The 144,179-nt window shown below is 38.0% G+C and overlaps 5 protein-coding genes across 5 annotated transcripts; 3 read left to right on the forward strand and 2 right to left on the reverse strand.

Moving 5' to 3' along the window:
* The first annotated feature begins 42,979 nt into the window (after window positions 1-42,979).
* On the forward strand, window positions 42,980-52,148 carry LOC129282471 (galactose-3-O-sulfotransferase 4-like). The gene is made up of 4 exons (XM_054918367.2): window positions 42,980-43,467; window positions 47,649-47,688; window positions 48,692-48,944; window positions 51,202-52,148. Exons 1-4 carry the CDS (start codon window positions 43,358-43,360, stop codon window positions 51,714-51,716), a joined length of 918 nt encoding a protein of 305 aa, XP_054774342.2. The 5' UTR covers window positions 42,980-43,357; the 3' UTR covers window positions 51,717-52,148.
* LOC129282814 (organic cation transporter protein-like) lies at window positions 50,734-62,972 on the reverse strand. Its single transcript, XM_064113789.1, has 10 exons — window positions 62,657-62,972; window positions 61,000-61,266; window positions 60,497-60,600; window positions 59,024-59,178; window positions 57,650-57,818; window positions 57,042-57,180; window positions 54,778-54,866; window positions 54,083-54,291; window positions 53,584-53,692; window positions 50,734-53,068 (listed from the first exon to the last, which is right to left on the reverse strand). The coding sequence occupies exons 1-10, from the start codon at window positions 62,825-62,827 to the stop codon at window positions 52,855-52,857; spliced, it is 1,626 nt and encodes a 541-aa protein (XP_063969859.1). The 5' UTR covers window positions 62,828-62,972; the 3' UTR covers window positions 50,734-52,854.
* Window positions 62,973-79,499: 16,527 nt separating this feature from the next.
* On the forward strand, window positions 79,500-102,983 carry LOC129282441 (coiled-coil domain-containing protein 34-like). Its single transcript, XM_064113788.1, has 6 exons — window positions 79,500-79,683; window positions 84,876-85,161; window positions 88,299-88,548; window positions 91,920-92,129; window positions 95,594-95,801; window positions 97,701-102,983. Exons 2-6 carry the CDS (start codon window positions 84,896-84,898, stop codon window positions 97,925-97,927), a joined length of 1,161 nt encoding a protein of 386 aa, XP_063969858.1. The 5' UTR covers window positions 79,500-79,683; window positions 84,876-84,895; the 3' UTR covers window positions 97,928-102,983.
* Window positions 102,984-121,597: 18,614 nt separating this feature from the next.
* On the forward strand, window positions 121,598-130,417 carry LOC129282815 (uncharacterized). The gene is made up of 4 exons (XM_064114084.1): window positions 121,598-121,745; window positions 123,402-123,542; window positions 126,464-126,555; window positions 126,959-130,417. The coding sequence occupies exons 1-4, from the start codon at window positions 121,598-121,600 to the stop codon at window positions 127,277-127,279; spliced, it is 702 nt and encodes a 233-aa protein (XP_063970154.1). The 3' UTR covers window positions 127,280-130,417.
* A 4,883-nt stretch (window positions 130,418-135,300) lies between these two features.
* LOC129282816 (thialysine N-epsilon-acetyltransferase-like) lies at window positions 135,301-140,345 on the reverse strand. The gene is made up of 3 exons (XM_054918676.2): window positions 140,063-140,345; window positions 137,940-137,980; window positions 135,301-136,923 (listed from the first exon to the last, which is right to left on the reverse strand). The coding sequence occupies exons 1-3, from the start codon at window positions 140,103-140,105 to the stop codon at window positions 136,714-136,716; spliced, it is 294 nt and encodes a 97-aa protein (XP_054774651.2). The 5' UTR covers window positions 140,106-140,345; the 3' UTR covers window positions 135,301-136,713.
* Between the last annotated feature and the right edge of the window lie 3,834 nt (window positions 140,346-144,179).

Here is a 144,179-nt window from a genome sequence, read left to right on the forward strand (position 1 = left end):
TGCACATCTCAGTGACATGCAAATGAGAGAGTCGATGATGTCTCCCACTCACTATTTCTTTTGATTTGTATTGCTTGAATTATACAACATTTCAATTTTTACAGATAAGGACCAACAATAAAGACCAACTTGACTTCACCATAAACTGTTAAAATAATGGTAATTTCACCTGTTCAGGGAGGAATAAAACGTTGTTTCACAGGACAATGGGGAGAAAATTAGAATATTTGATACCCCTTTCATAAACCTATCCTCCAATTAGCCGCCTAATAGTAATGCGGATAATTCAATAAAAATTGCGTTCACAAACTCCGAAAATTATCCGCATTATTTTTACGAGCACCCGTCCTGAAAAAGGCGGATAATCGTCATGACAACTGGACACGCCCCCTCCGATGCGGTTGTGTTGGAAAAGGGTGACCTTGTGACCGCACCATGGCAATTATCCGCATTATTTGGAAATACGTTCATAAACTAAAAATCTTGTCCCGATGCTGCTATTATGCGGATAATTGAAGCATCAAAATTATGCGGATAACTCTGGTCCTCCTCCGATTTTACGACCAAATTATCCTGCTATTAGCCGCATAATTGGGTTTATGAAAGGGGTATGATATTATAATAAAATATTATATATATATAATAAAATACAAAACAAATAATGAGTGAGTGATGTCATCAGTTCCCTCATTTTCCACACTGTCCGGGATGTGCATATATCTTATTTTCTGAATTTAAGCAAAACTTTAAAATGTCATAACTTTCTTATTTTACATCCGATTTTGATGAAATTTTCAGCATTATTCTCGTAGTAATTTTTCTCTATTTATTCAAATCAACATTTTTCTGGGGTGGACTCGACCTTTAAAGGGAAAGTTCGCCCTGATGTTGAATTGGTTTACATGTACCCTTAAATTCCGATTTCGTTATGATTCACACTGGCCGACAATATTTCTCTCACAGAAGCAAGTAAGGAATGGTAGCGTCCTTCCCTCTTCTGCAGAAATTTCGGCCTTTGGCAAGGCGTTTATCTATATTTGCCACTCTCCATCCAAGTGTAGTAAATGGTTACCTGGAAGGAAGTAATAACTTGAATGAATGCTTCATATTATTATTGATTTTAATATACTGTAAAGTTGGGAGTCAAATTTTATGTACATCTCGGCAAAATCATACAATTGTTTATTTACCCAAACCGCAAAATCTTCTTTATCTTCAAAAATATATTGTCACTATAACAAATTTAGAATCAAAGAGTTAATGTTATTTTGCTGCCTTTAGCAGCTGGAGCTACAGCCGGGGTAATATATAGTGCGCCATTGAATAGGCAACTAGATAAATCGGCACCTCATAAATGCTATATATTATTATTATTTTGACTTAATTGTGTTAAATTTATTATTTTGTGTCAATGCAAATTAATTTCAGAAACTTTGTTAATCACAATGGTCCCTTCTGAACAATCACACAAAATTATTTATGACAGATATGATTTGAATATAATCAGGCTGTCAGCACAACCATCCAAATTATATTTGCTTGATTCATTTTGAATTAACAACACTGGAAGGGTTACCCCTTCCATGACATATAATTCTCCCATCCCACACCCGATCAAGAGCATTCACAAACTGCTTCTTTCCACTAAAAACCCACCTCCCCTCATCATCATGACCTTTTCCAATTGATCATCAAATTCTCATTAAGGGGAGGGAACTAATTAGAGTTTTTTTTCTCATCATAAATCAATTTAGGGGCAACACTCTCCCCCCTCCTTCATCATGCCTTATTCATTGAGGAACATCGTGAGGATCGGAGCCGTCGATTGCGGGGAGTCATTGGTGAGAGCTTTGATCTCGATCATCAACCAGCACGACCCGCTGACGTCTGGAGAAGTGAGTGGAGGGGCCCGAAAAAGGAATAAGATTTTTTCTTGGTTTCAAATAAAAAACTATCTTGAAAAAAGTGTTTCATTTATAAAGGGTAGGCCTGAACCAATTATTTGCAAAAAATCATGAGCGCCCTCATTCAAAATGAATAGACATTCATGATTTCAGGAGGAACTCATTTATATCAAGTAATCCCCCGCCCCCCCCCAAAAAAAAATATATACTGGGTTGATGACTGTCCCACACCCCTCCCCCCCCCCCCCCATTTCAGCTGATGTGCTCACATAGTAAAGGCCTGTCATGTCACACTTTAATTCGGAATGACACAGAATCGGCCAGAATGAAATGACTGCTATTTAACCACCAGCTAGTCAAGTTATTTCCCCTATTCAGCTCTCCCGATGCATTCAAGTATTCAATATGTTTTGAATGCTGCTATGGAAGAGCCGTGGTTTCGTGGTTCTGACTCTCGCCTCGTAAACAGAGGGTTGTGTGTTCGAATCCCACCGCAGTCAAACGTCCTTTGGCAAGGCGTTAATCCACACTTTGCCACTCTCTACCCAGGTGCTAAATGGGTACCCGGTAGGATGCGAAAGATATTCTATGTTTGAATTTGCCAGCGCCATAACCAGGCTGTGATGAATGCAAGGAATGCTCCCCAGGAAGTGGAAATTGTGCACTTTTTGTGCAGGATTGAAATGAATCCAATGACCGGGGTAATAATATGCTGTAAAGCGCTTTGAGCCGTTCTGGGAAAAGAGCTATCTAAAAATTGGCTATTATTATCATTATTATTAGGTGATCTGTCAATCGACAGATCAACTATTAATTTTGTACGAATTTTCTTTTTTATTTATTTCTTTATTTATTTACTTATTTTTATTTTTCCGCCCTTTTCTTTTTAGCACAAAATCTCCAAATCTACATCATCAATTGTCTTCAAAATATCATCAAATATGGGGACTTACCATGTCATGTGTAAAACAAGTTCAAGGTCAAAAGGTCATCATGACGTCATCTAGACGCCATTTTGTAAAATCACATTATCAATCATATCTTCTTTATCAATTATCAAAAATTAACAATATTTACATCACATTAACTTCAGGTCAAGGGTTAAATGTCCATGTCATCAAAGGTCATGTAAAGGTCACAATGTGCGCGTCAAAATTTTAAAATGCTCAAAATCACTATTTGACCGAAGTAGAGTATGATTCACAGGTCATTTTAAGCATGTCAAAAATTTGTGCGCGCGTTTTCGCGCGTAACGGCACTATAGAGCATAGGATCGCCATTTTTTTTATATCAATGCATTATGCATCGATAATATAATTCTGAGTAATTTGATACCTTGATCAACCTTCTATGACAAGTAATAATGGAATTAGCCTCCATCAAAGTTTACAGCACGCGCGCGCGTGCACTAACCATAGACAATATATGTGCAAAAACATGCCTATACAAAATTCATTATAGCTCTTCAGGAAGTCCGTTGACCCCCAAATTCTTTGTCATATTCGAATAGAGTATGGATGGGAGATATGACCCTTAATTTCATCATGACGTCATCAACATGACGTCGGAACTCAAAATTTCCACTTTGATACTTATGACGTCATCATAGTTATGCAAATTTGACTCTAACTCTGTAAATATTGGCCAATTTTCTCTCAGTCTTTTATATGTTGTAGCTGAAGACATATTCTTTCTAATGTTGTGGCTATATTTACATTTTAAGGAACGGATCATCCTGAAAAATGGCAAGTTATAGAGGCATGTCATTTTCGCTCATTTTGCGTGCAATCTCTATGGGAAATGACTTTTTCTCAAAACTGGATTTTACATTCCTCTATTTCGCGAGCCATATCTCCATTTCTTTTTGTCGGTTTTCTCTGAGCTTGGAGTATGTTGTAGCTGAGATTCTAAGCTATTGCGAGTGTGGTCTCCATTTTCCGATCAGATGCCGGGATCATGCCCGTATTTCTCTTGCAAAATTGGATTTGAGATCCTCTTAATTTGCTTATGTGTAAAGTCTATGGGAAATAGTGTAGCTCAATTAGTAAGGCATCAGACTTGCGTCCTTAGGGTCCAGGGTTCGAGCCCAGGGGTTAACGTGAGATTTTTTTTTTTTTTTTTTTTTCAACATTTCACAAATGGTCCTGACCATTACAATGTAAAATAAAACATTGGACAATAAAAGAGATTTAAATCCCTTTTAATATAACATGTACCATGTGTATCACCTACACCTATTTCACAAAACTTCTCATTTCCCTCTTTTCAAGAGTGTTCAACATGTTCTTTTCATAATAAAAGTTCCGTTTTCAATATGATCATCGTATTGATGTCAATAAACATGGTAATTGTAAACGTGATCATGCAAATCAGAGACAGATCACCTAATTCGTCCTCATGACGAATTAAAATTCTAGTTATTATTGTTTTAAGAATACATGCACTTAGAATGCATTCAGAATTAAGAATGTACTGTGAACGCCGCTCAACATTCTTTCAACTTTGAATGCACTTTTTTTAAAATTGAACATGGCCAAAAGTCTATAACTATTACTATAACCTGGGGTACGACTAAAAGACATTGGTTTACTTGAGAAGTCTTTAAAAAAATCCTGTGTTGTATTTAGTATTGTTCATATAGAAAAAAAAACACCACAGAAGAAAAACTAGCACATCAATGATTTGGAGCTCATCCGGCATCTCACAACGAAATTTAACACAATTTTAATTTCAGCCCAGTTGACACTGTAGTGAACTATATTGGTGACATAAATGGAGGATGTAAAATTGAAATTGATGAAGAAATGACATAAGCATTTTTTGTGATCTATGAATAAATTTCATATAAATTAAGCATAAATAATTCTCTAGTCAAAATTTCTTAACTCTGTGTAGAACCTTGGTGAACCTCATGTAGCTCTCAGATGGAACAAAAATAATCAAAATCAAAATCAATCAACAAATAAATAAGTTTTTTTTTTTAGTTTTGAAAATATATGAATATTTAGCATATTTAATGAGTTTCAAATTTCTGTGTTGAAATTTTGTATCACCACCTAGAGCTATCATATAAAGCAAACAAAATTGATCAACAAATGAAGGAGAAAAAACATTTTTGTGATTTATGAATAAATTTTTCATAAATTAGCATAAATATTTTTCTAGACAAAATTTTGTGTACAAGTTTGGTAAACCTCATGCAGCTCTACCAGATGGAAGAAAAAAAATCAAAATCAATCCACAAATAAAGAGGCATTTTCTGTGATTTATGAATAAATTGTGTATAAATTAGCATAAATAATTTTCTAATGAAAATTTCAAACTTCTGTGTAGAAGTTTGGTGAACCTCATGAAGTTCTACCAGATGAAAGAAAAAAAATCAAAATCGGTCTACAATTAAAGAAGAAGAAGCATTTCATGTGAATTTTTAAAAATACGCATAAATTAGCATATTCAATGAGTTTCAAAATTGTGTGTAAAAGTTTTGAATCCCCCACCTAATGCTATCATATAAAGCAAACAGAATTGAAATCGGACTTGAAATGACAAAGAAGAAGCATTTTGAAATTCAGTCAACAAATAAAAGAAGAGGCATTTTCTGTGATTTATGAATTTCGCATAAATTAGTATAAATAACTTTCTACTCCAAATTTCAAAATTCTGTGTAGAAGTATGGTGAACCTCATGAAGCTCTACCAGATGGAAGCAAAAAATTCAAAATCGGTCAACAAATAAAGAAGCATTTTATTGTGAATTTTGAAAAATGCGCATAAATTAGCATATTTAATGAGTTTCAAAATTCTGTGTAGAAGTTTTGAAATCGGACTTGAAATGGCGAAGAAGCATTTTGAAATTGTGGACGGACAACAGACGAAGGACGCCACGCCACGGCATAAGCTCATCCGGCCCTTTGGGCTGGATGAGCTAAAAATCAAATCCCTGCAGATATCTGTGACTGAAAAATCATTATTTAATTTATATCCTGGTGAGTTTAATTGCACATAAATAAGGAATAAAAGTGGGATGATGTTTCTAGTGACTTTATTTTTCACTTTTTAAGCACTAAATAGTGATTTTCAGGTGCATTTTGGGGGCTTTATTTCTACATCATATCACATACACACGTAAAAGATAAGACCTTGCAGCTCAGATTATTTTAGACGTCAGATTAATGTTGACCAATGCCTTGATTTTTCTCTTTTAATTCAAATCATATTTTGTTGGGGTGGACTTGTCCTTTAAAGAAAGTGACTTCTGTCCACTCCAGATAACACTACCAAATAAGGTCACATCATTGAAGTGACCTCAAAGAAGGTCACTTTCCACTGGTCAGTATCCTCAGACATAACACATCGCCATGGTTATTTGTGTATCCCAGGGTCCTAAAATTAGGCCAGGCAGAGATTTCTTGGAGGGATATTTTATTTTATTTTATGAAAATTTGATTTTCTGTTTCTATCTTTTTATTGAGAACTCATTCATTATCAAAGTTTGAATTCACTATAAGAAGAAAGATACAACAACAAAAAAAATCATAAAACATAATTTGTGAATGATCCTACCATAAATCATCTGGTAGACGCCATACAATATAATCACATTTTAATAATAATAGTCAGCTCTTGTATAGCGCATAACACATTATGAATAACGTCTCTATGCGCTTCCAAAGGACTTGGATATTATTAGCCTGGCTGTAGCTCAAGCAGCTTTTACGCGCTCGGCATTTCAAGGAATAAATTCCTGCCAGGTACCCCCATTCACCTCACCTGGGTTGAGTGCAGCACAATGTGGATTAATTTCTTGCTGAAGGAAACTACGCCATGGCTGGGATTTGAACCCACAACCCTCTGTTTCAAAGTCTGGAGACTATTAAATCCACTGGGCCACAACGCTCCACATTTCGCCACCTACTGAAAACTTTCCATCCAAAATAAATATGGTTTCCAGGGTTTCTTAGAACAGATACACAAACTCATAAACATATTTCATCTTAGTTTGATGATTTTTTAAATCGGCCTCTCACAAAGTGAAACCATCCATGGAATTGTATTTGTTGTTTTCTTTGAATTCTAAATATTCCATCCAACTGGTTAAAATGGTTTCATTTTTCTTAATGTGATATTTGATATCAGAAGAATAATGAAATAATCACATAATGATCTATCTAAGGTAAGAGCGATTTCAAAGGAAATATCAAATAATAATTGCCATCATGATCCCTAAAATGCTAATGCAGGCATAGAGAGAAAGAGGAAATAATTAGAAGGGGTGCAGGCGGGGGGGGGTGGACAAGTCTTCCATGAAATGCATTTTATATCTCTATGGCCTCCACAAGCCGGATAAATTAATATCTTATCGAAGAGGCAAAAGTTTAGTCAGCAATGGACCTAAACAATGACTAAAAGGAAAAGATGTAGTATGTAAAACAGAGATAGGTATCCATATTTGGGGTTGAGCATGTACGAATACCTAACTCCCAGTGGGGTGTAACATCACCCCCCTCCCCCTCCTATCAACCTCTTCCAGACTTCTTCATTGGTCTCAGGGCCAAATATCTTTCAGGAAGATGAATGCTGGAAAGAATGAGGAGACAAACATTTTCATGCTTGGATTGGAGTAACATGTTCGGTAAGGAGAAATATAACACCGTGTTCACACTATACTAGGGGATGGAGGATAAGAAACATGGTGTTCACACTTTTAGCATTCACTCACTCAGGACTGCGATTATCACTCATCTAAATTTCTAAAGAATCCAATCTCCAGGTCTTTGGGGGTATCATCTTATCACCTTTAAAGTGCTTTAAAAGAAAACATTGTTCCCTTGTGATAAGTGAACGGTGTAAGTGCTATAAAAATCGGAACAATATTAATATCAAACAGGCTTTAACAACATTTTAAGTTTAAAACTCTGCACTCTTATGAAGAGGTTTCTCATCTGTAAGAACCATTAACTACTCCCTCATCATACCCTGCTCAGGCAGAGATAGAGAAGATGGATGGAATCTTAGCTAATCTTCAAACCTTCCAAATGTGCTTTAAAAAGCGGAATATTATCATCGTAACCAAAAGCAGGGTTTTTTACTTTAAAATCATTTGAAGTTCTAAAGTTCTACACATCAACAAGGGACTCCCAGGCAGTGAGAGAATGAATTAAATCTTGGCTCATCTACTCTCATCCGATCCTGATCTTGTCGGAGGGAGCGAAACATTTGACGGGATTGTCACAACAAGATGACATCCTAAGATCTCTTGGGGTCGACTTTTGTTACATGGATAAACAATTTAAGAGATGAAGGAGTGTGTCACTCACAGGATGATATACAATCACCGTCTTCTAAAATTTATGTAAACCAACTTGGATCTCCTTGGCTCACCTTTTCTCTTACTCTCTGTCTGTCTCTCTGCCTCTCTCCCTCTGGTTCTTTCTATCCATCTCCCTCTGTTTCTCCCACCCTCTATCTATTTATATATCTAAATGTATCTACCTTCCTATCTATCTATCTATCTACCTATCATTCTATCTATCTATCTATCATTCTATCCATCCATCCATCTATCTATCTCTGCATGTCTTTCCCTAGCTCTTTCTTACCATGTCTTTCTTGCATTTATTTTCCCACTTTCTACCCCCCCCCCCTCTCTATCTCTATATATCTCTCTCTCTTTTAAATCAAAAGGCTTAACTTTTAAATCTCAACAGTTTAAATTCTTTTTAAGTCTTAAATTCAAATCTGCAAGGTTAAAATCTATATCTAATGTTCAGCTGGCCGCTATTCACAACCTATCTAAATTTCATTACAAATCCTTGAAAGTTATTAGTGTTAGGAAACTCTGAACAAATTGAAAGACTGCCCTCTATGGTGAAACACTGTACAGGCATAGGATCCATTAATACGAGATGAATGTCATTGTCACAATCTAATTTTCCTTTGTCCTTGGGCCTGAATTAATGTTCTCAAAAGCGATCATTAATTTGTATAGTTTCATCATTCCTCGGCTCCAAGCAGACGTTTATTGAAGCAAAACAGGACACCACATGAAATTACCCCATCTGTCCTAGATAGAGTAAGGCACATTCATGCATTTTGGGAGGTGGATGCCTATAAACGCATCCTTATAACTTCCATTTAGGATCAAATCTTGTTCAATCCACCAAGGTCAAATGTATCATTTCCATTTGACTGCAAGTTAACATAAATCAAAATTACCAAATGAATTTACTCTATTGCTTGCTATCAATCAAGTATTCTCTGATGAAATTACACTCATTAATCAGGTTTATTTTGATTAATTTTCCAAGGTTAGGTGGATTGAGAGCATATGGCCAGATGAATTACTCATGGGTTCTGCCCCATGAGCACAACATTAGGTGGTTTCAAACCGCCTCGATCATAAAAATCCCCGTTAAATTACGAGAACTTTTTTAGGCTAAAAAATACCCATTAATTATTCCTGCATTCACACCGCCCCGAAACATACCCTTCGTGATAAGTTCCTGAAGTTACGAGCATGCGCAGTATGGTCTGATAAGCAGGCACGGCGCGAGATTCAAAACCACTAGCCCAGCAGCCACCCACGGCGCTCGCGCCCAACTACACGCTGGGCTTAAAGTTCCCGTAAATTGCTTTCACATTGCCAAAATACCTGCAACCTTGGAAAAATCCCCGCGAAAGTTCTTGTAATTTTGACAAGTACCTACTATTAAGTGGGTATTTTCTTTCGGGGAGATTACGCATAATTTGCTTTCACATTGCCAATATTACCTGGTATTTTCTGATCGGGGTAAATTTCCCGATCAGAAAATACCCTGGAACTGATGAACTTCGAGGCGGTCTGAAACCACTTATTGGGTAGGAAGATATATATTTCTAAGTATGGACAATAAAATGATAGTGTAAATCATAAAAAAGTGACATAATTGGGTAGAATGACATAAAAAGATTAAAGTATTGACAGTAACACTGATTTTGTGAATCCAAAGAACATATAAACATTCACATGAGAATATTCTTCCATTATTCAATTATGTATCTATCTGAAATTCTTTTTAAGACTGTTGTCCATGTATTTACTTACATCTTCATTTATTAACTACAACCGGGCATGGTGGCTCAGTGGTAGAGCCTCCGCCTCATGAACGGGAGTTCATGGGTTCAATCCCTGGCCATGTCATACCAAAAATGGAACCTTCTGCCTTCTTGCTCAGTGGTCAGTATTTAGATTCAAGAAGAGTACGAGTTTTTTCTTTCACATTGATGTTTTGAAATCATTTACCTCTTATGTGTTTGTCATCACATAAGATGTTGGTCAATTTTAATGTTTTTTTCATTTCTTACTGTATCACCTCTGTCAGCACTAACTTTCTGCAGTAGAAGAAAATACAAATGTTATAATACAAATATCTCAAAATTGAATAGCGCCATCTTCTCATTTATGTTTCATACTTAAACAGTCTATGCTTTTTTCAAGAAATTATCAGCATTAATGCAACTTTACTCATTACTATTATTATATTTTCTCCACCCCCAACATATACAAAAATAATCTGATATTACAAAAAAATCATGTAGATATAGGCCTATTAGCATAAAATCATGGTTAGATTGCAAATACACATGGGCATTTTCACGGTTACACGGCACAATTTTACACACTTTTCATTGTGTGTATGATTATCTCTAAAACAACAAATGCTTTTAAGCAAACTCCCATCATTTGTTGTTTTAGAGATAATCATACACACAATGAAAATTGTGCCATGTAACGTCAGTTACCATGAAAATGCCCACATCATGTCTTACATCTTGGTGCATGTCCTCCTTTATTCAACTTTTACAAATGATTATTTGTCTTTCAGATAATCCAACTTATCAGTTAGTAGCTTCATTTACGTACCTTGTCTATAGATTTTGTATTTATTTGTGTTTATTTTCAAAATGGCCTCCCCCCTTTAACATCCCTCCATAAAGATAAATCATGCTCTGTAATTAATCAACATCTAATGGGTTCCCATCCATTGCATTCATGATGTACATGGTCACAAGAGCAGTCATAATTGATGCAATAAATCTAGATATTTATTTAATTTCAAAGATGATTTAGCCTTGCAATGTCATCATTGCCTCCTTGGTATTAAAAATGAGGACCTGATTACACAAGCATCAAGTTTTAAAGTACACACTCAAAGAATCAAAAGTATTTTATGACTTTTTGTTGTCATCATTGTAAAGAGGAAGTATTACTATTTACTAATCAGATATATAACTTCACTTTTCAAAATAGTGATTAGAGTTTGCAGAAATCAGCTCTCAATAATGACTTATTTTCATGCCACATTTCTGCCTTCATCGGTCCTCCAGCGAGCTCCAGTATGAGTGATGTCACACAGTGAGCAGTGATCAGCTGAGCTGTCAGCAGCCCATTGAAGACGATCTTTCCAATCAGCATTTTGTGCTCTTAGAATTGTTTATTCCTCATTAGATTGGTCTTATTATATAGATAAAAGTTGTAATTTTCTGAACAGTAAAATAAAATGCACATTTAATGAATTTTTTTTCATGAAATGTATGTGAATAAACAAAGCATATATCCCAATTGCTAGCACCATGCATGCATTCTGATGAGGCCATACAGTCACTTTGAAGTTCATTTTTTTACATCCACTGGAACCTTTTCTTTTCCAGCTCCACAAAGGGTGGTTCAAATTGACTTTAGATGAAGCAATGTTAGAAGAAAAACATAATTTAAAAAGTTTACACAGAAGAATTAAACCCTTAATCCCATCCCATTGTACAAAATGCAGGATAAATTCCACATTTTAGTAGGCTTTAGATTGTACAGGTTAATGGAATAAAATAATACAGTCTAAATTTCCAAATTTTTGCAGGCTCTATAATGGAGGTGGATCAGGATAAAGTTGTTATTTATTTTTTTTTTTTTATTCATTCATTCATTCATTCATTCGTTTGTTTGTTTATTTATTAATTTATGTATTTATTTATAAGTCTTTTTAGTAGAGTGGCTTCATCAGTAACTGGACTAAATTTCAAAATTTAGGCAGGCTCTATATTGTAGCAGGTGGAATAGGATAAAATCAGTCTAAATTTCCATCTTTCAAGATTTTTTGCATATGTACTACATCATGCTTTGACATCTTCTTGTCAACTTTTAGAGTTATTGACAAGCTAATGATGGTATGATGAACCGGCATCACATTGATAACAACCATGCTGGCTAATACTAATCCTAAAAAATAAAATTATGCATGAGGGGAAACAAAGCACTGCACATTACATATAGCTGCTAATTATAGGGTCTATGTATTTTGCACTCATAGAGGGAAATTACTAATTTTGTCAAGGCTTCAAAATCGAAATATCTGATTTCAGCTGCAATCACTATAACCAACATCCTAAACAGATACCAAGTTCAGGGTCTCCCGTCTTACCATGGACGTGCCCTCTCACGTCCATGGTCTAACATAGAGTTGTGATTGATCCGATCATCCTCAACGATATGGAAATCCATCATTGTCATAATTATTCCACCAGAAATCTGCACAATGTTCTTTGCAAATGAAGATGAAACACACAGAATTGTCAAGACAACAACATACCCAGAAAACATTTTGAACAAACGTGCACTTTAGATGTTGGCGTTGCTGGCTTTCCATAGTTGTGGTTGATCTGGGCCCCGTCTTACAAAGAGTTACCATTGATCCAATCAATCGAAACTCTATGGAAATCCATCTGTGATCCAATCAATCGTAACTCTATGGAAATCCATAAGTGTCATAATTTTTTCTACAGGAAATTTGCAAAATGTCCTTTGCAAGCAAAGGAGAACACACCAAATTGTCAAGAAATCAATGAATTTATGGATATACATTCATATCTAGAAAATCTTTTGAACAAACATGCATTTCATATGTCGACGTTGCTGGCTTTCCATAGTTGTGATTGATTGGATCAGTCACAACTCTTTGTAAGACAGGGCCCAGCTCATCTCAACATTTAACCATTGTCCGTCTCTTGTGACCTCTAAAAATCCTACTGTAAATAAAAAAAAGTTACAATTGATTTCCAGACCACTTCAGATGATGAGCAAATAGTCAATGTAATGATATCCACTTTCACACAGAGGTTCTAGATTGCAATTTGTTACCCTCTTCCCCTCATTTCATTACCACTTCGGAGCCAAAAGGGCATTCACCCATACAGGTCAACAGATTACTTGTAATATTGAAGTCCTTCTTTGAACAGCTTTGGCTGTTTAAAATTGGTAATCTTATCAATTTAATCTCATAAATGCACGATTCAACATTTGAGAAAAAATGAAAATTCCTGATCTTGTATGCAGTAAACGGATTGGGAAAAACCTGTACAAGCTCGCAAATTATCATTTCCCTTTTGGGGGGAGGGGGGGGGGGGTCAGCCTGGACATGATATGTAAACAAACATAAGCACAAGTCTTGAAAATATATTGAGGGTTTTGTCTTGGACTTATCACTTGACATTCTTGCCACATTCAAAGATTTTTGGATTTGCTCATCTCCCTGGCCTAAATATCCACTTCTCTCCGTGAGGTAAATCCCGACACGAGATGGCGACATTCACTTTCTCTCCATATGACATATGGGTGCCTCCAGTGTTGTCATGTTCTGCAGGCAGGCATAATATTCAGAATTCTGATTTATGAGTCAAAACAAATTCCTATCTTCGTCAGGGGTGAATTTGCTATTACCTGTCCAGTAAATATCAAATTATTGGCAGAATTCAAATATTGATAATTGTGATCTATAATTCCAATCAAATTCCTATTTTTATTTAGTTAATTAGTTTCAAATGTGTTGAATGTAGATGTCAAATTAGTGGCAGAATCTAAAAAGGGTGGATTAATACCCTATTTTTCACCCTTGTGAATTACAATGCATGTACATGTATAGCTTCTTCTGCTAATCTTTACGGGGTTTTTTGGGGGGGTCAGGGCATTTTTTTTTCCTGTTTCTTGGATATTACATCAAATTTCCATTAATTGGTTGATAATTATGTGAAGTTGGGTTATGGTTAAAAAATATGACCTGAAATTAACAATCTGCCTGCTGATGTCTTACAGTACTGATACATATATTTATAATATATATTTGACACATGTTGGGGTTTATGTTGAATTATTTCATGTATAGGCCTATACAATAATAGTAATACAGCAGTGGATTCGTTTCAAGCCACCTACTCCTAATATCATTGGATTGGTATGCGCGTCTGGTTGCGGGGGATACATTCCACAACAAATTGACCTTAATGTTTCTGTAATTGATTCAATTAGCGTGACATAGCTTCTGATGTCTGAAGTTCAATGTGAAGTTATATAAAGATCATACACATATTAACTGGCATACAGATAAGGGGGAGCTGCCGGGGGGGGGGGGGCACTGAACAACATAAATCTATATGACTGAATAGAAAAAGGAAAGGAAAGGCCAAAGGGTGTATATATATATATATTATATCTAATATTTCTATGTCGTGTTAATATAATTAAACAAAAAATGTCATAAAAACAGATTTTCAATTTCAAAAAAACAATTTTCCATGCTAGTTTCACTCACAATTTCAAAATTTTCCCCTATGCAGAATGTTGTGCCCCTTCCAATAATATGGCTCATTATGGCAATGCACATATCATTTAATAGAGGCCTAATCATAGTTGATATTTTTCAAATACATTCATGTTACCCATAAAAAAAAATACTTGAACCTCCTGTATTTGAGGGGAACAAACATATTTCTTATGTAAAATAATTAAAATGAACGCAGCCCAGAAAACATGACCATGTATTGAATATACATACCTTTAATACCAAGTCTCTCCTAATAGTCCGTACCAACTCTCCCCTAAAGGAAGTGAATTGAATTGAAATGAATGATTCCAACCCCCCTTTCTTATAATGTTCCTTGACTTTAACCTGTTTTTCTCCATTTCCCTAGGCAGCCAACACTCTATACATTTATGTAGTGTCTGAAGAGAATAGTTTAGGAGAGAAGACTCTGAATTAGGCTCATCATCATCAGCTTGAGTTTTCAAAAAATTCCTCTATTTCTGATCTAACCAACCTTCCTTATCAGAATAATCTCAATATCATTAGCAACAAATATTTGTCATGAGGACATAATTAGCAGGCTATTTCCTCTACCTATTCATTTTTTTCTCTCTCAATTATGATTTTAAGGCAATTTACTTTTATTTTTAAATTATTCAAATTATTTGTTTAATCATTTAATCATTTGTTTATCATTTATTAATTCATTCATTTTTATTCATTATTTTTTCTTATTTTCATTCTTATCTATTATTGTTTCATCTATTTCATTTTATTTATCTTTTATTTTCATACATATTTTGTTTTGGTGGTGAGGGAGCACTATTTCATAAATTATTGAGCAAATTGGCAGGCCAAGATGCTCTCGGGCCTTGGCTTCGGATAATTTGTTCATACTGTAGTACAGTACTGTCCACCACAAGCTATAAAAAGATTAGGCATGAACAGTAACATAATGAGCAAACATTGTTGGTGAGGCATGGCGTATGGGGCAAAAAAAAATTTTTTAAAGCTGCATGTGAGCGAAGCGAGCGATTAAAAATGTTGATCTTTTTGTTTTAAAAAAAATCAAATTTTGTGATAGATTTTGACAACATATTTAGAAAATAATGTCTTTTTTTTTTTTTTGGGGGGGGGGGGTCCATGGCCTCGAAAGCCCCCCCCCCCCATGTGTAGGCCAGTGAACATGAGTATAGCATACATACTCCACAGCTCAAGGTCACATGTCACGCTCAGAGCAAGTTCCTCCAAACTGGGCCGATGAAGGACGCATTCCTGAATCTTGTCATCAATCTGAGCATCTTCACGATGAAGAAAACTCAGGTTGATGCAGATCAGGCTGTGGAGGCCGCAGCATGCAAATGGCGATGTCTACCGCTCGAGGCCAGAAAGGCGCTAAAGGATGCAGAGGAGACGAGACGCGATAGAGAAGAGGGCAGCCACAAGCACCCTTCAGAATACATGCATAAGAAGAAGAATTGTTGTCTGCTTGAGATAAGAAGTGACCTGGCTACTTTGTTTGTGCCACTTGTTATCTTGGCACATCTTAAGATTCAATTTGTTTTCAGAAATTTAGTTCTAATCATGATTTCAAATAAAGTGGAGAAAAATAGACATCCATAAAAGATTCATCTGATTGGTAGAACCCAAATAACTTTTTTTTTCTTCAACATTTCACAATAAATTTAGTTTTTGCTTTGTGAGATTTTGCCTACTCATTTCTGCAGGCTTGTTCACACTAGCGCTGAGTTGCCGTTTATGTCAGCAGCATGGTTGATATTTTATTTGTCTTAAATAGACTATGAATTGTTGCTCAGAATCCACTTTAGAAATAATGTTGCGTTTAGGTACGAAGCATAAGTGATTAAATTATGCTAGGAGTCACCTCACACAGAAAAAATGTATTGGACTACACACAAAATGGTTGACTGCAATTTTTCAGTTTTAATGTTGGGGCATTTCACGACCAATCTTCTGCAGTGGACCTTTTTGCACTCATATTCTTCTTAAAAAGAATGGAAAGAATTTAATAGCTGATATTTTCATCATTCTGAAAAATGTAAGTCTGTCGTCTCTTTAAAATTCTCAGAAAATATTTTAAACATTAATAATTCAAACTATAATGGCATTCATTACTTGGGCATGTCCCCAATTAGCATTTTGCTTTTCTTACGTGATGTACTGTTTCATGTAAACTTCAGGGTGAGATTTGGTAATAAGAATAAATGCATTTCAATAGCTACAGATGCAGGGTAATCACATGGTAATCATCCCACACACAAATATGAATAAAGTCAATACAATCCATATCTCTGTCACAGAAAGGGGAGGTGTTATCATATTCCAATAGTCACTATCGGGGGAATTCCCCTGCCTGATTGAATGACCTTGTGCAGGGACCTCGTGAATCATCATTATCACTTCGTCAGCATCATTAACATCATCATCATTATCATAATAATAATCATCATCATCATTATCATCATCATTATCATCATCATCATCAAAATCATCATCATATTCATCATCATTATCATCATCAAAATCATCATCATCTTCATCATCATTATCATCATCATTATCACCCATCATCACCATTATCATCACCGGCATCATCACCATCACCATCATCATCATCACCCCTATCATCACCATTACCATCATCATCATCATTATCATCATTATCATCATCACCACTACCATCACCATCACAACCGCCATCATCACCATAATCATCACCGTCATCATCATTACCACCACTATCATCCTCACCATCATCACCATCATCATCATCATCATCATCATCATTATCATCATTATCATCATCATCACCACCACCATCATCACCACTACCATCACCACCACAACATCATCATCACCAACATCACCACCACCACCACCACCACCACCACCATCATCATCATCATTATCACCATCACCACCACCATCACCACAACCACCACCATCATCACTGTCATCATCATAATCTACTAACCAACCTGCATACAATATCCAAGAATATGAATAAGATCATTATGACCAATATTCTCTACCACAACCCTATGCAATGCAAGGGGAGATCTATGTGTTACCACATACCAGTCTAGTCACTATCAGGGGAATTCCCATGCTTGAGTCAATGACCTCGTGCAGTGACCTCGTGAATTAATCCATTCATGAAATATACACTCTCAGCTCTCAGGGGAGATGTATCATACCTAACCTTTCTCAGAAAATGAATGTAATCTACATGTTGTCATTCATCACATTAGACAGAGTGGATCCATGCATGAGAGATAAAGGACATTGCAGTACATGTACATGCCATGTATGGGATGATTTGCGGTGAGGGGCAAAGATGTCCCCCCCCCCCCCCCACCAGGGGAGGTTTCATCAACATTTTCGTCTGACAACTTCCCCTCAATTTGATTGGCTGAGAACGACTGTTACTAGGGTAACTGTCACATAAAACGGTAGGCCTACTTGTCTGATAAAACAATGAGAAGTCCTTTCATTACTGCTCCCAGTTCCATTCTCTCATATATTTCTCAATCTCCTCTATGAATTAAAGTGACATGGTGTTTCTCTACAATTTGCAGTCAACATGGGCTGAAATCCTAGAGGTTAGGGGGTTGGGGGCATAGAGGGACATGTCCCCCCTTTCAAATTTTTTTTTTTAATAGCCTATAGGAGGAGGTTGTGTTGCCTCCCCCCCCCCAAAAAAAAAAAACAAAAAAAAAAAAAACAGTTTGATGTATCAAGTGCTGTCTCTCCACAGGCCCCCTGAATGTAGTGAGCAAGCTAATGGTGTCACCTACCCATTCATTCTTTTGTATTTCATTAGGCCTAAATAAAATCATATTCATCAAATCTTTGCCCCAAAAATGTAAAAATATGAAAGAAAGAAAGAAAGAGAGAAAGAAAGAAAGAAAGAAAGAAAGAAAGAAAGAAAGAAAGAAAGAAAGAAAGAAAGAAAGAAAGAAAGAAAGAAAGAAAGAAAGAAAGAAAGAAAGAAAGAAAGAAAGAAAGAAAGAAAGAAAGAAAGAAAGAAAGAAAGAAAGAAAGAAAGAAAGAAAGAAAGAAAGAGAGAAAGAGAGAAAGAGAGAAAGAAAGAAAGAAAGAAAGAAAGAAAGAAAGAAAGAAAGAAAGAAAGAAAGAAAGAAAGAAAGAAAGAAAGAAAGAAAGAAAGAAAGAAAGAAAGAAAGAAAGAAAGAAAGAAAGAAAGAAAGAAAGAAAGAAAGAAAGAAAGAAAAAAAGAAAGAAAGAAAGAAAGAAAGAAAGAAAGAAAGAAAGAGAGAAAGAGAGAAAGAGAGAAAGAGAGAAAGAGAGAAAGAGAGAAAGAGAGAAAGAAAGAAAGAAAGAAAGAAAGAAAGAAAGAGAAAAAGAAAGAGAAAAAGAAAGAGAAAAAGAAAGAGAGAAAGAAAGAAAGAAAAGGGGAAAGTTGGGAAATGACATCATCAGCTCATCTATTGCATATTCAATGAGGACATGCATGCATGCATACTGGTGTGTTGGCTCAGTTGGTAAACCGGGAGGTCGGGGGTTCAAACCCTGGCCGCGTCAGACCAAAAGAATGGGAGTTCCTGCTACCCTGTTTGGCGTTCAACGATTAAAGGGATAGAGCCTCGTCGATCTGGCGCTGCACTGCGGCTGCCGGGCCCACGATCAATGGGGCAAAGAAAATTTTTGGAGTATTTCATTTCATGTCTATTTCGAACAATAAAATATGGAAAAAATATGGATGAGATCATTTCCATTAGATTGGCCTGATTCAAAACTTTGAAATCCCTTTTTAATCTCTTTTCAAGTTTGATCTTTTCTTCAAATATCTAAAAAGGGATCAAAAGTTTCAATAAGATTGGTCTGATTCAAAACATGCATGGAACTGTAATAGCAAATAAAGCAAAACTTTTAACATGTCATAACTTTGCCATTCTCCAATTTTGATCTCTTTAGATGTTTCATCCTCGTGTACCCCTTTAAGATGACCCAAGAGAAAAGATGTGCCCTTCTTCCAGAAGTTCATTGGAAATCCCAGAGTAGTTCAAGAGGAATAAAATGGTCCTATTGTCCAAGACCACTCCTACCGATTATTAAGAGCTCTTGAAATGTTTATGTGGATCTTCATTCAGGTCATGGAGGTAAATCAATTCACTTCTTTGAAATCATTGGACAAAGTCCCCATTCATATTGCTAAAAAATGAAAATTCTACTGAAAAATGAGGGAAAGATAACAGCTCACTATAAAATCTATTTTTGCGGAAGTTTCTGAAAATGTTGTTAAATCAGAAATTTAGATTTACCCTCAAAAAGGAAAAAGCATACAAAATAATTGATAAAAACTTACAGATTTATGTGACATTTAGTCAATAATAATATAGGCCTAAAAATGAAAAGCAAACAATTGTACAATATATAGAACGAAGCATGATTACATTAGAATGAAAATTAAAATGAAAGAAACACTGGGGGTATATGCATTATGCGAACTGCAAAAAAGTGACAGATCGTACTTACAGCATAATCCATAAGACCCATTTTTTACACAAAATATTTCATAGTTTTCATGCCAAAAAGGGAAGATATTCAGGTCTGACGTGTAATGTAAATGCCCATTTTCCCTTTTTCAGTGCCTATGCCCACATACAGGCCTACATAATTCCGCGAACAGATCTTGTACAAAAAAATGCCTTGTGTGAATGACCCTGGTGTCCATTTTGAGATTAATGTGACAAGTTCAACTGAACAGGGCCATTACCTCAAATACCTTTAAACAGAGTAAACTTTATTCTGGCTTCCTTATCTCTAATTTCCTCAGAAATAAATAAAGGCCGTCTGTGTTCATGATATGGAATGCCAACCACAAGTGTTGACTGTTGACGGCTGCCAAGTTTGTACAAAATTATTGTTTTCTTCTTTTTTTCAAAGAAAAGTTAATTGGCATGAAAAGTAGTTCATAGAAATGTCACTGCTGCTTCATAACATTTTACTGGATATTTTAGTTTCCATCCAGGCTTTTACAGAGACCATTCCTTTTCCGCTAGACAGCAATTTATTTGAAAATGAAGCAGAAAGGTAAAAAGAGGAGGTTGATATGACAAGTTTTCAAAATGTATGATCGAAAAGGGGGTTTTCAATCAATTTCATCTATACAGCTCTTGAAGTTGAATGGATGAAATTCAAGCCTTTTTTTCATACAGCATACATTCGTTATGCATTTACCTTTTTAAAGCTATGAAAAATAATTTTGTACAATTAAATTTTTTTTGTACAAAAAGGAAAGATTTCAAACACCTCTAATAATTCTCCTACAATCTTGCAAATAAATGTTAGAGGGGGGATATGGAGGGGAGAGCAAACTTGAGTGCATATTGATGGGGCACAGCTGTTTTCATTGAAAGTTACAGAATGAGGCGCTGAGGGGCGTGTCATTCACATCTGTTTATTGGACCATGTGATGCGAATAAATGTTGTAGTTCTGCTAGTCTTGTCTCTAGACCCACTTTTGATTTTTTTTTAATTCAATCAGGGTATGTGCCTGCAGACTACTTCCCTCCCAACTCACCTTTCTGGAAGTGCACATGTGGCAATAGCTTCCTAGTCTGCTGGGCAAAACCTTCACTCGAGTAAAGGGTCTGAATTGTAGCCTACTCATGCCTTGTGTACGGAAGGCTCTCTCGCTTAGGTTTTGTATGTGCTAGTCTTTGCGTGGAGACACACTTGTTGATCAAAGTTTCAATCAGGGTCTGTGCCTGCAGACTAATAGCTTCCAAGGTATTAACCCCAAAAGAGGAACAGATGACTTGATTTTGGACCAAAATTGCTGGTGTCAAAGGTCAAACCGAAAGATCCAAAGGCTAACCACCGTCTTCTTGATCTGGACAAGATCTTGTTTATTTAGACCCATTCCCCGGGATTTATCTCACTTTCAATTCCACTTTGAGGGCCATGTGTTTCATATTTTGGGAAGATTCCCAAAATATACAGAGTATTTAGTCGTTTGACTCTGGTGTACATGTACCTGTAGTTGCCTCAAGGACCCCATTCTCACTAGCCACACATCGCAAGTTAACAGGTGTTAGTATGTAATATATACCACATTTGAATAGAAAATGTTCCTGATTGGTCAAATTGCAGGTATGAATAATACTATTGACTGTCAAGCAGGATACATAGGGCCTTTATAGCACAAGATGCATGTTCACCAGCATAGTCAATTATTCAATGCTATCATCAACCTCATCAGTTTCTTTAATCTTGGGGGTTGCAATTAACAATTGCAAGTCATTCTAAGTTTACAAAATCAATGAAAAATGTCACAATTAATTGCTATACTCTTCTTCTTGCAACAGAAAAATAAAGTGACTTGCTATACAGTTTGAAGTGATCCATCAAGTTGCAATTTGTAATCCATATTTACAAAGAACTGATTTGCTATAATCATGATAATAGAATTCATTTATCAATTACTGATTTTTCATGCTTTAGCCATGATCTGGGAATAGCCCATAAAATATTTTTTCAAGGCAAAACAACAATTTGGGCCATTAATCCAGATAAAACGTCGTCAAAGTACAAAGAGGATAGGTAAAATACTGTATGAACAACGTCTGGAAAGATACTGGGGTATGACCTCTTTATGATGGACGGGGTCAAGGGTCAAAGGTTTACTGGGTAATATAAACAATGCCTACAGAAACCATATGGGGGCGATCAGAGTATGTTGAACTACCAAGTTGAAGAAAGTTCAAAGAAAAGAGTGGGCAATAATCATCGCTTCTCTGGAAATTCAACAAAAAAGAAAGTGGAATGTCCTTAAGAAAAATATACTTACGATTCTTGAAATATTAAGCATTAGCTTATGGAAACGGAAGTTTCATTCACTCTTTCCCTTAATTTCTTTCTTTTTTTTTGTTCTCCCTCTCTGCATCTCTCTCTCAAACACACCTTTCTCTCCGCTTGTGCCATCAAATCAGGTTATCGTGTTGGATCGTCAAGCGCATACCCTAACATTCGAGAAAATGACCCCCTAAATTCACAAAACGTTGGGTCCAGTTTACCCAACCATTCGATAATGTTGCTATAATTTTCACAAAACATCAGGTAAACTGAACCCGACCTTTCAGGAATTTTAGGGGGTCCTTTTCTTGAATGGTTGGGTTACACAATTGCCCGACCCTACGGGTGCCATGAGCCTAATTACATCAGGAGGGCTAAAGATATTCATTCGACCCAACCCATTCGAATTTTTTAAATTTGATATTGCTGATTGACAAAAGTGTATGAATGTGATTCAAAATCTAACACTGATTCTAGAAATGGTAACTACTGAACTTCCTTCGCCCAAATTGGGAAGATATATCAATGATTTGGAACTATTTGTTGACTGGCGGAAGAATTTGGGCTATTTTACTGTTTCAGTTGATGAATTTGATCCCATCATAGTTATCTTCATAAATGGCGATTTATTTTTAAAATGAGCTGGCTACGATACCCTTTTCTGGTCAGATATGGATTGTCAGATATATATCCTATCCAAAGGTAGTAAACATTCGACCCTCTAATTTCACATTTATTTTTTATGAATTTTTCAAGTGCCATTTTAACACACAAGTCTATGGGGAATGTTTTACGCGCGTGAGACCTACGCAACAGCCTGATGTGATGGCACAAGCTTTTTCTCTTTATAAAATCTCAATGGGAAAAAAATCAAATTTGATGCAATAATACAGATTATTGTGATAATGATTTGCATGACATTGAAGATGTTATTGTGGTGATCAGCAGCTGCAGCTGAAGTGGAAAGAAGAAGATAATGAAGACAAAGGATCTAGAGGAGATAAGATGGAAAAAATGAAGCCCTGGGAGGAAGAAAAAGATGAAGGAGAGGAGAAAGAGTTAGGAAATGAAATAGGAGGAAGTGGAGGAGGGAAAGAAGACTACGAGAAGGGGAAGGAGCTGGGGAGAAAGGAATGAAGGAGTATGGAATGACGGATAAGCAAGAAGGCTAATGAATAAATTAATTAATTAAACAAATAAATAAATAGATGCATAAATATATAAATAAATAAATAATAATTGAATAAATAAATATATAAATAAATTAAATGAATAAATAAATAACCAAACAAATAAACAAATAGATGCATAAATTAAATAAAATGAATACATAAATAAACAAATGAATGAATAAATAAATTAACGAATAGATACATAAATAAATAATCAATCAATCTAGAAATAAACAAAGAAGAGGGTAAGGGGAGTCTGAAGGGAAAATAGAGGAGAAAAATGATGGGAAGGAAAGGAGTAATAAATAAAAAAAAGCATTAGAAAGTAGGGAATTTACTGTTTGTTTCTGATTGTGTAAGTGATACTATCTTATCCTCTTCCTTACAGTTATCCTCTGTCTTCCTTTTCTTTTGTCTATCATCTCTTCCCTTCCCCCCTGACTAAAATCCTCTTTATCCCCTCCTCCATCAGTTTGACCCCTGCAATTGGTACTTGAGATAGATTGTCTCGCAAGCAAGTTCATCAGTGAGTCACCCATCAAAAAATAAATTTTGAAATATGCCGCTTGATTGTGGTTGGGGGATGGGACATGTAGCACGTAATTGAGACAAATTCATCATAATTCTTGAATGGGATAACGCCGTTGTCGTGGATGAGGCACACGCAGAAATCATTATGGTGGGGCTGAAGTGAACGGCTTGAATGAAAAACGTGAATCACTTTTAGTGTGATCTGCATAATTCATTACTGGCAAGAACTTATTCATTTTGCACTTGGATACCCAACTGAAAAAAAGAAACATTTGAATTTAAAACAACACTGACCTTTTTGAAATTGATTCTTAAGCTTGTTTTTTATGTACTGTGTATAAAGGCTCAAAGAGATCTTAGTAGGCAATTGATATTCAGACAGTATTATTTATAATAAAATAATAATAGTAATGATGATAATGGTGGTGATGATGATGATGATGATGATGATGATGATGATAAGAATTATTACAATAATCATAATTATATCAATAAAAACAATAATCATAATAATATTATAAATAATAGTAATAATGCTGATGATTATGATAATGATGATAATAATAATAAACTGAATTCATATTATCATTCTCTATTTCAAATATCCCCTATACCGGAACTATCCATCCATCCTAAATATGCCATGAATTATTGAAAAGGCATTCAAAGCTCGAAATATCCTTTTTTACCTTCCTCACAAAGAATTTAAAATCTACCTTTGGGCTGAAGCACACAATTAACTTGCACAATCAAGAAAAATGACCAGAAACTACAATTAATACTTCTAAACTCTTATATTCATTACCACAAAAGTTCAATCTTTAATTAGGATACCTTAGCAGTGTGTGATTTTATGAATCAGATAGAGTTACATGATACTTCTAAACTCTCACACTCAAAACCACATAAGTTCATTCTTTAATTCAGATGCCTCACTAGTGTATATACAATTCAATGCTGTTTACGGCTTGTGTTTTGATGATGCATTGTAAACGTGTACGTCTTTCTTTGTAGAATAACATCCAAATCGCACATCTGGAAGACGGTCTGCATTCAAATTGCCAATATCGTCAGCTCGTAATTAGCCTGAAATTTACCCTGAAAATCGATGGCGACATGATGGGAAAAGCAGACTTCGGCCCAGAATGCAATTTGTATTTCGCACTGGAGTTGCCTTGAAAGGGAAAATTCACACAAGGGTCTGTTCACATTTTTGTGACTGAACATTCATGTTGAAGGTGCTAAGAAATACAAATTATGTGTACAAAGTGAAAGAGGATATTCACAAGGGTTTGTTCACATTTGAGTAACAGAACGTTCATGCTGAAAATGCTAAGAAAGACAATGTGTACAAAGTGACCGAGGATATTCCCATGGGCTTGTAACTTACATTTGAGCAAAACAAGAATTTATAATTAAAACAATAAATCGCCTAAATGAATAATAATCATACAAGTTTGCTTATATAGTGCTTAACACTTACTTTAAATCGGAAGTCTCTAAGAGGACTACAGTAATGCAGTATAATTATAAAACAATTACACATAAAATATTGTATTTAATGGTTGTAAAACATTAAAAGAAATATACAAATGAAATATTGTATTTAACGGTTGTAAAACATTAAAAGAAATATACATTTAATATCTCCAAAGCAAAGGACCAAGGAAAGAAAATAGAAAAAAGGAAATGAGAATATTCTCATTTGATCTTGCAAACAATTTTTATAAGTATAACTATCTCTTCAGAACAGCAAAATCATAACATACAAAATAAGCTTAATCAAATGAACCAAAATTTAGAAATGTGCATAATTTCACCCAAAACGTATTCCACCTGAAGATCAGCCTGCATGCTTCCGTTTTAAGAGAAAACTTGTATGCAAGAGAGTGAAATTCAAAGATTGTTGACCAAAAAAATGAAAAATTATAATTTTATGAAATGTACACAAGGGGAATTTTCATCAATCTTTTCTCAAATATTATGAGACCCATGGGAAAATATGATTGTGGAGTTCAAGTGTGCTTAACTTGGTAAAGTGTGCCTAACCAGTATCAAGGGAAAATCAGGGGGCCTCGTAAAAGGATATGAAAATCATTGAACACTCAAAATGTTCGGCCCTATAGTAAACTGGATAGTGACACTTTATCAGTATTTTAATTTGTTTTCCTTCTTATAATATTTTTTTATTCCATTTGCAAAGAACTGCTTCTCATTTTGTAGTGAAATAGGTCTACCCGTACATGTGCATTTAAAGGACAAGTCCACCCCAACAAAAAATTGATTTTATTAAAAAGAGAAAAATCCGACAAGTATTACACTGAAAATTTCATCAAAATCGGATGTAAAATAAGAAAGTTATGACATTTTAAAGTTTTGCTTAATTTCACAAAACAGTTATATGCACATCCTGGTTGGTGTGCAAATGAGGAGACTGATGACGTCATCCACTCACTATTTTTTTTGTATTTTATTCTATGAAATATTAGATATTCTAATTTTCTCCCCATTGTCAAGTGAAACAGTGATTGATTCCTCCCTGAACATGTGACATTAGCATTGCTTAAAGTTAATACTATATGATTCAGTCAAGTCGGTCCCTATAGTCATATCTGTAAAAAAAGAAATATTATATGATTCAAACAATAAAACACAAAAGAAATAGTGAGTGGTGGACATCACCGACTGACTCATTTGCATGTCACTGAGTTGTGCATATCACTGTTTTGTGAAAAATAAGCGAAACTTTAAAATGCCATAACTTTTTTATTTTACATCCGATTTTGATGAAATTTTCAGTGTTATGCTAGTTTGATTTTTCTCTATTTATTCAAATCAACATTTTACTGGGGTGAACTTGACCTTTAAAATTCAACCTTTCATACATCAAATATTTCCCTTAGTGAAAGTAATACTTACACAGATTATGCTAACCATACTGTATACATGTACGCTTAAATTCTAAGTCAAATTCTTTTATATCGACCTGCTTTCCACAGTACCAAGAGATTCCACTTTCATAGCAAGAATATTTAGTTCTTACAGCTAATAGCTAAATATTCATTAACTCTTTGCACACTGAATTAATTTTTTTTTTTGGGGGGAGATAATAATGGCAATTGTTTCCATGTTATATTCTTTAGTTCAAGATATCCATATTGCACCATTGATAATTATTATTATTATATAGATGTCATCCAAGGACTGTTGCCTTTTATTAGCTTATCTAATTTGAAGGTAGGGGAGAAAACTAATTATTACGATTATTTAATTTAAAGGTAAATGCTAGTTTTGGTAACGATATCAAAATGAGTTCGTACAGAATCCAATGAAATGACCACCAAAGTGTCTGTTTGTATAAATAAAACGCATGTGCCAAAGGATTCTGGAAGAAATTGTGTAATTGCTGAGAAATCAGCAAATAAGCACAGGATTCGGGTAGAGCGTCAGGCCCGACGCTCAAAGCAATAATTATACACTGTCCCACGTGCGCTTATCTGTGTTGGGGAAGTTCAGTCTGAACATTTTTCAGCGTAGATTTCAAGATTTCACAAAGTTCAGTTTATGTAACTGTACCAGATCTAGATCCTCGATGATATACTGACAATTAAGCCTGGTTTTACAGACTTTCTCATGAAATCAGTGTTTACTGCAACTACTGGATTTTCTCTTTAATTGTACGAATGTGCAAAATTGCGACATCGGCGCAGAAAGGGCTAATTAATGCAAGGCATATTTTAAAAAAGAACATACAAGCAGCACTTCGTACAATCACACCTTTTTTAGGCCTACACAACATGTCATGAACAAAATATGCTAATTCGACTCATTGTACCGAAGCCTAGCTTGCACTGGTTTGTTCTGGCTAAGCCAGCGAGCAAGTCGAAAGGGATCAATTTTGTTTATTATGATTGCCCTGCGGATATATTGAGGGGTTACGCCAAGACCGATCTTTGTAAGATATTGACTTGCAAGAGGGGGGCCTGACGGGTGCAAAAATAGAAGTGGATGAATCCAAGGATTCATGTTACAGGGAGATAATTTCTTAGATGATTGTTGCATTGTTTTAGACCCTAATAAGTTATGATTATTGATAAAAAAATGTTGTCCTTCACGAAACCCTCTTTCTCAGTTAAAATCATACATGGGGTATCATGGTCTAGTGGTTAAAACTCTTGTCTCTCAATCACAGGGACGTTGGTTCGATTCCCAGCCATGGCGTGTTTTCCTTCAGCAAGAAATTTACCCATATTGTGGTGCACTCAACCCAGGTGATGTGAATGGGTACCCAGCAGGATTAATTCCATGAAATGCACTGAGCACGGGAAGGCTGCTTGTAATTATAATACCAACATGCCTCTGAATAAATTATTTCTAGATAGATGACGCAATATAAATTCCTATTATTATTATTCTTATTATTGTCATTATTACTAGTATTATTACTATCATTATAATTATTATTATCATTATTATTAATATTATCATTATCATTATTATTACTATTTTAGTCAGAGCTTAAAGGTCAAGTCCAGCTCAATAGAAATTGATTTGCATTAAAAAAAACTTTAACAGTGAAAATTTGATCAAAATCTGAGGCATAAAGAAAATCTATGAATTTTCAAGATTCTGTTAAATTTCACAAAGCACTCATATCTTGGTCGGCATGCAAATGAAGGAACCGATAATGTCACCCACACTCACTATTTCTTTTGTATTTTATTGTGTAAAATATGAAATATTTCAATTTTCTCCCCATTATAATGGGAAACAAAATTTGGTTTCTTATTGAGCATGCTGCATTGCCACTGCTGTAACATACTGTGACTCGATAAACAGTCTCCTTATTGTCAAATCTGCAAGAAAATGAAACATTGTATAATTCAAATAATAAAAATGCAAAAGAAATAGTGAGTGAGGGACATCATCGACTCTCTCATTTGCATATCACCGTGTTGTGCATATAGTGTTTTGTGAAAGATAAGCAAAATTTTAAATGTCATGACTTTTGTATTTTATATATGTTTTCATTTCAATGAAATTCAAAGTCGTATTTGTTTGATTTTTCTCTTCTTATTCGAATCAATTTTTTGTTGGGTTGGATTTACCCTTTACGGAGTGCCATCTGCTTCAAAAGGAGAGCCATGGGCACCGTTCTCACTACCTTCCTAAAACTAGTTTACTGGAAACTAGTTTAGTGGAAACTATTAACGTGTAATGAGAACGGTCGAAGCAATCTTGGAAGCGACCTTCCAAAGCGCTTTAGAAAAGATCGCTTTGCCTCGTTAAACTGGTTTTAGCGTGGGACACAACCATTCTTCGGGAAGCAATCTGCACACATTTGAGCGCAGAACTTCACACGACAGGTGTAGAATGCCTACGCTGCAGTTGTGAATTTCGCGCGAAACGTGTCACCCCACTGAGAGCGCTTCCATAGCAACAAGATCGCTTTACGTGAAGTGATTTTGAAAACCACTCTCATGTGATCAAATGGGAACGCTAGCAAAGCGATCTTCCAAACTGTTTTCCTGAACCGGTTTCCAGTATTTAAACTAGTTTTAGAAAGCGTAATGAGAACGGTGTCATGTACGTTACTCATTAATGTTATCCAAATCCCTTGGGGCACATTCTGGTATTTCCTACGATGCATGTTGAATAAAACTTTTCATTCTGAATAGCCATTTAACATTCAAGCTCTCATCCTCCTCCTCCTCGGGCTATGTGATCCCCGGCTAATTGATGCAGCCCATTAAGAAGCTGTTGCCATGGCAACGGAACATGAATGTTGCATGCATGCCACCCGAGAGGGGGTTGGAATGTCGTTAGGGTTCGAGTGGTCATTAAAATTCAACACTTGTACCAATCTTCTACGAGTGGGGAGAGGAAATCATGCCTGGAAATTAGTTTCTCGGTTTGTAACGCTTCCGGGATTGGCATACATTTTTTTGCCCCATCTCATATTTTCCACTTGTTTTTAAAATAAGGTATCTTTAAAGGGAAGTCCACCCACACAAAAAGGCTGATTTGACTAAGAAGAGAAAAATCAATCAGGCATAACACTTCATATTTTACCAAATCGGATGTAAACTAAAAGTTATGTCATTGCAAAATTGTGTATTAATATAAACAAAATGAAAGTAATGACATAATAAAAAATTTGTATCCACAAAACAGTGACAAAATTAGGAAATAAATAAGGTCACTCACTCAATATACTTTTTGCACTTTATTGTATGAATTATATAATATTTAATTATTATTTTTGTAGATTTGACTACACTTGGCGAGACTATTCATCAAATTACAAAAGGTTACAACCATGGCAATTCCCCAGATTTGGGAGAAATCAATTTACAACTGAGGAAAAAATACAATATTGTTGTTGGGGTGGACGTCCATTTTTTTTTTTACTTCTGTAAAAGCCAACAACCCCCCTCCCATCTATGCCTCGATAGAGTGACCATTCCATTTTCAAACCAAAAAAAAGCCTTGATATAATCAAGGAACAGATCCTTCATGACATGATACACTATCTATTAACAGCTATAAGGACTCAACTCTCTATAAAAGTGCATGATTTATAAACTAATGCCCTTTTTGCACCAAACATCCTACACAATCTCTGCTTAGTAATAGTCGATGATAAAAGGTGTAGTCCCCCCTGCGCCCATCTGTTCAAACAAGGGGCAGTGATAGTACAATATACACTGTTTGATAAATTGCAATGCATGTATTGTGCAATGCATTAGAAGATGAGTAATGCATGGTGTAAACTGACCATATAAAGTTCAAGGTACCCATATCAATTAGATGTACCTCAGGATATTGCTTCCTCTTAAATCAAATAAATCATAAGTCAATGTCGCTTTTAAATCTACATTCTTTAATTGGAGTACTGTGATTAGAACATCAATCAAGAGATATATATCCTTTATTTTCATCTTTCGCTGGTTTAATTAATATATGGCTTCTATATTTTGACTTAAACAATATACTGTAAGTGAATGTAATACATGATGAACTTATATTATCAAATTATATAAAATTGATAAATTATTACTGGATATATTGTACTAAATTTTGATGAGTTCAGATCAAAATATATTTTTTATTCATGTTATGCGAGTGTAAAGTACAATTGAAATGTACTGAAAATGTAACTTTCATTAATACTGCCGTGTTCTATTAATTGAAATGATGAATGCTAAAAATACTACATTTCCCTTTTTTAAAGAAAACTGAGTGTGGATTCCAAAACTGAAATGATAAAGTTAGTTTAGTATCCATCTTACATTTTTACACCAATGTACATATTTGTTATTTCAATCTTCTCAGAATGGTGTTTTCCCCAATGATTATCAAATCCATGTGTAGGCCTACAATTCAAAAATAAAAAAAGATGTAGTAAAGGGGAAATTACAAAGAAAAAATATCAATACTTGAATACAACTACATAATGTAAATGTTAGAAAATCACTCATCCATCTCTTACAATCAGAGAAAATTTCGGATAAATCACTCCCTATTTTATTTTCATGTTGTATAAAAAAAAACATAATTCATACAAATATGTATCAATGCCAATTCAATGAAAGTGAGCAATATATATTTCTAATAACTTAATGCAAATTTTCATATTTTACCTCCACTTCTCTCTCATATCTGCACATACCCTCACAAAAATTGCAAATTTCATCAGAAAGGGTCAGAAACCAGTATTGATAAACACCCCTGGGCTCAAGGGGTATACAATTACCCCCATAATCCCCACATTTGTATTAAGAGGCATATCGTGGTAACAGAAATGAAGGGGGAAGGGTGAAATTTAATCCCCCCTCACGCATGCAAAAGCGCTTCTGAGGTGCAAAATTTGCATAGTAATTGAGCATTTTGGGGAACGCTGTTGGGTCATTAAACGTGCCCGGCGCCTTCATCCGTGCACGCATTAATTACACGGCAATCAATATTTTTACGACGCATCGCATCGTTTGAGTCGGAAGTTCTGGCGAGTACATCTTGGACAAAGCTTTGTGTAGGGATGGTGTAAGAGATATGGTAGTTATTGCGCTCCGAGCATAGAAATGCAGACACATATCTGTGTACATAGGATTAACAGATTCAAAAGAAAGCTATTTCTTCTGCTAAGGCAAATGTTTGAATGGTTGAAGAGCATTTAACCAAATACCTCATAAACATGTCATTCTGCAAGTGGTGTATAGTATTTTGAATTTAAAAAGGTAAGTACTGTAATATAGGCCTATATTTGTGTTTTCACATTCATATTCACATAATTTCTTCAGGACTACTTTATATCCAATTTCTTTTTAAACCTTTCCCTTTCTCACCCCTCCCCCCCCCCCTCTCTCTCTCTCTTGTTAATTTTATCTATGATCGACATATTTTTTTTTTCTTTGATCATGACATGATTGTTAAAATTATCTGAATATTGATAAAAATGTAATAAATCTTTTAAATTCATTTATCTTCCCTCACATTCTCTTAATTTATCTTTATCTCACTACAGCCCCCCCCCCCCCTCTCTCTCTTTCTCCCTCCCCCTCACTCTCTCCAATTCACATTCTCTTTCACCTATAAACTTTGCTTATCATTTCAAGACCATTTATTTTCTTACAATCTCCTGCTTTGTTTTCTACAGGGGCATAGGGGCATTATTATTTCTCACTATTTTTAATCAATTCAACTTCTACTAACCGATCAAGAAATTGCTTTACCTTTTTCTGCTCTCTCACCGGCCTCTGTTTATCGGGTAGCTTTGGCAACGGCGTCATCTTTCCTTTTCCTCCTCCTCCTCCTACCTTCTTCTGTCCAACCTTGGCTGATCTGGACATCATCTTTCAAAATTCAAACCCTTTCCTCTCTCGTCTTTTATCGTTGGACAGCTATGGACGTCCCTACAAAATAAAAGAAGCCAATGGTAACAGGCCTACTGGTTGGACACTCATAGCATTAACCTCTGGCATCCTGGAACTGGGCAGTCTGCAGGGGTGGCACTACAGGGGGGCAGGGGCTCACCCCCCCCCCCCATGGTTAAAGCAGTGCAAAGAAGTGAGGGAGGAAAAAGAAAAAAAGAGGAAGAAAAGGGAAAATAGAAGAGTATGAAAGAGGGAGGTCTGGGTCAATGTAAATGTTACCAATTATTATGTATTATAGATAATTTAGGTTGAGAACACCCCCCCCCCCAACCACCACCACCACCAGCTGTCCTGGAAAGACCATTCATGTGTATAGTAATTCGTTACAAAGTCTCCGGACAAGCTCATGGACCCCTCATCGCATCCACCACCTACTCATCATACCTCACTGCCATACAGTTGCTTCCCAAGACTCAACTCACAGCAACCACTCTTTTTTCTGCTCCAATTTGTCTGTTTTTATATGGATTTTTCAGTCATTTTGAGGACGTCATCTTACATCACGAAATACACTTCCTACTCGCATCTGATTCCCCTTCTTCACAGTATCAATACTCCGCAATCCAACAGTCCTTTTCATGACTATCCACATGGTTTAAACGTAACCACCATGCATGTGCAAACCTTCCGAAGATGATCATCTAAGCAATCAAAACATACATTGTTGACACATCAATCAACATCGGAACTCTTACTTACAGCTATCTCTTATCTCTTGGACATGCTTTACATGAAGCCTGTATGGAGTTTACCTGTCGAAAATTCCTTAAAAATCCTTCAAAATTGTTGCAAACTGGGGGAACTTCCCGATTCAAGTCCACAAAATTAATGTCAACACTCCACAGCACAAATACACATGGTTGCAGACAGCTGATCGAGTTTTCGGCACGTGCACCTGTTTTGATATCCCATCTTCCAGTCTCAAACAGATTCAGCGATTGGCCCAAAATCGTCGGTCGTTCCCACTAATTATACAAGGGAAGAAAAGAGCGCCAGAGTGTGAGGGACAACAAAAAATAAACAAATCTGTCCGATGGCAAAATGGTAGCGAGAGGTGGCGCTATTACACAGAGCTGAACACCGGTTTTCAAAACTAAGGGACTGGATTATGCAACGAGAGAAAAAGATATTGAAAATGGAAGGAATTATAACATAAAACGGCCGGGCGAACGTGCTCGCCCCTAATCAGTAGGCAAACCCCCCTCCCCCAAAAAAAAGGGGGAGGGGGAGGGAAAAGATAAGGGGCTACTGTGGGCGACAGAAGATAAAATATTTTTATAAATATTTTTTTTAACAATTTGAAGAAAGATATCATTTGCGTAGGCTGCTTCACAGCAAAAACTGCGGTGTTAACCGGTGTACATAGAGGACCACACCAGTGATTTTACACTGGTGTTAAATTGACAGTGTTAGTTTAGCACCTATAGGTGTTATTGCAACACCTTTTTGTTGTTACATGTACACTCTTAGGTGTTATATTCAATCTCTAGGGTGTAATTTTAACACCAGAGGGTGTGGTCCTCTATTAACACCCACTGGTGTTAGTTTTAACACCACAGTTTTTACAGTGTTGGCACAGCGTGAAGACAGCGGGGGTGCATTTATTTTCAGAGTGGGAGGGGGATGCTGTGTACAAATCTCCCCAGGCTTCAAGGAGGAAAAACTATGATATTGTTTGATATAAACTGAAATTTAGTATCATTCACCATCGTCATTATTATCGTAAATATATGTATAAATATCATCATAGTTATAGGCCAACATTATACAGTGCGTATAAGAAAAAAGGTTTAGGCCTACACTTAGAAATGATCCTGTAAAGCTATATGTTTGTAATATCCCGAAGCTTTTTCGACATTTAAACGTTGATATAGATCTCTTTTAAGCAATTGACGACATAACTGTCGAAAAAATCTTTCCAATTGAATCAGCACCACTTCCTACTTTTGAAAAGTTCGTGAAAAAATGATTTGCACAGAACTTGGAAATAGTTATATGAATAAAAAGTAGACGTTTATCACGAAGAACACATGTAATTTAGCCAGGAAGATTGATTTGAAGATATATTTTACATTTTTAACTGGTTTCCTTGCCCAAAACACTTCATTGAGCGCCGTTGCGCCTCCCCCACCCCCTTCCCCCCTCGCCACACACCCCGAGGCCATCGTGGTGATATCTGCTTTACACGGAGCTGTGATTCACATGGAGTTGCTTAGGCTTGATTGTCCTACTGTTAATCGTTGTCAAGCTTGGGAAAAGTGTGGAGATGCAAGTATTAAATGAAATATGAAATGTAAACCCACTTTAAATAATAAGAACTTAGCGAAAAAAATGCTGGAGATGTCTGAAATAAACTTTACATTAAGTTATGTCCTCAGATCCAGCTGGCACAACAAAAAGTAAAGGTTGTGTTTACCTAGGGTCAAAATGTTTATTGGGGTGGCAAAGTTGTACAAAATGTTTAAATGTATCTGTTTTATTTCAATTGGCTAAAAATGCAAAAGACATGTATGAGAAATGTAAGCACCCCGCACGATCAGTTTGTTATCGCCCTTTTTTCCCTTGACACAGCGTGAAAATTAGCATTTCTGTGCAAACCGATTTTTGCGAGCTTTACGAAAATGGACAGTGTTCATTTTAGTGCAACATTCTGTCGAAATTTTCACTTCCATTTGATAGACGAGACCCAAACCCAAGAATATATGTGAAAAAAATGATCCCCATGTTGCACGTTTTTTTCAATTCCCAGTACACTCTAAAAAAAAATATTGGGTAAAAATGCTCCGTGAGGGTAATTATGTCTCCAACCAACATTGGTCATTTCTTTTGGGCGATTTTATTTATCCAGTGTTCCAGTGTGATGAAAAGTTTGCCCATTCTAAAGTAATTGCAGCTTATTTTTTTAACCTTACAGGACAATATGGTTCCCGCATTGGGTAAAATACTGCCCCAAATTGGTTGGACACATACCCTCGCGCTGGTTAAAATTTTATCCAATATTTTTATAGTGCACTCTTACAAAGTGTAAACTTTTTATTGATACGCACTGTATTGGCCTCATGCGATCAAGTTAATGAAGTCCATTAAAGTTATCCAAAAATAATGTGTCTTTATAGTGAGTTAATAAAACACTTCTTTTATTACAATAAACTTTCGTGTAAGCTATTTTGTTGTAATGTTAACCTGATGGCTAGGCGCCAGTGGAAAGCAATCATCAAAAGGAACGATATACCATTTGAAAATTAAGCCTATATTTTTTTTGTAACGTTATCGATTTTCACTTTAAAATTGCCAGGTATGAAGAGTAAATAATATTCCCACTCTCTAATGAACTGTAATAAAGGAAGTGGTGGACTCTATTTCAGTACTTCGCGGGGAACTTCGACAACGAAGCGACCGTATAAAAATTTTAAGGCTTATTCTATTGTTTTGTATAGAAAAAGAAGTCATCAGTGTAGTTTAATTAGCGTATTATTGTAAAATATAATATTTCAAGTAGACATCATGATAAATGAATACAGGATGATACGCTATTATTTTTATTATTAATTATTATTATTAATAGGTACGGCGCGTTTTCCATAAGGCCCAAAGCGCCCACAATGAAAATACTTTAAAAAAATAATATAATGCTAATACTATGAAACTACAAACTACGAAAGAGATGGATTTTCAATGCCTTTTGGAAAATTTCTGAAATTGAAACTATATATGCAGGGGCTGCAATCTTATAACTCGCCATAGATATTCTGCACTCCTGATGATTTTATAATACTTACATCGGGGAGTCTGTGGGTATACTATAGATCTAGCATCTGACACTTACGGCCAGGGGCGTCGCTTGGCCTTTTCCAGTAGGGGGGTGTGTAGGCCCTGATTACCGACAAATATCGGTAGCGATTACCGACGTCCGACAACCATGAATCTTGGAAGTGTTCTACATTCTCCTTAGTCGCATTTTCTTTCGTCATACCCAGGATCAGTTTCAGCTTTTATCGAAGGGGGGGGGGGGATATTTTCATCAACCATTTCCCTTCGCGGCTGCCGAAATCTGATTTTTTTTTTTTTTTTTTTTTAAGGGGTTAGTCCTAACTAAAATTTTTTACTTTTAGAAGCAACATAAGGTATATCATGTGACCTGAATATAAATTACCACCTGAGCGCGAGCTCAAATTTTTGGATATTTTATATATTTAGCCCTGAAAATTGAACATTGTGAGCAACTTTTGTAATCATCATGGGGGTATCTAACTAAACGATCCATGCGAGCGCAAAGCGCGAGCTAAAATTTTTAATATACTGGCCAGCAAAGAGACCTGTTAAAGGCTGTTTGTAGTGATCCATGAATGAATACATTTCTCTCCAATCCCAAAACGTGAGCGCGAAGCGCTTGCTAAATAATTGTATATTTCTACCTGAAAACTCCATTGTAACCATGAAGAGGGTAAATATATCAACCAGACAATTGATACGAGCGCGAAGCGCGAGCTGAAATTTTGATCTCCGACCAGAAAACTGGGCATTGTAAGCACTTTTGCATGAATAAAATGCATATATAGCAATTTTCATGTGAGTGTGAGCTGATACTTTCAATTAACCTTTTTGAAAAAACGTGTTTATCAACTGTTTAAGGGACTCATGAATATAATAAATTTCTCACTAATCAAATAGACCGAGCGCAAATTTTAATTTATTGACCCGAAAGGGAATATTTTAAGCACTGTCCAACATGAAGGAAAAGGGTTCACTGTCGGTACAAAAGTACCAGCTGAGAACTCTTTGATAGTTTGACTTGGAAACTTAACAACTTCACACGTTTTTGTATAAAGAACAAACTTAGATTCCACATATGTAATTGAACAAGGTGTGTATCTCAATAAAATTTTTGGATAATTTTTCTTGAAAACTAAACGTATTTACATGTTTCTACATTAAAACAAACTCAGTTTCTGCGTCTGTAATTGAACAAGCTGTGTATGTCATATACAGAATCCAAGCGCGAAGCGCGAGTTGATTTTTGGGGGATATTTTGACTTGAAAACTAAACATTTTTACATGTACTTACATTGTTGAAACTCAGTTTCTGCATCTGTAATTTAACAAGCTGTGTATCTCACTGCGAGCGCGAAGCGAGCGGAAATTTTGGCAACATTTTCACTAAATATATGAAGCGAGCGCGAAGCGCGAGCTGATTTTTTTTCTCCAGATTTAGACTTTTAACCGGGACATTCTTATTACTGTCCATGCTGTCGGTACAGAAGCGCGAACAGAGAACATTTGATATTTTTACTTGAAAACTAACTTTTTCACACGTTTTTTATATAAAGAATAAACTCAGATATGCATATTCATTTTACCAATCTGTGTATCTTAATGCGAGCGCGAAGCGAGAGCGAACATTTTTTATAATTCAGAGGGAAATTTCAGCAACATTTTCAGCAAAATTTGTACTAAATATATGATGCGAGCGCGAAGCGCGAGCTGAATTTTTTTTAGATTAAGACTTAAACCGGGACTTTCTAATCATTGTCGGTAGCCTACTGAGAGCTCCCCATGATCGCATTGCAAAAGAAAATCGTAATTCAACGATAGTAGTATGCAATTTGACATCATTTTACCGACAAAGATAATGGAACTCAAAGACCAAGTAGACGGGTCAATATATGGTTTGACCCGGAACAAATTGTAACAAATGATTTTTCAACGGTATTTTGTACTTTTTGACCTCGGGAATAACATACTAAAAATCTACCAAAATCCGCATCCGGGAAAGTGGTTATTTTCAAGATGGCGTCCAATATGGCCGCCATTCACTAAAAATGGATATAACTCACTCATTATCCACCCTAGAACTTCCTATTTGGGTTCATATTCCATGGTCCAAAGGGTAAAAGAATTTACTTATACAGGTTAGAGTGAATATTAGTACTCCAGGGTACAAGGAAAATCCAAGATGGCGCCCAAAATGGCTGCCGTACTCTAAGAAATCCACAATTCATCTATAACTTACTGAAGTCGCTTTAATTTGGTTTCCATTCGATTGTTTTAATGATGAAGTAGTGCGTCGGGACAAGTTACAAGGATAGCCAGTGGTCTAGTGTGTCCAGAAATACAAGATGGCTTCCAAAAGTTGAGTTTAAAATGGCTGTTAATCCTTAAAATGGACATAGCTTATATATCACATCCACCTGAGAGATATGATTTTGGTGTCTAGACCATGGTTTCCATGGTCAAATAATACATTGAGACAAGTTACAAGGACAGTCAGTGGTCCGGTATCTTAAAAAATCCAAGATGGCTTCCAAACATGGAGTAAAAATGCTGTTGCTACTTAAAAAAAAAAACCCAACATAGTTTGTTCAATATCCGGGAATTTTTTGATTTTTTTGTTGATTTTTTGTGCTTATACCATGGTTAAATGGGTCAAATAATAAATTGGGATAAGTTACAAGGACGATTGGTGATCAAATATGTCAAAAAGTCCACGGTGGCTTAAAAAATAGTATCAATTAGCCGCGATGTTATTTAAAAATGGACATAGTTCATGTTTTATTCGTCAAGGGCATATGATTTTGTTGCCTATATCATAGTTTCAAAAGGCAAAAAGTCAGTGGTCCAGTATGTCGAAAATCTAAGAAAGCTTTAAAAAATCGGAGTCTAGAATGACTGCTATTACTTTAAAAATTGACATAGTTCATTTAAAGTCCACCTAGGAGATATGATTTCAGTGTCCACACTATGGTTTGATGGTTAAACTAATACGTTTAGACTGGTTACATTGATATGCAGTTGTCCAGTTTGCCTAAAACACAAGAGGGTTTTTAAAAAAGGAATCTAAAACGACTCATATCATTCAATAGTGGTCAGAGTTCTACAATATTCATCTGCAAGAAATAATGTTGGTGTCCAAATTGTGGTATGAAGGGTCAAATAATACATTCGGACTAGTAACAAGGATGGTTAGTACTCAATTTTTTCAAAGAATACATGATGGATTCTAAAATTTCATCAAAATGGGTGCTATTACCAACTCATGAAACAATATGATAACTTGTCCCCATGCATTTAAGTGTAGGCAGCAAGATTATTTCTAACAGGTAGATATATTATGTAACAGTAGGCACTTTAGAACCCATTTTTAAGCCAACTTGGATTTTAAGGCAAAATGGATAGCTGCATATCATGGTAACCAGTCCCAAAGTATTGTTTGGCCCTTGAAACCCTAGTGTAGTAACAGCAGTCATTTAAGACCCCCATTTTTAAAGCCAACTTTGATTTTTGGACACACCTCACACCTGACTGTCCTTTCAACTTATCCCAATGTATTACTTGACCCTGCAAACTCTAGTATAGACAGCAAAATCATACCTCCAAGGTTTATTTATAATAAACTATGCATACTTAATCTTGGATTTTTAACATACAGACAACATGTGGGTCTTGTAACTTACCCTAGTGTATTACTTGACCCTTTTAAACCATGCTTTTAACACCAAACTCATATTCCCCAGACATATATTAAACAAACTATGTCCTTTTATAAGTAACATTAGACATTTTTTACTCCATTTTTGGAAACCATCTTGTAATTTTTGACATACTAGACCACTGACTGCCATTGTCTTGTCCTAATATATAAGTTGACCCTTAAACCAGTGGTTTAGACACCAAAATCGCATCTCCCATGCCGATATGAATCAAGCTATGTCCGCTTTAAGTAGCAGCAGTCAATTTAGAATCAATTTTTGGAAGCCAACTTAACATTTTTGACCGACCAGGCCACTGACTGTCCTTGTAACTTGCCCTAATGTATTAATTGATACTTGAAACAAGTTGTTTAGACACCAAAATCAAATTTCCAGGCCGATAAGAAAAGAGACTTGTCCGCTTTAAGTATCAGCAGCATATTTCTAAGACCAATTTTTAGAATCCATCGATGATTTTTGCTCATACCAGACCACTGACTTTCCTTGTAACTTGTCCCAATGTATTATTTGACCCATTTAACCATGGTATAGACACAAAAAAATCATATTTCTGGACATTGAGCAAGCTATGTCGGGTTTTTTTAAGTAGCAACAGCAATTTTCGACTCCATTTTTGGAAGCCATCTTGGATTTTTGGACACGCCAGACCACTGGCTGTCCTTGTAACTTGTTACATTGTACTATTTCACCCTTAAAACCATTGAATAAAAATAAATTTACATGAATTGTGGATTTTCAGCCTACGGCAGCTATTTTGGGCGCCATCTTGGATTTGCCTGGTACACAGGAGGGCTTATAATTCATTCTAGCCTAAATCAATTTTTGTACCCTCAGACCATGAAATATGAACCGAAATAGGATTCTAGGGTGGATAATGTGTGAGTTATATCCATTTTTAGTGAATGGCGGCCATCTTGCACGCCATCTTGAAAATAACCACTTTCCCGGATGCGGATTTTGGTAGATTTTAAGTATGTTAATACTAAGGTCAAATAGTACAAAATACCGTTGAAAAATCATTTGTTGCAATTTGTTCTGGGTAAGGCTATTTTTGGTCGTATATTGACCCGTCTAAAGTAAGAACAAGGTACATGGAGCAGTTGGAACAGCCCTGCGTGACCCGACAGTTTGTCATTTTCCCAACGAGCGTCAGTCCAACAGCCCTGCGCTTGCGTAACAGACAATTATAATAATTTATAATAATAATAATCTCAGACTCCACATCTTTAATTCCACCGACACACAGGTTTACCTAATCAAAACCTTGTCTACCCCTTCCTTTCGTGCTCCTTTTCCTCTTTATCCTTTTCTTTCTTTTTCCTTTCTTTCTTTCTTTCTTCTTTCTTTCCTTCCTTTCTTTCTTTCTTCTTTCTTTCTTTCTTTCTTTCTTTTTCATTTCTTTTTTTTCTTTCTCTTCTTTCCCTTTTCTTTCCTCTTTCTCCCTTCTTTTTTTCCCTTCTCGCTCCTTTTTATTTTCATTTTCCCGACGGCAGCGCTGATTTACCGACGATATCCAAACAAGTGGGGGGTGGGGGTCACCTCCCCCTTTAGCGACGGCCCTGATTATGAAAATCCACACAGCAAAAATTGTGCAATAACAAGAGAAAAATCAAACAATCATAACGCTGAGTTTCATCACAAGCGGATGTAAAATGAGAAAGTTTTAACTGCATTTTAAAATATCGCCTATTATCACAAACTATATGCACACACATAGTCGGTATGCAAATAATAATAATAAGATAGGTATATTTACCCAGGGAAGCCACTTCAGTTCTGAAAACTGTTCTCCCAGCAGGCCCTGCTATTATTACACCGGCTTTAGCTGGGCTGCCTAGGCGAAGGAATTTCGTCCTACCGGGTACCCATTCACCTCACCTGGGTCGAGTGCAGCACAATGTAGATACATTTCTTGTTAAAGGAAATAACGTTGGATTCGAACCCACGACCCTCTGTTTCAAAGTCAGAAGACTAATCCACTGGGCCACAACGCTTCACTCCACTTTTGCTCCACAAATGAGGAAAACAATGACATCATGGCACTCACTATACTTTTTTAATATGAATTCTTTCCTCATTGAATGAGAACAAATCTCGATTCCTCCTTCACACATGTGGAATTGCCATTATTGTAACATTTTCTGATTGAATAATCAGTTTCCTCATATAAAATCTGCTAAAATTGAATTCATGAAATATTAAAGTTGAAGAAATAGTGAGTGTTGTAAGACCATCGACTCTTTCAGCATGTTCAGTTGCATTTCACTGTGTTGCGCGTATTGCTCTTTTATGAGAAATAACCGAAATATCAAAATGTAAGGAAAAAATAATATTTGTTATTATTGCGATTTCGAAAATATTGTTAGTGTGCTTGTTCGGTTTTACGTTTATCTGCCTTGCATTCGCTGGCAAAAGCTGTTTGTAAAATTCTGCGCCGTCAAAAGGGGTCAAAGGCAAGCTAGCAGCTGTTCATCAGAGCGGGAAACGTGTTGAGAAAGGCACCATTACATTCGTGCATGATTATGCCGATTGCTGTGGTGGTTTCGTTATAATTATTCTGAACATTCATGATATTTCTATTATGGCTTTTGATACGGGGTTGATACACACTCTGGTGCATGGCAAATTCAAGGACTACCTTGTGGACTACCCAACGTGTGTATGCCTATGCCATCTCATACCATTGTTTAATTCTTGTCTGCTACAACAGGAAATACACAATAGCCTACTCGTATTACCCCTCTTTTTCTGTAAAAAAATAATGTAGTCCGTTTTGATATTGTTCAAATCGCCTAAACCAGTATGATTACGCGTATGGAACAAATCTCCATATAGTGGACGGTCTCTTTATCTCCACGAGTTGGTTGGGGATCGGGGGTGGAACATGTCGCAATTCTTTCTCAAGAATGTTTTACAGATTTTTATGGCTGGTGCTATCACTGGGGTATTTCTGCTCCTCTTTCGTAGGCATGCAGGAATCCGGCAGTTTGAAAGGTAAGAGTATTTCCACAATCCCAGTATTTCCATATTCAAGGAACTCTCCTTGTTTGGGAATTTTTTGCATTGACGTCAGAAGGAATTTTTCAGTGAATTTTGGAAATTCAACGATTTACAAGAAAAATGAAGAAAAAAAAAGGTCAAGGAATAAAGCCATATTTTAGTAAGTATTTCCACTCTCCCATCATATAAACTATGTTCTTTATTAGGGCTAGATATTATTTTGAACTTTTATTATTTTTATTTTCAATTTTGCATGGGTGGCTGTCGCAAAGGGAACTCTTCCCAAAATCTCAAATTTTCATTGAATAAAGACCGGATATTAGACCGTTACACATGATTGGTTTCCATTTTCAGTGTTCACATACACTATATGGTACATGCCAGTGGCGTACCGTGGGTCACGGTATTGGGGGGGGCACCAGCAAATAATTTGAGTCACTTAGTGAGCGCGCGAAGCGCGCTCAGTTGCCAGGTATACTGACCTAATAGAGACACTGATTTTAAGGACAATGCCATTGAACGGATATATGTATCTCACTGGGCAAATAATGCGAGCGCGAAGCAGAAGCTAAAAATTTTTGATATTCAAACCTAATAAGGGACATTATAATCAATTTTTTGTAATCATAATACGTATATCTGTCTCGCTAAACAATGCGAGCGCGAAGCGCGAGCTGAAAATTTTGTATATATTGACCCAAAACAGGGAGATTTTAAGGACTATAATCCATTAAGAGTACACATATCTCACCATAGTCATCTAATGCGAGTGCCAAGCGCTTGCTGAAGTTTGTTAGAATAACATCTAAACACATGAAGCACTTTTTTGTAGTCATTGTAATTATGATTATCATACGCATCTCACTAATCAAATATTGCGAGCGCGAAGCGCGAGCTGAAAATTTAGATAATTCAGACCAGAAGTGGGGGCATTATAAGGATTGCTTGTAGGAATTCAGACCATACGTAATTCACTAACCAATTGATGCGAGCGCGAAGCGCGAGCCGAAAATTTTTAATATTCAGATGAGAAAAAGGGGCATTTTAAGGACTGATTTTAGGAATTCATGGGGGGCAGACATATCTGAGATGTTTCTTTTTCAAGACTACTTAAAGTGATTACTCCATGTTAAGGTCTTAATGAAAAAAACATTTCCTGTCCGTGATAACGTTCGCATTAGTGGATTGGTGAGACTCACCAATCCACTAATGCGAACGTTATCACGGACAGGAAATGTTTTTTCATTAAGACCTTAACATGGAGTAATCACTTTAAGTAGTCTTGAAAAAGAAGCATATGTCACTACATAAAACAATAACTCGAAGTACGAGGAAATATATTTGGTGTATATTGACTTGAAAACGGGAGGTTTTAGTACAACAGGATTATATATCTTGTTAAGCAGACAATGCGAGCACCAGGAACAATGAAGACATAGGCCCTGAGCAAATTATTTTTCTTAAAGTTATGATGAAAATAATGTAAATATGAAAATGAAAAATGAAAATATTAAAGGAGAATGAAACCCTTGAAACCAGCTGAATCCATATCAAAGAGAAAAATCAAAGAAACATATTGTTGAAAGTTTGAGGAAGATTGAATGAATAATAAGAAAGTTATGAGCATTCGAATATTGAGATCACTAGTGCCATGTAGATCCTCCCAACGGCAATGCGACCAAGATCTGTGATATCACACACGTACAACTCCCTCATTACTTTAGTACTTATTTCACTTATATTCTCACTTTTATAGAGTCTACCACAAGGTGAGGTGTTCTCTTTATGAGATGACAAGTACAGAGGTTTCACAACATTATATCATTGATGAATCGTTTGTCATATGATTAGAATGAGCAAAAAGAGATGTTTTGGGGTATATTTTCAGTGTCCAAATGGGAGAGTTGTACGTGTGTGACATCACAGATCTTGGTCGCATTGCCAATGGGAGGATCTCCATAGCATTAGTGATCTCGACATTCAAATGCTCATAACTCTTTTATTGCTAGTCCTATTTTACTCAAAGTTTTGTTGATCTTATTCTTTGATTTTTCTGCTTTCACAAAAGCTAACTTGCTCCAAGAGTTTCATTCTCCTTTAATATAATATAACATTATAATGAATAATGAGGTCTTCTTTCTTACTACGTTTCTCTTCTTTTCTCCCTCTTTTTCTCCTTTTCCCCGTTTTTTTTTTTTTTTTTTTTTGGTCAGCCGATTTTTTTTCATAAAGTTATGATGAAAATAATGTAACATAACATAAGTATAATATAATATAACATTATAATGAATAATGATGTCTCTTTTCCTACTACGTTTCTCTTCTTTTCTCCCTCTTTTTCTCCTTTTCCCCGTTTTTTTTTTTTTTTTTTTTTTGGTCAGACGATTGGGGGGGCACGTGCCCCCCCCCCATGCCCCCCCCCCGTAGTTACGCCACTGGTACATGCATAAATAGTGTAGTGGGTATAGATTTAATACCGAAGCGATGAATAGTTGGCAACACTCGTTATCAGCGATCTCCGACTCGCAATTAGGGAAACAAGAGAGGTGTCATGGCGGCCTGGTTCTACACAAATGAACCCGCCGAATGAAAGCGCGCGTGTGTTTAGCATAGGAGAAAATGGCTGCTATCGGAATTAGATTTTGTGTTTCAAATTGACATCAGCACCCCTAGAAAAAAATTGTTCCAGGACCATTGTGTATTGGTTCATGTGAAGACATATTTAGACCAGTGAGTCTGCTGCCTTGAAAGCATCTGAGCTTGACTGAATCACGTAAGTCTGTAAGAATAACGAGTATTACGGCGATTTCGTTATATTTTAAACGAACATGGCCGTACGCAGCGGGGGGGGGGGGGGGGGGGGGGGGGGCAGGGCGGGCAGTCTGTTGCCACCCCAACCCCTCCCGAGAAATTTTGAAAATCTACAATTTTTACTGAGAGTTTTCACAATATAGTTGTGCATGTAATCCCGGGCATGTAATCCTTAAATCCTTTCACCTTCTGACCTTAGAACACGAAAAGGCGCCTCCATGATAAACTCGGTCGCTTCACTCCTTCGCTTTAAAAAATTTACGCGTCTTGCCCGCCAGGGGAAAAAAATCCTGCTTACGGTCATGTAAACGAAAGCTATTATGACTGATTGTTCACGGCCCCGTCTTACAAAGAGTTACGATTGATCCAATCAATCGTAACTCTATGGAAATCCATCAGTGTCAAAAAAAATTTTCTACAGGAAATTTGCAAACTGTCCTTTGTAAATAAAGGAGAACACACCAAATTGTCAAGAAATCAGTGAATTTATGGATATTCATTCATATCTAAATTTTTTTTGGAACAAACATGCATTTTACATGTTGACTTTGCTGGCTTTCCATAGTTGCAATTGATCGGATCAATCGTAACTCTTTGTAAGACGGCCCCCATGGCTTTTATGCACATGCATCCTGCATCCATGCATGATTTATCTTCACGTGTTGTGAAGGGATCTAGAGTTTTTTGCTGCTGAAAATGTTGCATTTCTTTTACTAATTTCGATGACTGATGTCCTCGTTTAAGGTAGTTATACTCCTTAAAGGTATTGTTTAACTTTGTGAGCATCCGATTAAAAAAATTCTCAAACCAAGATGAAACGTGTGTACAAGTGCATGTATTAGAACTAATAAACCCTGAAAACAACCATTATTGAGAATGAAAAGCTAAAACTACAAGGCAAACCCCGATTTTGTAAATATGCGTCTTATAGACGCCTAAACAGTACACATAAGTGTATGGGATGAAATTAAGATGGTGTTTTCGGTCACTTTATATTTCAATTTTTGAAGCACTAAATAATTATTTTCGAACGCAATTTTTTCTGGGCTTCATTTTTGTAACATATCACAGACACAGGTGACAAGTGTGACCTTCTAGCTCAGATTTTTTAAAAGTCAAACCAATGTTAACCAATCACTTTAATAATGTGAGCATGCACGAATTCGACCTTTTAAAAGGTAAGAGTATTAAAAGTTACATTAAAGATAAATAAATGCAATTTGTGGTGACGATTTCAAAAAAGTTGTACAGGATATCCCATCTTATGACTATCCAAGTGTCTGTCTGTTGAATTTAATAAAAAAAAATGTGCTTAAGGATTGAGAAGGTTATAGTTTATATTGATAATATTATTGATTTTGCAGAAACTATGACACTGAGGAATCCGGTCGAGAACATTCTGAAGTAAGTATCATGTTATTTTTTCATTTATAAGGCTAAGAAGGTTCTACTAGTTAGTTATATCAATTGCTTACCACTTTTAAAATGATGTTACTGTCGGATTTTTCCTGTCACATTCGGGATCGAGTTTGCCATTCAAATTATCATAATTTTGTATTTAGATAACATTATACTTGGGAGCCTCGAAAAGTCGGTACAAAAAAGGGAGAAAGTGCGAGTAAAGAAGCAGAATAAGAAAAAGAAACCAAAACAATCAAGGAGGAGAATGGAAGAAAATAAAAAAAAATAATAAAAATGAGAGAGGAGAACGAAAGATGAAAACAAGGAGGAAGAGAATGGGCAAAGTAAATGAAGTCGTAGAATTGGCAAATATACCATAAATTTCCGTACACTAGACGAGATACGACGAATATCACGATAAATTATAGAGAGCGCTATTAAAGCGCGAGGACGAAAACTGGACACTCTTTCTCGTCTTCCGCGGATCCAGGATTCATATTTGGGTGCATATTGAGTGTACATTGTCCCCAATATTTGACAAGGAAAAAAAGGTCACTAACTAATGAAGGCCATTGGTATCCGGAAAAAAAAGACAAGCAAAAAAGGTCATCACTCCCAAATGAAGACATTTGAGCTCTACGTTTTACGGGTGGGCCCGCACGCACGTTCAGCCCGCCTCCTACACTGCAAAAACCCCGGTGTTGATTTAACACCAGCCCGGAATCTATATATATGTCTACATCATCTGCATCATAGAAGTACTGAAACAACATCAGTATGGAATCAATCCGATGCTGTTCTAATACTAATTGGTGTTGTTGTATAAACACCTATATAGTGTTAGACCAATGGTGTTGTTTAACACTTCTCTGATGAGGACATATATAAATTAAGATTCCAGGCTGGTGTTAAATCAACACCGAAGTTTTCGCAGTGTTAAAGACTATTTTTTGGAGTAAACATGGGGTGTAAATATTCCACTTAACACTTTGTAAAACACCAACAGGAATCAACGCCTTCTCGACGGGAATGCACGCGGAAGAACAACATCGGGTTCTTTAAGATGCACAAGTGCGGCAGTAGTACCCTGCAGAACGTCCTGATGCGGTACGGTGACAGATATAACCTGAATTTTGTACTTCCGTGGCGCTCGAATGTGTTCAGCCAGACACATTTGAGATTAAGCATGGACTTGGTCAAGTCTTTTCCTGTTCACGACTACAACATTCTCTGCCACCACACGCGATATAGCAAAGAAGGTAAGATAATTATGCTCACTACACACACAAGGGGCAGCAGTTGCAGCAATTTGGTGTTGTAGCAAAATAACCCAATAAAAAAGGAAAAATAAAAAAGTATTATAGAGGTAATGCCCCTTACCCCAAAACTTTTTATTTTGCCCCCCACTTTCACCCCTTCCCATTTAAAAATCCATGTGCGGTGTTCTGGTGGATAACCATATCCATAGAAGAGAATTCAGCATATCTCAAAAAAAAAAAAAAAAAAATTGCTCATCTGAGAGAACAATTCTTCTTCATACTGTGAAAATTTGAAGTCATGAAATTGAATTTTTAAAAAGATACAAGAGTTTATTGGACACTATTTTTTCGGACTGCTTGGAAGTATCACTGAGATTACACAGTATGCACATCTCATGCTTGAGTGAACCCCAACTTCAAACCTTGTTTTCTCCTTATTTTTAAGCTCTTGCTGAATTTCCTCTGCATTCAATCTGGTTATTTTTTGTCAATGTTAACATATCATATATCATTTTAAAGCTTAGGAAGTGAATTTTCAGGCTCAATGAAAACTTCAATATTGTTGGTTTGGGGGTGGCAGGTCACTAATGATAATGTACATATTTCTTATTTATTTTTTTCGTAACCGTATATAGGACTGTATTGTATTTTTCTGAAGTACAACATGTACCCACGAATCTTCACCTTATTACCGATCCTTCTCTCTCTCTCTCTCTTATCATGCTTATTGAAGGAATAGTATGTGACCCCCTTCGCTAATTTAAGGGGATAGATTTTTCTGTTATACCATTATTTTAACGAAGATTTTTTTTCTAATGTGAGGAAAATTGAGTAGGTAATATAGTAATAGTGAATATAAATGAGGAAGAGGAAAGATATGGGGAACGGACATCAGAGAAAGAAAAAAATAATCAGAAAGAATGAAGAAAAGACCCCCCCCCCCCACCACCACAAAAAAAGCATTTGATTAAGAATCGTATCATCCGGACAAGGCATATAACACGACATGTGAATAATGATACAAAAAATATATTTTGTTAATATTCATACACGTAAAGGTATCGGGTAATTTTGTGGAAGTTCGCAAAAAATCTGTGCTTTCGGGCCCTACATGCTGCTCGTGCTGCAATAATGTTTCAAGAAGGAACCCCAAAAAATATTTCAATAAGCATCATCCTTCGCATTAAGTAAAAATCAAAATTTATAGCCCACCTAATGGACTGCAAGGGTTACTCAGGGCTGAAAATAACCGTATCTCGAGAAAAATCCGAAGGGCGAAACGCTTAAAATATCAAAATCTCATAACAAATAACGAAGTTATTGATTTATTTTTTAAAGATTATATTAGCATTATTTTGGGAAAACAGTTATGTGGACACCGCCGTAAATAGGCAAAAGTTGGGCTGATGAAGTAATGACACCACTTGCCGTTTCCTTGTGTTACATGAAATCACAATTATTTCATATTTTCGTACATTTGTGTACGATATGTCTCATTAAATAAATGAATTATCGAGGGGAGCGTTTCTTAAAGTCTCGTCAGATGTTTTTATTGGCCGGAATATAGTTTTTACGACAGCTACCATAGGCACTAGCGTACCTACGGGGGGGGGGGGGGGGGCAGTCTTCCCCCCCTGACGAGTCACAACCCATGCAAAGGACGTATCCCTGCCCCCCTAAAGACCTTTATTGCCCCCCTGACGAGCTTGAAGACCTTTTTTGCCCCCCCCTCCCCTGACGAGCTTGAAAACCTTTTTTTTTTTTTTTTTTTTGCTTGTCAATTTTTTTTCTGGTTCGAAATCCTATGCTTGTGGTTGAGGACCTTTTTCTTTTTTTTTTGCTTGTCAATTGTTTTTCTGGTTCGAAATCCTATATTTGTGGCTGAATAACTTTTTTTTTTTGCTTGTCAAATTTTTTGGCGGACGGTTTTGCCCCCCCCCCCCTGTGGAAAATCCTAGGTACGCTATTGGCCATAGGAATCATTTTTCTTAGCCTATCACCATCAAGGAAAGCTGTCCGATCGGACAACTTATGTGACGAAATCTGTCGATGAAGCGAATGGTGGCCCTAAAGGTACATCGCAAATAGACCAAATCGCGAATATTCACGACGAAATTCACGACATCGCCAATTTCGTCGTGAATATTCGCAATTTAGTCTATTTGCGATGTCCCTTCAGGGCCACCATATAGAAGCGCTCTCCTAATTAAAGATCACTCTTCTGCATCATTTTACTTGCCATTTTGTTTTCCTGCAGGCTTTGATTCTTTGTTGCCGGCTGACTCTACATACGTGACTATTATCCGGGACCCGACCACCCTCTTCGAATCCTTGTACACCTACTTCCGTTACGACGAGTGTTTCGGCGTTCCCTTAGAAACCTTCCTGGAGAACCCGCAACAGTATGACCGATCCCACAGTTTTGGAGACACGGACACTGGATGCTACGCCAAAGACAGTATGCTCTTTGAGCTTGGTCTTGATGATACCGAAAAGGCCGACCCCAAGGTCATCGAGGAAATGATCCACAGGACTGCCTCCGAATTCGAGCTCGTCATGATCATGGAATACTTCTCCGAGTCACTGATCCTGCTTAAAGAACTCATGTGCTGGGATCTTGAAGACGTCTCCTACTTCGTGGTGAACGGCCGTGCCACCTCTTTCATCAATAAACTATCTGACGTAACGGCGGAGAGAATACGAAAGTGGAATAATGGGAACACCGAGTTATATCGTTTCTTCAACGAGACGTTCTGGAGGAAAGTGAAATAATTTTGAGAAGACCGCATGCGGGAAGAAGTAGCCAAACTTGAGGAGGTGAATAGGAGAATGGCCGACCGATGCGTCCAGAAAGAAATTCTCAATGCTGTTTGGCACCCGGATGGTGTAGATATCAAGAGTTATCAAGTGAAAGACTCGGCAAGAAACGACCGGGATTGTCAGTTGATAACAAAAGGAGAACTTGCGTTCACTAATTACCTCCGGAAGAAACAGCTAGAAAAATATTTTGGACTGAAACTCATGGACGAACTGTGACACATATTGCATACATTTAATAGAGAAATATAGACTTGGTAAAAGCCTTCATTCTTTTTATTGAATAAAAAAAGTTTTAATTTAATTAATAAGCCATTTCTGAATATGCTACATAGCAACTTTCCACAAGAAATTTCCTTTCTTATCAAGAATATATTGGTACTCAAATATTTTTGTTTGAAAGTGTGTTATATAAGCTTGCCTGACTTATCAATTCGTCGGCTTCCAGCGAGAAGGAATTTAGTGTAATTTCTATGATTATTTTCTTTTGTTATGCCCTCTTTAATTTTTTAATATTCTGAGTTTTTCTTGAAATTTTAAAATAATTTTTGCCTTATTGAATAGCCTACGATTATACTCTTTTAATATTTGATAAGAAAAAATAATTGTAAAAATTACATTAAGTCCCTTCTTGCGGGAAGCCGACGAATCAACTCTAAAAACGTACGAATTGTAAAGCAAATCCGAAAATCATGTCATCTTTTGAGACCTTACGTCACTTTTGCGAAATGATCGGCGTTCGTACGAAATTCGTAAGAACGCCGTAAAAATTCATGTCCCATCCATGAATCCCAAATTTCGTATGAACAGTAAGATTCGTACAAAGCCATCGTTCGTACCTTTGTGGCATAAGCTTTTCTTACGCACTGCCAGTGCACCCTTGACAAATCTCGATCCATTTTTCTGCACATCTTGGTTTTGACATTGAGTTTTCAAACTTGTCTTTATCATCTATGCGTAATTTGATATCAAGGTTTAAAACAAAATCTATTTCGTGTTCATGTAAGTGAAAGACCGTCAGTTGATTGCTTATTTAGAAAAAAAATAATTGAGAATCCCGGGTTCCTTATTTGTGGGACGGTATGGATTGCGATCACCACCCGATGTTCTCCCCGTCGTCCAGTGTCTCTGGGATCTTCTTGCCCTTAGTCTCGGGGAGAAGATAAGAGAGGGCTCCGGCTGACAGCGCGACGGAACCAAAGATCACTTCCGGTAAAGGGGTCCACCATCTGCGAAAGACCAGGAACTGCGGGACCAGGATGTTGGCAAAGCTAGAACAGGACCAGATCAACCCCAGACCAGTATTCCTTGATGGAAGCAAGAGGAGATTGAAAGAATGACGGTTTTATTATTTTTCCACATGTTTGTCAAACTGTGATTTCGCCAAATTCAGTTGTGGTAGACTGACAGGCCGGTAGGGGGTCTGCTACCAAGAATATGCCTACTACGATACTTGGCCAACAAATGTGATAAATATTCTTGGGCAAGTAATCAAGTGCCAATGGGACTCAAGTGCAAAGGGACTAAATTAATGACACTCCCTCATTGGAATTTACATGAACACTGATGAATTGGTAGTTCTCCCAAATATTGTTCATGCAATCAGTGATACAAAGTTCTCAAATATGCATCATTAACTTTATGTGATATTTCCCCCTATTTATGACATTAGGGTACAGACCGCGGAAGGGAAGGGGGGGGGGGTCTTTGATATGATAGGACATAACCTTCAAAGTAATGTGCAGGTATTGGCCAACTTTTAAACCCCATTTTTTTCTAGACATCTCGGCCTTCTTACTGAAATGGTTTCAGGTATATTTACCTGACAACAGTTGGGAATATTTCACAGCCACGTAGATCGATGATGTTGAATGCGGCTGAGACGGCAAACTTCCCCACCATAGCAAGCACAGTTTTCCCAATGCCCTGGGCTGTATGATTTAATACATGAAAGATTAGGTAAGCCGTCTTAAGATGCAATGGCCAAGGTTTTATATCGACTGTTCTTGTGTTAATTAAGGCAACTCGTCAAAAACCGTTGGCACGTGTTTTAGCAGGATTCCTGTTATAAGGATTTTATCCGTCTTTTCATTTTAGTATTCCTGCAATCCCACATTGTCGTAATTGTCCCATTGTTTTGTCCATGGTGACTGTGATGACTTGTATTAGCTGCTTGCAATATTCTCGGAAAGACATATGGCTCCGACTTTTGATGACAAGCCACCTTAAGACTATGTAATTTACGCCAGGTTTGTCACTTTAACCTCCTTCACGAATTGCATCCAATTTGCCAGCCTGTAATGAAGATCAAAGATTCTTACGTAGGAATCCCGAAGCGAGGAGCACGGCGCCACACAGGAGCTGCATCGCCATGTACGTCGGCCTCCTTGACCAGTATTCTATGGCGAAAACCGCGAAGAATGAGGCGGGGATCTCGACCGCACCGGAGACGGCAAACGCCACGTAGATATTCACCCCTAAGGAGTCCGTCCCAAGAGAGATTCCGTAGTATACGATAGAGACTGCAATCCTATTAGTGAAACAGATGACATTAGAAGATGGGGAGGATAGTAAAAAAAAAGGGGGGGGGGTCGGGGTGAGCAAGTAGAGAGGGCAATTTTTTTTTCACTTTTCAAAATCTATGCGATAGGAATTTTGAGTGCCCGTCCGAAGTATTGTACTAAAAATTTGCTAATCCCCTCCCCCCTCCGAAAAAAAATGAGCTGAGTATGAATTCCTCATAAAGGCCCTCTGGCTACGCCCAGCTCTTTTTTTTAATGACTGTTTGATGCACTCGCACCGTAATGAATGATAAAGCGCGTCATTAGTCCATACGCCTGATACTCTTGTTTTATGATTCCAAAGCAACTTTATTCCGCACTCTGCGCCTGCGCACCTCCGAGTGTCAATGATGGTAGTTTGGAATCAAGTAGGACTATGACAGTATTATCAATATCTAAAAAGCAAATAAAACAACACTCGAACCAGAAACATTTAAGGGGTTTGAAAAGCTTACAATTGCCACACCAGATTGATCGTATAGCATCGTAATTTGGGATGACGGAAAAGCTCAATGAGATCTCGCTTCAGACCACCTCCTTCGTCCTACGAAAAAAAATGAATAAAACCAAACTAAAAATGATATTCGATATTAAATCCGAACATTGCGAGGTTTATTACAGGTTTACTTCACTCATACAGTGTCATATGTAAACTCAGAGTTCAGCATTCTGAAGTGCAGTTTAACTTGGACCATGCATGAGTTGTGGGAAGCCGAAAGTGTCAACATCTTGTGTACATTATATGTTTGGGTTTTTTAACACTTTATTTCGCCATGCGTGTTAATGATGAAGATAACTACAACAGTCATTATTCTCAGAAAGCTATGAATGATTTCACATTCAAATAAGTTGATAAATTGAACCTGTACTGTAAAATATAACCTTCAGGGTGACACGACATTTGCTCCTGCGACAATTGCTCCTGGCGCAATTTCGTCCAAAATGTAGGTCTTGGGGTAGGGTTGCAATGAGGTTTTATGCTAGGTTTAGGGTAGGGTTTAGCGTTAATAAACCCCAGGGTTGAAGTTGGCCATTCGATTAGTGTGTGGATTTTAGAGCGGAGCAATTGTCGCCGGAGCAAATGTCATGGAACCACATATCAGAGTCGGTTATCCATAGTCAAACCACAACTTAAGACCAGAGTAAATCCGCAGAGTTTAAATTAAACCCAAGGTCAGAATACTGGCCGAATGTCCAATCACGTCTTAAGACAACTCCAATACCATGGTTTCTGCGTCCAAGGGGTTGCCATCACTATTGCGACCTATTAGCATACCGTATGCGCGGTCAGAGTTTGTGCATGCTTTAATTGCCTTTTATATGATTCGATCCATTTAAATATTCACAAAAAAAGAGATAACCCAACATGTCCAATGTAATAAGGTGCAAAAATACGACTGCAGGGGCCCATTGCAGAAAGAGTTGCGTTTAAACACAGCCTAAAAACCAATCGCAAGTCCCAAATGTGCGCTGTCGATTGGTTGAAAATCAAGTTGCGCATGCTTTTTAGAGTTGCGATTGATTGTAACTCTTTCTGCAACCGGCCCCATATATATTAAATACAATTAATTCCAGTGTCCCGTTGCATAAAAGTTACTATTATGGTAACTTTGCCATCCAGTGGTAACTCCATGTTAACGATGCTCAACGGCCAATCAGAATCAATGATTCCGTGAAAGATTCGATTGCATGGTAAATAATGGTAACTTTTATGCAACGGGGCGCAGGTACGTAGGTAAGCAGGATACTAAGCAGTCCGTACGTTTACGGCTATTGAGTAAATCGTCACAATGTCCATTGAAAATTTATTTTGAAATTTTCCAAACTTTCTTGTGACATTGAACCTTATGATTAGTAGATTTATTGGGAATAGATCCCAACTGGAAGATAGGAACTTTCGAGAAATAAAGGAACACGATCCTCGGATTCAAGAAGACGCTGTCGGACGAATTTTGTACTCGCCGCCATCTTCATTCCGGACTTTTTGCATTTACTACGGGGAAACTCTTTACACAAATTCCTTGAAAATGCAATTCAAATCACACTGGAGAGCTGAGAGGCTTTTGTCGAGAGTTGGTGGACCGGAACAGAATCGGAATCTCTTGAATCTGGACAACGACATAATCAATTGTTCGTCCGGTGCAAACCTTCGGATGATTTGCTGTCCCAATCCACCAACATTCGACAAAAGCCTCTCAGCTCTCCATTGAGATTCTAATTGCATTTTTGAAAGGAATCGATGCGTTGCAGAGAGTTTCCCCGTAGTAAATGCGAAAACTCCCGATTTACGGAGATGATCGACGTAATTTGCATTCACCTGTCAATCACCAATCAGTTTCGCAGCACATGCACAGTCCAAAATGAAACATACACTGCTGCACTGCTTTTGGCTACATCGGCGTTGCCCCAGACATCTACTGACGTCACTTCACACAGCAGAAGCAGGCAGATCTATGCAACCTGCCAAGATTTTCGAACAACTAGTGCAGCCGAATCGTACGCGAGCAGAGCATCGGGCATTCAGAACATGGCATCTGCGTACGCATCGTGCCACTTTGGTACCCTCTTGAATCCGAGAATTGTGCTCCTTGAAAACAAAAACCTGGATTGTTTCCATGAAATGCCTGGTTCGGTGAGATCCCAACCATCCGATGATTCAGAAGTAAGCCGAAGTCATTTGAGAAGAATTGCATACATGAAACGCTGTGTATTGCCTTACCGATTTTGCAGCCACTTTGTCCATATTGAACGCCTCTTTAATTTCCACTTTGTTCCATCTTGCCAGTCGTTTTATGATATCTTCCGCCTCTTTTTTGCGTCCTCTCATGAGCAACCATCTTGGAGATTCTGGAATCGTTCTTCGCGGGAGGAAGGGAAAACCCGTAGACTTCTGACTTTTGTATTTGACTGATCGGTGGGTTATATTGCAAACGTGGGTATTCGAGTTGAGGACATTAAGGTGGATAGTTACTCAGGATAATAATATTGTTATCCTTTTTACAAACTGTCATTGATATTAAAAGAAAGAACGTTTCCAGCCATTTCCCCTCAAATTCGCAAATAGGTTACACAAATTAGTAGACTGCCCTATTCTTTGAAAATTAAGTACACGTTTCGCTAAAACAACACCTACTTTTGTCTTAAAAATACAATTTTAATCCCCTTTCAAAAAGTAAAACAGACAATTACAAACTAGTACCATAAAAACACAACAATTTTTCGTTCAATTTCGGGTACAGAATGTACTCTGAATACCAACTTGGAGCTGAGGTAGGCAATACAATGGTATTTTCTTTTAGGCAAGAGGCTACTATAAAATTTACTTACAACCCCGTGATCAGAAGTAGGACTGGAATAACAGACACGGTCAGTTGAAGATAGCGCCAATTTCTGATCAGGTATGCTAGCAATGCCAAACCCATGTATCCTAACGAATAGAAAAGCCATATGACGTTTCCCGCCCAGTTGCGTTTAGATGGTCCAACTATTTCATTGGCTGACGTGAAAAGGAAGAAAAGAATAACGTTATAGGCCTGAATTCTCAACTCTGGTCTTAACGTTGGAAGCCAAAAGTTACATTACTATCTAGAATTAGTTGATTTGTTGATTTGTCCGCATTCAAATCATTAAAATTAAACTTGAAATGATAAATACACTAGTTTTTCTTATCCATTAAAACATTTTTGTAAAACATGGGAAAGACCCAAGTAAACACAAGAAGCATTGCAGTTAAAGTGATTGGTTAACATTGGTTTGACTTTTTAAAAATCTGAGCTAGAAGGTCACACTTGTCACCTGTGTCTGTGATATCTTACAAAAACGAAGCCCAGAAAAAATTGCGTTCGAAAATAATTATTTAGTGCTTCAAAAATTGAAATATAAAGTGACCGAAAACACCATCTTAATTTCATCTCATACACTTATGTGTACTATTTAGGCGTCTATAAGACGCCTATTTACAAAATTGGGGTTTGCCTTGTAGTTTTGGCTTTTCATTCTCAATAGTGGTTGTTTTCAGGTTTATTAGTTCTAATACATGCACTTGTACACATGTTTCATCTTGGTTTGAGAATTTTTTAAATCGGCTGCTCACAAAGTTAAACAATACCTTTACACAAATTTTTGACTCCCATACTTGTAGAGACAGAATTAGACCGTGGTTTGAATAAAACTTAAGACCAAAATACGGGTCAAAGAGTTTGAAAAAAAATCCAAATGAGATATACTTATGTAGTAAGTTGGTCATCATAAAAAGAAATAATGTCCATCATTATGAATAAATCAATATTTTTACAATAGTTCGATAGATGATTAATTTTATTTAAAGAAAGACAAATAATTTGTGCGAAATTGTGTTTATCAGGAAGGCTGATCATTTAAAAAATTAATGTTTAATTTCTTACAAACGTTGTATTGTTTTTATATTGGTAACTCAAATCAAATCAAGTTTTATCGACAGAATTAGACCATGACTTAAGTAAATCGGAGTCCAGAATACGGGCCAAAGAAATATCCTTCCGAAGGCATTCGGCCATCCTTCTGATTAAAGTGGGTTTTTATTATAAATTATAGTTCGGTAGATGACTCATTGCATGTAAAGAAAGGCAAATGATTTATGATTCCGCCGTGCAAAATAGTGTGCATCACCATGATGCAATCAAGGTGGCTGATTATAGACAAAATTAATGTATAATTTCTTACCAAGTACAAACGTTGAATACAATATACCAGAATTTGCCAATCCAACAATACATCGTAAGACTAGGAACATGATTATGTTTGGAGAGAATGCCAGCCCCACCCCGGACACGATTGTTGAAGCGAGGCAGAGGAAACCAACTGTGCGCCGGCCAAACCTGAAGAGAAGAACAAACAGAAGTTATCGGTATCATCATTTTATTTCATTAAGAATTTCCCTCTAAGAGATAACGACTCACGCGCCGTGATGATACTCCCTTATGTCACTCCTTTCTGACTTGAGCATCTTCCTTCCTTAAGACCAACCTGAACTGCTTTCCTTCTTCATCATATCTTCCAAAGTGGTCTTACGTTTTCCCTGTCTTCCTGTGCCACCCACTTTCAGATCTTATGCTCTTTTCACAGGTTCACCTTCACCTTCCCTCCTCAACACATTGCCCATCCATCTCAATTCACTTCCCATTACCACTTCCACGTCACATGGACCTATCCACGGAGGATTATAGATTGTTACTGGGGTGCTGTGACAATGCTCAGCACCCCCGGGAACAATAGAATAATCATCCGTGGTTAGGTCCATGTTGCACGACAGTTTCTTTCGCAAGCCCAACCGCGAGCATGACCTCACTTGTGTTCTTTCGGGTTCTTTCTATCGTATATTTTAACACCACATATTTTTTTTTTGTCCTGGCTCTTCCCCTTTCCCTCATTAAAAAATGTGAAACATAATTGATAGTTACGCTTAAGCCCATTTTATATTATTTTGATCCCCGATAAGTTTGCGACCGCCTGCGACTGTTTTTTCCCCATCCGGTGTTGTACGATCGATCGCTTGGTGCCTTGCGAGTACTCGCAATTGTTTTGGGCGATCACATGAATGGTCGCTAATTTTGAACAAGTTCAAAATCCAAACCGATCAAATACAATCGGTTCATTCTCATTAAAAAAAATCGTACGACTAGTCATGCGTTTGTCGTGTGAGTGTTGCTCGAAGTCGTACTGCTTCATGCGAGAGTTGGAACGACCAAGCAGTCGCATTCAGTCGGCTGGAGGTCGTGTAACTCTTACACGTGCACTAGCGCTCTACAAAGACCAGTCTAGCGACTGGGTGCGATAATATACACGTAGACCACGAGACTGTCACGACCGATCGTAACACGACTTACAACGTTGTACTACCGTTGCGCGCGAACGTATGCGATCGTTTCTCGTGGTAGCGGAATTAAAGAGAGCCTGATAACGTCCTCAGGGCCCTCTACCATTTTCATCTTTGTACCTGATCCTTAATTCTTCAGCATTACGACTTCCTAACGATGTCAAACTTCACAATATCAATAAATTGTTAAAGGAGGTTTTATACCTCACTTGACTCGCAAAAACACTCGAACCGTTGATTCTTTGACTGAGTGCAGAGCCATCAAGAGATTCAGTCGAGTAAATGAAACTGTTAAAGAGTGGCAGGAGTATAGTTCTTACCGGTCAGAGAGAACTCCAGTGAAAATCGACCCGAAACCGGTGCCGACGAAGTACAGAGTCTGTGTCAGTGCCACGAAGTAGTACTGCCCACACACTGCGTCGTACTTTTGATAAAACAGAGAGACAAGGAGACATCTTACACAGACGAATTGGAATTCAGATCGCTAATGGTCTCTCGTCAGTCCCATCTCCCCTCCCATCTCTCCTTCTTTCTAGAGTAGGCCTATATACACAGCAAAACCGTGTTGTGGTGTACATAGACGACCATAACTGCCTTTTAGTTTTACCCCTTTGTAAGATTTTTAGCGTCAGTTCAACACCTTCGGTGTTATTGCAAGTCATTTACTTGATTCTTGTACAGTCTTTCGTATGATATTCCATGTCTAGGATGTAACTTTGACACATCGGCGTGTCGTCCTGTAGGAACACTAACTGGTGCCAATTTTAACACATTTTTTTAAATTGTCTATGACCGCCGCTAAACTCTACTATTTTCTACTTACATCTTTAATCAGAGTTGTTCCTCCTGATTCTACTTCACCGTACTCCCAGCCTGCATCGCAAGGCATCACGGGATATCCACCAAGATCAAGATCTGGACTGAACTCGACGCCATGGGTGTTGTAACGGGTGCAAGATGAGTAAACCTTCTCCGTTTGATCGTTGTCTGAATAGTTCCAAGGAATGCCGACAGCTCTTTTCCCAAGATCACATTGCCGTGAAGTATTGAACCCGAAATGTCCACAGTCTACAGAGTCCCATTCTGAAATCTACAGATCAATTGGAATATTCATGGATTCATATGGTTGAATCTGTAAAATGATTGTGTATAAAATATCAAACCCATCTTTTGGAAGAAGTTCAAACGAAATCCAGGGACTATGAAACACATTTCTGGTTCATGAAATTATGACAAAATAAACAGACAAACTGAAGTTAAATACACGATCTGAAGAGGTTTTTTTGGGGAGGTTGGCATCCTCGCAGTTTCTTCGCTCGAGCGAGATATACTTTGGAAAATGTTTTGTCCGCCAACGTTCAAACTATGGCATGTATGGGCAGTTTTGGATCACATTCCAGAGCTTTGGGTTGCACGGGCCTAATCACAACTGGCAGGCCATAGATATTCATTCAAGCCAACCCATTGCTCAATTTTTAAATTTGATATTGCTGATTGACAAAAATGAATGAATATGGCTGACAATCTAACACTGATTCTAGGGAGGGTACCTACTGAACTTACTTTTTCCAAATTGGAAAGATATATCACCACTATGGAACTATATTTTTACTGGCGGAAGAATTAGGGTCATTCTACTCTCTCAAGTGATGAATTTGGTCCCGTCAGGTGTAGTCTGCATAAATGCTGATTTATTTTTAAAATGAGCCGGTCGAGGTACCCTTTTCTGGTCAGATATGGAATGTCAGACATATATCCTATCCACTGGTAGTAAACATTCAACCCTCGAATTTCCTTATTTTTTATGAATTCTTTTTAAGTGCCACTTTAACACACGAGTCTATGGGAAATGAATTAGGCCTGGAACGGGGAAAACACGTTTATTCATGTACGCATTGGTTAGTTAGACAAGTCTTTGTGATATCGGTGAGGTGAGAGGTGCCGTGGATGAGTGGTTTAATGCGCCCGGCTTCACCATGAAATCCTAGTCTGCTAGGCAAACCCTTCACTCGAGTTAAGGGTCTAAATGTGCAGCCTACCCATGACTTGTGTACTGAAGGCCCTCTCGCTCAGTATTGGAACAGCAAGTTTTGTATGTGCAAGTCTTTGCGTGGAGGCACACTTGTTGATCAAAGTTCCAATCAGGGTCTGTGCCTGCAGACTAATGAAATCCCGGGTTCGATTCCCGGCACTATCTTTGAGCAAGCCATTTCATCATGCATCAAATAAAAGAAAATGCTATATGCGTTATTGATATCGACATGTGCACGTGTATTTGTATTAAATCGTCACTGTATCTAGATATAGAGACGATCGCAATACTGGCATTGGTATTGATGGTACTAATATCCATGATTCTCGTTTCGCGCATGACTTTTTACAAGACCCTTTCAAGAAATTCAAAGACCCTCACTAATTCATGCAGGAAACCATCGACGCCTATCTTTCATAGCCTTGATTCTTGTGTGAGCTATACTTACCTTGCACCAGTGGTCTACATCCTCGGACAGGAATCCCATAATGAGAGACTGCGCCGGTGTTACTAATATGATAAGACACAAAAGACTGTAGATCCATTTTTGGTAACGCCCAAATTCACCGTACTCGATGAGAATATCGTCAAAGGGTATTTCCTCGTTTGCTTGAATCATCTTAGCTGTCAATGCTATGTCGGGCAGTGTCAACGTTGATTTGGTTTTGAACACTGGAGAGAATCCCCGCAATAATCCCTACACAGCCTTGAGGCTTCATCGTCTTTATCATCAAAGTGTGAACGGTCATGTAAACGGGCAGTGTAATATAATTCATAAAATATTATATTAAGCCATAAAACTTGTTTGAGGAACAAGGTGGGTGTTTAATAAAGCAGTTTGATAGTTACTTTTTGTCTGGTGACAGCCACTGGGATATAGATCGGGGGAACAGGGCATAGGCGGCGGAAGCGGGGGGGGACGTGTCCCCCAAAGAAATTTAGGTTTGATTTGATTTGATTTGATTTATTGTTTTCTTCTGCATCCATAACATTCGTATAATACATTTTTCATAACATAATAAACATAATATGCTAGCATTTTTGGCATGAATCATAAATAAAGAGTATTACAAAGATAATTTCAGACAAAAATGATTAACTATATGATATTCACAATTTGCAGGAGAAGGATTGTCATCATAAGCAGATTGCTTGAAAAAAATGACAATCCCAAACTTATACTAATTGAATTAATTAATACATTTATAAAGCAGAATGGGCATACATTTTCAAATACGAAACATGAATTCATGCAATATTGTAGTATGAAGATGATAAAGGTGAGGGTGACGGTGATATGATGATGATGATGAAGGCCATGGAGATGATGGTGGTCATGATGAAGATATTGGTAATGACTAAATCGAAGGAGGAATAAATTCACGATAAAAAGGATATGACACAGAAATTTTACTTCAAATATTCTGATAATAACATAGATTTAACGTTTGCCTTAAATGAGTGAAGAGACGAAGATTGTTTTACAGGCTCTGGTAGAGAGTTCCACAAATCTGGACCATGGTGTCTTATGGATCTCTGCGCAATAAGCAATTTAGGGTTGATTAAATGGAAATTTGAAGAGTTACGGGTAGGGTAAGAATGAATAGATGTATTCAGAGTATAAAAATTGTGGAATGAAGGTGGGAGCATGTTATGTACGTACTTAAACATAAGTAGTAAACTTTGAAGAGAAGGTTGGGGGACGATCCCCCCTTAATTTTTTGTTGATAACCTTTTTTTTTTTTTTTTTTTTTTTTTTTTGCTTGTCAATTTTTGTTTCCTGCGTCCCCCCTAAAATTTTTGGTTGATAACTTTAAAAACATTTTGTGGTCCCCCCTAATTTTTTTGGTTTCCGCCGCCAATGGAACAGGGCATCGGGGCCCCAGAAAGAGGGAAAGAAAAAAAAAACAATTCCACTACCAAGGAAAACAAACAACAAAAGGAAAGGAAAATGTCGAAATGTGATGTTTTTCTTAATATACTATCAACATGGTCATTATCGACTACATTGTCTTTTCGTTTAAGAGGGCCAAAATGGCTATTCGTGACATTTTATGAATTTTTGCCCTTTACACCGTGTCTCAGTGGCGGCCTCAAAATATTTGGCTCAGTACGCTACTAGCAAGTATAGAAAGTAGTTCAAACATCACTTTATGGACACCATAAATGCTTAAATAATGATATATAAAATATTTCATACGTGAACTTTATCATATCAACATAATTTCATTTGATATGAAATATGAACGAGATTTTAATCATTTGCTTAGATGCTCTTAAGTTTCTTCTATGAAATGCAAATAAGAAAAAAACGTTGTTTACACTTTTAGGACATTGACCCAGCGTATAAAAAATAGCTTGCGACGATTTGAATGAAGATCTAGATCACTGTGACTTGTCTGAAATATGTTGTTTAAAAAAAATAAAAGTACATGATCTATACCTCTTAAACCTTGGAACTTTTATGTTCCAGCTATCAAAAAACGAATTACCCTCCGCCGTTACTTCACTCTTCTTCGTTAAAATTGATATTTACCCTAAACCTCTCATTTTCATATGTTAACTATGACATGTAATTTTCGATTATTTCATTATCAAATATATTTGAAACTACGACTTATTTATTTACCGATCACTTTCGTATCATTGTAACCAGTGGCGTACCTGGGGTTTTTCACAGGGGGGGGGGGGGGCAAAACCGTCCGCCAAAAAATTTGACAAGCAAAAAAAAAAAAAAAAAAAAGGGTCTTCAAGCTCGTCAGGGGGGGCAATAAAGGTCTTCAAGCTCGTCAGGGGGGCAGGGATACGTCCTTTGCATGGGTTGTGGCTTGTCAGTGGGGGCAGACTGCCCCCCGTAGGTACGCTAGTGATTGTAACTGATTTATTATGACGTTTATTCTGCTTTGTATACTATGTATATGTTTATTTTTATGGTTTTTTTTTTAATCTGAAAATGAAATAAAATAAATTGAATTAAAAAGTTGAATTAAAGTATCCGAGCAGAAAATCACATCTCGGGAAATATTCACCCTCACTTTGAATGATACTTCTATCAACGGTCAATTTGAAAAATTTATGCAATGCGTTTCATGGTCGAACGCAAATGTTTGTAATTTCATACTATTTTCTACTGCAAGTATGCACAACACAGACACACACGAGGGAATTATCTAATGTCAAAGAATTTAAATTATTGATTAATGATAGGGCATGAAAAATGTCCGAAAAGGATTAAAACATCATTTGAAAACTTGATGAAATTACAAGGTAAATACATGAATACAAAGAGGGAAGAAACAAGGATATCGACAGTAAAAGTCCAGGTTGCCTGGGAAGGGAAAATGGTAAAACAAATTACTGTAGCCCGCAGGATTTCCACCCCGACCTGGACTTGTACGGTGACATCCAAGAATAAAACGTGGGCCTATACATAAAATTTGCATTAAACAATAATAATTCGGCTATAAATATACGATGAGCTGCGTCGCGCTTCCTCCCGAACCCCATTGCCGTGGATCCGCCACTGTTCTCCTTGCGTCGTCGGCAGGGATGTTGGAGTCTGTCCCCAAGGGGGTAGAGGTTAAACCCCTATAGATCCGCCACTGAAAAAGACCCCTAAAATTAACTTGCTTGCAGATTATTACGTACAATTTGAAATGTTGAATTTGAAGAGTTTGGTTGCAAAAGGGGTTAGGTCCACTTTGGACCTTTCGGAGAAAAAACAAATTTTTTTTATTCTCATTTATTGAAACATTCATTTGAGCAACTAAATTTTCATGATGTACTTCCCTATAATGTGAACATAAAAATTGGATATAAAAGAAATCTACCTGTCTTCAAGTTTTTCTACATATTTTTTTAAAATTATCATTGTGGACTTAACCCCTTTTGCAACCAAACTGAAATGAACCTAGCCCCTTTTGAAAAAAAAAAATCTTTGCCATTTTAGTTCACTTTTTAAAGGGAATTTCAACTTTTCTTTGGTATCATCTCACTAAAAATCTATACATTTAGACCAACAAAAAAAAATCAAACAAAAAATTTGCAAGTGAGCTCTTCATTTATATCGATCGTTAATCAGTTATTAAGGGCAAGAAATCAACAGATTCACAACCCTCGTAAAAGTATATTGCTTATGATCCAAAGTCTAGAGTTACAGTGCTTCATCCCCCTTTTCGTGTTTTAGATTTGTCGTATATTTTAATGAGGAGTCAGGTCAAATGACGGTGATTCGAAATGGCCGGATGGAAGCAGTTATGTATAAACAAGACAGCAATTATGACTCTGCATGTGAATTGCTTAAAGTAAGAGCAAACGATATCACTTTATTGTTACAATAAATAAATAAATAATGATATATATATTTGAAATATACTCACTCGAAAAATATCATTGTATCAACATTTTTATTCGAAATATGAGAGATATTTTATATATTTGGTTAGATACTCCAAAGTCTCCGTTATCTTTGCCTTTAAAAAAGTTGTTGTTCACACATTAAATTCTAGCGAACATGGACCCCGTTTTCTTGAGCATCAAAGTAGCTTGAGCCGAAATGAAAGAAGATAGAAGTCTGAACTAAGTATCTGCGGTCGAATTCAAATGCCTTCTGTGAAATAATGCGTGTTAGATTAATGTGTAAAAATCAAAGCACTTGTTTCAACAAATCAATTGTCTTATACACGTCTGAGGATAATTAATGCGTAATTTGGCTAAATATCATGGCCAACCGTGCAAATTTGAAATACAATTTCGACAGATTTGCCAAAAGAGACATCGCAAACAACGGACAACGCAAACAGTAGGGCCTCTATCTTAATTCTAATAATACAACCTCCACCCCTCACACTCTCTGTTTTTTCTGTAATTGATAATACACTAAGAAATTTTTATTTCGTTAACAAAGGGGCATTCATGTAAATTACTGTTTATTATGTATTGCTTCTGTAATCTCAAGTGTTTGTTACAAACAAAATGAACGCCTTGAAACTTCCCATGTCTCCCATGTAAATATCAATCAATTCACTGAACGCCTTGTAGTGTATGCAATTAAATGGGCTTCAACACATATGCAATAATGATTACAGCGAAAACGAAACCATTAATGACGCAAGAATCATAAAAAACATAGATCTCGTTTACATGTTTAATAAAGTTTCAAAAATACTGCACATCTTCAGCATTGCACAGTAGTGTAATGCTCGTGTTATCGATTAAAAACGGCGTATTTGGCTTATGTTAACATTTATAACCTGGATCATAGAATACCTTTACTCATATCAGTTAAAGAAAAATGGGGAAATTGTGGGTCTTTTAAATAATTTGCTACGACAGCTAGTGTGTAAATTGCAATTTAATCCTAACGCTATGCAATGTAATATCTAATTCCAAGCCCCTGAAATGTGGAGTACCACAATGTTCTATAACTGGTCCTCTTTTATTCACTTTTCATTCATTTGTAATAATATTTGCGCATTGCGTCATCGAAGGTGAAATATGTATCACTTTGAGGTGATACGAATATGTTATGTCAAAAATATTAACAGCGTGGGTCACATTTTCACATTGTACAATATGTGAACACCCCTGTCGAGGTTTCCGCAGTGTCACACTGATAAATCTGAACATGTGAACACACCGTGAACATTTTAATGTTGTCCTCATTGTGAAATCATCGACACACTGATAAATCATTTGCACATTGTGAGACACACGCAGTCCGTTTCAGCAGGGTTATCAAAACTTTATTTGATCATGGTCCTGTAACTTGAAAAAGTTCTTGTTTTCATGCTGAGAAGAATGAAATCAATTCTAAAGCCATGGTTATAATGTCAGATGACTTGCCAGATTTACCTTTCTTTCAAAAAGTCTACATATATTATGCTTCACACATGCACATCAGTTATTTTGTTTTTCCTACACTTAAATACGACAGATCTAAATTCCTTAAGTCGCCACCAATATACCAAAGAGTTCGACATCATTCCTACGTCGAAGATGATGTTCGCAATAAGAAAATAATCAATCGATGGCAACAACCCTGCCAGGGCATACAGCAGTCTATATAATATTCTGAAAAATAAATTCGAAACGTAAATCAGAGCAATAGTGACAAATACTCTTCTATTCTCGAGTTTCCTCTGTTCCGAGAAGACCATACCAGCTGGACCACTTGAGATTGTGGAATAGACGAAAGCATAGAAGAGACCGGTGAACAGAAGGAGGGCCATCTCGGTGGAGGCTAAGGCAGCGTAGAAAGCCGCGAAATTTTGAAGTCTTAAGAAGAAAATCCCCGCAGGTATGAACAAGACCCAGCTGATGATGCAAGCGGCGATGATGCGGGGTGTTGTGATGAGGCCGCGGGCGCCGAACGGGTCCAATCGGATGGTAGTGAACTGGTGTACGGCTGCTAGTAGAATGCTCAGTACAGATGCGAAGTCTGCAGTGTGTACTACGACCGAAGCGGCGGGACTGGTCACTGGCTGTACGGACAGAGATGGAAGAAAAGCCCAAATGGAAAATTATCATGATACCAATAAATTGATCTAAACGTATTTATTATTTGCCTGTATAAACGGAAGCTCTAACTTGACATCTACTTGAGATGACGAGATTTCTTCGTGCCATTTTTGACTTATTGGGCATGTCGATATGACGAGATAGTTATCTTGCCAAGTCAACTTATAAGAAAAACCATGTCGACATAAGAGATACGTTATCTTCCAAAGTCGACTTTTATTAAAAAATTACCAGAAATGGCGGGATACATTATATCGCCTAGTCGACTGCTATACCTGATATGTGGACATGGTGAGATAAGTTATCTTTTTCAGTCGACTTAGTACATGTCGACATGGCAAGATAAGTATCTTCCAAAGTAGACATATAAAATAGTAATACATGTGGTGATGGCGATTGCACATTATTTTGCCAAGATAACTTATAAAGTCGAAATGGTGGGAAAGGTCGACTTGGCAAGTCAACGTTTCTCGACATGACTTGTCTACATACAACATTTTACAATCTACTAAAGTCAACGTATCTCGGCAGGTCGACATACAACTTTTTACAAGTCTACTCGTCAATGCTTTGAAGCTTCCGTACCACGACGTGGTAAACACTAAACTATTTAACTGTTTATCACCCGCGGAAACCAGAAAACATGTGGTGGTTAACTTCCAATTCTTGTCTACATACCATAAACAATAAATAATGACAAGCTTTTATCAGTCTTTCGAACAAGCCCAATGACCTATTGAGATAGCAGTGCGTTCTGCCACTTTTTAGACTGATCTCAAGGCCAGGATATAGTGGTGACGAAATACCATGATTATGATACTACACATAAATATATTCATACATATTTCACTTACCGTTAGATAGATGCTTTGTGTGAACACTACAACAAAGTCGCAAAGAACGATGTTGAATGGTATAATGTTTGTCGATTTTCGCAATTTCTTGTTCATCAATATACACAGCATTGTGGTAAAAGTCACTAAACAGGTGATGATATCTAACACTGTATCGACAGAAACCATCGTTGTCATAGATGACGACGGTGATGATGATGAGGAAGATGATGACAATGACGACGCCTTCATAATAAATGATGAATTTGAGATGTTGCGAGTTCCAGCCATGATCTCTAAAAAGCCGTATAAGTGCTTACAGACTTAAGAAACAATAAAATATGTCCGGTGTTCTTTTTTCGGAGTGGCCGGAAACTTCGTGATGTGCAGGTTATGACTCGATCGGTCTTTAAATCGGGGGGACACGAGTTCAAATTACATCTGCGAAGCCACTTATATCACCGAGCTCTTCCAGTGTTTTTTTTTTACCCCAGGTAAAGAAAAATGGCTATTTGCGTTAGGATTATCTTGAATACACAGGCGTCACCATGTTGCTTTTGAACCATGAGAACGATAGTGGAGTAATAATGTCCAGAATCGAACAGTATCATTGTTAGCTTCAATCGTCGCCGAGCTGAAAAGTAATTATCAATTTTGATCGTTATCTTGCTCTCCCGAATCGGAAGTACGAAGTAGTAGACCTTTACTATAAAAATCTGTACTAAAGATCAGTCATTCCGCTAGCTATACAATTAATATTAGGATCGTAAGAAACATCTCAGACTCAGATGAATTGATTTCCAAAGAGAAACTTCGAAAAAAATTAATATCAATGATAATATAAATTGCAAGCTCGAATATACAAAGAGAAACATTTGGCGTGGCTCGCTCTTGATGACGAAAACAGCCTTTTTGAAAAAAATTAGGCTGACATTTCGATTTATTTATAGTAATTGCTTGGTAGTCAATTGCAAGGACAAGTAGAGATTTCAGTCACACCCTCTCATCCCACACACGCACACTCACAGCACACATGCTTGTTGTTGCGTAATCGGTGTGTGTGTGTGTGACTGGGAGGTTGTTTGGGTGTGTGTGAGAAAGTGCACGTGGGTGCACACGTGCAAACACGTTTATTTTCTTAAATAATACAATATTCAATCTTAGAAGAGTGGATGACTGAATATAGCCCATCCGCGACAATAGCTTTGGTATAAGCCTAAGTGATTTTTTGCTATTACAAAGGGCTTCCGAGCATTAGTATTGTTTGTATTGGCGTTCTCAAGTACCGGTTAAGTGATATTTTCGCCCCATTGTTTTCATAAACATCGTCTTCGAAAGAGCACATAACTGTTTCATAACATGTTTTATCACTGTTTCGCAACACCATATTTACAAATTGGCTCGGTATATTTATCTATTTCTAAAAAGAGAAATCAATTTTAACTCAATTAATAATAAGGTGTTGTATAATTCTTAATTACGTACAAGGACTTAAATAATTCTTAATTTTAATTAAGAATTCACAAAAGCATTTTGTAATGTGAATTGAAATTCGAGAGTTTCTGAATTTCAGTGGGGGATTAAAAAAAATCGGTTGGGTGATAAACTCAAAATGATTTTACGTTACCGAAATAAATCATAGTTTCGAAAATTTGAATTTGTCGTCGTTTCATATTGAGCTCGACTTGAAAAATACTATGCTTTATTTTATTGACTATTACATTATTAATTCCCTTCATCACCTAGATGCAGACAGATTATTTCTTGCCAATTTACTTTTGATGCGAATTGCAATATTAAACACAAAACAAAAGCTTATAATAAATATGATTTATACTGAGTGAAATAATATCGCCATTCTCCTGCATGCATACCTTTATAATACAGTAGAGAAAAAAGGGTTCATAAGGAAGTATTTATAAATAAATAAACATAAAATTTGTATTTTTACATGAACATTCGTAATAAAACAGAAAATTGACATATTTACAGGAAGTCAAACACTGACACATATAGACAATTAATATTTACGAGTATGTATACGTGCATAGGATGAAGAACGTTTTTGTGTAATAAAATTAACATTAAAATGACGAAAGAATGACGTCACGTTAACTTTAGGTCGTCTCCTACCCCAACCCCCCAAAAAATATAATATCGAAATGATATTCGTCTCTGTATTCGTTCATCTCCCTCAACTCTAGTTTTTCGCTTATACCCTTCCCGCCTATACGACACACATTCTCTTTTCTTGTCCATTGCCCCCCCCCCCAAAAAAAAAAACCCTGCAAGGTGACTCTCTCTCTCTCCCTTATCCACTTCCCCTATCCACCCCATTCAGTGGCGTACTTACGGGGGGCACTCCCCCATCGCCTGGCCAACCCCCCCCCCAAAAAAAAAAAAAACAGGGGAAATTAGAAAAAGAGGGAGTAAGAAAGAAAAACTTACTGGGGAAGAAGAAGAAGAAATTATTGTATATTATATTCATTTATGTTCATTACTTCTGGTGATTGCATTGTATGTTTAATGATATAAATAACCCTGTTCAAGGGGATCAATATTGGTACTGAAACATCCCGTGTCAATTCAATATACACCAAATATATTTTTCCTCGCACTTCGTGCTATTATTACTATTATTATGTGTTGTGACATATGCTTCTTTTTCATGACTACTTAAAGGGACTGCTCCCTTTTAAGGTCTGAATATAAAACAATTCCAGTCCGTGCTTATACGTTCACATGAGGGGATTGGTAATATATGTCTGCTCTTCATGAACTTTTAAACACAGTCTTTAATTGAAATGTCATTTTTCTGGTATGAATATAACAAAATATTCAGCACGCGCTTAGCGCTCGCATTGATTTGGTTAGTGAAATACGTTTGGTCTTAATGAACTTCTATAAACAAACCTTAGAATGCCCCTCTCCAGGTCTGGATATAAAAAAAATTCAGCTCGCGCTTCGCGCTCGCATTTCATTAGTGAGTCTTTGAGATACGCATCGTGCTTATGATTACAATGACTACAATAGTGCCACATGTGTAATTCTAAAAAAAAAAATCAGCACACGCTTGGCGCTCGTATTAAATGTTTTAGATGACTAAAAGTGAGATATGTATGCTCTTCATGAATTCCTTTTAAAAAAGAGTCCTTAAATTTTTTTTCTGTTTGGGGGTCACTATATATACAAAATTTCAGCTCGCGCTTCGCGCTCGCATTGTTTTAGTAAAACAGGTAGAACCTACGTATCATGATTACCAAAATGTATTTAAAATAATATTCCTTTTTAGGTTTGAATATAAAAAAAATCAGCTCGCACTTCGCACTCGCTTTATGCGTTCCGAGTAAGATACATATTCTTTTTGACATAGTCGTTAGTATGTGTCTATTAGGTAAGTGTACCTGGTTGAGCGCGCTTTGCGCGCCCGAAAAGTGACTCAACATTTTTCCTGGTGCCCCTTCCCCCCCATGCCGCGACCCATGGTACGCCTCTGCTCATTTATGAATATTTCGGGATCATTAATTTTGTTCTTTCTTCCTTTTCATCTTTCCTTTTTTTTTTCTTCTTCTTCTTCTTTTTCCTTTTCTTTCCCTCTCTCCCTTTTTTCTTTCTTTTCCCCTTTTTTCTTTCTTTTCCCCTTTATTCTTTCTTTTCCCCTTTTTTTTCTTTCTTTTCCCCCTTTTTTCTTTCTTTTCCCCCTTTTTTTTCTTTCTTTATTTCTTTATTTCTTTCTTTCTTTCTTTCTTTCTTTCTTTCTTTCTTTCTTTCTTTCTTTCTTTCTTTCTTTCTTTCTTTCTTTCTTTCTTTCTTTCTTTCTTTCTTTCTTTATTTCGTGAGGTAGTTGTGTTTTTTTCGAGCTCCGGTTTTTCTGGTTTTTCACTGATTTATATGACCATTTGGTCCTTGATTTTTGTACCATTACAATTGTGTTGGGTTATAGATTGATATAGTCTCGATCCTCCTTCGTCAGGTTTACCAATTTTAGTGTTTTTTAAACACATTTTCTGTTATTTTTTGTAAGGTTTCTAGACTGGTTCGTACATGGCCAGTCAAGAAAACCAACGTAGTGTACAGGGCCAGCGTACCACAAGTGCAGATGGCCTTTTGTTAAACAATGTAGGACATTTTAAAAATGTCACCCGTCACAATGGTGTAAGCTTTCAAGCTATTGAAAATGTAACGATACAATCTTATATCAATGTCTTTACTACAACTATACCCGCTAATGACGTAATATCTGCCTCTCGCATCTCTAATGGTCGCATAGCTGTGTATCTAAAATCAAAAGAAGCTGTTATCAATGCTGTACAAAAAGGCCTTGAGTATGAGGGGGCCTTTCTTGAACTAACCCCCCTTGTACGGCCCACTACTCGAGTCATTTTATCTAATGTATACCCAGAACTACCGAATTCTGTCTTGACTGAAAATCTAGCACCTTTTTGCAAAGTTGTGTCCGACTGCAAACCAATACCTCTAGGATTTAAAGACAAACGTCTAAACCATATTATGAGTTTTAGAAGGCACGTTCAAGTGTTAGTGAAACCTAACACAACACTTCCAGATAACATTAATTTCGTGTTTTCAGGTATGAACTATCGTGTTTTTATTTCAACTGAGTCAGTCAGATGTTTTAACTGTGGTGAATTTGGTCATATTTCCCGCAATTGTAAGAAACCTCAAACAAGCACAAATACTAATCAGTCAAAGACAAACGCTGCCCCAGTTTCAAATGACACGAGAGTGCGCCAGCGCGGATCCTCCCCGCCCCTCACTACGGTTTCGGACCCCATGCCACCATCACCTCCCCCCTTGGCGGCAACTACAATGCCCCCACCTGTACCCACCTCCTCTGATTTCCCTAGTTTACCACCTCGTGATTGTGGGCCCCTTTCTACCTCAGCCACCCCCTCGCGCATCAGGAAGCCTCAATCCTCCCCACTGCACATACCTCTGACATCACCTGCTCAGCCGTCCAGCAATTCAACTACCACGCCCATAGTCGTGTCCTCCAAGTCCCCTCCCCCCAAATCTATTTCTGCGTGCCCTTCGCCTGTGTGGAAAACTCCCCCATCACCTGTCCGAACTTTCTCTGAAGTTGTTTCAAAACGTAAGCAACTAACACCCGAATCAAACGAAAACAATACTACTCTTACTACACTGAAGGCCCCCTCTCCTCTTCGGAAAGTGGCCAGGAAAGCTCCCTCCTCCCAAACCGAAACCGTAGACTCTCCAACCTTAACGCAAGTCCTTGACTCCCAAACCCCCAATATCCCTCCTACCCCATCCTCCACAGTTGGAGATTCATCTACCGACACTGACTCCATGACTTGGGAAGATGCCCAAACGGATGAAGATGTCCCGAAGGAAGATGCACTCCCATTGACTCAAGGCCCCCTCTCCCAAGGCCAAATTGTGAAATTTCTGTCAAACGTAAAAGGGCGGAAAAAGCCTGCCCAGATTGCACGGAAATATACATCAAATATTCCAGGGCTAGTTAAACAATTAAAGCCCCTGAAAAACAGCCCCCTAGTAAAACGTAACATGCAGCAGAGGATATACAAATTGATCAGCACTCTGGAGAGCTAATTCCTTTTTACCTTCTCTCCATTCATTACGTACGCTCAAGTTGCTATAGCCATAATGGCACTGTCAATGCTGACCCTCAACACCGGAGGATGCTCCTCCCAAACTCAAAATGCCTCCTTCCGAGTTTATGTTGAGCAAATTGCATGCAACCCGCTCGTTGTATTTTTACAGGAAACTTACCACCTTAAAGATAGCAATCCTTGCTGGAGCAACTGGTCGCATAAACCTTTTTGCTCACCCGGTATTACTCGAGGGTCAGGAGTGACAACTTTGGTTAATAATTCTCAAGTCGATATTTTATCTACTTGTATTGTTTTTGATGGCTATATATTGTATAACAAGCTCTCCCATAATAACTGTATTTATCATGTATACAACACACTCATTCCTCAATCTGATGAAATGGCAATTAAAGCTATTAATGCCCTTAATTGTCATATATCCACCTGTTGCGAAGATAATATTGTGATTGTGGGTGATTTTAATTGCACTGAAAATCCTGCGATTGATCGTTTGTGCACGCTCACAGAACGCAGACCTAAACTTGTTACGGCTTTGCAAAATGTTCTGAATAAATCTTCTCTTTGTGATGCATGGCGTTTTCTAAATCCAAATGAAAAGAAATTCACCTGGCAACGGCACAATCCAGCCAGTGCACAGGGCTTTTCAAAGTCTAGATTAGATCGATTTTATGTACCATCGTGTCTAGTTTCTTCTATTCATAAGTGTGAAATTATACCTTGTTCCTTATCTGACCACTCTGCAGTTTCTCTAACCTTGAAATTTCCAATACGAGCTAAAGGAAAAAGTGCATATTGGATTTTTAATAACACTCTTTTGGAAGACGAAAGTTACATTGATATTATTCGTCTTTTTTGGTCAGATTGGCAAAAAGAAAAAAATGACTTCCCGAATCTTGCATCTTGGTGGGATTTCGGCAAGGTTCATATAAAATCAATTACTCAAATGTATAGCAAAAAAATAGTACAAAGGAAAAGGCAAGCTCTAATAGAAATTAACAAAGAGATTGATAAACTTCAGAGCGCAAAAGAATCTAGCCAACAAGATAAATATACTCTCGACGAGCATAGAAATGCATTAAACTCGTTACTGAAAAATGAAGCACGCGGAGCTCTTGTGAGGTCTCGCTTTAAATACACAAATGAAACAGACTCATGCTCCAATTTTTTCTTCAACTTAGAAAAAAAGAATTCCTTATCAAAAAGTATATCCCGCATTCGGCTCGCTTCGGGACGTATTTCGGAGAACCCTTCTGAGATAAAAAATCATGTTCGGGAATTTTATGAATCTCTTTACACTCGAAAGCCAACTGACAAGAGCGCCATCAATAGTTTACTTGTAAATATCAAGACGCTTGATCCGTCCTTATCAAAGGACCTTGAGAATCCAATATCTGTAGAAGAACTTGATAACGCTGTCAAGCAGCTAGGCAAAAATAAGTCTCCTGGTATCGATGGACTTACCTCTGAATTTTATCATGTCTTTTGGCCCATGCTCAAAGATGATTTTCTCGAAGTTCTTACCTCCTCTCTTGAATCTGGATTTTTACCATACTCTTTTAGGAGGGCGGTCATTACTTTACTCCCCAAAAAAGGAGACCTCGCTGATATTTCAAATTGGCGTCCCGTCTCCCTCCTCAACACAGACTATAAAATTTTTGCTAGGCTGCTTGCCAGTAGGCTAAAATCATGCATTGACCATGTTATTGGAAGAGACCAAAGTTATTGTATCCCCGGTCGTTCTATTTATGACAACATTAATCTCATTAGAGATATTTTGTTCTATGCAAACACTGATAATATTTCTTTGGCTGTATTGAACTTGGACCAGAAAAAGGCATTTGATAATGTAGATCATGTTTATTTATTCAATGTTATGAAACGCATGGGCTTTGGAAGTCATTTTATATCTTATATACAAATTCTGTATGAAGGGGCTGAAAGCCTTATTAAAGTGTGTGGATCCCTGACAGCTCCCTTCCCCTTTGAGAAAGGAATACGACAGGGATGCCCTCTATCAGGGTTGCTATATACTCTCGCCATTGAGCCTCTCCTGAACTCACTAAGAGAGAACGTGTCAAATCATGCATTAAATATCCCTGCTATTAACAAACGTTGTGTAGTATCTGCATATGCAGACGATGTATCGATATTTGTTACAGCCGATGCTGGCTTTGAATTAGTTGAACAAACTTACAATATGTTTAGTCTGGCCTCTGCTGCATGTTTAAATACAAAAAAATCACAAGGCCTTTGGGTCGGCCGTTGGAAAGGGCGGAATGATAAACCCCTCAATTTTTCTTGGAATAGTGAAGGTCTCCCTTTTTTAGGAGTTCATTTAGGGAACACCTTTAATTATTCTAAACAAAACTGGATTAAATGTAAAGAAAGACTTAATAAGACTTTCATTTCGTGGTCTCGTTTATCGAACTCACTCTCATTTAAAGGCAAGGTATTGATTGCAAACCAGCTCGCTGCATCAAAAATATTTCATGTTCTTGCAGTTCTTTCTCCTCCTGAAAATGTATTAAACGAACTTCAGAATTTAATTGTGAATTTTATCTGGTCAAATAAGCGGCACTGGTTAAAGAAAGAAGTGTTGTATGAAAAACCTGACGAAGGAGGGCTGGGGCTAGCTTGTCTCCAAGCTCGTGTTCTAACTTACAGATTTTCGATTATTCAACGGTTTCTTTCGTTAAATTCTCATCCAGTAAATGACTTTATGGCTCATTTTCTGAGACAGTATTGTAAATTAGGATTTGATTACCATTTGTTCTTTACAAGAATTGATCCTAAGTTTTACACAAGTCTTCCAGTTTACTATAGTGAAGTTCTGCGAGCTTGGTTGACATCTGGAGCTCGAATTGTGACACAATCCCTCTCTTTCAGCCATGCAATTAACATGCCCTTAAGTAGTTTTCATATTATTGATGCAATTGATGTTGATAATTTTTTTCCGACGCGCCTGATGGCATGCGGAGTGAAACTAGTTCGCCATTTGATAAACCACTCAACCGGTCTTTGGATTGAGAGTAGCTGTCTCCAAAAGAACTTTCCAAGAGGACTTCGACAACCATCATCGCGTCTCGTCGAACGTGAAACATTACTCATTCGAACTGCACTCTCTAAAGTTTTTCCTACATATTTTAATGACTCAGGCTGTCAACACGAATACTCTGATTTATTGTCTGTTCCAGTAACTCCGATCAACTTCACTCTGGCTTCTTCCGAAAATGGACTTACTGCTTCTTCTAAAGCCATCTACACAATCTACAGGAAAGAACTAGATAACACGACAATCTCATCAAGCTCACATTGGCATGATACTGGATTTCTCGATCCATCTACAAAAGTGAACTGGCTATCTATCTATCAACTACCAACACCTAAAAAAGAGGCTGATATTCAATACAAACTCCTTCACAATATTTTACCGTCGCTCACTGTACTCCATCATCTTAATACAGACATTTCTTCTTTTTGCGGATGGTGCGGAGAAGCAGGAACCATTCAACATCTGTTCATCGAATGTAAAGGAATTCAACCCCCTCTCAATCTTCTTCATAGACTGTTGAACAATCTCCTCCCCTCTCTCAAACTTAATTTTGACCTGTACTGGGCACTCATTCCGCATGCCAGAGGGCGTGACAGAAAGATTATCCGCCTTGCTAATTTCCTTATTATTAGTTTAAAAAGTACAATTTATTTTATGTACCGTACCTCAAATTTCACCGATCCACTTATAATTTGGTTACATCGTCTCAAAAACAGAATACTCTATGAATTTACTTATTACAAACTATGTTCTAATATTGATGCTTTTTCACGTAAATGGTGTATGAATAGATTACTTTTTACAATTAACGAGGGCAGCATTGCATGGCTCATTTAAACATTTGATTTTATAACTCTGTGCTTGTAATCAACCTGATCTCATTTGAATGTTTATGTCAAACTATTCTTTTATTATATACCTGACTTTTGTGATTATAATTTGTAAATAAAGTTTTCATTTGAAAAGTCAAAAAGTCTTTCTTTCTTTCTTTCTTTCTTTCTTTCTTTCTTTCTTTCTTTCTTTCTTTCTTTCTTTCTTTCTTTCTTTCTTTCTTTCTTTCTTTCTTTCTTTCTTTCTTTCTTTCTTTCTTTCTTTCTTTCTTTCTTTCTTTCTTTCTAGCTTTCTTTCTTTCTTTCTTTCTTTCCTTTCTTTCTTTTTCTTTCTCAAGTTCTTCCCTACTTTCTTTCTTTCTCTTTCTTCCATCCTTCCTTCCTTTTTTTTTTCTTTATTTCTTTCTTTCTTTCTTAATTTCTTTCTTTCTTCCTTTCTTTCTGGCCAGTAGATTTGTCAGTTGGATTGTGTCGATTTGTGGTTAGGACGTGTCTATGGCTGCTCTAAACATGTTGCAGTTGTAACGGATCCAAGGCCAACCGGCGCCCGCGAATTCAAAACAAAAGATTCTCACAGACAGTCATACTCACAGCTCAGAAAGACTCCTTTATATTTCCTGAACGCTATGGTAAGACATGTATTTTCAATTTTTGTAATTGAATGTAAGAATAGATGATAATGAGAATCATTGTGTACTGCTTGGCTGTTTACTACTGCTCTAGATTATAGATAGTGACTCGTTTACTTTATTGTGGCACTGCACCGGCCGGTTGACGATTCTCTGTAACGCAGGTCCCAGCTGGCCCAGGCCAAGGAGCTCCGACCCGCTTCGCAGGCCGGAGCTCCCTGCTCGGCCGTGGGGTAGATTCTCGGCAGCCAGGAAGGTTATGTCCGCCGGCCGTGGCGGCGCGGCAGGACCAGACATACAATACCGTATTTAGAAACCTAACGAATGTTAATTTGAACGCACTCACACATATTGCGAGGTTATACTAACCTCGCAGTCGCACCATGAACCGCGTTGGGCAGTGTATTTCTAATAAATAAATAAATGGGTCGCGCATGCTGGGATCCCAGATTCCCACTTCTGGTGTCACGTGTCCACATCATCACATCACATCAGGTATGGAAATGAAGGACTTCTCCTGTAGGTTTTCCGATCTTAACTTCTGGTAATTGACGATTATCTAGACAGTTTAAACTTGTGAGACTTTACGTGCGTTGAGAAATGGAGGTTTTAAATCTTTCCCCCCTCCAAAATTTATCCAACAGATGTTTAATTAAACATTTCCACTGATTTTGCTTCCACTACTTCTGTAGGCAGTTTGTTCCAGTCAGAAATTACTCTTTGACTATACAATTTGCTCCTAAGTTCCAACCGAGATTGTCCTGTGAAGAGCTTGAACTTGTGACCTCTAGTTGCTGAATGGATTGCTGGTGTGAAAAAAGTGTCACTCGAGATCCCAAATTTTCCATTTAACACACGACTTCTATCTACATGGTTTGTATGGCTTGATTTTTCTTAACCTCGAGCGATGTTCGTGCAGGCTCCACTTCACTACCGCAACGTCGCTACACTGTCTACGCTCCACCTACCCGAACATCGAGACTACTGCTGCCACCAAACGGATATCCGAACGGTTTCCGCCCGCGTGGACGGAAAACGGTTTTCATTTTTCGGGTTCGGGTATCCGTGGACACTGATTCACCACTTTCCTGTCACAAAAACTCATTAAATTTAGTAAAACTCACCAACAAAATTTATAAGTTTTAGTGGCCAATATAATCACCAATGTCAATTAATCTTTTTCGGTAATATATTCCCGCCGAAAACCATCGTTTTTATATCAGTTTTGGAGCATGACCGTCTTTGAATGGAGTAAAGTTCTGTTCTTACAACGATGGCGATTTTACTACGGTGTCGCTTAAGATCGTTTTTCTTTCCCATCTTATGTTTTGATGATTTCAAATGCGTAACTCATCGTATATTTTCTTACCTCGACTTTCAATGCGAGTGAAGAATGAAGATAATTTGAAACCATTTAAGCGTCAAATAAATGTTGATCGGGTTACTCAGGTGTGTCATGTTGTTTCTTGTAATTTATTCATCAAATGCAAAATGAATTCTACTTTCTCACAGCAACTTTGGTTACCAATGAAGATGATTATATTTAATATATAAATTACAAAACACACATTTTCCTTTATTTCAGTTTAAATGGCATATCCGCTATAAATTTTGATATCCATCATCACGTAAACAACAATACTTAAAAGGCGGTATCGTGCCAGAAAGGTTTATGATGTGCGCCCGCCGAGTATGTGGTCGGTTGTGAATCGACGTGTTTTGCAGTAAAACTTACTGGTGATGAATGTAAGTGATTAGTTACTGTTACTGTGATTAAATCTTGTCTTGAATCTTTGTTAGAAGTGTGATTATGTTTCAGAAGTTGAGAAATGAGAAGCTTGGCTATAATTTGGGGAATGGGGAGAAACCCGACATGAAAATGAAAATATTCCAAGTACGATCCCATTTGAAGGTGCAGCGAGTGTAATGTGACCAAATATATATCGGACGATTCACTCCAGAGTCCAGACATGTCCAGACAGGACAGCACTTGCGTGAGCTGAATGATGTAGGCCTGTCTGGTTTTAGACTTTTAGTAATAGTAGACTCGCACTTACACTCGCCTCGGTCAAATTCATTGCATCTTATTTCATTCGATCGGAACTAAAAAATAAACACACATACTCTCGCAACCATTAAATGGGATCGTAACTAGGCCCGACTTGTATAACTCAAATAATAGTCATTTACTAATAGCTTACACAGTCATACGATCTACATTTGTAGCCGTAGCCTCACGCTAACTCACATTTAGTCAAATCTGATTGCAAAACAGATTCAACCCAAAATATTCAGCTTCTCGTAATTTTGTGGTTTTCAGAAATATTTTAATTAGCGCACGCTGACTTTCGCCATCATCGGATAGGTTCAAAACTCAAATATAACTGAAAATCTTAAATATAACTCAAATAAGTGCAAATGGATATTATTTTTATATTTTAGGGTAAAATTTCGGATACCCGTCCGCCGTCCGGTTTTCAGTGTCGGGTATCCGAATATTGAAATATCCGTTTCAAGTCAGGCCTACATGTAATCGAGACGGTGAACCAGTTCGGATATACCGAGTCACAAAGGTGGGATGGAAATCATGTTTATCGTAAAAATTAAAGAAAAAAATATAACGAGAAAGATGAATAACTTAATATCTTACTCTACACCCGTATTTCACTCCGTTTCCATCCTCCGGTTATCCTCAAAATTGGTGATTTCGGGCCAATATCTTTTTCCTCACACGTATTGATTATTCACGGCTGATTTCAAAACATCGCATGCAATCGGGCCTTGAATAATACATGTGAAGAAAAAGATACTGGCCCAAAATCACAAATTTTGAGGATAACCGGAGGATGGAAACAGAGTGAAATACGGGTGTAGAGTAAGATATTAAGTTATTCATCTTTCTCGTTATATTTATTAATTTTTTTTTACGATAAACATGATTTCCATCCCACCTTTGTGACTCGGTATATCTGAACTGGTTCACCGTCTTCTGTGAGCTGTGCGCGGCGGCATGTAATGAAACCTTGGGTGATTTGAACGTTGTAACGTTAGCTAAAGCCTAGGAATCCGTGATGATATTGTTGATTTTGTTATCAATCATACCGTATGGGCACTAGTTGTCTAGTATTCAACCCGGCATAATTCAAAGATTTTGACAAATTTCCCCAAAGGCTAAAGCAAAGGCAAATATTAAGAAATAGGGAATTTATCTTAATTTCATACCTTTGTTATTTTCAGGGTAATCTGTTGTCGGTATTTTCTTTATCAATCTGTCGACTGTATGCGCGGAGGATCAAATTATGCGGCGATGACCTTTTGCACTGAATTGCACTAGTATTCAACCTAGTGATGATAGATAGCGAATCTCAAAATGGTTTAGATTGCTAAACTAGATCTACAATGTAGATCTATGACTATGTAAGTCTCTGGCTTTGACTAATTCCCTGTTTGGTCTTATCTCAAATGGTCTAGTCCACAGTCGGATGGGACAAGGGCAGATCGAGAGACGGCCATCTTTCATCGCTAGGTTGAATACTAGTGCCGACGGATTGAATACTTGTGCCAAAAACCATCGCCGTATATTTGATCGCCCGCGCACACAGTCGACGGGTTGAAGAAAAAAATAACGCAAAAGGAATAACCAACGTTTGCTCTTGGAAATAAGACAGGTCTGAAATTAAGGTAAATTCCATATTTCTATATATTTGAGGAAATTGTCCAAACAGGTTGAATACTAGAGGCCTTACGGTATCTGTTTTCGTCTTTTCATCCAGTCTCAGACTCAGGCACTCATCCAGGAACGAGGTTTATACTTTTGTTTTAGCAGTCATGGCAGTAGAGGCGCACGGCCAATATCGGAGACTGTCTCCCATCGAGAGAGATTATCTCCAATTGATATCAGAGACTTTTGTAAAGAATTTGGGTATCCAATTTCAGAGACAGTCTCCAGTTCGGGAGACAAATTTCATTTGTTTACATTTGCTGCAAAAGGATTAGCTTGGCGGCAAATAAAAATGTGATAAGCAGATTCATGAAAAATTACCCCTTTTCACTGTCTACTTTTGTTTTGATAAGGATTTTTGTTGTCATATTCACAAAACAAATGGGCTTCTGACCTCAGTAGGTGGTTTCAAACCGCCTCGATCACAAGAATCCCCGTTAAATTACGAGAACTTTTTTAGGATGAAAAATACCCATTAATTATTCCTGCATTCACACCGCCCTGAAACATACCCTTCGGGATAAGTTCCTGAAGTTACGAGCATGCGCAGTATGGTCTGATAAGCAGCAAGGCGCGAAATTCAAAATCACTAGCCCAGCAGCAACCCATGCACGGCGCCGCACCCAACGACTCGCTGGGCTAAAAGTTCCCGTAATTTGCTTTCAGACCGCCAAAATACCCACGACCTTGGAAAAATCCCCGCGAAAGTTCTCGTAATTTTGCCAAGTACCTACTATTTGTTGGGTATTTTCTTTCGGGGATATTACGCGTAGTTTGCTTTCACACCGCCAAAATACCTGGTATTTTCTGATCGGGGTAAATTTCCCGATCAGAGAATACCTGGAACTGGCGAACTTCGAGGCGGTCTGAAACCACCTAGTGAGACAACATTTTGGTTGGAAAAATTACACTTTTGTAGTGTTGTTGGATCATCTACAGTATAAGTGACCTGCCAACCCCAAACCAACAATAAGTCAACCAAAATGAATATTGAGATTTTTATTTAGCTTGAAAATTAATTTCCTAAGCTTTATAATGATTGTAAAATTGACCAACAATAACCATTGATTTAATACAAGTACTTGATTGAACGCAGAAGAAATTCAGCAAGAGCTTAAAAAATAAGGAGAAAAACAAGGTTTGAAGTTTGAGGTTTACCTAAGCATGAGAATGCATACTGTGTAATCTCAATGAAACTTCCAAGCAGTCCGAAAAAACTATTGTCCAAGAAGCAGTATCTTTTCTTTTAATCAACTTCACAATTTCAATTTTTCACAGTATGAAGAAGAATTGCTCTTTCAGATAAGCTATTTTTTAATTTTGGGTTTTTGGAGACTAAATTATGATTTTTGGCTATTTACAGAGAACCTTACCTGGTGACTTATTGGTGGTTTTGGGGTGGTATATTATGATCTTTTACATCTAAAACACAAATGCCATGTAATTTTTTTGTTTCTCTAAATCCATTCAGTTTGGCAGGTGAAAACTACCATGGGGGACAACATCCATCAGAGGCCTCACTCGACCCCCAAGGTCGCCAGGGGTCAAAGTTCAGCTGGTCGGGGAGATCACCGGGTCAGGAGTGTATCCCCATCCCTGTCTTTAGATGAGACCGGTGAATCAACGCGTTCCCTTCTCTCCATCCTATCCCACAGCAGCATCAAGGACCTGCCAGAAGATGAGTTGAGGAACCAGTCTGAGGATGATGATGATGACAGGGCATCCAATTCTTCTTCATCTTCACCAACCAAGTCAAGGTAAAAAAATTCTTATTCAAATAGATTGTTTGATTTAAGCAACAGGGAATAATTTGAATGATTTAGCTAATACCGGTGTATTGGCTCAGTTGGTAGAGTGTCTGTCTCCCATCCGGGAGGTAGGGAGTTCAAATCCCAGCCACGTCAGACCAAAAGATCGGAGTTGGTGCTACCCTGTTTGGCATTCAACGATAATAAAGGGGAAGGAGCCTCGTCTATCTGGCGCTGCACAGTGGCTGCCAGGCCCACAATCAATTGGGCAAAGCAAATTTTCGGAGTATTTCATGTCTATTTCGAACAATAAAATATGGATGGATGGACTAGCATTTTCGGTCATAAAAGAAAAACTTTTAATAAGTATGTACATGTATGTTCTGAACAGTATGTAAAAAATCTGCTATATAAAGACTCTTTGCAAAGCAATTTTTTTTTAATGTGGAACAAATTGCAATGCCTTACCAAGGAAGCTATTCCCTGAACAAAAAAGGAACATTCTCTCCTTCACAATAAGTAACAAAATTAATTTCAAAACCGAATGTAAATAAAACTCTCAAGAAGATCACCAGATAAGCATTTGTTTTCAAGAATATCTTCTTAGAAGAGCAAAATTGCAAACAAAGGCATAAAGTTAATGCCGCAGGCCATATAAGGATATGATTAGAAGAATGTGAAGGCAATCAAAGACGTCTTTTCACTGTAGTAGATACTTTGCTTCATCGTAAGAAAGAGTCCGTTCTTCCAGTTACCTCTTCTGACCAGATACTGGCTGAGGAGTTTTGCCAGTTCTTCTTTAACAAGGTCACCAAGATACGTGATGACATTGACGCCGAGCTGCAGTTAGAACAACGTGTGCAGCAATGTGAATCATTGCCTGTTCCATTGATGACTGATTTTGCTCCGGCTTCTGTAAGTGAGATCAGGAGGGTTGTTGTAGATTCTCCAGCATCGTCATGTGAGCTAGATCCAGTTCCTACTTCCTTGATAAAAGAATGCATTGATGACTTTGCTTCATATATTACAGACATTGTCAACAAATCTCTTCGGAGTGCTAGTTTTCCAGCATCTATGCAACAGGCTCTCGTTAAGCCTCTCCTAAAGAAAGCAAATCTTGACAGGCAAGAATTTTCAAGTTATCGACCTGTGGCAAATCTAAGCTTCTTATCGAAGGTTATTGAACGTATTGTTTCAATACGTATTAGGTCCTTCCTTACTGAAAATGACCTTCAGAACAACTTCCAATCAGCTTACCGAGAGAAACACAGTGTTGAGACTGCCCTTTTACGCGTGCAAAATGATATCCTCACTGGAATGGATCATGGAAAAGTTACAGGTTTGATCCTGCTCGATCTCAGTAGTGCATTCGATACAGTTGACCATGCCATACTGCTGGAGAGACTTCAGTCTATCGGCATTGGTGGACGGGCTCACCAGTGGTTGATGTCTTACCTTTCAAACAGATCACAGAGGGTGTGTGTACGTGGAGCTGTCTCGGGCAAAGTTCATCTTCCTTTCTCTGTGCCCCAGGGGTCGGTCCTTGGGCCACAACTCTTCAACATCTACACTCTTCCTCTTCATGATATCATCAAAAGGCATAATCTCAATCACCATATGTATGCTGATGACACGCAAGTTTATTTTTCGTGCTCTCCTACACAAGAGGAAGTTGATGCCTGGATTGCTCGTGTTGAAGCCTGTTTAAGTGAAATTAGGAACTGGATGATGGAGAATTATTTGAAGCTTAATGATGACAAAACTCAGTTTCTTATGCTGGGTTCTAAGCTGCAACTCGCTAAGCTAACAATTCCAAATTTGCATATTGGTTCCTTATCGATTATTCCAGTGGATAAAGTTCGAAATCTAGGAGTAATTTTTGACTCAAATATGACAATGGAATCGCAAGTATCATCGAGTGTTAAACTTGCGATGTACAGTGTCCGCAATCTCCGTATTGTTCGCAAATATCTCACTAAAAAAGCCGCTGAGCAGCTTGTTCATGCATTTGTTACTTCTCGCATTGATTGTTGTAACTCTTTGTTGTACGGCATTCCCTTGTCTCAAGTAAAGAGGCTCCAACTTGTTCAGAATGCCGCTGCACGTCTAGTTACCTATACGCGGAGGTCTTCCCATATCACACCAGTCCTTAAGTCCCTTCATTGGATTCCTGTTCAACATCGTATCACCTATAAAATTCTTCTGATAGCATATCGTGCGCTGACCTTCTCTTCACCAGAATACATCTCATCTCTTCTTGATTTTCGCAAACCTGGTCGCTCTGGTCTTCGCTCTTCTAAGACTTCTTCTCTCGATCTCTCTATTCCCAAAACCAGACGGTCATGGGGAGATCGTGCATTTGCATCAGCAGCTCCCCGTCTATGGAACAATCTTCCAACTAAACTAAAAGACTGTAGATCAGTAGAACATTTCAAGGCCAGTTTGAAAACTTATCTAATGGCCAAATTGTAAGTTGTACCAGGAGTGAGTTAAGTTTATTGTAAGCGCCTTGAGCACCCCTAATAGGGTGGATATGTTTTGCGCATTATAAGTGTCTTATTATTATTATTATTATTATTAGTTATCAAAACTCATGTAAACAATGTAAAAAATAAAATGCTTATTATTCACATTTGTTAATTACAGACACCCCACTTAGAATTGGATGTACATACAGCAGTTTACAATGTGCACTAAAAAGGATACATAATAGTCGGCAAGATGGGGAGAGGAGGAAAATGTACATCAAGGGCCCGTCTAACAAAGAGTTACGATTGATTGGATCCATTCGTAACTCTATGGAAATCCATCAGTGTCATAAATTTTTCTACAGGAAAATTGCACAATGTCCTTTGTAAACAAAGAAAAGCACAGTGAATTTTAAAGAAAACAATTAATGTATGAATATACATGTACATCACAGCTAGAAAATATTTTGAACAAACATGCATAATACTTGACGTTGCTGGCCGTCCATAGTTGCGATTGATCGAATCAATTGCAACTCTTTGTTAGACGTGGCCCAGAACAAGAAGGGACATGTACATACATGTAGGTGCAATGCCATGGGGGGGGGGGGCATTTGACTGCTTCCCATGAATATATAACTGAATGGTGTGACATCTTTGCATGTCTTATTCTTGCAGCTCACATTCATCAAGTAGGCGATCAAAGACATCAACTTCAAGGTCACGTTCAAGGTCCTCGTCAACATCTCGCTCAAAGTCCCAGACAGACACCTACAGCAAATCATCCAGCTACTCATTGCCCAGGAGTAGTGACTCACGTCCAACATCGACGTCGCAGTCGACATCGGGCAGAGGACCGCAGTTGAGCCCCTGGGAGAATTGGCTGATCGAGAAAACCAAGGAGGAAAGGAAAAGACTTAAAGAAAAGGTGAATGATGGTGATAATAAATAGATATTGTGTGTTTCATTATGAAACATAATACAAATGGGGGTGTTTCACAAAGATTTAAGTATGACTTAAGTCGCACTTAAATGCTGACGCGTACTAGATATGCAACGCGCACTCTTATTGATCGATACGCAGTAGACAGTAGTGCATGTCCTCTTCGCATAATCTGACCAACGCGGTCATGCCTTTTATACCGCACGCAAAAACACATTTAAGTGCGACTCAAAGTCATACTTAAATCTTTGTGAAACACCCCCCTGGACATGTAAAATAGCCTAAAAAACGGACATACTGAAGCTTTTCGACATACACTCATAGGAGCAAAATTACATGAATGACTAGAGCGCTAGAGTTAGACAATATATAATAGAACCGAAACTAAACAATGGACGCTAAATGGCAAGCTGTGATTGGCTGTCAAGGTAAACAATTTAGGCTAAGTACCAGCCGTAAATTGAAGCGAAGCAACTCAAATAACGCAAGGGTTCTTTCAAACTCCTTCTGGCGGCAAAGAATCGGGTCTGTAGCTGGATATACGCTGCCTCGAGCACGCGCAAGTGAGTGAAACTTCTTGCTTGGCTGAGCACCTTGAACCAAGATGAAGAGTATTGTTCCGCGCATGCTTGGTTGCTCAGCAAGTGGTTAGCAAAAGCCGAACTACTACCACCATCCGTCGCAGTACTAGTGGTACGTTTTCTGCATGCGCGTGGAGGTTGTGAACGCGTGCTAGTTTGACAATTCTGGATACAGGCGGGCACATGTTGGCTAATGCGATCGGCTAAACGTTGGGTTGTACGCCCTATGTGTACACATACTTGCATGCAAATTCTGCCCTCATTTTTAACTTCACTCCTACGCATTTATCCTGAAAGATTGGTAAACTTCTCAACTTCAGTGTTCTCAACACTTGGCATGATCACACTGTTTTCCTTTAAAATTGAGAAAGAAACCATCATTTTAACACTACACTTTTCCTTTATACATCTCACTTGGACAGTAGCATTGGCGGTGGAAGTAAAACAATTTAGGGGGGACCACCAAAATTTTTTGACAAGCAAAAAAAAAAAAAAAAAGTTATATATCAACCAAAATTTTAGGGGGAGGCCGACAAAAATTTAGGGGGGATCGTCTCCCCCACCTCAAATTTAGGGGGGACACGTCCCCCCCGCTTCCGCCGCCTATGAACAGTAGTTCTGCAGGTTAATCATTACATCCATCCATGCGCTCCGAATCCATCGTTCAGTTAAACATATCTTCAATTTTCAATTCTCACTCCCTGCCAAAGCTTTTTTGCATGTCCTAGGTACAGAGTGGTTGACCTCAGAGCCTCGTAGTAAAAGAACATCAGGGGCATGAATTACAAAATGTAAAAATTTCCATTGCTTTGCCATTTTTTAACTTTGATTAAATCTTTCAAGAGTTTTGAATGATAGGAAAAAAAGGGGGAACAGAATTGGAATAGAGTATCTGTCATTTGAACTACAGCTCCATTCACAAATTATTTGCTTATTATAATTTCTTTTGTTTTTAATAAATACTGTAAATGAATACCCTACAGACACACACACACCACATGCATATAGCCAGAAGATGAGAGATTAGAAACCATGTAGGCTATTGAGGTCGAAGTCAATGTTGATGTGGATTGAGGAAAGAGCGGTGAAGGAACAGAAATTCATGCAAATTTAATCCCAAAAATTGGGGTTTATTTGTCAATAATATGTCTCTATCTGATTCTCTCTGATTTCATCCTTTCTCTCGGAGGCCCCCCCTCAACGATTCGCACAATATTATTGCTGATCTAAATTTTCTGACGTCGGTGCTCGCTGACTTTTTACTTTTAAGTCTTGCGCATATTTTGAGACCAAATTTGCGACGCCCAGGTATGCGGTTCCAAAATTACGCAACATTTTGTATTATGTTAGACCAAAAATTGCTCCAAAACGTGATTTTGTGTACAAAGTTAATGCAAATTGTGTTTTCAACCAAAAATCATAAATGTATGATTGTTTTTAGTTTTGCTGGTCTGAATGGGTTTATTTTATGCTGTTTATGATCTCAAAAGATACCCCGACAGAGTTCATTGAAAAAATAATGAAAAACATAGGCCTGAATTCACAAAGGTCCAGAAAACAAAGAAATACATAATAAATTGAAAAAACAATATAATACATAAGAAATTGATCTGATATCGCATTTTTTCATGTACATGTACATGTATATTTTCTCAGAACACCACAAAGAGTTTCTACACCTAAAAATTAGCTTTATTAGAGAGTTAGAGGAAATTTTTTTTTGCATACCACATGTAATTACGCCCCGGTGGGGGGGGGGGGCCTCTTCCATTGACGAGTGGATACCATGCGCGACCATGGGGTCTTGAAAAGCACCCTAAACACGTATTTTCCATATGCTGAAAATGCACCCCTTAACAAGTATTGGCGTGTGAAACCCTACCCTTAACAAGTATTGGAAACAAATACTATTGGCAAGTATTCCCAGAACTGAGCCCCTAAACAAGTACAGCGATGTATTTTCCATATTCTGAAAATGCACCCCTTAACAAGTATTGGAAACAAAACGATACTCGTAGCAAATATTCCCTGAAATGAACCCCTAAACAAGTACAGAGAAATTTTATTGTTATGTCACGCGTCCGTCGGTCGTCGGTTTTACCTTTAGACACCATTATTTTGGTTTAGTACGGCCCTACCTTCCACACCTCGCGCAAATCGGACTCTAAACACGTAGTGTTGGGGCAAAAAGGACATCCTTTATAAAACATTTTGATTTTGTTTTATCATCCCCGCATATTTGACCCTAAACACGTATATTTTTCCGAGCGAAATAGATACCCTTTTTTCAATTTTTGTGTGTTTTTGACACCCTATCTTGAAAAAGACATCCTTTTTACTTGTTTTTTTGGTCGCGCATGGTATCCACTCGTCAATGTAAGTGGCCCCCCCCCCCCCGGGAATTACGCATAAGTTAGCATAATCAATTAATAGAAATTTGCATGAAATAAATTAATATAGAATTTTGTAGATTATATCCCAGACAACCTGCGTGCGGCGCGATCGACGACCTCCGAAGCCCACCCCCCCCCCTCCGGCCATATGATCTCCCAAAATACCCCGGCCTATATAGGGTTAACCATAGGCCACGGTACTGTAGAGAGAGTAGCAGGTAAACCAGTTGGAGTTGAATCAGTGTGAAAGTCACTGAGCAGATTGTCGGAATGTTTGGCAAATGATCAGCAAGTCATCCAAACTTGATCCCAAATATTGCAGTTTATTCATTACTTGCCTCTTTTCTCTTTAATTTCATCTTTTTTTCTCTATTAACTGTAGGCCAAGCTAGAGAGGGAGAAGCAGCTAAAACTGGCTGAAGAGAAAAAGATGAAGGTGGAGAAAGCAAAGGTCATCAAGGTCAAGGTCAATATGTGGATCGAGGAGCGAACGGCGAAAGAACAGGAATCCAAAAGAGCAAACCAAAGGCTGGAAAAGACAAAGAGACAACTCGAGGCAGAAGAGAAAAGAAGAGTACAAGAAAAAGCAAAGGTACTGTTTTATATGATGATAATAATAATAAAGGTGTTGTGGCTCTGTGGATAAGTCTCCGGACTTTGAACCACAAGATCCAGGGTTCAAATCCCACCGCAGCACCCGCTTCCTTTGGCAAGGCGTTTATCTACATTTGCCATTCTTCACCCAGTTGTAGTAAATGGGTACCCGGTAGGAAGGAATTCCTTGAATGCACGAGCGCCCGATCAGGGTAGCTGGGGTAATAGTATGCAGCGCTTAGAAACATTTGTATTAAGCACTATATAAATGTTGCATATTAGTATTATTATTATAATATGGACCATTTATACAGTGCAGCTACTATACTCATATACTCTACTGCGCGTAACATTTGGTATCATAGCCGAGCCGCCATATAGGTGCTAGAGCATTCAAGTAATTTTTTCCTACTGGGTACCCATTCACCTCACCTATGTTTAGTGCAGCACAATGTAGGTATATTTCTTGCTGATGGAAAACATGTCATGGTTGGGAATAGAACACACGTCCCTTGGATTGAAAGACGAGAGTTGTAACCATTAGACCACAACACCCCCACTGATACGATAACGATAATATGGGTTGAGTCAAACTGTTTAAATGACTACTAACATAATAACTGGTCTTCCATTTTGTCAAACATTTGACTGTAAAAAAAAAAAAAAAGTAACTGAAGTTGCTGAAAAATTCTCAGTTTACACTTGTCATCAATGAAATGCCCATTGTATGTATTCATTTTGAAAATGTTTTTATTTGTATACAATACATACAATACAATATCAGTATTCACAATGATTGTATCACAGTGCTTTTACAAATGACCAAAATTAGAATTGTGAAAGAAAAAAAAGTACATACATAAAATAACAAATATTTATTAAAAAGAAATGTCTTTAATGACCGCTGAAATGCTCCCAGAGATGACGATTCACGGATGCAGCGAAGGAGTTGGATCCCCTGAGGAACTACCAACAAAATGTGGAATATTCCCTTATTTCTTGACTCTGAAGTATGGATTTTCTTAAAATTTCAGTTGATGTGAGAGTACTCACATCAATGTGCACACGTGGGACTGGAATGAGACAGGATCACATTCAGGCAGATATAAACAAGAATTCTCAATGTTATGGGTATAAATAGATTTTATGCAAGTGGATTATCCAAGAATAAGTTATGGAATCATTGATTTTGAACGTGTACGTATGCTTGGGCTTCTTTTTCTTTTCAGTTTGGAAAAGAAATTGTATCATCAGATCCTACATGGGTTGTATGGCAAGTCTGACTCTTGCTTCATTACCCACACATACCTGCCAACCATTCCAATTTTGGCGGAATTATACCAATTTTTCGACCTCCATTCCGAATTCCGAATTTTAAAACCAAAATTCTGATTTTTGGGTTAATCAATATAGTGTTGAAATTATTGAAACGGCTGTATAATGCAACAAACGCATGCACGGCTGTAAGATGCGACTAACGCATAAACGACTGGAGCGCACGGCTACGCAAATGCGCTAGCTACACGATATACACAGAGAGCGACTTTAAACGGCGCGCGAACACTGCTAAGTGCGCAGTTCCATTGCAAATACATGTGAAAATTAACGAGCATACACGCAACGGCAGCACTTCGGGCGCTACATTTTGAGGTGTTGTCGTTAAGCGTTGACTTCCGGAAAAAAATGGCGGCTGACATCGGCTAGCGAAAGAGCCAGTTTTTAGTGAGGACATGTTTTCATAATCCACGAACATCGGAAAACCCGTGAAAGAGTAACCTTTTTAGACCCCTTGTTTCCTAACTACGATGTTAAGAATCACCGATGTTGGTATTTTTGACGCGAAACAAGGTGATTTAGGTAAGAAAATTTCACTTTTCATTTGAGGTTTTTGCCCATGTCGCCGGATGATTTTGTAGTGTGGGAGTGAGTTAGTGATGTATCGTACATATCTAGAGTGTGTTGGTGATTACAGTGGTATATCGCTGAGTCTGCTGATGATATGAACGGCAGGTCGTTGAACACCGGCCCCCGCCCGGCCGCGTACCGACGCAATTAAGTTAGATCTATCCCTACGCAATTTTAACATTGATCGTACTTTATTTTTCGAATAATTGTCAATTTTTTGAGGAAGAAAGATTATCAACTTTCGATCTCGGGTTGAGCCTTCGGAGCCGAACGCCAAATCTACTTTACTTGCTTCGCTTGCCTAAACCATGCCTGAACTCCCGGCACCCGCCCAGTGGCTGCGCCTCAGCCTCCCCGTCTTTTACCGGCGCACCGCAAGTGCAGTGGTGGGTGCGGGTCGGGCGCAAGCAGCCGTTAGTTTCGGCTCCGTTTTTGTCATGGTTGAAAATCTGCTTACTTCTACCAACAAGCACTTATCAAATGTAGGTTATGATATAACCTTGTCCTCAGTCAGTAACCCCTGTGTGGTGAAATAACATGAATAAGACAATGTCAATGTTTGGCTTATTTTCTCTTGATGCATGATTGATAGGCTGGATAATAAATGTTTGATTTTTTGGCTTGTCAGTTTTTAATACAGTAGGGATAACTTAAATCTAAATTCATCATAAAATCTTGAAATTATTTTTTTGTCTGATTGAAAATAGAATGCATCAATCTCACTTTCCACCAATAGAGGGCCTCACAAAAATATGCTCAAAATCAAAGTTTTTAGAGAGCTCTGATGAACAAGAAAAATTATCCCTAAGTCTATATAGATATATCACACCTGAATGAAACTGGGTGGTTTATGTCACAAAAGTGATATTTTAAAGACCTTTTTTTAATTTTTAATTGATAAATAAAGGTAGACTCTACATGTACATGTACTTGTAGGTCATCCTCTGGTGTGGTAATGAGGGTAAATTTGCTTTTAAAAGTGTAGGGAAATGCTACTTTTACATGCTGAAAATACAAAGAGTCCCTATACCGTTGGAGCGGACCGGACACCCGCTCGGCGCCCTCGGAACTTTGATACTGATTTTTTATTATCAAAGGTTGGCAGGTATGCATAGACTCGTGTGTTAAAGTTGAAATCATTAAAAATAAGGAGGAAATTCGAGGGTTGAATGTTTACTACCAGTGGACAGGATATATGTCTGACATTCCATATCTGAAAAGGGTACCTCGACTGGCTGATTTTAAAAATAAATCGGCATTTATGAAGACTACACCAGACAGGATCAAATTCATCACTTGAGAGAGTAAAATGGCCCTAATTCTTCCGCCAGTAAAAAAATTGTTCCAAAGTGGTGATATATCTTTCCAATTTGGAAAAAGGAAGTTCAGTAGGTACCCTCCCTAGAATCAGTGTTCGATTGTCAATTATATTCATTCATTTTTGTCAATCAGCAATATCAAATTAAAAAATTGAGAATGGGCTGGCTCGAATGAATCTTTTGCCCGCCAGTTGTAATTAGGCCTGTGTAACCTCATTATCTTCCCTTTACTTGCAAGGAGAACTATGCAGCGTGGAGGAGCCAGAAGAAAGCACAAAAGGAGATGAGGGTGACGAAGGAGAAGGAAGAACAACAAGTGAAGGAAGAAGCGGAGAGGAAGAGGAAAGAAGAGGCTGAGGATGCCTACTTGAAGTGGAAAGAGGAAGCCAAGACGAGACCGCTCCCCCTAGCTAGCCCCTTTGCTTACCCACAAGGCTGCATCAAAGGTAATGGTCAATATCTGCATTCGTGCAACTGAGTGTCACGCTTGAATTAAGTCCCATAGCAATGATCCTAAACATGAGGAGCCCATATGCATATACACATGTGTCTTTATTAAAGTACAGTGAAAAATTGTACATCTGCCATCATCCTGCAAACGTACCAGCAAAAAATATTGTCTGCAGGGTAGGAAAAAATATTTATTTTTCAGGGCTATCTTCTTTTTTTTTTCCTCATGAGGACGAATGCAGAATTTTGGGGCTGTTTCTTTCATTTTAAGGGCTACTTTTTAGGGGTAACAAGCGGTTATGCAGTCAAAGGAAAGAACATTATTCTGCCATAGATAGAATGATGATTTTCTCAATAATCTTGAATATTGTTTGAGACACATCTTGGGGGCGACTCGAGAAAGAATGGTAGCCCCAAAGCATGCATGTAGGGGAACTTTTAGGGGTGATTTTGGCTACGGTTGTCATGAGGGCAAGGTCGCCCGTCGCCCTCATGTAATTCCCACGCTGAATGTCTGTCATGTGCCCAGTTTCCTGTGCAGAGAAATGAGCACCATAATATCATTTGTATGGGTTATGTAGGGCCTCTCAGGGGCAGATACAGTTTTCATCATTAGGGGGAAAACAAATTTCATCCACATTTTCCACGATCGGCAACTTGTTGAGCTAAAAGCTTGATTGTTTTTAAATGCGTAAAGCTAAAGTAAATTTTAGCTTTATTTTACAGAACAAGATGATATATTTCATAATGCCAAAAATTAAGTAATGCAGTTTGCACTGGTTTTTGTCTCACCTGCATAGCAGAGTGAGACTATAGGCGCCGCTTTTCCGACGGCGGCGGCGGCGTCAACACCAAATCTTAACCTGAGGTTAAGTTTTTGAAATGACAGCATAACTTAGAAAGTATATGGACCTAGTTCATGAAACTTGGCCATAAGGTTAATCAAGTATTACTGAACATCCTGCCTGAGTTTCATGTCACATGACCAAGGTCAAAGGTCATTTAGGGTCAATGAACTTAGACCATGTTGGGGAATCAACATCAAAATCTTAACCTAAGGTTAAGTTTTTGAAATGTCATCATAACTTAGAAAATATATGGACCTAGTTCATGAAACTTATACATAAGGTTAATCAAGTATCACTGAACATCCTGCATGAGTTTCACGTCACATGACCAAGGTCAAAGGTCATTTAGGGTCAATGAACTATGGCCGAATTGGGGGTATCTGTTGAATTACCATCATAACTTTAAAAGTTTATGGATCTGATTCATGAAACTTGGACATAATAGTAATCAAGTATTACTGAACATCCTGTGCAAGTTTCAGGTCACATGATCAAGGTCAAAGGTCATTTAGGGTCAATGAACTTTGGCCAAATTGGGGTATTTGTTGAATTACAGCCATAAATTTGAAAGTGTGTTGGTCTAGTTCATAAAACTTGGACATAAGAGTAATCAAGTATCACTAAACATCCTGTGCGAGTTTCAGGTCACATGATCAAGGTCAAAGGTCATGTAAGGTCAAAGAACTTTGGCCACGTTGGGGGTATTTGTTGAATTGCCATCATATCTCTATAAGTGTATTGGTCTAGTTCATAAAACGTGGAAATACGAGTAACCAAGTATCACTGAACATCTTGTGCGAGTTATAGTAGTTTTCAAAATCAGCACTGCTGCTATATTGAATCGCGTGATGCAGGTGAGACGGCCAGAGGCATTCCACTTGTTTAAATATTTGATGTATTTAGACCTTAGAACGGAACAAATGATTACAGAATGGTCATAGGGTCAGGCATACATATTTTGTGATGCTGCCCTGTAGTTATTTACTGTAGTTTTCATTTTTTACGTTTTGTTTTAATTTTTTGTTGTATACATTATTGTATACATAGGTTACCAAGACAAGACAAGCTATGCCGTTCCCGGCTACTGTAACCCTATACCCTGGATGCCGATCCACACCCCCAAAGAGGACACCATGCCCTTGGGGAGGGGCCAGAGAGGGAGGGGAAGGAGGACCAACACTTCCTCATCGAGGAGACAGATACAACAACCGCTCTCACCCCCTCTGCTCTTTAGGGATCGGTCCGCACGGGAGAAGCTTGGGAAGCGCAGGTGACATGAGGGGTGATTGACAGTCATTGCAGTTTCTTCTATTTTTGTTGAAAGACTATTTATTCCTTGATAAGTAAGATTTGTATTTCTGTACATTCCATAAAGATGATCCATTCATTTGCATGCATGAGACTGAAAGGAGGTGTAAAGGAGGCTATGCCCTCAAGAAGGCAGAGAGAATAACCGTTATCACCCCCTCTGTTCTTTAGAGATCGGTCTATGTGAGAGAAGCTTGGAAAACGGGATGGACTGAGGGGTGAAAGACAATCACCGCAATCTCTTTTATTTTGGATGAAAGGCATTTATTCTTCCAAATGCATCTACTGTAGTAAGATCTGAATCTGAGGATCCACTCTTTCATACATTCTGTAAAAGATAGATCCCATTCATCTACATGCATGACACTGAAAGGAGGTGGAAAGGAGGCTATGCCCTCAAGAAGGCAGATAGAATAACCGTTATCACAGAGATCGGTCCATGTGAGAGAAGCTTGGAAAATGGGATGGATTGAGGGGTGAAAGACAATCATCGCAATCTCTGTCACTTTTTATGAAAGACTTTTATTCATCCAAATGCATGTACTGAAGTAAGATCTAATGATCCGCTCTTTGGTACATTCTGTAAAAGATAGATCCCATTCATCTACATGCATGACACTGAAAGGAGGTGCAAAGGAGGCTATGCCCTCAAGAAGGCAAATAGAATAACCGTTGTCACCCCCTCTGTCCTTTAGAGATCGGTCCATGTGAGAGAAGCTTAGAAAATGGGATGGACTGAGGGGTGAAAGACAATCACCGCAATCTCTTTTATTTTGGATGAAAGGCATTTATTCATCCAAATGCATCTACTGTAGTAAGATCTGAATCTGAGGATCCACTCTTTCATACATTCTGTAAAAGATAGATCCCATTCATCTACATGCATGACACTGAAAGGAGGTGGAAAGGAGGCTATGCCCTCAAGAAGGCAGATAGAATAACGTTATCACCCCCTCTGTCCTTTAGAGATTGGTCCATGTGAGAGAAGCTAAGAAAACGGGATGGACTGAGGGGTGAAAGACAATCATCGCGATCTCTTTTACTTTTGATGAAAGACTTTTATTCATCCAAGTGCATGTCCTGGGGCCCGTTGCAGAAAGAGTTGTAATAAATCGCAACTATAAAAATCATGCGCAACTTGATTTTCAACCAATCAGCAGCGCGCATATGGGACTTGCGATTGATTTTTTTGACTTGCGTTTAAACGCAACTCTTTCTGCAACAGACCCCTGAAGTAAGATCTAATGATCCACTCTTTGGTACATTCTGTAAAAGATAGATCCCATTCAGCTGTATGCATGAGACTGAAAGGGGATGTAAAAAAGGATATGCCCTCAAGAAGGCAGATACAATGATTGTTGTCACCCCCTCTGCTCTGTAGATATCGGTCCATGCGGGGTAAGCTTGGAAAACAGAGATGACATGAGGGGGGGGGGGATAGACAGTCATCGCAATCTCCGCTATTATTTATGAAAGTATTTATTTTTTATTGAAAAAGTAAGATCTGTTTTTCTGTACATAACATAAATAGTCTGATCTATTCTTCTGCATGTTGGAGACTGAAAGGGGATGTAAGATAGGCTCTGCCCGTAAGAATGCAGATACGATAATTGTTGTCACCCCCTCTGCTCTTCAAAGATCGATCCTCGCTAGAGGAGCTTGGAAAACGCAGGTGACATTAGGGGGGATAGACAGTTGTCGCAATCTCTTTTATTTTCAATGAAAGACTTTAATTCATCCAAATGCATGTACTGAAGTAAGATCTGATGATCCACTCTTTGGTACATTCTGTAAAAGATAGATCCCATTCATCTACATGCATGACACTGAAAGGGGGTGTAAAGGAGGCTATGCCCTTAAGAAGGCAGATACGATAATTGTTGTCATCCCCTCTGCTCTGTAGAGATCGGTCCACGCGGGTTAAGCTTGGAAAACTCAGGTGACATGAGGGGGGATAGGCAGTCATCACAATCTCCGCTATTATTGATGAAAGTATTCCTATTTACCATTAAGGTCTATTCTTCTGCACATTCCATGAAAGATGATCAGTGGTCCGTTGCAGAAAGAGTTGCGTTAAAATCAATCGCAAGTCCCAAATGCCCGCTGTTGATTGGTTGAAAATCAAGTTGCGCTTGATTTTTGTCTCGCCTGCATAGCAGAGCGAGACTATAGGCGCCGCTTTTTCGACGGCGGCGGCGGCGTCAACATCAAATCTTAACCTAAGGTTAAGTTTTTGAAATTACATCATAACTTAGAAAGTATATGGACCTAGTTCATGAAACTTGAACATAAGGTTAATCAAGTATTACTTAATATCCTGCCTCAGTTTCAGGTCACATGACCAAGGTCAAAGGTCATTTAGGGTCAATGAACTTAGACCATGTTAGGAGAATTATTTTCAAAATCTTAACCGAAGGTTAAGTTTTTGAAATGACATCATAACTTAGAAAGGATATGGACCTAGTTAATGAAACTTTGGCATAAGGTTAATCAAGTATTAGTGAACATCCTGCTCGAGTTTCAGGTCACGTGACCAAGGTCAAAGGTCATTTAGGGTCAATGAAATTTGGTCAAGTTGGGGGTATTTGTTGAATTACTATCATAACTTTGAAAATTTATGGATCTAGTTCATGAAACTTAGACATAAGGTTAATCAAGTATTAGTGAACATCCTGCCTGAGTTTCAGGTCACATGACCAAGGTCAAAGGTCATTTAGGGTCAACGAACTTTGGCCAAGTTGGGGGTATTTGTTGAATTACCATCATAACTTTGAAAATTTACGGATCGAGTTCATGAAACTTGGACATTAGGTTAATCAAGTACCACTGAATATCCTGTGAGAGTTTCAGGTCACATGACCATGCTCAATGGTCATTTAAGGTCAATGAACTTTGGCCGTGTTGGGGGTATTTGTTAAATTACCATCCTAACTCTGAAAGTTTATGGATCTAGTTCATAAAACTTGGGATATAAGAGTAATAAAGTATCACTGAACATCCCCTGTGAGTTTCAGGTCACAAAACCAAGGTCAAAGGTCAGTTAAGGTCAATAAACTTAGGCCATGTTGGGGTAATTGTTGAATTGCCATCATAACTTTGAAAGTTTATGGAGTGAATGAAATGTGGACATGGGTGTAGTTGTCAAGTCTTAAGTCACCGTTCAAATGTCATTTATGGTCAATGAACGTGGTATTATGTCATTATATGAATGGTGTTTTTGTGAATGATTATTTTATAGTAGTTTTCAAAGTTAGCACTGCTGCTATATTAAATCGCGTAATGCAGGTTCCACTTGTTTGAGTTGCAATTGATATTGATTGCAACTCTTTCTGCAACGGGCCCATGATCCTTTGCATGCGGGAGACTGAAAGAGGTTGTAAAAAATGCTATGCCCTCAAGTAGGCAAATACAATAATTGTTGTCACCCCCTCTGCTCTTCAGAGATTGATCCACGTGGGAGAAGCTTGGAAAACAGAGATGACAAGAGGGGGGATAGACAGTCATCACAATCTCCACTATTACTTATGAAAATATTTTTTTTAATTGAAATAGTAAAATCTGTTTTTCTGTACATTACATAAAGATTTATCCATTCTTCTGCATGCAGGAGACTGAAAGGGGAGGTAAAAAAGGCTAAGTCTTCAAGAATGCAGATACATTAACAGTTATCACCCCCTCTGCTCTTTAGAGATCAGTCCATGCAAGACAAGCTTGAGAAACGCAGTTGACATGAGGGGGTATAGACTGTCGTCTTAATCTCTTCTATTTTTTTATATTAAAAACATATTTATTGAAATATTAAGGTATATTCTGTGAGTTTAATCTATTGTTTTGCATGTCTGGCACAACAATGTGATTTCAATACAGAAAGCTATGCCCCCAGCAAGAGATCGATCTACGAGACAGAAGCTTGAAAGACTGTAGTCTTCATTCAAATACTGTAGTTAAATCTGATTATCTAATCTTCTGTACATTCCATGAAATTTATTTTCTGCATATTTGTGACTCAAATAGGTGAAAGATGTGTCCCTTATGACATCAGATACTGGCATTAATCTACTTTTAACACTGCTGTTGGAAATACTGCCTTTTGAGTAGGGGCTTGAAGAATGTCATCATCAAACTGTCCTCAGAAATTACAGATTACCGAAAGAGCAAAGGTATTGAGCAAGAAACTGAGCATCTCAACAATATTTTTCTAATATTTAGATGAACGGTCTGAATTCTAACTGTCTGAATGGCCCTGTTATCCATTGTTCAGTCAAGTTTAAACATTTAGTGTATGACCAAGCCTCAAGGGGCAAGTTGGACAGTGTGTTCTGAAGTGCATCCTAATTGAATAATTGGTTGCGCATAGGATTATATTCACATGAAATACAGGCGGTTGGCAGGGTTAGGCTCAATTACTTTCTTCAATTACAATTACTCTCCCTTTCAAAATGTCAGTTACAGTATAAATACAAATACTCCAAAAAATGTAATTAAAAATTACGTAATTGATCAATTACCTTGTAATTGAGCCCAACCCGGGCCGTTTGTCTACTTTTCTTACGGTCTCACCATTTATTCTATTTTTCATTTCGTCTTATGCCCATTTGGTCTTATTACAGTTATTCTACTCATCATTTTTTACCTTGTCAAATATGAAACTTGGTTCATGACATTAGGGCATTTTAGCAACCACCTCACAGATGCCTTCTACACATGCGGAGAATGTTTCTTTAAGAACCCTTCATAACAAAGCATCCTCTGTCGAAAATCTGCGAATCAAACCAGCAGTGTCGTCCTGGACTCAAGACAAATTGCGTATTTGCAATTTTTTGTCCAGTTTGAATTTTAAGACGACGCGCTCTCCCGGTCCACCAACTTTTGGCAATGACCTCTAATCTGTCCATTGTGATTCGACAGGCTTTTTCAATAGATTCTCGATGTTCCAAAAAGTGTCTGCAAAGTGGATGCTAAAATACATTACTGTCTTATAAAACAAATCATACACTCATCCCGGGGGGGCCACTTACATTGACGAGTGGATACCATGCGCGACCAAACAAACACGTAAAAAGGATGTCTTTTTCAAGATAGGGCACGTTACGTACGTAACGTGATAAGGGTGTCAAAAACACAAAAATATTGAAAAAAGGGTATCTATTTCGCCTGGAAAAATATACGTGTTTAGGGTCAAATATGCGGGGTTGATAAAACAAAATCAAAATGTTTTACAAAGGATGTCCTTTTTGCCCCAACACTACGTGTTTAGAGTCCGATTTGCGCGAGGTGTGGAAGGCGGGGCCTTACGTCTAAAGGTAAAACCGACGACTGACGGACGCGTGACATAACAATTAAATATCTCTGTACTTGTTTAGGGGTTCATTTCAGGGAATACTTGCTAAGAGTATCGTTTTGTTTCCAATACTTGTTAAGGGGTGCATTTTCAGAATATGGAAAATACATCGCTGTACTTGTTTAGGGGCTCAGTTCTGGGAATACTTGCCAATAGTATTTGTTTCCAATACTTGTTAAGGGTAGGGTTTCACACGCCAATACTTGTTAAGGGGTGCATTTTCAGAATATGGAAAATACGTGTTTAGGGTGCTGTTCAAGACCCCGTGGTCGCGCATGGTATCCACTCGTAAATGGAAGTGGCCCCCCCCCCGGGACACTCATATTGCTCAGGCATTGTAATAAACCTTGTCACCTTTGAAAAAGTCAAAATTATCCAAAGGCACATGCTACTTGCCTAATAAAGCCTCTCTAATGAGTATTATTATTTGAACAACTTCGGGGACTTTTTTTTCTAAAGTCGCTATGCAATACATATCCATCCATTTTTGTATTCATTTGTATTTCCCATGTTTTGATATGGAATACCATTCATTCTTTTGTTTTGGAAGTTTATTTCGTATTTTTGGAGCTCTTTGAAAAGGGCTCGACCTACCCATATATAAACCAGCTTTATCCTCTCTTTTTGGTGGAATGGAGAGGCCTGTTTTACAGGGAATTGTGTTTAAACACAACTAAAAGGTTTAAACGCAAGTCAGCCGTACATTGTTATCAATTAGGTTGTGTTTGATCTTACAGAGTTTTGCTCAGTTCATAGGCTTGGAACACAATTTGATAAAGTATTACTGTCTCATAAGAAATCCCACCCCCCCCCCCCCAAAAAAAAAAAAAGAATTGTAAAAAAATTAAGGGGTCGCAGAGCACAGAAATTGAGTTGTTTATGTTGAATAAAAAAGATTATCAATTGTTTGGACAAAATATTGAAAAACTATTGATGTTCTTATTTTAAATTCATGTACATGTCTTTGTTAGCTCAGAGAATGATATTCCAATAGTAAACTGATTATTAGAAATAGAACATGACTTGAAATGTGACTTTTGGTGTAGCGATATCTTCAATATCATTGAATAATGATAGTAAATAGCAATGATGATGATGATGATTATGGTGCTCAAGATGATGGTGGTGGTGGTGATGATGATGGTTATTATGGTGATCAAGATGATGGTGGTGGTGATGGTGATGATGATGATGGTTAGTATGGTGATAAAGATGATGATGATGGTTACTCTGGTGATCAAGATGATGGTGGTGGTGATGGTGATGATGATGATGGTTAGTATGGTGATAAAGATGATGATGATGGTTACTATGGTGATCAAGCTGATGGTGGTCGTGATGATGATGATGGTAAGTATGGTGATCAAGAAGATGATGATGATGATGGTTACTATGGTGATCAAGATGATGGTGGTGGTGATGATGATGATGGTTAGTATGGTGATCAAGATGGTGGTGATGATGATGATGGTTACTATGGTGATCAAGATGGTGGTGATGATGATGGTTACTATGGTGATCAAGATGGTGGTGATGATGGTTACTATGGTGATCAAGATGATGGTGGTGATGATGATGGTGATGGTTAGTATGGTGATCAAGATGGTGGTTAGTATGGTGATCAAGATGATGATGATGGTTACTATGGTGATCAAGATGATGGTGGTGGTGATGGCGATGATGATGATGGTTAGTATGGTGATCAAGATGATGATGATGGTTACTATGGTGATCAAGATGATGGTGGTGGTGATGGCGATGATGATGATGGTTAGTATGGTGATCAAGATGATGATGATGGTTACTATGGTGATCAAGATGATGGTGGTGGTGATGGTGATGATGATGGTTAGTATGGTGATAAAGATGATGATGATGGTTACTATGGTGATCAAGCTGATGGTGGTCGTGATGATGATGATGGGAAGTATGGTGATCAAGAAGATGATGATGATGGTTACTATGGTGATCAAGATGATGGTGGTGGTGATGATGATGATGGTTAGTATGGTGATCAAGATGATGATGATGTTTAGTATGGTGATCAAGATGGTGGTGATGATGATGGTGATCAAGATGGTGGTGATGATGGTTACTATGGTGATCAAGATGGTGGTGATGATGATGATGGTTACTATGGTGATCAAGATGGTGGTGATGATGATGGTTAGTATGGTGATCAAGATGGTGGTGATGATGATGGTTACTATGGTGATCAAGATGGTGGTGATGATGATGATGGTTACTATGGTGATCAAGATGGTGGTGATGATGATGATGGTTACTATGGTGATCAAGATGGTGGTGATGATGATGATGGTTAGTATGGTGATCAAGATGAAGATGATGGTTAGTATGGTGATCAAGATGATGATGATGGTGATCAAGATGATGATGGTTACTATGGTGATCAAGATGGTGGTGATGATGATGGTTACTATGGTGATCAAGATGGTGGTGATGATGATGATGGTTAGTATGTTGATCAAGATGAAAATGATGGTTAGTATGGTGATCAAGATGATGATGATGATGGTTACTATGGTGATCAAGATGATGGTGATCAAGATGATGATGATGGTTACTATGGTGATCAAGATGGTGGTGATGATGATGATGGTTACTATGGTGATCAAGATGGTGATGACGATGATGGTTAGTATGGTGATCAAGATGATGATGGTTACTATTGTGATCAAGATGATGGTGGTGGTGATGGTGATGATGATGGTTAGTATGGTGATCAAGATGATGATGATGGTTACTATGGTGATCAAGATGGTGGTGGTGATGGTGATGATGGTTAGTATGGTGATCAATATGATGATGATGATGATGATGATGTTTATTATGGTGATCAAGATGATGATGGTGGTGGTGGTGGTGGTGATGATGATGATGATGGTGGTGGTAATGATGGTGATGACGGTGATGATGATGATAACGATAATGATGATAATGATGTGATGTGATGGTAATGGTGATTGTGATGATGATGAAGATAATGGTGTTGGTTGTAATGATAATAAAATGATGAATGTTGTGGTGTTAATGGGCAAGTAGATGAGGATGTTGATGAAGGAGATGGTGATAATGTTGGAACTTGGTGATGACGGTGGTACTGATGGTGATGATGAAAACTGGTGATGATGATTATGTTGATGTTGGTGATGGTGTTGGTGATTATGATGGTCATGGTGAGGATGTTACGTAATGCCAATGTACGTCTCACTTTTAGGTTCAGCGGAAGACCAGGCTTCCTCACAAACACATTACGCAATTGTCACAGTTTCAATGATAATAATATACAACTCGTGCTCCTCAGTATAATTAACTCATCATGACTTGTAAGATGTCCTACTTCTGCGACCTTGAAAGTCTTGCATTTAGAGCTCATTTAATTTCTTTTCACCAGAAATAAAGTCTTCGTGGCATAATAGTTTATTCACTAGATTATTGTGTTTTTTTTTTTTTTTGGGGGGGGGGGGTTCGCTGAAACTTTTGTTACGAAATGGCAAAGTACGCCTTGAACGGAAGACCTACTTGTCAACCGTGCTTCCTCAATGATCGCATTACGCAATTTTAACAACTCTGTTAATGCCATTACCCAAAACTCATGCAGTGCATTATAATTAGCTAATCATGACTATGTAATTCGAAGCAATACATAAGTGACCTCGAAAGTTCTGATTTTCTTTCATTAACTTATCGTTTTGTAATAAATACGAGGTCGCACGCATACTATAATTTTCCACCCTCCGAAATCCATCGACATACCATCTATAGTTAGATTTTTCAACTCGAAAATGAAAAAAAAAAGACAAAAACACAAACAACCATTTTCGTGAAAAGCATTGTAATCACGCTCTCTTGCTCACATATTTATGTTCCCGAGCATTTTATGTATTCTTATCTCCCCAAGCAAAACTAATCGTGAAATCAGTATGTTTAATATCTCCTTTTCCCCATTTGTAGTTTTTCTTTTGTTCATGACTTATGTATTTTATTTCATTTAAAGTATTTGTGTGTATTCCTTTTGATCGTTAAGCTATGAGTGGATGGATCAGTTCAATGTTATTTTTATTTCATTTACTTGTTTATATATTGATTAATATTTTTAGGTTTTTTTATTTAATTAAATTTATTTATTTATTAGTAAATTATTATCATTATTATTATTATTGTTATTATTATTATTTCATTATTTTTTCCGGGGGGGGGGGGGCTTATTGTAATTTACAAAATCATACTACTATGAGCAGATACCATGGTCGATTTGAAATGTTTATGCTTGGTTAAAAGAGAGAGGTAATAGAAGGCAAATTCGATCTGTCATCCCCACTCGGAATCTCGGGCGAAGTTTGCCGAACGAGCGCAGCAGACAGCCCCGCGGCGCACGAAATAATGTTCCCGAAATGTTAATTTCTCGATTTTTCATCAGCGTGTCATTTCGCGCGGAACCGCTGGCGGAGCAGACGACAATCCCGTTTCAGCTTGTCAGGAAACACTTTTCCGTCGCAGGGGGTCTTGAGGCATTTCTGATGCGGAGTGATCAATGTTGCATGACAAATTGAACACACTCCTTCGATTTCGATTCCTCAAGTCGGAGTCAAGGTATTCGACGTCAAACCTTTCGAACCCACTCGGCCTTCGGACAACCTTTTCGTCTGCGCGAACGTCGTCCACCTCTTTCTATTAAAACTCATTTAAATCACTCAGCTCAGACAATAATTTCATAACAATATCATGTCGGGAAATAACAATTACGCGGTCGTGATCAATTTCTACGAGAAGGTCGACCCGCCCCCGAATTTCAAGGACTTCGTCGAGGGATGGCACAACCTTGGCAAATTCGTCAGAAAGCTGGAATACTTCGTGGCAACGCAGCTCCATCGGAATGTAGATTCGAACGGTAAATAAAAATTCAAACTTTTCCTTTATTTGTTTCTGTATTTATTTATTTATTTGTATATTTATTCCTTCGTTTATGCACCCATCCATCCGTCATCCATCAATTCATTTATTCATTCATTCATTTGTTTATGTTATTTATTAATTTGTTTGTTTATTTATCTATTCATGTATTTATTATACTTTATTTATGAGATGTTAAAAGCTGAATGTGGCTAGATTGTGGTTAGCACTCAACTAACCTCATGATAATTGATTCGGTAATCGCATTCTTTATTCAGGCCCTGGTCAATTAAACTGCTAATCGAGGGGCCTCGTGTTGGTTCCCGTTAGACAATTTCCAGTCATACATCCACCCCCCCCCCCCCTCTTTCTAGGAGGCCGTGGAAAGATTTTGAAAAGTGGGGAAGGGGGCTGAACATGCATGCCTAAATGAAACAGAATTTGATGGTCACTCTCTTTCTATTTCTCATTCTTTCCCAATCTCTCTTTCTTGCACTCTCCCTCCTCTCTCACTTTATGAACACAAGAGATTGCCAAGTAGGCTAAATAATGGAATTTTCACTCTTTTTTTTTTTGGGGGGGGGGTGGCAAATTCCAACCTCATAATTTTTGCGCCAAGGGGGGGCTCACGATTTCAGAAAGCATCACATGAATCTGAAATTATGTGTTTCTTCCCTTTTGTACAACATTCTCTGACAATGTCAAAAATAGTTATTTTGGGTTTTTTAAAGGAACACTTTTGCATAACTTTCTGCAGAGAAAGGGGTACAATACCTATTTTGAAGGTGGAAGCTAGATGTCACCTTATGGATAATGCTTACGCTCAAGATCTGCCAAACATGTGGTTGCTCATGATGTATGTGCGACAGACTGGCGAAATTTCCTTTCCAAACTTGGGTTATCATAATTCATAAATTCAATGTTAGCAAATCGGCCAAATATGATCGGTTTATAATTATGCCTGCCAGGCATTTACGTGGCAAGAAACAGACGCGGGATGGGATAAAAAGGCTATGCATTGATTTAACTTCCATAAAACCATATGCCATTGAGTACACTGTGTTCAATATAAATAAAATATACAGAGTATTCTCCGGCCAGATCAAAAATCAAAGAGGTACATAGCTTGGTATGGTAGAAAATTATGTGATTATGCATGTTACAGTGACAGACACATGCAGTAGGCCTATACCAATATTGTGTTAAGTCACATAAGCCTGGCAGGCATTTACCAGACAATAATTTCCTGTAGGTTATGTATTTAGCTCTGATTGCATTTATCAGTTTATATCCAATTCCTGCGGATGAGACATTTCAGGCATTTAATTGCTTCTACAGAATGATAATGGATGGTTGATTGTCTCTGATTTAATAGCATTATACAGAAGCAGACGAATACTATGTAGTTCATTGAGTTCATTAAAGCATTGGCTGTGTAGCTCGTCGGCGCGATACAACGTTTGGATCGTTGGTTGAAACACATGAAAATTTGATTGAATCCGGGCGCAGTGTAGAAAAAAATGAGGGAAGGGGCTGTACTATACCAACCGAAAGGCGAACAAATTTATCAGAACGGTATAACTATACTGTCGATATTTGAGACCTTTAATATTTAAACACCTAATTTGGGCAAGTTGTTTTTCCCCTAAACAACCCCGATTTCAACATCACAAGCGAACTGAGCGAGCGAAGAAAAATAAACACTCTTGTTTGTTGTATGATTTTTGGTTATTCAAACATGCAACATAATAATCCCTACTAAATTCGAAATATTATATGCATTTTGTCACCTAACTTGTCAAACTTGTTTAACTCAGAAAAGATTGTGTGCCTTCTCTCTATGTCACGTATCACATAAGTTATACGAGCGAGCGCAGTGAACGAGTGGAAACTCAGGCTATTTACATAATTCAACGTAAGAACATGAAAGACTTTACTTTGTATTAATGAATATTAATCATCTTATCATGTGATGTTATTTTTTATGTTTCTTGATTCCTTACGAGCGAGAGCATCGAACGAGGGAAAAAAGAAATCTGTATTGTAGGTGTCATGTTCAAAATAAACCATAAACCTATTAACAAATATGAAAGACCCATAATTTCCAATGCTCATTTCTGTCGAATGTGACCATCCCTATTTTTCTCCTTCGATATATTTAAAAAGAAAAAAGAGAGGGGGCACTGTAAAGAAAAGGGAGTATAAAATCATGTGGAATTAAAAGGATTTGAACTATTAAAAGAGAGGGCTGAGTCTAATAATTTTATTACAAACGGACTATACGCATATTGTTTCGTTGACAAAAAATGACGTCCCGTGCTCGGGTCCTCATGCTCCGTGTTGCCCCCCCCCCCCCCCATGCTGACATACGCATGTATTTTCCTAAAGGGGAGCGAAGTGGCCAACCATGGGTTTTGTCTCCCATTGACTACTAGTAATACTATGTGCTAAAAAACGGCTAGTCTTGTACCTTTTGAGAAAGAATTAGCAAATAATTATATATATATATTTTTTTTTTTTAGTTGAGAGGTTGCTGTTTTGCTACTCCTTAACATAATTATTGCGGTATGAATGTATTGATTATTGAATTCGTGTGTTGTCATTCAAGTTGGCCTATAATTATGTGGAGCGTTGTGGCCCTGTGGATTAGTCTCCGGACTTTGAAACAGAGGATCGTGGGTTCGAATCCCAGCCGTGGCGTAATTTCTTTCAGCAAAAAACTGATCCACAAAGTGCTGCACTCAACCCAGGTGAGGTAAATGGGTACCGGTAGGAAGCTGTGTGCGCTGTGAACGCCTAGCTTAGCCGGGTAATATAGGAGCGCCTTGAGCACCTATAACAAGGTGGATAAAATGTGCGCAATATAAATACCCTATATATTATTATTATTATTATATTGCTGCTGGGAATGTTGTATTGTGGGTAACGAATCAGGTCAGGTGTGATTAGTTCTGGGGGCGTTTAAATGAAAGGACTTGTCGGACGTTTTATCCGACAAGTCCCATTTTATCCGACAGTTACCATAGGAACAGTGCCTCTCAGCCAATCAAAATCAAGGAAAGATGTCAGATCTGACAACTTGTCGGATGAAAATGTTGATGAAACGCTCCCCAGGATTGTAGGTGGGGTATACTGCTTAGGCAGCGGGCTCGTATACCCTTTAAGGTGATTTTCAATTGTACTTTTTGTACTATCTGTTTACGGCCTTTCATGACATCCATAGATCATATCAGGTATTTGAAGAGCAAAATCGAAACGGTATTCAAGAAAGCCCCTTCTTGTTCGTGCCGTTGCGGAATCGAGTCAACGCACTTCAGACACCCACATCGCATTCTACACCCCCACAATACAAGACAAATATCCCGCAGAGTTGGAATTTGTAAAATAATCTTTCAGACAAGCAAAGAGAAAAGCCACGAAGAAACATATCCTAGTTCAATGTACTGAGACCGGAGGCAAATGAAGAATATAATGAATGGTGTGGAGATAGGGCAGCATACAGCGAGAGAGCGGCCAATCAGGGGGGTATCTGTGGGATTTGGGAATTTGAAGGGGGCGGGGGAGGGCTGAATTATTATGATAATATGCAACATTTATAGACCGCCTTATGCAATATTTTTTAAGCGCTGCATGCTATGGTTTTAGCAAGGCAACCCTTATCCTGCGCTCACGCATTCAACATGTTCAAGATTTTCCTTTTTACCGCGGGTACCCATTTATTACACCTTGGTCAAGAGTGGCAAATGTTAGATCAAAGCCTTGTCAAAGGACGCGAGTGCTGCAGTGGATTCGAACCCCGGACCTGGTGGGTCAAAATCCGGAGACTTATGTATCCCCTGAGCCACAACACCTCTACTGAAATTCATTGATGCATGTTGGCTCAAACTCAGATATTTCATGTGTTTCTTTAAAGAGTGGGGGGGGGGGGGGGTGTTGCCCCCACCGCCCCCGGTAGATCCATGTACCAAACAGGACAAGTATGTTGGGGTGAGGTGCTCAGAGCTCATCTAGAATTGAAATTGCCCGCAAGGTTCGGTAAATCCCTCTTCTAGCATTGTTGGAAGTCTTCATTGACATGATGGAATGGGGAATGAGGAGTTAGAATGGGAGGTATAGAGCACAAAGTACACGACACTTTGTCCTCCTGAAGAACTTGGGTATTAAACTTCTGCTCCTTTCAAAATGCCCACATACCATTCCTTCCTTGCTTCTCCAATGATGGTTTAGTCATAGTCTGCTGTGCAAACCCTTCACCCGAGTTAAGGGTCTGAATGTGCAGCCTACTCATGCCTTGTGCAAGCTCTATGCCTTGTGTACTGAATGAAGGCCCTCTCGCGCCCATTGAAACAGCAAGTTTTGTACGTGCTAGTCTTTGCGTGGAGACACACTTGTTGATCAAAGTTTAAATCAGGGTCTGTGCCCGCAGACTAGTTTAGTCCTGCGGATTAGTATCTAGGGGGGGGGGGGGTTATGGGACACAAGTGAACAAAAATTGAGGGATCAAAAAGAAGAAATAGAAGAAAGTTGAAATAAGGATGTAAACTATTGAAAATTTACTGTTATGAATAACCATTGAAGATGCTGGTGTAAAAAATGTTTGGATGGGTGCGATTTCGATGCTACCCCCGGCATGCCCGGCGTCTGGCTTTGGAAGGGGAAGGGCGCAATTTAGCCCTTGTCCTGCAGGGAGCACTAAGGACTTGTATTGTTTTATCTGACAGTTACCATAGTAACAGTGCTTCTCATCCAATCAAAATCAAGGAAAGTTGTCAGATCTAACATCTTGCCAGACAACAAAATCGATGAAATGCTGCCCTAGGCTAGGGACCGTTTCATCAATATTTTCGTCCGACAAGTTGTCAGATCTGACATCTTTTCTTCATTCTGATCAGGTGAGAAGCACTGTGACTATATGGTATCAGTTGGATAAAACGGGATTTGTCAGATATAACATTCCTTTCATGTAATGCTTTCCAGGACAAGGGCTGGAATTGCGCCCCTTCCAAACCTGACGCAGGGGGTAGCATTGTGTTCACACTATTTGCATGATGGCGTGTACATGATTGTGTGCTATTAATTTGAACCACATTTTAATCGACCATTGTTCATTTATCTTCTATTATTCGCTTGGAAAGGGTATAAATCATTCAATTTACATGCTACTCGTATTTTGTATACACTGTACTATCATTCAAGTCGTAGTTCGGGTTGTATACCATTATGTGCTATTTAGCGACATTGTATCGACGACTCACGCGATTCTAAAAGTCGACGACCTGTACTCAAGGCCCCAATTTACCATCATTATGTTTCGAGGGGATTTTCTCTCAAATCACCACATCCATGACATCAAAGAAGCACATTGTCCTATTTTATTTTCATTTTTGTTTTACCCTAAGGCTCCGTCACACCTCGACATTTTAGTTATCGTATTCCGATGTATACTGTACCTATTATACCAGCCATTAATCATTTAATGCATTTTTTTCTTATCAATCATCAAATTCTAGATAATTATCAAGAAATGATTGTTTTTAAATGCATAGTTCCCTCTGTCACGATTGAAACGGTGGTCTTACTCGTGGAGTAATCGTATCAGATCAGTCGTGCCAATAGTATTGATCGTATAAGGAAAAAAAATTGTATTGGTATACCTCTTGCCATTGTCGTGCGATCCTTTACGAACGCCACGATATCATTGTCCATTCGTAACTAATCGCGAAAGTTTTTGAACCATTCAAATCATTTCTCAGATCAATACGATTGCCTCGACTGATCTGATACGATCTGATGCGGTCATTACGTTTACTCCACGAGTAAGACCACCGTTTCAGTCGTGGCGCATGTCGTGACAGTGGGAACTATGTATTTTTTTTAATCGCGATCAGCTATGAAGGGGCAATCGTGGCGTTAACGGATCGCACGACAGTCGGGGAACGAGGTATTACAACGCATATTATCAAGAATTCAAATCCATTATAAATTGGGTTCCAAAAGAAACTTATCTAACTTCACAAGCGCACTTCACAAATTTCACTCAGTCAAAATGAACAAAATTTTGACACAGGCTAGCTTCAGTAATCTTTACTATAAGCACATGTCAATAATTAAGAGATTGGTTTAATCAAAAAGAGGCTGAGCCCCTCAAATCAATTATTGGTTCCCAAATCCAAAGTCACAAAATTGCAAAAAGGAAGACCAATGAAAATGGGAATATTGAAGTTTACGGTACGACCATCGGGATGTTTAATTGATTGCCTCAATAACTAAGAAGTTACAGGAAGTTAAAATAAACATTTTAAACGCACCTATTGAGGTCGAAGAAGCAAAATGCATGAATGGATTCAATAGCAGTCAATCAAAGAACGACCATTTGGTTAAATCCCATTCACTGGTGTTTCTTTAAAAATAAGACAAACTTATAAAGTTTGATAAGTTTCTTTTGAAGCCCAGTTTAGTATGAAAAACCATTTAAGTTGTTTACTAAAGATGATTCTTTAAATCGAGAAATTGGATTGGCCATATAGTCTACGTACAGTATGTCGGAATACGCTAGCGGCTAGCTGAAAGATTCAGATGTTAACAGCCCCTTTATTAGAATTAATGATTGCGGTTTTTAAATCATTCCTTGCAGCGACTACAATGTAGAGTAATTTTCCGGCAGCGTCGCTGGTATCATTTTATATTGTCTGGAAATAAAAAAGGAAAAAAAGTGGCGACACCTGCGTCTGTCCTGTATAAAATGTTTTTAAATGCCTAAAGGATATTTTTGGATAATTTCCTCCCTACATTCGCTGGATTTCGCTCATGGCGAAATGTGCTCAAATAATGAGTGCATAGTTATTTGCAGACCCTAAAGTCACAAGGGGCATTATTATTAGTTATATGCATTTTGTGTCCAATGGGAAGAGGGGGTGGGAGAGAAAGAGAGGGAGAATTTGGTGGTCACGGGAGCTTGGGAATTTATTATTAAGTTTTTACCCTTTTACTGTTCCGTTTATAGTTATCACTGTTGTGTGAAAATAAACGGACGTTTAAATCCGTAATTCTCGGATCTTTTCACTACATTTTTTATGACTTTGGTCAGCGTGTGTGCTTGTTTGATTTTTATGTTAAAAATCAATATGTAAAGGTAACTTAAGCTCTAGTAACGATAACATTTACTAGCTGGATGTGCAGCTAAGTAATTTTTCAGCCAATAGCCAGGGGAAAAATCATTTATTGTATTTCCGACAGTATTACTTTTCAGCACATTTCCTTGAATATTAATACCTTTTAGGGCCCCGTTGGCCCATTGCATACAAGTTACCATTGTGGTAACTTTGCCATCCAATGGATGGAATCCTTGATTTTGAATGGCTGTTGATCATTGTTGTTACCATGGTAGTTACCATTGGATGGCAAAGTTACCATAATGGTAACTTTTATACAACGGTGTCCTGGCTTTACATGTCAAATCTATGCCAATTTGGTTCTTTATGACTAAAATGTTGTTTTCGACTCATTCGCCTCACTCGACTTAAAAAAAAGGGTACTGCCGCATCCAATCCAAAACCCAGCCCCCGCCCAAATTATGTTGCGTCATTATAGTCACTGGGAAATCATTATATTCCAATCTATGTTTGATGGATTGCAACCTTCAAGAACATAACAGACATTACATAGCGAGCTCCCGAGCCAATTTCCCGCCCTTCGTGATCAGCTCATCGCGACAGTCTCACCAACGAAATCGACTCCTAACCGACCGATAGAACGTTCATTGGTAATAACGTAAACATAGGGTTACACCGGAACCGAATCAGCTGCGAATTCATCCGAATTCACATTCTCGGGTGGTTTCGGAAGTATTCTGTTCTCCCCGGCCTCCGCGAATGCGAGAAATTCGGGAGGGATTCGGGAACATTCGAATCCACCGAAACCATCCGAATCAGGCCGTATTCGGGCAGAATCGGTCCGAATTTATTCGGGAGAATATGGTTTTGGTGTGCAACCCTAGCTTCAGATTTGGTGATCGGGAGTTAATCGGTTTCAGCGGATTATTTTCAATCGGTCTAACGCCAGTTCGTCAAATTGCCAACTCGTCTGCTATCATCGGTCTATCATCAGTTCGTCCACTATCTACATGTCCTACTAACCATTACGTCCACTCCCCATTTCGTCTAATAACCTGTTCGTCCAATAGCCATTTAGTCCATATACCATTTAGTCTAATTGGACTAAGTTTCAATTGGGCAAAGTGAATGAAAATATAATGGATATTAGACCAACTGGTTATGAGACAAAGTGGTCATAGACGAACTGGTGATTCGACACAAAGTTATGATTGGACCAAATGTTCATTGGACCAAAATGATTGTTAGACGAAATGTTGATGGACGGAATGACAATAGACTAAACGAAGGTAGACCATGCGGTGAGTGGACGAGTTGGCAGCAGACGGACGAATTGTCAATTTACCGTTACACTTTCAGCGATGTGACAGGGCATATGCAAGCAAACCATAAATTGAAGTAGGCCGGTGTTTAGGGCTCTCCCCGTTGTCATCCATAATCAAGAGTGATGCTCGGAACGGGGTTGCTATGGATACCTACTCCCCTCCATCCATTTTCATCCCGGTCGGGATCGCATCCCATGAAGGTACTTCGTTTTAAAAAAAAAACCTAAGCACTTCAAGAGCTCGGAAATTACAGACATGCATTTAATCGACAGATGCTGTTATTACATTTTACAAAATGATATTTATTTGAAATGCCATTCAGAGCTATTGACGACAAATTGATTGGGACACAATCATGAACATTTCATTATGATGTAAACAACATGAGCTGTGTTCACTTAACATCACATCATATTCATCCATAGCGTCATGTCCCGTTCACTTTATTTTTCTTGTCAATAGCATTATTTCTTGAGGACTTCATTTTTACAATCTTTTTACAGACTCTGGTGACAATCAGAGCCTTGCAGCTCAGATTTTTTTTCCCAAGTCATATTAATGATAACCAGTGCCTTTTAATCCGTGTAAAATAAATTGATTTCCCTTTATTTGATAACAATCAGTAGTGCTCAGTTCATACATTCTGTATCCAGGAGAACTGTCTGGTTAAACAGCCTTCTCCCCGGCATTCAAGCCTAGTTACACCAACGAACACGACGGACTGACTTTTGACCGATCAAAGCTATTACGTTATTTCAATTGGCATAGCAGCGATCGATTTGGAGTCCGGTTACTTGATGTGACTGTACAACATCGGTCACGTCAAGAAGTGTGTCACGGTTGGAAATGCAAACCCTCGAATCAATACAACTGTCTGGGAGATAAAAGCCTTGAGCTAGCATCCACAATCTAAAATCATATCCCGTTTCATGATTTCCAAGTCATGAGCTCGACCTCGAGTTCAACCACGAAGCGCACTCCATCGTTGCATCGAATGTGACGTGCAGACCCGTGTTGAAGGAGGTCGACGGTTATTCAAATTGCTGTCTGCAAATTTACATCGTATGACCTTTATTTTCTCAAGAGTTTCGAGTGGTCCAGTGATTATAGAAGTGGACGCATGATCGTGAGGTTGAGAGTTCGAATCCCCACTCTCTTTATTAATAATAATGAAAGATAGAATTTAAAAACCCGAGAGTAATTTCTGTCGTCTGTCATCAGAACTGATTTCATGTAATTTAGACGTAAAATGTTTCCTATATTATGTGATTGGTCAGACTATAACTTGGTATTATGAGTTCTAACCAAAGTTTCTTAAAACAGAAAAAAAAAATAAGTGAGAGGTTCACTATTTTTAGCGATTTTTCATGGAACACGTGTACAGGCAATCTGGCATATCTCGGGAGTCACTGGGTGATTTCAAGTCCGGTGCTTGCCTTGGTGTTGGTGTTGAAATTTGGATTGCTTCCTGTAGCTACAAAACTTTTTCAGAGTTTGTAAAACTGATCAAGTCACATTATTGACATCTCAACTAGTGAGTGACTTTTCGGGACCATTTTCATTTTACGTTTGGTGTTATAATCGTGTAAAAATTGACCTAACACCAACACCAAAAGGTCAACACCGTACTTGAAATCACCCATTGTGGGTCTTCCTTTTCATCCTCCCTTCTTTCCAATTTCCCTTCTTCTTGCTTCTACTACTACTATTCCTCCTCCCCTTTTCTTCTTCCTCCCCCCCCCCCCTTCTTCTCTTTTGCACCCTTCAAGTGCAACATTGGGAGCCCCTTTTGGGGTGCAACTTTGCACCTTATAGATGCAATTTTCACCCGTTGAAGATATAATACCGTTCAGCGTGGTGCATAATTTTGTACTTTTTCCTTTATAAGCATGCTCAGCTGTGCAGGATTGCCCGAATGATGTATCGGGCAAGATATCGAGGCGCTTCGAGGGGGGGGGGGGGGGTCGAGCTGAAAAAGACTTAGACTCTGAAAAGGGGGGAATTACGAGGGGCTTGAACAATTGCATTCCTATTTCGTCGTCAGAAATGCAAATAAAGGGAAGAGTGTGACATCGAGGTGCTCCAAGGTACAGACGTTTGAGTCATAAGGGCGAGAAGAGTTATGCTAATTGTCTCTTTGTCTGGGAAGAGGATCTGAGGTTGAGAAATTGATGGATTTTCTCGAAGATGCTTTCCCCGTTGTTAAGACCGTCACGTGTGTGCAGATGACTCTCACTCAATTTCGACACCGGTTAACATTACAAAGGTCTTAAGCTCAGCGCACTATGTGACACGATGCGACGCGAATTTTTAAAATAAATCTCAATTTGCTTTAAGGGTAATGGTAATACCATAAAATGTGAGCGTCAGAGTCAAACATGTCAAACGTCAAAGTTCGGCATATTGTAATAAAATCATAATTTTGCTTTTGCGGCAAGACCTGTCAGTGGTCGGAGTAATCTCCAAATCGAAGGCGATGATGACGTCATTACGATTTGGAATTTAATTTTCTATTATTCCTACAGCGAGACTCGAACAAGACTGAATTTCGATTTCAGTATATTCCTTCCACTACTTTGAATTCTGATCGCATATTTTATTGGTTGGAATGGTAATAACAAAATAATATTATTACATTTTTTTTTGAAATTTTGAAATTGCAGAGACTTTTAAGATATATGTGACTGAAACATAATCAAAATGATTTACTTGTGAAATCAGTGCCACGCATGTTTTTTAAGCAAGAAATATTTTTTAAAGATGATATAATGCATTGTACCAATACCAACCACTGTCGTATTATCTGTTTCATCTTATTTACTATAATGAATTTGCTATATCTCCATCCCTGATAAATTATTGTAAAGTTCTAGTAAAAATAAACGGCAACACGGTGTTGCAGGTTTTCAAAACTCTAATTATACTGAATAGCTAAAAAATTACTACAATGGCCGTCATTTATTTTGTAAAAATACATTAATTCTGTAAGTTCCCCTCCTATAAAGTATCTAGGTGAATTAGATTTGATTGTGTCTGGAGAATAATATAAGAAGAAAAAGAAATATCATTCATCTCTCTCTCATCTCATTTTTTATATTCTCCCCTCCCATCCCTTTTTTTTCGGGGGGTGGAGCGGGCCGGAAGGGGATGACATGTACCAGAGCTACGCCACTAACTGCCGAACAAGCTGTCATTTTCTTGTAAATGCTGTCAGAAAATAAAATGGTGCGTGCCAAAAAGGAAGTCATCTATCAACTCTCTCTCAGAACCTGGGAATAAAATTTTAAAAAGTTCATCCGGAAATGTCACTAATTGTTGCCGTGTATTGTTACAAGATACGTTATCATCATGTAATGTGGAACTATGGGCGACGGTCTGGGGGGGGGGGGGCGGGTACGTGCACCTTACCCTCATATTTCGAGTTTTATACAGCAGGTTATTGGAGAGGGTCGTCCCCCCGCCCTCGATGAACCCCAAAATCTCTCGAAATCGTTGCCAGTGTTAGGTATTGTAGTTTTTGTGTCTTTTTGTGAGCCTGCCTTTTTTTTTTTTTTTTTTTTTTTTTTTTTTTGGGGGGGGGGGGGGGTGATCGCGGAATGCAAGGATGGGGGCTGGTATAATCCCGAGATGGGGGGGGGGGGGGGGAGGAGGGAATATTGCGGATTTGAGGGGCGGGGCAGTGGTGAAGAGAGCCAAACCTCATATATGAGGTGATTTGGTATTTTGTCCAAACTCCCCATTCGAGCGAAGAGAGCAAGCGTAATGTCAGAAATGTCGACATTCCTTAGAGATTACCTTTCCTCTCTCTAACTTCGAGAAAATGCCCTTTAATTGATTTTGATTCGATTTATTCCTTTCATTTTATTCGTTTTGTATTCAATTAATTCCTTTCCAATATTTCATTTTATTTATTACTTCATGGTGGGGCGTGGTAAGATTGGTGGAGTTTAAAGGGAAAATGCTGGTTGTTTCCTGTATCATTTTTTCAAAATGTGATTTGTTTCAGTATGGGATCACAGACCAGCCGTGACAGGTGCAATGGCCCCAACATTCCTATATAGCTTGCAGACACCCCTTATTTGAAAAAAAAAAAAAACAGGGACGGGTCCCGTTGAAAGTGCCTTCCGCCAAGTTCGTTGTACCATTTCGATGTATCTATTTTCTTTATTTTAATGATATTAATGACATCCTCGCTGTCATCGGTCCATCTGAGGCTGGTAGATGGAAAGTTAAGGAAAGGGAATTTCCTCTCCTTCGGGAGCGGATCCTTGGATAAAACCCTCCAGACAATAGCGTGACTCATCTTGAGGATCAAGGAGGGATTACGACGATCGCGTCGTGTTTCGATCCCCGAGACGTGATCGAATGCAAAGCGCGGGAATTGTGGATCACTCCCCAACATAACAGGGAGTAGAGGGAAAAGAAGGGGGTTTCATCTGCATGATGACGAGGAAGATAGGGGGAGAGAGAGAGAGGGGGGGGGGGGGGTGATGAGCGAAGGAAGGGAAACGAGACTGAAGAAGATTGAGGGTGGAGACAGGTAGGGGAGAGGGAAAGATAAAAGTCGAGGCGGGAGAGAAGGGGGGGGGGAGGAGAGAGGAAAATTGACGGAAGGGGTGGAGAGTCCTCGAGATGATGGGGAACGGTTAAGAGACAGAAGAAAGAGGGCGAGAGAGAAAAATTGAGCCAGAAGGACGAGAGAAAGAAGAAGGAGATGGGGAATGGTAAAGAGACGGAAGAAAGAGAGCGAGGGAGAAAAATTGAGCCAGGAGGAGAGAAAGAAGAAGAAGTGTGAGAGAGATAATGAAAGCGGATATAAAAGAGAATGAAGATTGGGAAGGGGTGGAGAGGCCTGGAGATGGGGAATGGTAAAGAGACAGAAGAAAGAGGGCGAGAGAGAAAAATTGAGCCAGAAGGACGAGAGAAAGAAGAAGGAGATGGGGAATGGTAAAGAGACGGAAGAAAGAGGGCGAGGGAGAAAAATTGAGCCAGACGGAGGAGAGAAAGGAGAAGAAGTGTGAGAGAGATAATGAAAGCGGATATAAGAGAATGAAGATTGGGAAGGGGTGGAGAGGCCTGGAGATGGGGAATGGTAAAGAGACAGAAGAAAGAGGGCGAGGGAGAAAAATTGAGCCAGACGGAGGAGAGAAAGAAGAAGAAGTGTGAGAGAGATAATAAAAGCGGATATAAGAGAATGAAGATTGGGTTAACTGGGTGAAGGGTTAAAAAAAAACAGAGAGTGAGGGAAAGAAAGGGAGAGAGGGGGAAAGGCGACACGGAGAAGAGAGAGAGAGAGAAAAAGAAGAGAGAGGGAAGAAGAGAAAGAGTGTGTATGTGCATTTTTTATTAGAAAACATGATAGGAAAGAATGAACTGTACAAATCGAATCACTTTGGATTGAGGCAAATGCATATTAGGTTGCATTCGTCCATGACTTCTCTAAATTAAGTGGGGGACAAGAACTAAAATGAGAATGATTCATTCTTAAAGGTGAAAACGGTTTGTATTATATTTGAATGTGTAAAAATTAACGGTACTCATATTCTCATAGTCTATCATGATAATTTTTATCACCGTTGTTGTTGTTGTTGTGGTTATTATTATTATTATTAACATTACTATTATTATTATCAATATTTATATTAGTGTCACTATTATTATTTGTAGTAGTAGTAGTTGTATAGTAGTAGTATAGTAGTAGTAGTAGTAGTAGTAGTAGTATAGTAGTAGTAGTAGCAGTAGTAGTAGTAGTAGTAGTAGTAGTAGTAGCAGTAGTAGTAGTAGAAGTAGTAGCAGTAGTAGTAGTAGAAGTAGTAGTAGTAGTAGTAGTAGTAGTAGTAGTAGTAGTAGTAGTAGTATAGTAGCAGTGGTAGTAGTAGTAGTAGTAGCAGTAGTAGTAGTAGTAGTAGTAGTAGTAGTGGTAGTGGTAATAGTAGTAATAGTAGTAGTAGTGGTGGTAGTGGTAGTAGTAGTAGTAGTAGTAGTGGTAGTAATAGTAGTAGTAGTAGTAGTAGAAGTAGTAGTAGTGGTGGTAGTAGTAGTAGTAGTAGTAGTAGTAGTAGTAGTAGCAGTAGTAGTAGTAGTAGTAGTAGCAGTAGTAGTAGTAGTAGTAGTAGCAGTAGTAGTAGTAGAAGTAGTAGCAGTAGTAGTAGTAGAAGTAGTAGTAGTAGTAGTAGTAGTAGTAGTAGTAGTAGTAGTGGTAGTAGTATAGTAGCAGTGGTAGTAGTAGTAGTAGTAGTAGTAGTAGTAGTGGTAGTGGTAATAGTAGTAATAGTAGTAGTAGTGGTGGTAGTGGTAGTAGTAGTAGTAGTAGTAGGAGTAGTAGTAGTAGTGGTAGTAATAGTAGTAGTAGTAGTAGTAGTAGTAGTAGTAGTAGTAGTAGTAGAAGTAGTAGTAGTGGTGGTAGTAGTAGTAGTAGTAGTAGTAGTAGTAGTAGTAGTAGTAGTAGTAGTAGTATACAGTAGTAGTAGTAGTAGTAGTAGTAGTAGTAGTAGTAGTAGTATACAGTAGTAGTAGTAGTAGTAGTAGTAGTAGTAGTAGTAGTAGTATAGTAGTAGTATAGTAGTAATATTATCGTTGTTATTACAATATCATCATCATCATCATGTGTAGGCAATATTTAGCAATGTTAATAGTGGCAGAAGTACTAGTAGAAATAGAAGGAGTATAAGTAGCGGTTTGTGATTAATAACTGTTTTCTTATTATTATCATCAGTTGATTTCTTTATTCTTAACCATCTTTTTCCAGGTAAATTCAAATACATGAACTATGCCACGTTCAACGACACAAATCAAGTGGTAATAAAGGACATGACACAACCAACCCCAGAACTACTCCAAGCTTTGGGAGAGAGTCACGGCCCGCCAGGTCTACAAACGAACTATCCAGGTAATTCAGGACATATACGTTGCTTAGTTAGCTAGTTAGTTTATATAGTTAGATAGTAATTAATTAAGCAAGTAAGTAAGTAAGTAGGGAAGTAAAGGAAGTAAGTAGGGAAGTAAAGTAAGTAGGTAAAACGGTAATTACTCCAAACCTTAGGAGAGAGTCATGGCCCGCCAGGTCTACAAACGAACTATCCAGGTAATTCAGAACCTACGTTACTTAGTCAGCTAGTTAATTAGTTTATATAGTTAAATAGATAGTAATTAGATAATCAAGTAAGTAAGTAAGTAGGGAAGTAAAGTAAGTAAGTAAGTAAAACGGTAATTACTCCAAACCTTAGGAGAGAGTCATGGCCCGCCAGGTCTACAAACGAACTATCCAGGTAATTCAGAACCCAAGTTACTTAGTCAGCTAGTTAATTAGTTTATATAGTTAAATAGATAGTAATTAGATAAGCAAGTAAGTAAGTAAGTAGGGAAGTAAAGGAAGTAAGTAGGGAAGTAAAGTAAGTAAGTAAAACGGTAATTACTCCAAACCTTAGGAGAGAGTCATGGCCCGCCAGGTCTACAAACGAACTATCCAGGTAATTCAGAACCTACGTTACTTAGTCAGCTAGTTAATTAGTTTATATAGTTAAATAGATAGTAATTAGATAATCAAGTAAGTAAGTAAGTAGGGAAGTAAAGGAAGTAAGTAGGGAAGTAAAGTAAGTAAGTAAAACGGTAATTACTCCAAACCTTAGGAGAGAGTCACGGCCCGCCAGGTCTACAGACGAACTATCCAGGTAATTCAGTATCTAAGTTACTTAGACAGCTAGTTAATTCGTTTATATAGTTAGATAGTAATTAGTTAAGCAAGCACGTAATTAGGGAAGTAAAGTAAGTAAGAAAGTAAACGGTAATTTTCACGAAAGCTACACGAGATGCAAAGGGAATGGTTTGACGAAACAGGTCATGATCAAACCATCACTGTGTCATTTGTTAGTAAGTTAATAAGTTTATAGTTAATGGCAAAATGAAGCTGCTGAAAACTGCTTATCTAATGAAAGAGAGCCAATGGAGTAAATTAGAAAGTCAAAAGGGGCCTAAGCTTTCGATCCTAGCAGAATCTTCGTCGGAGGCAAAGTCGGAGGCAAAGTTAGAAAGTTCGGTAATGGATACTGTTTGACGGGATAGCATGACACAACCGAATCCAGAGCTACTTAAAGCTTTAGGAGAGAGCACAAAATATTCAGGTAATAGGGAATGAGCAGTTCAAAAGTTAAACAGTTAGTTAATGAGGGAGTGAGTGGTTTAGTTTGATAGTTAAGAAAATATTATAATATTATAAGTATAATTATGTTATGAGCAAAATTAAATAGAACAGTTGGACGGAGAAGGGCATGATATAACTGCCATTGTCCCATTAGCTTGCTGCTTGTCAGTTATTCAGTTAAAAATATATATAGTTAGTTAATTAGTCAGTTATTTAGGTATTTAGTTGGGCGGAAAAGGGCATGAAGCAACTACCATTGTCCCATTAGCTTGCTTGTCAGTTATTCAGTTATAAACTTTATAGATAGTTAATTAATTAGTTAGTTAGTTATTTAGTTAGTTAGTTAGTTAGTTAGTTTAGTTAGTTAGTCAGTTGGTTAGTTAGATGATACTGTTTTATAGTGTAGAACGACTCGACTGAATTAGCACCAGAGTTACATCAGATATTAGGGAAGAGACAGATTTGATTTTTTTAAATGTTGAAGTCGATATATTAGTTAAATAGTTAGTAAACTGGTTACAGGATAATGTTTGATGGAACACCATGATGTATAGCGTTACGAGAAAGCCGCAGTCCTTTTGGTCTTCAGATAAACTGCCTTGGAATATGATTGTGACGCCATATCCGGATTTGTGCCATTAGTTAGTAAGTCTGATAGTAAGTAGCTGGTTTGGTGATAATGTTAATTGGAACGGCATATCCCAACTTCCATAATTGTTCTTGCAAGCTAAAGTAGTAAGTCTCAGTCCTTCTGATTACAGGTAAGTAATATTGGGTAGTTTAATTAAATATTGAGAAAGTAAGTTGGTTATCAAGTTAGCTTCTTATTCACTTGTTGAAGACCATTCATAATTGTGCAACGACTCTAGACACTAAATACTATGAAGAAGATAGGGAAGAAGTCTGAAAATGGGAGACAATGTTTTATTATTTTATTTTTCGTTATTTTATCTGACATTTTCTTATCTTTCAATTAAGTCTCACACCCCTATTTCTAATGTTTTTTAAAATTTGTTTTGAACATGGGGATGTAAGTGCATGCCTCCACGGTCGAATAATCCGAAACGCTTAACGTCAAGGTCAGGAGGCATCCATGCCTAATCCTTCATTACGCCTCTAAATGTTTGCCTTTAATCACCTACATTAGATAAATCCTCTTAGATCGCCCCTCTCTAATTTGAACTCTTTGTCGTCTCGTATCATAGATTAATGCGAGATGAATTATTCAGCGTCTTATTTAGCCCTCGGTTATTATGAAGTAAAATCTTAACGAACGAGTCGGGTATTTCCCGGGGGACAATCTCGAAGATACAACGGTACATTATTTTTAGGCCTGGAAGGAGATGGGGGGGGGGGGGGGGGGCTCTGGTGCTAGGGTTCCCTATTTCAGGCAGCTTAAGAAGGGCAGCTGGCTCGAGATGTACTACAGTCGTTCTCAAATAAATCTACGAACAGCTTTATAGAACGATCTAACTTCTACAAGATAAGGAGCAGCGATCGCAAAAAATATGTCATCAGTCTAATAATTTATGACTCACTGTTCAATTAAAGAGAAGTACTCGATGAATTTAGCAAATAGAGCATTAAGAATGATCTTTTGATCCCGCTGTCTATGTAATTTGGTCCATGTATCTCATTGTTACCCTCATTTCTTGTTTCTGATTTATTAGGAGGATACCACGAAGTCATCACGAGCGGAGGAGCCATCGCCCCGGATCTTCCGGCGAATCCGGCATCGTGTTTCCTCATCTCGGCCTTTAGGGTGAGATTACTTTCTGGGTAGCATCGGATAGGCGGCGCCACAAGGGGAGGGGTGCACAGGCGGGGGAGGGGGCGTCCGCCCCCATGATTTTCAAGTAGTGGAAGTGGGAAAGGAAAATAAAAAGGGGGGAGAAAGTAGGAAGAAGAGTATGAAAAGGAAAGACCATGAACTTGTAACCCTGATAACAAATATAAGCCTAAGAAGTGAGTAAGAAGTGGAAGGAGGGAAGGATGGAGAGTGTGAAAAAGAGGGGAGGGAGATGGAACTCGCCCAGAAGAAGATAAAGCCATCAGTAGCTACCAACTAACGGAGCTGCTGAGTCTCCAATATTCTTATTTTAGAGGAGCGTTCTTGCTTTATTGAAATATAATCTGTGCTTTTATTGTGATTTCTCCTTATTTAGGCTTCATCAGACATCGACTCACTCGACGTCGAGAAGGAGATCGATCTCCTAACAGGGCTCGACATCGCCAAGAACGCGTCATCGTCCAGCGGCAAATTCCAAGTCGGTCCATGGGCCCTCTACAAGCGATTCACGCCTGCCATCCCGTTCCAGCCCTTCGACTTGGTCTTCCGCCTCGAGCTCCAGGGCCTTGACTCGGACCTAGAACCAGCCAAGAAGCTAGTCCAGGAACTCAACAAGGCCCCGACGGTAGAAGGAGTCGAGCGCTCCTGCACGGAATTATATCAAATCCAAGCAAAAGATGTCGTCGTGCACGAATGAAAATATAGAGCGCCAGCTTGTGCTGTATAACAGTACAGGTTTTGCGCCGACGAATCGCAGTGTTATTGAGCGCTCCAACATATAGATAATGATCATAATTATATGCTTTGTACGATGCTGGTTGCACGCGAGAAAACCTACAGTGAAAATTCTATTTGCAGCGAATTTCAAAAGCGGTAAAGTGAAAAAAATGAGATGTGCAACGTAATATAGGCCTATGATGAATATAGTGATGATTCAATTATTGTTCGTGTATATAATAATTGCCATAAAAATACTTGTTGATACGAATTTGTTGTTGAAATTTGTTAATATTGCTGCAATGTGATAAATGCATACATAATTAAACGTTTTTTCTTAGAAAAAGGTATAAAATTAAAAAGGTAGGCGTATACTATAAAACGTTGTTTTCCAAAATGCCCCCCCTGCTTGAAACACAGTGTTACATAGTGTGTTCACAGTGTTTTTGGAGTATGTTCATACTGTGTTCAATCTGTGTTCACAGTATGCTCACAGTGTGTTCACAAAGTGTTCATAGTGTTTTCAAAGAGTGTTCATAGTGTGTTCACAATGTGCTCATAGTGTGTTCATAGCATACCCATGGTGTGTTCACAGTGTGTTCATAGTGTGTTCACAGTGTGTTCATAGTGTGCTCATAATTTGTTCACAGTGTGTTCAAAGTGTGTTCAATGTGTGTTCACAGTGTGTTCATAGTGTGTTCACAATGTGTTCAATGTGTGTTCACAGAGTACCATGGTGTGTTCACAGTGCGTTCACAATGTGCTCATAGTTTGTTCACAGAGTGTTCATAGTATGTTCACAGTGTGCCTATAGTGTGTTCAATGTGTGTTCATAGTGTGTTCACAGCGTACTCATAGTGTGTTCACAGTTGGTTCATAGTGTGTTCATACTGTGCTCACAGTGTGTTCACAGTGTGTTCATAGTGTGTTCATACTGTGCTCACAGTGTGTTCACAGAGTGTTCATAGTGTGTTCATACTGTGCTCACAGTGTGTTCACAGAGTGTTCATAGTGTGTTCACAATGTGCTCATAATGTGTTCACACTGTGCTCACAGAGTGTTCATGGTGTGTTCACCGAGTGTTCATGGTGTGTTCATAGTGTGTTCAATGTGTTTACTCAGTTTGTTCACAGTGTGTGCATAGTATGTTCTCGGTGTGTTCATGGTGTGTTCATAGTGTGTACACAGTGTATTCATGTGTGTTCACAGTGTATGCATAGTGTGTTCACAGTGTGTTCATAGTGTGTTCATAGTGTGTTCATACTGTGCTCACAGTGTGTTCACAGAGTGTTCATAGTGTGTTCATACTGTGCTCACAGTGTGTTCACAGAGTGTTCATAGTGTGTTCACAATGTGCTCATAATGTGTTCACACTGTGCTCACAGAGTGTTCATGGTGTGTTCACCGAGTGTTCATGGTGTGTTCATAGTGTGTTCAATGTGTTTACTCAGTTTGTTCACAGTGTGTGCATAGTATGTTCTCGGTGTGTTCATGGTGTGTTCATAGTGTGTACACAGTGTATTCATGTGTGTTCACAGTGTATGCATAGTGTGTTCACAGTGTGTTCATAGTGTGTTCAAAGTGTGTTCATAGTGTGTTCACAGTGTGTTCACAGAGTGTTCACAGTGTGTTCATACTGTGCTCACAGTGTGTTCATAGTGTGTTTTCAGTGTGTTCATCATGTGTTTACAGTGTGTTCACAGAGTGTTCACAGTGTGTTCATAGTGTGTTCACAGAGACTTCATAGTGTGTTCACAGTGTATTTACAGTGTGCTCATGGTGTGTTCACAGAATGCTGTTCCTAATGTGTTCATAGTGTGTTCACAGCGTGTTCATAGTGTGTTCACAGTGTGTTCACGATGTGCTCATTGTGTGTTCACAGCGTACTCATGGTGTGTTCATAGTGTGTTCATAGTGTGTTCATGGTGTGTTCACGATGTGCTCATGAAGATTTTCACGATGTGTTCACGTAGTAAACTATATTGGTCAATTCAACAATATGAAGATGACTTAATACTATGCACGCCTCTACAGTTTGAATGTTCACAGCGTGTTCTGGAATTTACGACATTAAAAATGAGCGTTTGAACAGTGTGAAGATGATTTCACATTTCGTTCCACACTATCAGCACACTGAACAACTATGAAACACTGTGGTACAATGTAATAGGCCTTAAATTGTCATTACCCAAAACAGGACACGAAATCGTGGAAATTCCAGATTTTTGGTGTTGAATATATTCCTAACATTCATTTTTGTGTGAGTGCATTCATGCTTGCATTGTGTACATCCCTTATCATTTGGTGATTCAGAAATCTGACAGCACCAATTAATTCTTTAATTGTGTAGTATAATCAAAATATTTCCCAATAGACCTTACGCAGTGACGTCATCGGGCAGCCATCTTAGAGGCTGAAGCCATTGCCTTGCATGCATTGAGGATCTGTAGCTGGTGCATCTCTGACAACGCCTTTATGCGCGTTTTCCTATATCCTCTGAGAGAGGGTGCTACAAGATTATGGCGTCATTATGCAAAAGGTCTATCAATTGAGATAATACTTCAATAACGATATCCCAAGACTGGAACTAAACTTGATCTTTAGGCGAAAGTCGATAAGTGCTTCATATCACACGATGTCAATCCAGGGGCGGCGCAAGTGTATTTTGAAGGGTGTTGGGGGCGCCGGGGACGACTTTTTCGGGACTAGTCTGTTGGCACAGACCTTTAGTTTCCGCAGAGTGCATAATATAGAGTCTGAAGTAGTGAGACTAGATTTACTCATGTACCGTTGTGTTTCCACCAATGTCATTAGTTTGGAGTCTATAGTCTCTGCCCAAGATATTTTTTAAAGTTTCAAATTGTAATCTGTGGTTGAAGACTAATACTGAATGAGGTGTATTATGCTGGTGTGTTTCGGTATGGGGCTCTTAAACAAAATTAGTTGTATACGCCCTATTTGCATGTTAATTTGTCGTGATAAGCAATCAGATATGTCTATATAAATTACGTGAAATGCATAAACCTTTCTTGTAAATTGATGTCCCATATTGTATTGTTTACCAATGTCATTTGCAATAATAATAACAATAAATTGTCATGCCTGTTGCTCCAAAGGACATTCGTTTGTTAATGAGTATGTTCTTCCTATTTGAGAGAGAGAGAGAAAAAAAACATGCGAGTTATAGGCCAAGCTCATCCCAACAACAAGTTCAGTTGAATTAAACAAATAACACTGACAATTTCCTTCAAAATCGGATGCAAAACGGAAACTAGCATTTTAATATTTCGCTTACCATGCTTACACGCTTTACAAATTGTTCGTCCTACATTTTCCTTCTCCAACATGCCCAATCTTTTGCGCCCCTATGGAATCGACCCCTGTCTCCCTTGGCCCCTATAATACGCTTCCGTGGGTCCATATAATTTCTTCAAAGATAATCTGTCTTGGTCAAAGTATTTTCCTAAAAATCCAAAGCTTCATTCAAGAGTTCATATTCATTGCTTCAGAAGTCGAATATATATTTGTATCGTATATTTTACAGCGCGAAATTATCTCAAAGAATATTACATGCATGCTAAAATAAAAGGCTGAGTTAGAAGAAAATTGCTCCTTTTGCGAACAGACGGGAAACAAGAAGAAAGGAGACAGTGAGAATGGTGAGATGATAGACTAATAGAAATAGGACGAAAGTGTGAATCAAAAATAATAAAGAAGGGGGAAAGGTGAGGGGTGGTAAGAGAGAGGGAAGAGGGAAGTGAAGAGGGGGGGGGGGAATGAGGGAGAGATACGGGGTGGGAGAGGTATTGAGGGGAGAGAGAGAGAGTGATGGGGAGTGTGAGGGATAGAAGAGGGAGAGAAAAGGGAAAGAGGGGGGGGGGGGGGTTAGAGGCTAGAGGTGTACAATAGATTTCTCTAAATTAGAGAAGTCTAAACTTTTTGCAAATCATGATCGGGAAGGGGGGGGGGGGTAATATATGGTAATTTACTTTTATTTGTGTTAAAAGTAGCTTTTGATGAATCCTAAAGAAAAAACACGCCCATTAAAAGAGGTTGTCCATTTCTGCTCATTATTTTAGCGAGTCTCTACAAGACGCAGGGGGCGCTCGTCAGAAACGACTCCGCAGCCATTTGATTTTTTTTTCAACTTGTTTTGCAAAATCTGCTTCAGCCTACTCCTTCCAAACTGCCCCCCTCTCTCCCTCTTTGCCCCCCCCCCCACTTTTTCTTATTTCATATCTCTCATCACCCTTTTTCCTCTCCCCAGTTTTAGTTCACACTCTCCACTCTTCTCTCACCCTCCCTCCGTTCCATCTCCCCCCTCCTCTTTCTCCCTTTCTTTCTTTCTTTCTTTCTTTCTTTCTTCCTTTCATTGTTTCTTTCTTTCTTCCCTTACTTCCTTCTTTGTTTCCTTCCTTCCTCCCTCCCTCACTCCATTCTTCTTACTTTCTTTCTTTCCTTCCTTCCTCCCTCCCTTACTCCTTTTTTCTTACTTTCTTTCTTTCTTTCTTTCCTTCCTTCTATCCTTCCTTCCTCCCTCCCACACTCCTTTCTTCTTATTTTATTTATTTCTTTCCTTCTTTCTTTCTTTCTTTCTTTCTTTCTTTCTTTCTTTCTTTCTTTCTTTCTTTCTTTCTTTCTTTCTTTCTTTCTTTCTTCCTTTCTTTCTTTCTTTCCTTCTTTCCTTCTTTCTTTTTTACTTTCATTCATTCTTTCCTTCTTTTCTTTCTTTCTTTCTTTCTTCTAACAATAACATCAACATGTTGTATTTCTTTTACACATATGTGATGACTAATACGAAATTTATTAAATATGCATGTTTACATTTTTTGATATAATTATGTAATAATATGTATCTATTTACATAACAACATAATTTATACATGTTTAAATTACTTTATAAATATCCTACAAAAAGCCACCTCCTACTCCAAATTCTCATAATGTATACAACACTCAAAATGCATAAATTTCCCTTTTTTTTACAAAAAAGTATCAAGCTTTGTAAAACATGACAGAAGGCAGGGGTGACGGTAGATTAGTCTGCAGGCACAGACCCTGATTGAAACTTTGATCAATAAGTGTGTCTCCGCGCAAAGACTAGCACATACAAAACTTGCTGTTTCAATTCAGCGAGAGGGCCTTCAGCTAGTACACAAGGCATGAGTAGGCTGCAATTCAGACCCGGTAGATGGAAGTTAAAGGAGTACTCCTGACTGAAAATGAAAATGATTAAAATCAGGCAAACTAAATACTGAAATTTTCATCAAAATCGGACAGGGAATAAGAAAGTTATGATATTTCAAATCTTTGCATTATTTCGGTAGTTATTTTACGCATGTCTTCATGAATATGCGATATCCCCTCTCATCATCTTACGATATGGAATAATACATTCGTTAAAATTTGGTCCACACCAATAATTGGATTGACAACTGATTTAATGCATGAGATATCATGACTGACATTTATCCTGCAACAATGGAGATATCATGCGCACGGCTGTGTACTGATATATATGAAAATATAAGATTGTTATGATTTCCTGTAATAACATGAATTATGACATACATCAGCCATGTCAGCCCATGACGGCGAGCATATAACTGTTTTTACAAAATATTACTCAACTTAAAAATTTGTAATTTTGTTATGAGATATTGATGACATTTTCAGCATTCAGCGCGGTGAATTTTACTCTCTTTATTTCGATATTATTTTCAGCCCGGAGTACCGCTCTGAATCTCAATAGATTGAGTTGTTGATGAGCTTAGTTCACTTCTTCTTATTTTGTTTAAACTATTCGTTTAAACTATTTTCTCATTATATACATACAGATGTCATCCATACATGTATCAATAATAAGCCACAACATATTGTTAACTTCACTGTAAAAAAATATTGGCTAAAATGTTTACCACCACGAGGGTAAGTATGTGTCCAACCAATTTTGGGCAGTATTTTTATAATTACCCAATACGGGAAGCATATTGTTTAGTAATGTTAACAATTAAGCAGCAATTACTTTAGAATGGGCAATATTGTCACCACACTGGATAAATATAAATGCCCAAAAGAAATGCCCAATGTTGGTTGGACACATAACTACCCTCATGGAGCACTTTTACCCAACATTTCTTTATAGAGTGTACACGTTTTATTTAATTCTTGCAGCGATTTTCGAAAATAAATATTTGTAAGAAAAATACAAATACAAAGTATGTTATGACATAATCAACATATAAATATCTTAAAGAATACAGTGCGTCTCTCTATATATCTATATATACCTATATATATCCTTATATATATAGGTATTTTCCCCCAAAGTGACATATTTTTTGTTTGGCAGCCATTTCAAAAGTGTATAGTTTTTATTTAGACGCACTGTAGACCAGTTCGTAGTTTGACCTTTCCTTTCTTACATTATATAGAAAGGCAAATTTCAAAGCAAGATATTATGCAAGCATGTCTGACTTAGCAGGATGTAGAAATTCTATAGACCGGGTGACTAGAATAGCACATCAATGGACACTTTATGAAGGTATTTGTTTCATTTCTCCTTTGAATTTGGATGTTGTTTGAAGGTTTGCATGGTGGTATGTACAATCGCTGATGTGGTTTACGGTACACCATGTGAAGTGTTGTAGAAACAGTGGATAGGAGAAGAGAAGAAATGGATAGGCGAGAAAGTGGAGATTTGAGAGTAGAGTATTCTTTCTTGAAAGTAGTCCTGAAAAGGACTGTAAACCCGGAAAGATTGATGAGTTGAGAACAGCTTGAGTAGTAGAGCTAGTGAGGAGATGCTGGCTTGAGTCGGCGAGTAGAGATGATGAGTAGTAGAGAGACTCCTTTGAATTTATTAACATGTTGCTCTTAGTCTATACTTCGGCCAAGTTCAAATTTGCGAATGACCTTCTTCTGATCATGCGCAGAACGGAACTGCGAACTGGCCTATGCACGCACGCCATGGCTGGGATTCGAACCATCGGGCCTCTGAACGAGAGATAATCTGAGTACGACCACCAGACCATGGCGCATACAAAAGCATTTTCCTCGTACCGGACCAACAGATGAATTCGAGTTCAGAACAATGTAACTCTTCTGGCGACAGTAACATTCAAAGAACAAAAGCGCTTCCCATGCAACGAGCCACATGAGTCGCATTATCAGCGCGTACATTGAGATGATTCCATTGGATATGCATGTAGTAGTGATGACCTCCTGTGTGATCTGCAACTCGACGCTGCTGTGGTCAAGGTTAGTGTTATTGATTTATCCCATACTTTTGTAATAATTTTGCTGAATGGTTTATATCTTAATATTTTTTTTTGTATCTTTACCGTTTCCCCATTGACTCAATCCTGGTCGAAAGCGAACTGATGCCGGCCCCGGAGGCGGCTCGACGTGCATGTATTATGTAAACCCCCATTTAAAAATAACGCGTAATGACGCCGCGCCGGCCCGCCCGGACTGAGACCACCTCTGGATGTGGTGTAAAGCCGCACGCCGCGGCGTCACGTTGATTCAGTCCCGCAATTGGTATTTGAAGCAACTCCAAGTGGGCTCAGGCCGGCTTGGCAACTGAACTAGAAATTTCGTATATACTTGACGTGATAGCGAACAATAGTCATAGCTAACGGAAAAAACCCGCGAAATGTTTACTTGAAAAGTCGGGTGACTCGTGTCACGTAAATCGACGGCGCGAAGCCGGTTATGTGTAGACACACAAATGCAGGCCTCGTACCATTTGTACCGGTGTATCATCTCAAGACGGCTTCAAATTGTAGACGTGAAGGCAGCTACAAAGCCGGCACCGGAGCCGGCTTCAAACCCGAAGCATGTGTACCAGGAGTTTTATTTATTTATCTATTTCTTTATCTGATTAATTAATTTATTTATTTCTTTGTTTATTTATCTATTTATTAATTTATTTATTTATTCATTCATTCGTTTATTTTATTCTTTCATTCATTTTTATTTATTTAATTTATTTTGTTTGGGGGGCAAGAAGACTTAACTATGACTTCAATATAAACTTAAATGATTTATACCTCTCATTTCTTTACTGTTCTTCCTAGTTTATCCACCCCCATGTTCTCTCTCTCTTTTCCTCCTCCTCTTTTTCACTAATTAAAAAATTCATAAGGGCGCGACGTTTCCCCCGCTGGTAGGCTTTAGGTTTGATCTTACATCATATTCTTCAAAGAAATGAGTATTGTTTTAAAGAGGGAGTGAACTGTATGTGGTCTCTCATTGACTGTGTGCTATAAATACAGTCTTAACAAATTTACTTTCCAGATAACTACTAATTCTACAGACAATTAATTGACCTGTAACTGTACTTGTATAGAGAAACTCAAATGTTTTTAGAGGAAAATAATTGTTTTGCTACTTGGTAACATAATTATTGCGGTATAAATCAAGTGGGACTATATCACTAGACTACACTTGCATTATGGGTCTGGAAACTGGCCAGGTATGAGTATGAGTATGAGTATGAGTAGTTGAGGACTGGAGATGGCGCTATTGGTTCGTATATGCTTTTAAGGTGACAGTATTCTAAAGACGTCAGTTACACAGTTGGGGTACTCAATAGACTGTGTGTGTGTGTGTGTGTGTGTGTGTAATTGAGTTTTGTCAGACGTGTATCAATCAGATATGATTATTTACGTCTGGGACCGACCTTTAACGTCACCATCCGAAAGACGTGACCGGGGCTCGAACCTCTGCATCAATTTTTAACTTCCCCACATAGCTTGGATTGCAGGCGCACGCCACAACGCCCAGACTACTGTACTCTAAACTAGTCTTGTCACGAATATATGATAAAAATAAAGGCGCTAAACCGAGTTGAGGTTTGGTATTTATCATGATGGATCGTCAATTAATATTTGTAGGGAAATTATTCTTTGTTCCTTATCAACATAGCTAATTTGTTGGTGGATAATGAAACGCAAAGTTGACAAAATAATATTCTATCCTATAGTATTCTGTATATCTGGTGAAGTAATTCCGTACCAACCCGGCAGTCCAACTTTCCGCCACATAGCGCAAGCTGGTATATAAAATCACATATATAGGAAATAATGTTCGCAGCTTCCACCTCTCTGCAGCAATTTTCCTCCGACAGGTTGTCAGCTAGATCTTACAACTTTCCTAAATTTTCACTGACTGGGAAGCAACGTTTCCATGTAACTGTCGGATGAAGCACTGTTTGTCGGACAAAGCGTCCAAAAAGTCCTTCATGAAAACGCTGCCCCTGTCCGCCTACAGGAATGGTATAGTCGGGTCGTCGGCATTGTCTGTCGAAAGAACTTTATGTCCAAAGTTCCCTCCCACCTGGCCGGACACCACTGGCTCCAAATCCTGAACCAGTTCTGCAGTTCTGTTCCAAAAAAATAACAATTACAATCACAAATCGGCTTTCAGGATCATGTCCTTGCTGATAAACGACTCTTTCTTCACAAATTTGTCCAATTTTTCGCCTGTGAACGAGAGAAGGTGGTATTTCTTTGTCTCGGTCAGGTCCTCGATGCCGAGGTGCCTGTACAGTTGTCGAACCTCCGTATTCCATTCCACCACGCAAGCTTGGATGCAATTGCAGCCTCGGTCGACCGCCATCTACGATAAGAAAATGAAAGGGTAAAAGCCAGTTAATCAAACATATTCAATCTGTCGGTTTCGGAGACTGAACAGCAACGAAAATTAGACAGATTAGGCGGGGGTTCAGTAAACTCAGATTTACTTTGCAACCTAACGAAAATGATAAGGCATTTTACAGCTGCATAAATCACATAGGATAAGAATTTACAGGAAACCTTGTTTAAAATCACCCCATGATAATAAATGTCCTCTTCTATAGAAAAGAAAGATTATCTTAGCTGTCTGGTTAAAAGGGGAGGGGGGACTTGCGTTCATTTGGCTCCCTAAAAAATTGTGAAATAATGATATCAATTTCTGAATATCATGTCAAAATCCATCATGAAATTAGGTTTCATTTTAAAAGTGCCAAAATTTTAGTTCGCCCGCTTCACTCGCTCGGAATTTCATCTAATTGTGCCCCATTCGCCAGGTTCCCCTTCAAATTTTACATTCATTAGATGATTTCCTCTAAAATATTCCCGAATGTTATTTAACAATGTAATTGAAATCTGAGAGAGTGAACTTAAAGTCAGTGCCCCAGGTCCTTCATTATACAAAATTCTTTGGCTCTCAGTGAAAAAAAACTAAAGCAACGGTCGAATGTCGGTCATGACCGGTCATGACGGTCAATTGCGCTTTCGCCGTTCTGGACCGTAGTGCATCCGTGCTGCAAGCGTTGTAGACCGTATACTGTATCCGCTGCAGTAGACCGAACATCTATGATGTTTGTTTATTGTATATCATTACCAATTTCCAAGTGTAAGCGCTTTTTAAAATTGATTTGTATTGATTTCGTATGTTTTTCTCATTTGCACTATGGAATAAAAATTTGATATAGATATGAATAAATTAATAAATTCAATTCAATTCAAATTCAAAAGGAATCGTTCTCATGAGCTCTGCCCGAACGGTAAATGGCGATTACCCAATCGTTGCTTTGTAGCATGGAATACCCTTATCAAAATATGAACAGAGAGGGAGAGGGGCCAACTTACTTTGATAACTTTGTGCATGAGAGCAACGCCCAGTCCCATACCTGCAGATAAAACGAAATATATATGACTTAATGTTAAAAATATCACTAATGAATTATAAAAAAAAGTTGCATACATTTCATTTTGCCTCATATTCAGGCGAATCTTGCATGCACATTCATTTATACGGGTCGATTTCGTTGTAAATAGGGGGGGGGGTCTTGCCCCCCCCCCTGTATTCAGACCATTATGAAGAAGCAATAGGCAGTTTACGCCCCCAAGATGACGTCATATTCAAGAACATAGGAATGTTTTGTCAAATGCCCTTTATGACAACGAATAGTCAAGAAGTCTTTGTCGATTGTCGAAATTTGGTGAATCAAACGGGAGAGTGAGGAAAAACATCTTCTTTGCGAAGACCTCTCGCCCTGCCCTGGGGAAGATTACTCTTTAATACTGGGGCCGATGTCCAGTGAGGATCCATTATAGTAAGGACGGCCATTCATAATTTTGGAAAAAGGTAATAAAATATATTCATAATGACCCATTATCATGATTATCGTAATAATAGTTATTCATAATTTCAAAAAAAGGATAATATAATATTCGTAAGTAGTAATTCATCACTTTATCCTGTTTATTTTGCATTCAAATCGCTTCCAAACAAAAGGAATAAAGACAAACATATAAGAAAGGACACCCAGGATTATATGAGAAAAGAGAACAAGCAGGGCATACATAAATAACATAACAAAATTGTATTATACAGTGAAATATATTACTATAATTACGTCGAATTTAAAATATTTAAACAAATATGAAATTGTAACAAAGAGCTACTTTAGGAGAAGTCAACAAATTCATGCATTTGAAAAAAGGGAGAATAAGCACCCATTAAAGGACAGCTATTCATAATTTTAGAAAAGGGTAGTGATAATATTCGTGAGTACTGGTATTCATTATGAAGCCATCCAATCGTTATGTAGAAGTCAGATCGATATTATTCAGAATATAAAAAGGGTTATTATTCATAATTTTACTAAAGTATTTTCCAATATCATGCATTATACATGTAAATGTAGGTACCAAAGCACAATATGATGAAGTGCTCACGTTATTAAAACAGTCCTTATTAATCTCATTATTGTTAGCTTGTGACATTGGTGTACAGATGGGGGCTCTGCCCCCCCCCCCCCCAAAAAAAAAAGAATAGACGACAAAAAAGAGGAGGTAAAAACAGGAAAAAATGGATGGAATATGAAATCATTTGTTGAAAATCATGTCAAACTCCATTAGAGAATCAGATTTCAAAAAGGCCATCATTTTTGCTCGCTCGATTCGCTCCCGCGCGGCTTTTTATAAATTTCGCCCCATCCGCCCGAGTTGGACCCGAACCCATGCTCTTGGGAGCAGACGCTTTACCGACTGAGCTTGTGCGGCCAGTGATATATTATGAATAGCGGTCCTTATGAAAAGGGGATCATGGTGATTTTACCCCTCCCCCAATCCCCGCCTCTGAGGGGTAACCTTCTTGGGGACACGACATTTGCTCCGTCCTTAATATCTCAGAAGGCATAGGGTTAGAGTTAGGATTGTAATATAGTTTATATTTCAGAATAATGTCAAATAAGGATTAGGGTTTATTTAGTTTCGGAGGTGAGGTCTTATGTTAGACCATGGACCTAGTAGGTCCATGGTTAGACTAACCGTGCAGAGTTTCCACCCTGTAGCATTTGATTTGATTTATTAATTTTTTGTTTTCTTCTGCATTCATAACATTCGTATACAATACAACTTTCATTTCATAACAAACATAATATGTTAGTAATTGATTTTGGTATGAATCATAAAGAAAAAAATACAAAATAAAAATTCATTCTAAACAAATATGATCTACTACCAACAAAAACTTATAACATTTACAGTTTGCAGGAGAAGGATTGTCATTATGAGCAGATTGCTTTAAAAAAATGACAACCCCGGAATAAAACTCATTAAATTAATAAATACATTTTAAAAGCAGAATGGAAATGTTAGTTTGTTCATAATTTTATAATGATGAAGATGGAGATGATAAGAATGAGGATGATGGTGATGAAGGTGAAATTGTCGCCGGAGCAACTGTCATGGAACCATTTTCTCACCTCGGTACTCCCTCTCGACGAAGAGATCCTCGAAGTACAACATCCTTCCATTCCAGGAGCAGAAGCCGTAGAAATAAAGGGCGTATCCTACCAACACCGACACCCCATCGTCGCAGAGCTTCTCCAGTACTGCGCACTGGAAGACCGGGTCGGGGCCAAATCCATCTCGGCGAAGATCTAAACAAATAAAGAGATAAAAATATGTAAGCCATTGATTGCTTTAATAGCTAGCCGAAGATCTTGAAAAATCAATACGTTCCTCCATCCATCCATATTTTATTGTTCGAAATAGACACGAAATGAATTACTCCGAAAATTTGCGTTGCCCAGATTGATCGTGGGCCCGGCAGCCGCTGTGCAGCGCCAGATAATATATAAATGAAAATAACAAGAGATTGTTTATAGTAATGTTATAGCCGAAGGGCTACAAAGATCCTGTAGATAAAATGAAAAAGTATAGATTAAATGAGATCGCTTATTAAAGTTAATAGCCTTCAAAAATCCTCAAAAAATTAATAGATAAAATTAAAACCATAGATTTCAAATGTCTATATGATATGACCCACATGGAATGATTTTGAGGGCTGAAGATCTATACAGTTTAAGAAATAAATGAAAAGTATTGATGACACAGAACTGGTTGATAGTCAACCCAAGGTCTACAAAAATCAGAAGAATTAAATGAAAACTACTGATTACAGATAGCCGAAATCTAGACAAATGAATTGATAAATCAAAATTATATATTTTTAGGGTCGGTTAATAGCATGAGATCTGGATAAATCATAAGAAAAGATGAAAACCATACATTAGAAAATTGCTGTTAATAGTTAACCTTGCTGTAATTATCCTTATTGTTGCTTTTGTGAGGAATATTTCTTCGTGGGTGTTATTGTAGCTTTAAGCTCTCATATGTCGATGTTTCACAATAAAAACGCTGAAATGAATACAAAATCAGGGCGGCATTTCATTTACTGTTAAAAGTTACGAACGATTTTACACACAACTGATATAATCTGAATCAATTCTTTTGACATTTCTTTAAAATGTATGACTTTTTCAATATTCAAACAAGCCCCAAAATGAGGATTTTCTTGAAAATATGTCTTAAAATGCGATATCTATCATCGTGTACATAATTTAAATTTAGCTAATGCAAGTTAAGTTCTTTATATAGACAACCGTTTGACTACCTACATTCGAATTGATCGTAAGTCTGGGCGTAAATTTTATTATGAAACCACCCTCAGGACTTAACTGCCCCGCCAAGGCAACACTTACAAAAAGGGCCGGAATTGATAGCAACACCATTTACAGATGAATCATTAAAACCTTTCAGTTGTTAAAGGTTTCGGTAGGGGGTTTGATAGTGATGTCCTTGCCAAACCGTGTTCCCAATTTTTTTAAAAGATTTCTGCCCCATTATAGTAATGGCGACAGGGAATCCATAACAGTTTTACAAGAAAGGGGGAAAATACAGCAAAGGGGATATAAATATTAAAAGGGGACTAATTGAAGCATCGTGTCTGTAAGCCATCTGCTGAATTTTCCCCCTTTCGAACACTTTTGTCACGGATTGTGTCGAGGTGGATAATAATTATAAAAAAAAAAAAAAATCGCCATTCATGTCACTGGAGGTCATGAGAACGTTTCACCACTTTAAATAAGTCAGGGCGCACGAGCGTATAATACAGCTGTATGCAGATTGCAATAGCAGACCGAACAAGATCCGATTTTTTAAAAATAATTACAAGAATCATTTCGTTTTATTGTAAATATGGAACATTTTGTAAAACGTACATCCCACGAGCATTAGACGGCTTAACTCTTGGCAGCAGCCAAAAAGTGGTTCTCGACAATATTTAGATATTGAGAATATAACGAATTGCGGCATTTCTCGTCCTTCGCATTCATGATTTGAAACCTTAAATGCGACATTACAAAATGCCACGCAGTCTAAACTAAATGTAAAGCATTGTGAGGTTTTCTGTTTTTTCTCAGTTGATTCAACTATAACCTTTTTTGAATGATAATATTTTACGGCACAAAAACATAGTTTTACACAAATATTAGTAAATCTCTAGTCTAAAATCTATTAACCTTTCTTTTCTGCGGGCATTATTTTATGAAGTTATTTAATTCACCTCGGAAATTTCATGAACCTTTGTGTGTGTGCGTTTTTTAATATGTTTAGGAATATAACATGGCACAAAACATATTTTGTGTAAATTTAACTTCTTAACTTCTTGTCAAAGTCTTTTCGACTTTCACAAAAAAAAATATTTTCAGAAATTTGCAACGCCCATCTTGGAACAAATTGGACCGTAGGGGGGGGGGGGGGGTGTCTAACTGTCCTATGCGATCTAAAAATATACAGGTGTCTCTTGCCAAATATCGAAACGAATATGACACATGTAAATCACATCCGGCGTCGTCATACTTTCGTTTCCATGGGAACAGACAAGTGGAAGTTTTATAGGCCGTTATGTCTCCACCAAAATTCGGTGTCGAGTTCAAGTGTATCGGTTTCAACCCAATTGTGAGTGCTCGCTCCGCCACACGGAAATAATTCTAGAACGCAGTAAATTATTGAAAATGTCCATCAATAATATTGACAATGAACAGCTGGGAGGTCTTTGTCGAAAATTGGTGAACCGGAACAGCAGTTCGTCCTAAGTTTTGGAGCTGACTAAAGTTGCAAATATTTCGGTTGTGTGATGTCACTTGTGAACAACTCTCCCCATTACTTTATATTAGTATATATTTCACTTAAATTGCCTCTTTTATCACATCTATCATAGATCATGTGTTCGTTCTATAGGAGGGCATGTGATACAGATTTTTAAAGAATACATCATGGATAGAGAGTTTGTTTCACCATAAGAAACAGCAAAAAGAGACATTTTGAGGGTATTTCATAGTCCATCAAAGGGAAAGTTGTTCACATGTGACATCACACATCATTGTCGCATTGCCAATGGGAGGATCTCCATAGCATTAGTGATTTCAATATTCAAATACTCGTAACTTTCTCATTATTTGTCTGATTTTTCTCAAACTTTCTTTGTTCTTATTCTTTGATTTTTCTGTTTCGACACAAGCCTACTTGTTCCAAAGGTTTCATTCCCCTTTAACTCAGGAGAAACTCTCTACAACGCACCAATTCCTTTGAAAATGCAAGCCAAATCACAATGAAGAAGCTGAGCGGCTTTTGTCGAAAGCTGGTGGACCGGGACAGCATCGGAATTGTTCGGTGCAAATCAATGGTCTAAGTTAAACATGACTTCAGGAATTCAAATATTCTATACAAGTGTCAGAACCTAACACAATGTAAGTGAATGGTTGTTGATTTCAAAGATAGTTCGATTGTTTGGTTGACTGATTTTAATCACCGAGAATCTACTCTACATCTACAACTAATATAATACGATCATGAAAGTTCATCTGTTCATCAACTAATATAATACATTTTCCTAGGTGTTTATTTAAATACAAATATAGATATTTGACTTTAAGAAATGTCTCTCTTCTCTATTTTAGAGTAAAATATGCTAATAATCCATTAGGCTCCCAAACGCATATATTTTCGCCAAACTTTTATTCAAACTTTAACCATTTTCTATTTTTATTGAAACCTGTGACATCGAAGTGAACTTTCCCTTTAAAACTATGGCTTGTGCATGATGAGAAATAACACTTTTCAGCACATACTTAATGAAAATGAAATAACATATAATAGGCCGCAGTGGCAGTTGCCTGAATGAGAAAAATACGTCTTTATAGCACATAGATCCTAATGGCAAATGCATGTTGGGAAATAAACATTATTAGCATGATTGTACTTAATGACATGATGAGGATATAACATTTTTAAAACAAATACCCTCATCGCAATGAAGATGGGGAAAATAACAACGTTTAAGCACACTTAGGCCCTAGAGTGGAAATGCATGTTGGGAAATAAAACATTTTCAGCACATAGATCCTAATGGTAAAAGTATGTTGGGAAATAAACTAAATTATCAGCACATACCTGATGAGAACACAACACTTTCGACACAAACGCTCTAATGGCGAATGTATAATGATAAATGAGACCTTTTTCAGCACCTATATA

Source organism: Lytechinus pictus, chromosome 19 (assembly GCF_037042905.1).
Source record: "Lytechinus pictus isolate F3 Inbred chromosome 19, Lp3.0, whole genome shotgun sequence".
In the NCBI taxonomy this organism is placed as follows: Eukaryota; Metazoa; Echinodermata; class Echinoidea; order Temnopleuroida; family Toxopneustidae; genus Lytechinus; species Lytechinus pictus.

Bases quoted from the DNA above. Each gene is read 5' to 3' on its own strand.
- LOC129282471 (XM_054918367.2), top strand. From the start codon at position 43,358: ATGTCGCAATTCTTTCTCAAGAATGTTTTACAGATTTTTATGGCTGGT. The intron at 43,468-47,648 runs GTAAGAGTATTT...TTGATTTTGCAG, and splicing joins GGAATCCGGCAGTTTGAAAG to AAACTATGACACTGAGGAAT. The intron at 48,945-51,201 runs GTAAGATAATTA...GTTTTCCTGCAG, and splicing joins CACGCGATATAGCAAAGAAG to GCTTTGATTCTTTGTTGCCG.
- LOC129282814 (XM_064113789.1), bottom strand. From the start codon at position 62,827: ATGATTCAAGCAAACGAGGAAATACCCTTTGACGATATTCTCATCGAG. The intron at 61,267-62,656 runs GTAAGTATAGCT...ATTGATCTGTAG, and splicing joins ATGTAGACCACTGGTGCAAG to ATTTCAGAATGGGACTCTGT. The intron at 53,693-54,082 runs GTAAGAATCTTT...TAAATCATACAG, and splicing joins CCTCGCTTCGGGATTCCTAC to CCCAGGGCATTGGGAAAACT.
- LOC129282441 (XM_064113788.1), top strand. From the start codon at position 84,896: ATGGGGGACAACATCCATCAGAGGCCTCACTCGACCCCCAAGGTCGCC. The intron at 85,162-88,298 runs GTAAAAAAATTC...TTATTCTTGCAG, and splicing joins TCTTCACCAACCAAGTCAAG to CTCACATTCATCAAGTAGGC. The intron at 88,549-91,919 runs GTGAATGATGGT...TATTAACTGTAG, and splicing joins GGAAAAGACTTAAAGAAAAG to GCCAAGCTAGAGAGGGAGAA.
- LOC129282815 (XM_064114084.1), top strand. From the start codon at position 121,598: ATGGTAAAGAGACGGAAGAAAGAGGGCGAGGGAGAAAAATTGAGCCAG. The intron at 121,746-123,401 runs GTAAAGAGACAG...ATCTTTTTCCAG, and splicing joins AGGCCTGGAGATGGGGAATG to GTAAATTCAAATACATGAAC. The intron at 123,543-126,463 runs GTAATTCAGGAC...CTGATTTATTAG, and splicing joins TCTACAAACGAACTATCCAG to GAGGATACCACGAAGTCATC.
- LOC129282816 (XM_054918676.2), bottom strand. From the start codon at position 140,105: ATGTTGTACTTCGAGGATCTCTTCGTCGAGAGGGAGTACCGAG. The intron at 137,981-140,062 runs GTGAGAAAATGG...TTTTATCTGCAG, and splicing joins CGTCGAGAGGGAGTACCGAG to GTATGGGACTGGGCGTTGCT. The intron at 136,924-137,939 runs GTAAGTTGGCCC...TTCTTATCGTAG, and splicing joins TCATGCACAAAGTTATCAAA to ATGGCGGTCGACCGAGGCTG.